Below are 121,896 nucleotides of genomic sequence, written 5' to 3'. Positions count from 1 at the left end.
ATCTACTGCAGTCACACTCCCCTGTACAGTGTTTACCTATTAAAAATAATGTGCTATTTAAGCCAGTGGGTCCAAATCTCAGTCGAGATATAATCGTCTCCTCTCTCCTGTTTCGTCCTGTACTTCTCATTTCCCCCACTTTCCTTTGGATGTTGTACAACCATCGCCCTTTCCTCTCCTCCTCCCATTGCTTTTGCCACCTTTCCTTCATTTTGTATCGTATTCTGCTCTTGAGCTCCGTCCTACTCACACTAATAACCATATCTACCATCGGCCTCTTTGTTGCGACTTTTGCTGTCCTATCTGCCAGAGTGAGTTAATCTCACACACCCACTACCTTGTCAAAGTTCCTGCCAGGTGACACTTGTTACATTTCTTTTTTACGATTGATTTAGATTTAATGCAACCACATGAAAATCCACTACTACTAATTTAAGATCAAATTCACTTTATTTTCAGATTTTAGATGTTACGCAATCTCGCCCTCGTGACAATATCTATTTATTTTTGTATTTTTAAAAAGAAACTTGTAGCGATAACTTTCCTTCTGGGCAGGGCAACCATAATACAAACCTTTCTGTGTTTAAGTTTCAGTTTCATTTCCCAGTAACCGAGCGTAGCCGGAGATTTCGGTCAGAGCCATAACTGGGCTACATTGGAAGTCTTAGCTGAAGGAACAAATGTCGTTGCAAAATGACATCGACTCTGTCTAAATTCATCATCAAGACCTTGTGCGACAACCAGGGGTGTTTGGAATTCGGGAAATTAGAAGATCAGCTCGCACAGAAATTCACGGTTGCGGATTCGGTCCTACGCGCTGTGCTCTTTGACGATGGTAAAATAGCCATTAAAGAAAGAAGAAAGACGGGAAGTAAAATAATCGGCCCGGATAGTCTGGTAGTGGCTAAAACCAATCTGCGGCTCTGTCAGAAAAAAGCTGGAGAGTGTCCGCAGTGCGATGGGTTACACCTGTGCAAGTATTTTGTTTGCGGAGAGTGCACGTTCGGGTAAGTGACGTATTTATTTATTTATTTAATTTTTCTAGAAAGCTTTCCTATAACTCGGTGATAGTTATCACCGCCATAAATGAGCAAAAAGGTGCTCAATCATTCACGATGGGGTTTTCAACAAACTACGCGGAGCGCAAAACGGCTTTGCGTGGGTTTAAACTTTAAAGCCCAGCAAATAATCGCAGATTCAATTGTTTTCCTGCTATTAGTCATCGCCTATGGTTGCAACGTATCGTCATCTTATTGGTGCTTCATAGTGATCTCATTCCCACAGCAATTAATCTTCAGTCTGAACACAGGTGTAAATAAAACCCCACAGGTAAAAGTGCTTTTAATACTCAGTGTAAATAGTGAATGATGATGGAATAAGCACCATTCTTGTTTTTACTACATAAAAACCGAGCTGAATTTCATGAGACATTGTGGACATCACCGTAATCAAATTGTTAAATGTGACTTTAGCTTGGCCTGATGGAGACTGCGCTCCCTCGCATTCATTATGAATTTTACGAATTTGGGTCACTCCATTTTTTCCTGTTTGCACGATTGTAGTGCAACATTTTGACCAGAAGATGGCAGCAATTTGACAGTTCAATTACAGGACATTGATCATTTTTTCCCCCAAATGCAATACACCCATAATGTAAATAAATGATAGAGAGCCTACTGCTCACGCTGAAGGTAACGCCTTCATGTGGATACGACGTTTTTAGTGGGAGAACCGTTAAACTCATCCAAGTGACTTCTTTAGTCTCAGCTGAATGCAGATGTCCACTACCTTATAAACAGGCCATTTGCATAATGACTTGAACTAGCACCACTGCATGCATCTTTAAATGAGGTTTTTGATTATGAAAAATTATAGATAAGTTGGCTCAGACACTAAACTCAAAAGCAATAACATTGAAAAATATTATAAGTAAAACAGAATATTTTAATTGGATGGCATGTTGTCATTTACAGAGGGAAGTGTAAGAATCCACACAGTGTGGCATTTCCATACAATGCAAAGCTCTTGAAGAAGTACAATCTTCATGATTTCACAGAGAAACAGCTGTTCCAGCTGTTACTGCAGAACGATCCTTATCTGCTTCCTGAGGTATGTTTTAGCGGTTTGCACTTGGAGGCAATTGTGGAGATTGTCTTGTTCTTCTGTTGAAACTATGTGAACTTCATCCTCCTTTATGATTCCTTTTAGATATGCTCGCATTACAACAAGGGCAACGGTCAGCACGGCTCATGTAAATTCACCACCTCGTGCACAAAGCTCCACGTCTGCCAGCATTTTTTCCAGGGTGACTGCAAATTTGGCTCTTCGTGCAAAAGACAGCATGGCCTCGATGGACCTGCGATGAAGCTCTTCCGAGGATTCAGTCGTGAGAATATTAAAAACCTTCACAAGATCTACAGAAATAAATGTATCATCATGGGTCAACAGGAGAGGCAGGGTACTGGTGTCACTGGTAAAGCAGATTTTATAAAAACATGTCTTGCACAGATTTTTGTCAATCAGCAAGACCGGTAATCTACACAATATAAATGTGTCTCTTCTGTAGTGCTAACAGAGGTAAGACCCTCAACTCAGAAGCCTCAGCAGTCTTCCCAGCAGTCTTCCCACAGCAATCCTGGATCCCCAACCAGTTCTGTTTGCCCATCTAAACCACCGAGCAATGCTGACATGAATGAAATCTGCCTTTATTTCATTCGCAGACATTGCGGGTTCAAAGGTAATGATCAGGATGATGGAAGCTGCCTTTCATATCTACAATACAGTAACATCTCAATACGTATAGGTCTATGTCCATATGTGCACCGCCTAATAAATGAATGCCTGGTGTGTGTTTTTCATAGACAAGTGTGCACGTGTCCACTGGCATCTGCCCTACAGATGGCAGGTTTTAGACACTGATGGTGTAACCTGGAAGGACTTGCCCACTATGGAGGAAATTGAAAAGGCATACTGTGACCCAGCAAAAGAGACGAGCTGCACGGATCAACCTTCGTCCAGCTTAGGGCTTTTCAGATTTCTGTCTCTTCAAAGGTACGTGAAGAAACAGAACACACAGATGTACTGTTTGTGGTGCATCTGCAGTAAAAGATTAAAAGATTAAATGCATATTACTGTTATTCACATGAGCTCAGGTCTATAGATTTCCATTAATTTTGATGGAATTGACGTCCCTCTTAGCTCTTCATCCCCTAGTGAGCAGTCGGTGGACTTCAGGACCATGAGATATGGAAACTCTCCAGTTCGTCGCCTGTCCACTGCCTCCTCTGTCTCAAAGCCCCCTCACTTCATTCTCACTACACAGTGGGTCTGGTACTGGAAGGACGATGGTGGGAAATGGTTGGAATATGGAAAGGTGACTTATTGTGATTCTTTCAATGAGTATGAAGAACTTGCCACCCTTGACAGAACTTTTCTAAGGGAACAGATGTATTATAGTTGGCATATAGCTGGCATGTTTGGAATCTGAACTTTGGTGGATTGCTTGTTGTGTTCTCTTTAGGGTGATGAGGAATCATCAGTGACTTCTGAAACCCTGGAGAATGTATACCTTGAAGACAGAGATACAGAGATTCCGTTCAGTGCTGGCAAACAGCAATATATCCTCCGTTTCAAAGATGCGACAGGAAACCAGGCGATGTATCAGCAGAATGTAAAATTCAAAACCAAGCGAGATGTCAGGAGGAGGCCTCGCTTTGTGTCTGCTCATGACGTGGAGGACAAGCTGAAGAGGTATTTTGACTTCCACTTGTGCACATTGATTCAGGCTATTCAAATATTTCTAGTCTTGGTTGGTTGCTGAATACTGCATGTCTTCTCTGCAGTACGTCATCAAAGAGCTCCAGCTCCTCCACAGCTGAAAGCGTACCTTCGCACTGGGACAAAAATGCCATACCTGAGTTTGGATACAAGGTATATTTCTTCTATTTAAAAACAAAAACCCAACTGTGTGCTCAGTGTTACTAAACACTAAACCCATATTTCTACTTTTATTGTTGACTTGTATATTTGCACTTTATTCTTGTCTTTCAGCTGATACATCTCTCCCAATCTGCACCAGATTACAATCTGATTGAGTCTTTATTTAGAAGCACAATGCCGGTGAAAAAAATTAACAGCATCCAAAGGATCCAGAACCCGTCTCTGTGGAGAGTCTTCCAGTGGTAAATTACTGACAGAGATTTTTGGCTTTTTTAAAGAAATGATTTGAACTTTTGGAGGAACCAGGTGATAAAATAGTGAATCTACTCTACACAGTGTAGTTTACCTTAGCAGCAACACAACAGAACTTGTTACTGTTAAAAAGTGGGGGAAAAAAACCCCGAAACTGCTTTGCAGGTGTTGGACTAAGGCTACGTTCACACTGCAGGCGAAAGCGCATCAAATCCGATTTTTTTGACCCTATGCGACCCATATCCGATCATGGTGTGACAGTGTGAACGGCACAAATCCGATATTTTCAAATCCGATCTGGGTCACTTTTGTATGTGGTCCTGAATCTGATACATATCCGATGTTTTAGAAAGCTGCTGTTTGATGGTCATGTCGCATTAAATCCGTCTTTTACGTCACTGACAGAAGACAGACGCCAATTATCAGCGCCGGAGAAGACATCGCGAACGCTTCCTGGCCATCCAGTGTAGATGTCAGTGAAACTGTTTGGAAGACAACGTTGGAGAAACGTGAACATTTTATTTGTTCTGTATAATCTGCAGATTCTGACAGAAATCTGCAGCTATCCTTTGAAGCACCGCTCCTCTAAAACAGCAAGAAGGATCATTATTAGGTTATTTACATTATTATGTAAATAACAAAATAACTTAAAGCAAAAATTGGGAAACGTAAAATCCAAAGTCTTTATATTAAGGTCCATCAGTCAAACAATACTGTTTGCTCTGGGTCTAAACAGAGCGCGTTGTGTGCGACGTCTTCTTTTGCGCATTTTTTGATCAAAAAATCAGAATTGAGCATTAAGCCTTGCAGTGTGAACGTAGCCTAAGTTCTGGCCTGGCACAGGAAATAGCTGAATCTTCACTAGCTATCTGGTGGGGTTATTAGTTTTCTTTCCCCCTCATATCAAGCCTTTATGCTAAATTAAGCAGCTGGATGCAGACAGAAAGATTTTACACACAAATCTCTGCAAGAAGGAAGTTTCCACTTAAATGGCATACACTGTGTTCAGGCAGAAAGAGCAGATGAAGGGGAGGAACGGAGGAGACCCCGCAATGATGTATTTGTTCCACGGGACTGACGAGTCTCTGATAGAGGCCATCTGTGAGCAAAACTTTGACTGGAGGATGTGTGGGGTCCATGGCACAGCCTATGGCAAAGGTACAGCAAAGCAATCTTTGCAACTTTTTGTAGTATAATGGACACATTGTAGCTAAAATTTGATACTGGAAATCCATAAAAGGAATACATCTTCCTCAAAATGAACACCTGAAAACTCTTGAGTACTAAATCACTAGCATTTTTTTCTTTGGACTATATTAACAGTAACACTTTTTTATTTTTAGGGAGCTACTTTGCCAAAGATGCATCTTACTCTGACAGATACGCCAGTGTCAGAGCAACTCCAAACAAGATTATGTTTGTTGCCCTGGTCCTGGTAGGGGACTACACCAAGGGGAGAAGCACGTACGTTCGCCCGCCGCCAAAATCAAACGGAAAAACGCTCTACGATAGTTGCGTTGACTCTGAGAGCAAACCCAGCATTTACGTTGTCTTTGAAAAGCAGCAAATTTACCCAGAATACATTATCAACTACTCATAAGTCGCAGTTTGCCTTCTTTTTTCAGACTAGTGAAACTCTGTGGATGGATGTTCTTTAGTTTCGTGGTGTATTTGAAAGTTTAGAATTTTGCAAATGTAGAAAAATGATTAAAATAATTTAATAGTTAACAAAGATAATGACAAAATCTTTAAAAAATGCAATTAATGAACACTCCACAGGTTATCATTTTACATTTTGATTATTCAGAGCTCATATGTATAAACAGCCTTTAATTTTAAATGTAGCTTCTTATTCCTGTGACATGCTCAGCGACTTCTCATGTCTGTTTTAAATGCAGTGTCATGTAAATTTTTTCAGTTCTGTTACCGTTTGTGTTAGAGACAAAATTCAACCAGTTTCTGAAAGAAGAGAAGACCAGGTTTATAAATACTTGGTGTGTCTCAGAAGCACAAAGCACTCACAAAGTCCTGTCGTCTGACCACAGAGAGAAAAATCAGCTCTGCTATATTTAACATGTGCGCTTCACATTACCGCAATTTAGTAATTTTACAGCAATTATATATAAAAAAAGGGAAAAAAAGCAGCCCAGGCTGCCTGCATGATACTTTCTTATTGCAGTTCAATAAGTCGCAGTCATCGGCCTTTTGAAATTGTGGTGATTTCTCCAAATCTTCGAAATCTTTTAATCATAATGTGTCAGAAGTTGAGAGTGAGAAATGTTACTATAAAACTACCAAACTATTTGATTATAGTATGCAGTATTTTCAGTATTATAATATTATCTTGAGAAGGGACTTCGAGTTGAACTTGAAATCATTGTAATGGTTTTTCTTGAAATGTATCAGAAAATCCTTATTTTGCACTTGAAACTGTACGCATTTCCTTTTCCCTCACAAAATCTCTGCTTTCATGCTCGAAGTATATCCTTAGGCAGAAACGCTTAGCAAAGTGCATCAGTGCAAGCCTTAGCAAGGACAACAGATGATCTGGTGTTAAGATACAGAACAAAATTGGATTGTTTGTTTTGTTGCAAAATAAACACATTGCAAAACTGAATAAAGGAGTAATGTTACCACTTTATTTATATATTTGCATCAACAACAAGCTGCTTTTCACTAGGGCTGCCACGATTAGTCGACTAGTCACGATTACATCGACTATCAAAATCGTCGAAGACTAATTCGCGTCGTTTGAAGCTTTGTAAGATCACAAAAGACGCAGGAATAAGTAGTAGAATTTAAGAGTGTAATAACGGACTGAAACAGAAGATGGCAGCACTGCATGTACAAGGATGCCAGCTGCCGTTAAACCCCGAAGAAGAAGAAGCTGTGTCCCAGAATTCATAGCGCAGCCCAGCTCAGTTTCCAACAATGGCGGCAGCTAGTTAGTTTTAATATTACTCTTATTATTCTTTCTGGGTCAAAAAAATAAACGTTTAACATATTTTCAGGCGAGAATGTAGCTGTGTAAACCTCAAATATCTGCTCAGTTTATCAAGACACCACATATTTTCAAAAGCGCTCCGACGTTTTCGGAGACGTCTGTTACCCACTAGCTCGATAGCTAGCCGGGGGCAAGGCTAACTAGAGCCGTGAGAACACCGGACACCCGGCAAATCGTTTTCAGACCCACAGCAGTCTTTCGCTACTCAGGTTAAATATATATAAGTCACTTAGATAACTTAAAAATGTTATTGTTTGGCTTTTTTCAGTATTTTATTTGTTCCTGAGTAAATCGGTTTGGCTGAGCTTAAAGTTATAGTTTTATACACAGCTGAATAAACGTCAAGCAGACAGCCGTTATCAGAAGTGTGAGATGCTTGAGAATTTACTCCGGTGTCCTGTTATATTTTAGATAGCAAGGAGTTTATTAAACTTCACCGAAACAATCTGCAAATTTCATTAAAATTTAATAAACTATCATCTTGTCTTTATTTTTAGTTAGCACATACCTTAAACACTTAAAGCTGTAAGCTAATGATAGTTATATAAGAGCAGATGCTGCTGGTGTACTGTACGTTTTACGTCCAATGGATGATGATCTGATTAGTCTGTGACTAGTCGATTATCAAAATAATCGTTTGTGGCAGCCCTACTTTTCACCCATTTCATATGTAAATCAATTAAACAGATTTTGTTTCCTAGAAAGATTTGAATGAATCATCAATAAAACACTTTTAGATCATTTACATTTCAGCACTGCAGTTTCTCAAGTAATGGCCAAAAATCTAAATTGACAGATTGGATATGAGTATAGGAAACTGATGTTCCAATGAGGTGCAATAATAATAATAATGAATTGTTCATCAACACAGGTAATGAAAGGATTCTAATGTTTTGTCCCACAGAGTTAAAGTGCAGTGAGTGTTTCATATCCTGAGACATGTAACAGGGACAAGAGTCATCAGGAACCAAACAACAAAGATTTTCTTTCCTATTATAAAACCACTTACTTCACCCTCAAATAGCAGCTTTGGTGGCACAGAGTTACGACCACTTCATGCTCCATCAAAGATTTCAGTGTATCAGTAACAAAAAACATGACTTTTCTGCCAAAAATATGTCATTATTTTGTAAATTCGACTCACTTAAAGTGGCAACGTGTGACTGTGAGAAGTGCCATTCAGAGTTGTGTTGTAGCACACTCACAAATGAATAACCCGCATAGTGCACCCATCAGCAGGAAGTTCAAAAAGACCTAAACTGTATCCAAAAGAGAGAGACTGGTAAAGAGCACTTGGATCAACAGCACTTTTGTGCCACTGTGTTTATCATTACAGCGGCAATATTATCATTATAACGACTTTTCAGATCACTGTGTGGGCTGAATCATTGAGGTATGCAGAATGTCAGTAACTATGAAAATATTTTGCTGTAAATCAAAGGAAAGGCATGACACACTAAGACCCTGAGCCTCAGGTTGGTGTCTAATCATCTGATGGAGAAATGAATGGACCATCTCTTTGGTCCCTTCTTGTGATTTTCACATAAATGCCATTTTTAGGTCCAAGAGTGCTTGACGACTTCAACTCAAGAGGAACCTGAAGACAGAAGAAGTGCATCTTTACATATTTATGTAAACATCGTAGCAAATATGAAGGCAGCTAACAAATTATGAGTGAATTGTTTGAAAGTTACGGCACTTTCTAATGTCCAATCATCTCTATGGTCGTTATTACTGACTGTCCAAGTATTTACATTGCATACACATTTTAGTACAATAAATAAATGAATACCTTGGTCTCAGAGCAGGCCACAATGCTGAAGCTTTGGAACAGGCGCACTAAAGCCATTTTGATTTCAAGCTGGGCGAGCCTCATTCCCACACAGTTACGAGGGCCGGCCCCAAACGGTAGGTATACGAATGGGTGTCGACTGGCCTTGGCCTCTGGTGTAAACCTGGGGATAATCCACAGGTTAGGTGCTTTGGGGGAGAATTAAAGGCAGTGCCAATACAAAATCATCCTGTCAGTTATGTGTTTCATTTTAGAGATGATTTTAATTTAGAAAAAGCAAGACCAGGCAACTTTTTCAACATGAAGCTCAAAACTCAAAGGAGTCAAACTGAACAAGTAAGTTTCTGGCAACAGGCTTAAGGTTTTTTTGAAACTGTTTAAAACAGCAGCTGGCCTTTTAGAGGCATCAGTCTTATAGAAAGGTATATCTGTGTGTTATCGTATAGCATGAAGAGGCATTGCGTGTTTTCTTTAATGCTACTTAATCATCAGAAAATAAACTGGGACATGAAATTAAATCTTGTGGTTCACCACAGGAATAATGAACGGTTGCCCGTGGTGACTAAAAAGGATCTTTCTAATATATCCAGAGGCCAACACAGAGGTTGTATACAAAAATGGAATATCTTTCAATGTCCACAGAAAAATTATGGAGATTCTCAGTTGTGGTGAGCATAGTGTGCTGTGGTCTGCTGGGAGGCAGCAGACCATTGCAATGGCAGATAGTGATTATTTTACTGCAATAAAATGTATAATTGGTACACTGTACTTTGACTTTGATCAGAGACGTGGCACACAGCGCTGCACATGGTGTACTTTCACCAGGCAGATGGATGAACAACACCTTAGGTATGTTGTTAATATTTGTCTTGTATTAATGTTATTACATCAACATTTGATTGACTTCAAAGTTAGTTACAAGCAGAGATGGGCAGTAACGCGTTACTTGTAACTTGTTCCACGCTTTAAACGCTGCACGCTGCAGTAACGTGTTACTGTAATCCGGTTACTTTTTTCAAGTAACGAGTAAAGTAAGGGATTACTATTGCAAAAACGGTAATTAGATTACCGTTACTTTCCCGTAGGAACGCTGCGTTACTGCGTTACTAAAACCGTGATTTTTTTGCGAGAATGTCTCATGACAGTGACGTAAGCGAGTGCGACGTTCGTGACAACAGCTGTGTGCAGATCAACAATGGATCATATATCGAGTGCGGGAGAGAGTATGAGCGTGCAGCGTTTAAAGCGTGGAAGTACTGACCTTACTTTGAGTTTGATTCCATAAAAAGTGACAAAAACATTAGTGTCCGTTGTGCGTGGGAAGAAAACTTCTTTTTACAGCGAAAAACCCCCCTAAGCGGTCAGTGGAAGAATCCGCGAGTTTCTTCCACTGACCGCTGCGGCACACCTGTACCAGGGTAAACCTCCGCCTACCCCACTCCTGCTTTACAGGTGAAAATAGAGCAAAAGGACCGCTAGTCTTTGACTTTATTTATTTTCTGCTGTGTTTTACTTGCATCTATTGGAAAGACTGAGTGTAAACACACACAAAAAAATATTTTGTGTTTTTAATATTTTAGTGTTAAACTAATTTCTTCCAGTCAGAGAATGTTGCATATAATTTAATTTTTGCTTGATGCATAAAGTTAAAAGATTAAAACTAATAAAACAAGTTTTAAAAAGAGACTTTTCCATTTGATTACATTTTGTATGATGGATTATGCAGAAAAAGTAGAATTGGGCTGAAAGATCTATCGCTTTATCACCTATTCAGGTTGTAAATCGTGTTTTTAAAAAGTAACTAAATAACTAAGTAATTACTTTTGAAAATAAGTAATCAGTAACGGGATTACTTTTGGGTAATCAGTAATTAGTTACTGATTACTTTTTTCAAGTAACTTGACCAACACTGGTTACAAGTGTTGATATTTTTAAATTTGAATATGCTCCGTTTGTCATTTATTAGAAGTAGACTGAAGCACCTCTCTGGGATGAACTCCTCAGGCTCTGGCCAATGTTCCGGGTCATAATGGAGGAAGCCTGCAGGGATCTCCACTGTTATTCCTTTAGGAAGGAACTGGCCATTCACTACACAGTCATGGTCAACTTCTCGTGCAAACCTTAATGGGACAAAATACGGAATTAACGTGATACAATTAAATTATATTAAGAATAAAATCATTATATATATAGCTTTTATTTTTAAAGTCAAAAAAATCTTTCACAGGACTCTGCAGTCCTGTGAAAAACTACATACTTCATGAGTTAAGAGGGTAATTAGCAGCTAGGTGCAGTTAATCAAATGCATTTTATTGATTGATCAATAATTTGACCTCTATAAAAGATATAAAACGGTTTGTGTTAACTCAGTGCCAAGGAGGAAAAGTATCGGTTTAGAGAAGCAATTGTTCCTGTTCATCAATACAGGCATGGTCAGAAATCAACTTCAGGTCTGTTGTTCTATAGTGAGCGAGATTATTCACAACTGGAATAATTCAAGACAGTTGTTAATCTTACCCAAACAATGAGAAAGACTGAAGCAACATTGAGAGACGAGTGGGCAAATTTCTCCACACTGCTGTGAGACTGATAAAGTTATACTGAAAACCATTACATCAAGTTATTCCTTATACATCTGGTTCTACGAGCTACTGAATCGTGGGGTCGATTTCCTTTATCACAGGACAGCAAAGAGCCTGAAAACTTTCTTTTACATAAATTAATGGAGATGATTCAGCAATATTCAGACAGATAGTGACATTTAAATAATGCTCAGCTAGTAATAAGGGGCCCAAAGTGTGCCTGGAAATATCCCCCACACCATTACATCACCAACAGCCTGAACTGTTGATGCAAGGGAGGATGACTGCATGCTTTAATGCTGTGCAAGAAATACAACACCATCCAAATGTCCAACTGGTGAGAGCAGGCAATATTTTTCTAATCTTCTGTTATTTTGGTGAGCCCGTGTGACCTTCAGCCTCACTTCCCTGTTCTTAGGTTACAGTAGAGGCAACTCAAATATCTTCTCCTGTAAAACTGCCTGCTTCGAGATTCAATGTCCTCTGCAGTCAGAGATGCATACCTCAACTGTAGTGAGTGGTTATTTGAATTACTCGTTCCTTCTATCAGCTCAAAGCAGCCTGGATATTCTCCTCAGACTTCTGGCATCAACATTTTTACCCAGAGAACTGCTGCTAACTGGATATTGTTTCTTTATAGGATCATTAAACCCCAGGAATGGTGCACAAAGATCCCAGTAGATCAGCAGTGGTTCATTTATTTAAAGCACCCTGCCAAAATTACTTCACGTTTCAGTGTGTACGTGTGCAACAGTGTAAAAGAAAGACAGCTAAAGTTTTAAGTGGATTGCAACTTGTTACATTACGTTTAGGCTACATGTAACAACAGTTAACAAACATTTAATCCCTGTAACAACTGAAGCTGCAAGATTCCAAATAATAGATTGAAATATCTGCATCGTTTCTTTTTTTAACATCTGCATCACCACCTTAAATCTGGCGGTCAGCGTTTGGTGGGCCATGGCACCATTCTCCCTTCCCCAATGGGCCCAACCTACTCTTGCAAAGCAGTATATGCAAGAGAAGCAGTGACATGTACATTTTATCTCCTTGTTGTATGGTATACATGCATGATTAAATATGACCTATCCTCCAAAGTGCTATAAAAAAAAATACCACCCTGTTTCCACTTAACATCCTTCTTTACCTGAATCCAGGAGGGTAGAGGCGTAATGCTTCACATATAACCATGTCCAAATACTTCAGCTCCTGCACATTTGTGTAATCAGGTGATTCCTTCAACAACAGTAGCATGAATATAATCGATAACTGTCCATAATAACATGCAGCATGCAAAGAAAACTAAACAAAACAAAGCACCACAACGTAAAACACTCACATGTCTAGTGTAGAAATCATCCACCTCTTTCTGTACTTTGAGTTGACATTCAGGGTGGAGGGCCAAGAGGTAGCAGGTGAACGCCAGAGTGTTGCTACTGGTTTCATAGCCTGCCAGGAGGAAGACGAAAGCCTGACCAACAATCTCATCCTCAGTCATCATCTTTTTCTGTGGACGCCTGACAGACGGCTCCTGTGAATGAGGAGGGTCATTTTCCTGAACCGAGCCCGAAGGCTGGGTCTCCTGGTTCCTGTGTTCGATCTCCTCGGGGTCATTTGATGTGTCAAAGTGGTCCAACGACACAATCTCTTTGGTGGTTCGAGCATCTAACATCAGCTGAAGGAAGTCTCTACGCCTCTACATGTAAAAAGAAAAAAGAAACAAAAGAAAACGGTAAATATTTATTTCAAACAAATGATTAAGGGAGACGGCTCGTTTTAGACACAGAGTGACTGTGTTAACTGTCTGAGATTCACCTCCTCAGGAGGCTGCTCCTCTCGCTGCTTGATGATCTTCTGAATGCTGTTAATGAAGAAATTATTCATCTTATCTCGTCTTTCATTGGGGATAAGTTTTGCCATGGGAGCGGCAAGGAAAGGAAAAGCCACTGAAGACAGTAAGACAAAAATTCACAGATGTAATTATGAATTATGAAATGCCTTAAAAAAAACTTTGCATTAAGAATTCCCGATAACACTGTGGTAACGTTGAAATCTAAACAACATTTCTAAACAATGCATTAATTAATATATCTTATTGTCTTCCTCTATAAATCTTCTAATTATTAAAATTAATTACAATTCCAAAAACTTCTTTTTAGGCGTCGTCTAAAACGATGTACAATTTTTCACATTCCTAAATATATTTATCTTTCTCTTTTAATGTCCTGAATAAATCTCTTAAATTCAAGTAATAATTAAGTAATATTGATGACTAACTGAAAAATAACAAAATGGGCCTGAAGAAGGAAAAATTGAAGAACATCTGAGCGTGGTGGACAAACGGGTCGTCTAGGTTGTTCTGCGAGTCCACCTGAGTTGCAAATGCCACACTGGCAATAACATCCATGGTAAAGTAGCCAAAGCACCTGTAGGAAAGCATATACCAAAAATAAATGAATTAATTAAAGAGAAGATTGAAAATTTAAAATAAAAATGATTCTTTCAGCATTTGTTTTTTATTGTTTTTGTACTTACTTGTGGATGTCAAAGGCCTGTGCTGACTCAGCGTGGCCGTTTAAATTCTTCATCAGGGCATCGATGGCTATGTTGATCAAAGGAACCATCTATACTCAAAAAGATAAATCACGAGAGACTCAAACCAGTCCTGCCAAAACCCTTTAGTGAGTCATTACATCACAAAATAGAAAATTCAAATACTTTGCAATGCATTTTCTAACAAGTAATAGAAATGTTAATGTCTCACTTCTTTCAGTTTGGCAGAGCTGAAGGATGGGGTCAAGATGCTCCGTACTCGCTTCCATTGTTCATTCCTCAGCATGAGTAGACAGTCAGTCATGGGCTTGGTGGCAAAGCGAAAAGCCTGCAAAAACGAGACAAGAGCACAAACGCAAAAATCCATTACAGCCCATGAAGTAAGTTCGTGTGGGAATAATTGCTGAACAAACATCGTGCATCTAAACGCTCCGTCTAATGTCCTCACCATTCTATTAGGGAAGCTACTGAAGTCCTTGACCATCAACTGTCTGAGCATATCAGGATCCGCTATTATCACGACTGGTCTGCGCCCCAAATAATACCTGAAATATGCCGATGTATACAATATGAGTGAGATACCAGCCAAAACAAACAAAAACCTTTGATGCCAAGTAAAGTATTCGCGTCATTTCAGAATGCAGAAAAATTAAAATGTTCAGATCATCATTGTATCTACTTTTTCAACCTTGACGTACTATTGCGATGTAATATAAACTTTCCTGTGCAAATGGTGTGTGCACAGAAATAAAAGATAAACAGTTATTTATCTATTTATCAGCAGGTGTCTCTGTTTCTGTGGGAGGAAAACTCCTAGAACTACATAGAAAGCAAATGCAGTAGCACGAGTTATTATTACTTTGTGTCAATGCTGTTATAAAATAATAATCCAGGTGTACTGATCTCTTTACAAATGTTCAGTTTGCTATTTTTCCACAATAGTAATTTCAGTAGATGTTGATTTTTTTTTTTTTTACTTACCCACAAACTCTACCATGTGTTTTTATTACATAACTCATAGGTTTGAAAAAACCCTGAAAAGAAAGTAGAAAGCAAAAACATCAGACTTAAAATATCCACATTATTTACTGTTTCTATATCTGAAATCACAGAAAAGGTTAACAGCACATCGGCTTATCACAGCCATGACCTTATAAGTGATCAATTTATAAAACATAATGGTCAACTGACAACCCTATATAAACTGAAAATAAAAAGTTTAAACAGGAGCTTAATGGAACAAATGTTGCATATTATTCAGCTGTATTTTTACTTCACTGCATTAGAATATTTTTAAAAATGACAATAGATGTAGATTGCAACCTTTAAACCATCCCAGTTTGACACAAAATGAAGCAGATGTTTGTTACACTGTATCTTACCTGCTGAAACATGAATAAGTTGCCAAAGAAAGGCACTGGCTTTGGATGTTTGATGCCACATCGTGAGAGGACTGAGAAGGGACGGACTGAATACCTACAGGCAAAAGTGCAGAAATGCGATGATGTGTTGTGAATGAAAGGATTAAACATCAAGCACATTAAAGCACACAGATACAACATTCAGTTAAATGCTATCCACACCATCCTTATAGTCCTTTGGTCTACATATTGTTAACTTAGGACCATACATTTTTTTCTAATAATGCATTTCCTGTACACATCCACAATGATTCAAAGAGTTTAACAAAAGCATTGTATTACATTATTAAGGAATTACAGCTATTTGTATACATACTCTTCCATTTTCCGAGACTCAAAAAATAATTGGACAAACTAACATAATTAAATGTACAATATTGTTTTTAAGTCCAGAACTCACAGCCATCACTAGATGGATTTCTTCCCTTGAGATGTTCTGCTAGGGATTTACTGTATGTTCTGTCCCCAGTAAAAGATTAAAAAATGGTTCATAATAATTTAGTGATAAAATGTCATATTTCATCTGTGGTAATTTATGTTAAAAAAGAGAGTCATTTAGTTAAAAATATGTTATATACAGTCAGCATTAGTTTTTCTGTATCTTATTTTGAAGGAGTAATCTGTGTTCGCAATGCATTGTGGGAAGCAGACGCTGCAGTAAGTTGGGAAAAAGCATTGTACAGAAAACCTGCCTATCTGTGTTTAAACTTCATCTCCTGTGGCCTGAATCTTTATATACACCATCGAAAGCAATGGCTTTTCACCCAACACTTTCATCGAGCTATTCAAGCCACAGTTGTAAAAGATTGTAAGCCGTCAAGAAGACTGTAATAAAGGAACAAGACGCTCAGTTTCCTGGCTCATGAAAATTGAGTTTGGCTTGCTGTTGACCTGCGTTAACATACACAGTGTATCCAACACGTAGCGATAACAGTATACTGTAGCTGCCCTCGGTCGCTGTTTGTTTTGGAGTATTACTGCCTTTGGTTTTGTATTTAATAACTGAAAAACATGATCTACTGGGTTGAAATCAGATAACTAACTTGAATCGCCTTTGATCTGCCCACTCCTGAAGTTTTTTTATTCTCTTAGATAGTTTTATTTTATTTTTTTATCCTAATGATACCTTCTTTTTCCTTCACTGACATCTCATATTGAGAGTTCATGTGAACAGCGACCAAAATGTAAGTTCAATAATGAACTCCTTTTAAGTGCTTAGTTTGCCATGAAATAATGTGGGAACAGGCTTCCCCTGCCTATCAGTCAATTGTCCAATTACCTTTGAGTCTATGAAAATGGGCGACTGTGGATATACATAATATGTAACATATAGTATATATTGTTGTATTTTTACAGCAGAACAATATGTCACAAATAAACACGCTAAGGTTTTATTTCCAGCTAAGTGTGGTGGAGTACAGAGAAAAACTGACATAAAATGTGTCATTATCCAAAAACTGTCCGACTGTCCATCATAAATAAACAAATACTCGACATTTGTTCACTCACCAGTAAAGGAGACCGAGGAAAATGAGGAAGAGGCTGAGTGTCACAGATATTCTGCTGACCTCCATGTTGAACGCGTTTAAAAAGTCACCTACAGCCTGCATGTTGGAAAATGTTGTTTTCTCTCATCAGAATGAGATGAAAGTTCCTGCGCAGAAAAACAAGAAAAAGGGTTTAAGTTAACAAAAAGAACTAGATTGATTATAATGCACATACAAAAACAGGAAGCCATAAAAATACTTGCAAAACAGGTCTTTAAAACAAAAGAATTATATACCCCCTTCATAAATCTTTTTGCCTACAGCGTATTTACCAACTGAAGTAAAGTTATAAGACATAAAAACAGACAGAAACGTCAGAAATCACCACAGCAGAGAAAGGCAGAAGCTGAAACAGGAAGCTCCAACCCTGAGGGCAAACAAAACAGTGAAGAAGGCGCAACAGCGCCTCTTCTTTCTCAGGAGACTGAAAAGATTTGGCATGAGCCCCCGCATCCTCAGGACCTTCTATCGCTGTGCCATTGAGAGCATCCTCACTGGATGCATCACCACCTGGTACGGCAACAGCACCGCTTACAACCTCAAAGCTCTCCAGAGAGTAGTGCGGTGTGCTGAAAGGATAATTGGAGGTGAGCTTCCCTCCCTCCAGGACATCTACAGGAAGCGGTGCCTGAAGAAAGCGGGGAGGATCATCAAGGACTCCAGTCACCCCAGCCATAAACTGTTCAGACTACTTCCATCAGGAAGGAGGTTCTGCAGCATCCGGTCCCGTACCAGCAGACTGAGAGACAGCTGTTTTGCACAATATCCAACTACCAACCTCTGTATATTTTATATATTTTATTTTATTTTTACTCTATTTAATTTGCATATATTTAATTTAATCACATATATATACACACGTAGACATACATATTTAGTATACATTCAGAAACATGCATAAACTCTCATATTGTACATATATTTATTCATATAATTCTCAGATTTAGCCATTCTTATATTTGCTTGTTCTTATCTTATTGTACTTTGCACACCTCTGTTGCTTGTGAAGCTTGCACACAAGAATTTCACTCACATGTACTGTACCAGTGTACCTGCACATGTGATGTGACAATAAAAGTGACTTGATTTGATCAGAAGTGTTATATAGCAAGGTAAAAGTCATTTTATATAAATACTTTAGATTAGTGATGTGACGTTCTGTATCGAGGCTTCAAAGCTTGTAATTGAGGGGGCGTTTCCGCGACGCGTGTATCGAGGCTTGCTTCATTTATGGGAGGAGCTGAAAATGATGACGTCCGAAGCCTCGCTGCCCGGCTGTACCACGTGACTGGTTCACGAAGCGGTTTGAACTTTGCCGCGAGATATGACAGCGATATAAACCCCTCAGACTTCATTCAAAATGTGGGTGTTTGATGGAGAGTTGCGGTTAGTGAGAGTTTGGAGACAGTTTGGAGGTTTATGAGAGTGAGGAGATAAAGTCAGGAGAGAATGGAGCCAGCTAAGAAAAGGAGGATGTCCTCCCCTGTGTGGGAACATTTTGATTTTATTCCTCCCAACAAGGTATGTGAATTTCAACAGAAGATGTATTTTCATAATACTGATGGTGCAATAAAACATATGTTAAGCTGTCTGTACTTTTGTACAAGGTGAAGTGTTTGCTATGTGCCAGGGAGCTGGGATATAACAACAACACCTCATCCATGCTTAGGCACTACAGGCTTTGCATGAGAATAAGGGGAACACCGATTGTGGAGCAAGACCAGGTGAGCCATCAAATGCAATGATAATAAAGCATGCTGTAATGTTACTAAATGATATAACAATATTATACAACTGTAATAAGTTACGTGTGTGATATTTATATTTGTGCTTTGTTTTTGTTGTCTTTCCTCAAGAGAACAATCTCAAATAGATGAAGACCTGGTTAGCATGGTGATTGAGGACTCCCAGCCAGACAAAGGATTTAAAAGATTTGTTAAATCATTAAATCCTAGCTATGTTCTCCCCACTAAAAAGGTCATAAAAGCAGTGGAAATTTAGTTTTTGCAGAATAAAATGTGAACAGGCAGGACTGAGGCCTCAGTGTGTAGCTGTCCATACCTCAACGTTACAAAAGCACAACTACTGTCCACACCCCAACCACACCTCACCGCACAGTAAATGATCATTTCCATTTTAAGCATCTCCAAATGATCATTTTCCAGTATAAATATACACAGTATACTGCCATCACTACAATATACTTTTAAAGTATATTTTTTTAAATGTCTTAATGGTCTTGGGCCTTCTTATCTCTCAGATTTGCTTTTACCATATGAACCCTCGCGGACCCTGAGGTCCTCTGGCACTGGCCTTTTGATTGTCCCTAAAGTCAGGACACATACTCACGGAGAGGCAGCTTTTCAGTGGTATGGTCCTCGTCTGTGGAACAACCTGCCGGAGGAGCTCAGGGCCGCAGAGAACGTACATGTTTTTAAGAACAGGCTCAAGACCCACCTTTTTAATTTAGCTTTTACTTAACGTTTATTTCTTTTATGCTTATTTATTCTATCCTGTTATTCTATTTATATTTTTAATTTAGGTTTTACCTAATATTCATTGGTTTTATTCTTATTCATTTTTTATCTTCTTACTCTATTTATATTTATATTGTATCCCATTCTTATTTATTTTATTTATTTTTTATTCTGTATATATTCTTATTATGTCATATCTCCAGTGTTTCCTCGGAGGGGGCTCTCTGCACCGGGGCTGTGATCGACCGTGGCTGCTGGGGCTCTGTGGGTCTTCTCAGCCTGGCTGGGGGGCTTCTTTGCCTCCCTCCTGCTGTGTGCCCAGCCTGGAGGCTGCGGTCTGTGACCGGCTCCCGGTGTAGACGGGTGTGATAGTGTTTCCTCACCTGGCTCATGTGTGCCCAGCCCAATTTTACTCTTTAATTGCGTGTGTGTGCGTTGGGGGGTGGGGGTATCCATGATCGTTTATGTTAATGAAAGTGTGGGGAGTGAGTTGGAGGGCGGGGTGGGCTGCTTTTAACCATGTAAAGCACTTTGTGCTACATCTTTGTATGAAAAGTGCTTTATAAATAAAGACTGATTGATTGATACATGTTTTACACACTCCTTTTGTTGTTGACATTTACAGGCTGTGTGCAAAAGGCCACACTCTTCAAATTCATGCCAACTAATATTTTTACGTCCAGTAGGTGTCCTACTAGAGCAAATGAAGCTTCAAGATGCTTTGCGCTGGGGTGAACCAATTGGATGAAAAGCTTCATCTGCCCATCACTAGTTTAGATGGATCTGTAGGGACCACTAACCACGGAACAAGTGAAACCTAACCTACCCTTTTTCTCTCATTTATTAACCGTCCTTACCTGTGGCGCACAACTCATTTGCTCATGTGATGCTAGGTTAGCTTGCTGATGAAATAAAGGAGGTTTCCATCCCACTAATATCACTAACATGTTTCTATTACTTATGTCTTTATAATATTAACACCGCAACATTCAGCATATAGGAAATACACACTCACCTCACCTTCTTCGTCCTTCGCACAGGTTTTGTAAATATAATAGTCACGTCTTCCTCTTTTTGACAACAGCTCGTCACTCCACAGGAAGCTGTGTCGTCTACTGCCCCCATCTGCACCGGAGTGGAAAGGCTCTTCTTGCGTTTCCCAGAGAGACGTTTGTGACATTGTTATATTAAACATGCCCAATTATTTCGTACGGAAGCACAAGATGATAATACCAAACATAACATTGTTACTTTTACAGAATATATTTAAAATATTCAATGATTTTTTTCTGGATGGTACTGGACAGAGTCTTTTCCTGTCGTTTCTGGGTATTTGGTACAGATAGATCACCATATACAGAATGTGGGTTTAATTTCAGGTAACAGCAAATATAGCGTAATTCTCCTTTAGACTGGGACACAGAGGATTTTCATTTCTTGTGTGTTCTGGTGGTTTGTAACTCAACTGGTGTCAGATCAAGTACACTGACCATTAAAATTTAAAGATAAACCATTGATTTGCAACGTTTGCCCAAAAAGTAGGTGAAGCAGGTGAATAACAGTCGTGATTTAATGTAGCAAAATTAACATGTGCCTCCTTTACATATGCTCCATCTTTTTGCCAAATATCATGGAATGGAGCCATTTGATTGTTTGTGCCATTTTGCTGACAGACAGCACTGAAAACCTCAAAATCAGGACTGAAATCATAAGGCTGCCGGTCACAATTTCTCACACTGTTTGAAAGAGACAGTGAGTGATTCATTGGATCAACTTTCCTGTGAAAAATGATTCATTCAATGTTTTAAACAACAAGCGCATAAAAACTGCAATAAAGTGTCTATTTATATATGTGCATCAATACAAGAAATCTTCTCGTGAAATATTTTCTCATGTGGCATTCCTTCCATTTGATATGTAAATTGTCAAACTGTTCCAGACACAAAATTACAGTTAATATTTTCTAAAGCATTTGAATTAATCTGCAGTAAATCCCTTATTATATTTAGTACATTCAAATCTAAAATATTTCAATGTTGTGATTTTTCAAGCATCTCCCAAGTACTGGATTAACTTGAACTAGGACAGTTGAACTTATTTTGCAGTCTGGTGAAAATGATCCAGTCATTCGATACAGAAGTCAGCAGACCATCTCACTTGCTCCTTCTGGAAATTTTCACACAAACACCATTTTTAGGACCAAGAGTGCTTAACGACTTCAACTCAAGAGGAACCTGAAAAAAAAGAGTGCCCTCGATAAAACAAACATCTTTTTTCAGGACTGGCTGTTAATGAACATTCATGAGATTTGCTGAGCAGCTCTAAGTCAAACGTACCTCAGTCTTAGAGCAGGCAGTGAGGTTGAAGTTGTGGAACAGATGCATTAAAGCCAGTTTGATTTCAAGCTGGGCGAGCTTCATTCCCACACAGTTACGGGGGCCGGCCCCAAATGGTAGGTATACGAATGGATGTCGACTGGCCTTGGCCTCTGGTGTAAACCTGGGGATCAACAGCAAGTTGAAGTTGAATGAAAAGCATTGGAAACTAAAAGACCACATTCTTAATGAGACAAATTTCTCTTGCTACTTTATACAATGGCATAAAACTACTGTTATCTTGAACTGAGATATTTAACTACATGAAAAATATTACATGATACAGTTCTGTTCATAGTTTTTATGGAAAGAATTTCTAGGCATGTGACAGAAAGTTCCCATTTTGGTGACCTTTGAATCTCATCTTTGCTATTTGCAGGTGATGTGGATCTCTTGGCTTCATCTGGTGGTTGTCTCCAGCACTCACTGGAGCGGTTCGATCCGAGTATGAAGCGGCAAGAACGAGAATCACAACTCCAAGGTGGAGGCCATGGTTCTTAGCTGAAAAGGGTGGAGTGCCTTCTCTTTTCAGGGATGAGTTGCTGCCACAAGTGCAGGGGTTTAAGTATCTCAGGGTCTTATGAAGACCCTCAGAAGTGAGGGAAAAATGGAGTGGGATATTGACAGACAGATTGGGGCCGCTGCTGAAGAGATGTGGAGGCTGCATTGGTCCGTTGTGGTAAAGAAAGAGCAGAGCATGAAAGCAAAACTCTCAATCCAAGTCCAGCAACTGGTCTCTTCAGTTTCCAGACTGTTGTTAAAAAGAGGAGATACTACTAACTGATACTACTAACTACTGACACTGAAATGTGCCAACAAAAATTCAAAATCAAGCTAAATCTTGATCTCAGTTTAAATTTTAAAAGGGCGATCGTGGCTCAAGAGTTGGGAGTTCGCCTTGTAATTTGAAGGTTGCCGGTTCGAGCCCCGGCTTGGACAGTCTCGGTCGTTGTGTCCTTAGGCAAGACACTTCACCCGTTGCCTACTGGTGGTGGTCAGAGGGCCCGGTGGCGCCAGTGTCCGGCAGCCTCGCCTCTGTCAGTGCGCCCCAGGGTGGCTGTGGCTACAATGTAGCTGCCACCACCTGTGTGTGAATGGGTGGATGACTGGATGTGTAAAGCACTTTGGGGTCCTTAGGGACTAGTAAAGCGCTATATAAATACAGGCCATTTACCATTTTAAATGTTCTATTTTGAATAAATTATGGGTTTATAAGATTTGTAAATAAATGCCTTGTTTTTATTTACATTTTACACTGTGTCCCAACTTTTTGAATTGAGATTGTGATAATTTCACTACACAAAAGTGTTTACCACACCCAAAAAATGTATTTGTACCACTGTACAGAAAAATATTTAATGTGTTGTTAATATACAGCTGAAATCATGTTAATAAGTCAACATTTAACTGGCGTTACAAGTCGTTTCAGACAGAACTGAAGCACCTCTCAGGAATGAACTTCTCAGGCTCGGGCCAGTGTTGTGGGTCATAATGGAGGAAGACTGCAGGGATCTCCAGTTTTGCTCCTTTAGGAAGTTGCTGACCATTCACCACACAGTCACGTTCTATTTCTCGTGCAAACCTTAGTGGGACAATTTCAAAATTACACAGTTACAGAATGGTCACACACAGTATCAACAGAAGAGCTGTAACTTTATTTACTTTATTACGTTATGTAATCTCTATTTCTCTGTACATAGCTCCATCCAAAGAAGAAGAGTTTAAGTGTAATGATAGCTACTAGGGATCCACCGATACCGATACTGGTATCGGGTATCGGCCTCGATACCACATTTTCTAAAGTACTCGTACTCGTTAAAAGTCCCCCGATACCAGGGACCGATACCATGGTCTGAGACCTGTCTATGTTTGAGCGGCATGTAAGGGATTAATCACAGGCGCCGAGTGCCCGCCCCCAGGCCCAGAGTGCCCCCAGGCCCCGGCTGCAGCTCAGAGCTGAGAGAAGGCGAGGCGAGACAAGTCAGCCGTGTGGAACTATTTCAAAGTGAACGAAGACGCGAAAACAAAGGTGGACTGCAAATTGTGCTCAGCGAAATTGTCCAGAGGAGGCTCAAAAGGTAGCGCATTTAACACAAGTAATTTAATCAAGCACCAAAATCCCAACACGACAACGAGTACAAAGAGTTTACCCACGCTTATTTACCCACGCTTATTAGCACAGAGGAGCATAGCTGAAGCTATAGCAGTGGGACGGAAAATAGTTGGGCATTTTAAACATTCTGCCTTAGCCTACTCCCGCCTCGAGGACATTCAGGGACAGCTCAACCAGCCAATAAAGAGACTGCAGCAGGACGTACAGACACGCTGGAACAGCACGTATTACATGCTCCAGTCCCTCATTGAGCAAAAGCGAGTGCTGGGGGTGTCCAGCACGAACTCCCTGACTATCTCACCGTTCACCAATGGGCTCTTATGGAGACGACTGTTGTCACGCCCCCTTTGAGGAACTAACTAAAAAAGTGAGCAGCTACGACACACTAGCCTCTGATGTCATCCCAGCTGTGACTGTGCTAGAGAGACTTCAAAACAGAGAAACAGACGGACAAATTTAAAATTAAATTTTGTTTTTATAATTATTTATTCTGTAATATGTTGCATACAACATGCTTTTCATTTTAAATAAATGTTTTTAATTCCAAACCAGTCCCTTGTTGTTGTTTTTTTGTTAAATTATAGGACTAAAGCTGTTACCTGTAAATTTAAATCATGTCTTTATTAAGTACTCGGTATCGGTATCGGCAAGTACTGAAATACAAGTACTCGTACTCGTACTTGTACTCGTATCCAAAAAAGTGGTATTGGTGCATCCCTAATAGCTACAAAAGGATTTTTAATGCATCTGGATCCAAATGTGAACAGAGCTTAACCCAAATGTCAAAAGATCAGAAAACATCTGCATTGCTGAACCCATCTTTGATCTTTCAACAGTGATGATGATGATGATGATGATGAGAAGAAGAAGAAGAAGAAGAGAGTTTTTCCGGATGATAGCATTATGGCTATACCCCATGAAAAGCTAATTAAGGGACAATGCTGAAAATCTTCCTACATCACAGCGTACCAAACCTACCCCACTGTAGCCCCAATTGACATCCTTCTTTACCTGAATACAGGAGGGTAGAGGCGTAATGCTTCACATATGACCATGTTCAAATACTTCAGCTCCTGCACATTTGTGTAATCAGGTGAGTCCTACAAAGCAAACAGCATGACAATCAATGACTGTCCACAACTGCATGAATCAAAATAGATCAGAACCAACTGTAAAACACTCACATGTCTAGTGTAGAAATCATCCACCTCTTTCTGTACTCTGAGTTGACATTCAGGGTGGAGGGCCAAGAGGTAGCAGGTGAAAGCCAGAGTGCTGCTACTGGTTTCATAGCCTGCCAGGAGGAAGACGTAAGCCTGACCAACAATCTCATCCTCAGTCAGCATCTTTTTCTGTGGACGCCTGACAGACGGCTCCTGTGAATGAGGAGGGTCATTCTCCTGAACTGTGCCTGAAGACTGGGTCTGCTGGTTGTTGTCACCGATCTCATCGGTGTCATTTGATGTGTCAAAGCGCTCCAATGACACACACTCTTCGGTGGTTCGAGCATCTAATATAAGCTGAAGGAAGTCTCTACGTCTCTACGTGTAAAAGAAATAAATAAGAAAGATAGGAAAATGACAGTTTCAAAGCCACACACAGATTTAGGAAAGTCTGAGATTCACCTGCTCAGGAGGCTGCTCCTCTCTCTGTTTGATGATTTTGTGAATGCTGTTAATGAAGAAATGACTTATCTTGTCTCGTTTTTTGTTGGGTATGAACCTCGACAGAGGAACCATGATGGAGGGAAAAGCAACTAAAGACAGAAACACACAAATCTGCACAGGTATATCAACAAAAATGCTTAAATACTTCTTTGGCATATTCTACATCTATTTAACCTTTCTGAAATTCTTTCTTACAATTTTTTGTGATCAACTTTCTCTTTTAATGTCCTACATAAATATCTGAAATTCAATTGTGTTATAATAATGACTCACAGAAAAGTAACAAGACAGACTTGAAGAAATCATTGATGAGGGCCATCTGAGCGTGTTGGACAAGCGGGTCATCTGGGTTATTCTGCGAGTCCACATGAGTTGCAAATGCCACACTGGCAATAACATCTATGGTAAAGTAGCCAAAGTATCTGCAAAATAGCATCAAATTTTAGAAATATGAAAAGTGAAAGAAAAAATACAGTAGAAGTAAAGTAGACAAACTGCTTTCAGGCTTTCCTCATTGTTTATGTATTTACCTGTGGATATCAAAGGCCTCTCCTGACTCAGCGTAGACATGCAAATTCTTCATCAGGGCATCAATGGCTGTGTTGATGAGCGGAACCATCTACACTCAAATGGAGAGATAATGACAGATGCAAAATAGTCCTATAAACACTTCAGTGAATCATAATGGGTCCATAAACATAAAAAATGGGGGAAAGGTCCATGTAATTCCATAAACACCACTACCACAGCTACTTAAATTACACATACAACATAGCTCCAGGAATCTAAGTTGTCAGTTGGGATCCTATGTTGTCAGGAGGCTTTTGCAATCTGGTAGGGTCTCCCATGTCAAATTGGTCCTGGGTGAAAAACCAGACGAAGGGCAATTCAGACAACTATTGTCAGTGCAAATACAAGGGAGCAGTTTACCCTGCGCTGCATAGGGTTACTGGGACACCATCCTGGAGTCATGCCTGTAGAGGGTGCGTGAGGTTCCATGCCTTAGCCTATGGGGCATGGCTGGGCGCAGGGTATTGGGACATGGAATGTCACCCCTCTGTTGTGGAAAGAGCCTGAGCTAGTGCTTGAGATTGAATGATACCGGCTCTATATAGTTGGGCTCACCTCAACGCATAACTTGGACCCTAGAACCAGCCTCCTGGAGAGGGGCTGCGCTCCAGCCTGGTAGTGATGTGTTGGTCGCGAACGAAATGGCTCTTAGAGTGTTGTGAGATCAGTATTTTAAACTATGTTATCTTATACCCATAGTCAAGGTAGATGAATTATGTTAAACAGCTGTAGAACATAAATATATTCCTTAGTCTAGGATGTGTGCAAAATATGTAACTTAGTTTTCCTTATATTTTTAGGTTAAAGAACATGACCCCCTTCGCAGTATATTCTTATAGTATGTTAGACAAAATGTCTCAGTATATTTTGGTAGTAGGATAGACAAAAGTTCAAGTATATCTTTGGGGATTAAAAAGAATGTGACCATCCTTTGGGTTCTGTTAGACAGGTGGGCGCCACCATTTATCTGGTGTGAATCTTTTACACTGTCTTCTTGTCATGTCAGACTGCTTAAATCATTTTCTGAGAATGTTGCGTGCAGAAGGACCTTGGGGCCGGTAACAGCAAGAGCAAAACAACATTCTGTGCCCCCACTCTTGTAGGAGGTAGAAAGACAGGGAGCCCGAGGTCATAACTTAGGCGCCATGACAGATAAGGGACTGTGAATGTTTAGGTTTACGACCAGGTGGGGGCCAGTAGAAAGTATAAAAAGCTGTGTAACACACCACCATTTTGAGACTTGCTGTGACCCTCTCATGCATCTCTCCCCATCCGGATGGTTTTTATGCTCATTGTGTGAAAATTGTATGGAAATAAAGGATTGTTGATTGAGCATTTATACACCGAGTATTGTCCTTCCTTCAGCCCAAAGATTCAAAGAATAGGGAAATTTCAACAAGAGCCGGATCTTTGACGTTAACCTTATCGCGAGCCGTGTTTTTTTCTTTTTCTTTCTCTCACCCTCTCTCGCACTTTTTTCCCGCTTCACTCGGCATGCGAGCCTTGTGCTTTGCGCTGGGCAGAGGGGGGAGGGGCAGTAGTTACACTCGCAGTAGCACAGGAACAGAGCGGGAAGGAGAGAGAGAGAAAGAGAGCCAGGGACAACAACGTCACATTAGAAAGGTATAGTCAGTGGCAATCCTAGCCTGTTTGGCGCCCCGGGCGAACACTCCCTCTGCCCCCCCCCCCCCCCCCCCCCCCCCCCCCCCCCCCCCCCACACACACACACACACACATAAACAATTAAGTATTATACATTAACATAAAAGCGTTGTCAGAACCATACTGAATTTCGCCAGAGAAACACACACACACACACACACATATGAAGAGAGAGAGAGTAAGCATTGTATGCAAACGACTACCAAACAGCCATCATAATAGTCATACAATGAGAACAGAACAAATCAACAATTGACAATGACTAATTAATATTAAAATCTGTAACATAATGTTTGGAGTTTAGTCTGTTACTGTTACTATTTTTACCATTTCTTTTTGGAGCAACTGCAATCCACATTATTTCCTTAGGGATTAATAAAGTATTCTGATTCTGATTGTTTTAGGATGACCTGCCATTATCCAATGACACATCTGCTTACCTGCATCTTTTGCTCGTTTCTCCTCTTCTTTTCTAGTTTTTCTAAACTGAGCACCTGATGGCTTTGAACTTTTCTTGTCCATCTTACATTGGTTTTAATTTTGCACTCCAGTATGAACACAAATCCCCCAACTCGAGGATCACCACAGCATAACCTAACAGACCTACACCTTAGTTGACAGATTCACTTTGTCTAGGGTTTATTTCTGGGATTTCAAACAACCCAGGATTCAAATCATGAATACATAATGGGCTTGGATTTACAACATTATGAATGAAATGCGCTCTATTTGGAAGCAGCCGGCGCCCCTCCCCTTTCGACGGGTTGTGTGTGAGACTTTAAATCATCAAACTGTAAATTATAAATTTTCAATTGTTATTGATCCCTTTACCCCGAGTCCTAAAGTGTATATTTATTTTCTTACTCTTCTTATATATATTGTTTGTTTACTTGCACTGCTGTAACTGGAGCCTCGTCGTCTCGTCTCTTTATATACTGGACTGTATGTAGCGGAGATGACAATAAAGTTTACTTTGACTTCAGCAGCGAGCAGGCGCACCGAGGGCTCTCGCGCTCACTTTTCACGTATAGAATTTCGAAAAAAAACATCGGTGCAAATTATAAGTCTGTATCATGATGTCTGGTGTTTTGTGTTTGTTGGTTTGTTTTTATTTTATTTTATTTTGCGAGTTGGTTATTAGATGCTGCTCCAGCCAGCCAGAGAATCCCCCGCCGCCCCGCCTTCTCCTTTCTGCGCCTCAAGCAGCAGGCGCACCTCGCAAACGGAGGGCGTCCTTACTCCCAGCAAATGGGCGATAGAAAACCGATCGGTGCCTATGCCATTCCCAATATGCGCTGGTTGATGTCGGGGAAGCAAGAGTACGAGCAATTATTATTATTATTATTTTTTGTTTGTTTCCAATGCCCGCGATGCCGCCCCCCACCACGATGCCGCCCCGGGAAACCGCCCGCGTCGCCCATATCAAAAACCGCTACTGGGTATAGTAATCATCCACAACTATTTTCAGTTGCAGATGATAAAGGATTCAGAAAGTTTATTCATGCAGGCCCATATGACAGAGAATATGCATCTTCTTTTTGTTTTCATATTTTAATTTATATTTAATTGTGTTGTGGTTTGCAGCGTTTTGTGTTGTTTCATTTTAAATTTGTTTGAAAGGAAAAAGCTGAAAATGTAAATAGTTAAAAGTTGAACTGTGACTAGTTGATTTTTGTATTATATGATTTGTTTATTACATTTTATGTGGAGTGAATAAATAAAAGTATATTTACGGTGGCCCCTAGAGACAAAACACGTACAAACTTCAAAACACGTAAAAACTCCAAAACACGTACAACACACAACAGAAGTGCTCCAGGATGCTAGGCCCAGTGTTGAGCTTTTGTTACCTAGAGGCTACACAAGCCAGGAAGTACCAACGACCGGATTTGGTGTGTGGTAATAACAGGTAAATTAATATATATGAATGCTTGTGTATAAATACACAAACAATACACATATGCTTTCAATCGTGTAATTTAAGTGATCTAGGTAGCTCTGTTTTGGAAGTTCAGTTAACGCTAGAAATGTGTTTTGGAGTTTGTATTTGTTTTGTCTCTACGGGCCACTGTATATATTTATATATATAAACAGGAACTGCCAACTGATCACCACCTGGTGGTGAGTTGGATCAGGTGGGGAGGGAGGATGCTAGACAAACCTGGTGCACCCAAACGTGTAGTGAGGGTGTCTGAATAGACCATGTTCAGCACCTCCACAGCTGAGGCTGCTGCACTGAGCTGCAACTGTAAGGTGTTTTGTACCTTGGTGGTAAACACACCGAATGGTGGACACTGGAGGTAAAAGGAGGTATCAAGCTGAAGAAGGAAGCCTGTCAAGCTTGGTTAGCCTGTAGGACTCCAGGAACAGCTCATGGGTGCCAAGAGGTGACTGGGGTGAGAAATTTGGCCTTCCCGTCTCAGAATGTTGCACTCGCGACCCAAACCCAGATAAGCACCAGAAGATGGTAAATGGCCTGCATTTGAATAGTGCTTTACTCAGTCTCTAAGGACCCCAAAGCACTTTACACTACATTCAGTGATTCATCCATTCACACACAGGCAATGGTAAGCTACGTTGTAGCCACAGCTGCCCTGGGGCGCACTGACAGAGGCGAGGCTGCCGGACACTGGTGCCACCAGGCCCTCTGACCACCACCATGTAGGCAAACATGGGGTTAGTATCTTGCCCAAAGATATTTGGCATGCAGCCAGGAGGCAGCCTGGGATCGAACCACCGATCTTCTGATTAGTGACTGACCTGCTCTGCCAACTGAGCTACAGCCACCCCAAGATGAGATGTGATGTCATGTATCTTATCTTATCTCACTTAATGAGGACTTTATTTTCTCACTTCTTTCATCTTGGCAGCACTGAAAGATGGGGTCAGGACGCTCCGTACTCGTTTCCACTGTTCATTCCTTAACTGGAGAAGGGAATCAGATAAAGGCTTTTTGGTAAACACAAATCTCTGCAGAGAGATAAGAGAGCACAGGCAAAAAAAAAAAAAACTGTAATAACCCCTCAGTAACTCTTGTGTGACAATCAGGAATAAACACACATGTTGCATCTTTGCTTTGTATAATTTCCTTACATTTCTGTTAGGGAAGTTGCTGAAGTCCTTCACCAGCAATTGTCTGAGCATATCAGGGTCTGCTACCAATATCACTGGTGTGCGGCCCAAATAATACCTGAAGTATGAGTCCAGACAAAACATGATGGGTAAAGTATCATCTCAAACTGCAGATTATTTATATAAGCAAAATATTCACAATCTTATTTCAGTAGTTGCTGTTGTAGGATGTATTTTTACTTACCCACATACTTTACCATATGTTTTGACAAGATCATTCAGAGGTTTGAAAAAACCCTGAAAAGAATATTTAAAAAAATACAGTAGATGTAACAGTCAGCTGACAATAATGACACAAATATGACAACAAGGACACCATCCCAGTTTGATGCAAAATCAAGCAGACATTGAAGGTAACTCTGGTCTTCCTTTGTTTCATTGTATCTTACCTGCTGAAACATGAATAAGTTGCCAAAGAAAGGCACTGGCTTTGGATGTTTGATGCCACATCGTGAGAGGACTGAGAAGGGACGGACTGAATACCTACAGGCAAAAGTGTTGAAATGTGTTGTTTGTAGGTTGAATGAAAATAATTTATATCAAATGCAGTAAAGAACAGAGCTCACCTTTACCTGAATTCTGTCTAGAGTTATTGTTGCATTCGTTTGCACTCTATAAAATGTCAATGTATGTGCTTCATGGCACTAGCAGATTATCTACGTGTCCTCATTTCCCTTGAAAAAAGTGTATCATTGACATACTCACCAGTAGAGGAGACCAAGAAAAATGAGGAAGAGTGTCACAGATATTTTGCTGGTCTCAATGTTGAATACATTTAGAAAGTCACCTGCACCCTGCATGTTGGAAAATCTTCTCTCAGTTTTCAACCATTAATAGGAGAAAAAGGCCCCTGGAGAGAAAAACAGCAAAAAAGAATTAGTTATACTAATATTTTTATTCAATACTTTAGTCATCACTTTCACTAGAACAAAGCATTTAAAGGTATTGTGCAGAAATTCGGGCTTTTGGGGAAATAAACACCTGCCAAAGACCATACATCTATTCCACGTTGTCAAGCCGCTTTGTCCTCGATCAATTGTGTGGTTTCTTCCAAGACTTTCTACTTACTGAAGCTTTGTTTGTATCCTTGAGAACTCACCTGAAGAGGAGAGATGTCTGTTCCTATTGTGCACTCAAATGTTAAACCACAGATAAAATAGTAACTATGGATTTGGATTGCCTCACCACCTCCATAAATGAGACAGAAACCACCCCCACTTGTGTAGAAATGTGACAGAGCAGGGTAAAGGTAATCAGCTAAAGAGCTGCTATTGCACAAACTTGTAGAGGTCCATGGTTCAGCTTTGCTTTTCTTTAGTCAACTGTCTGAACCTGTATTGCAGTTTTTAACCCTGATGTAACTCATGTAATGTTACGCTAGCCAAAGAAAATTACTTCTTGAAGAAAGAAGATGTGAGAACAATATGCAACAAAGGAGCTTTATTTGATGACGAGAAAAAACATCTATCAAAAGTGACATAAAGTGACACAAAAAGACTAAACTGAAGATGCCAAAATATTCATAAAATTATTTTCTTTTTTGCAGCTATAAAGCGGGAGGCTTAAATTGTCTCTGCAATTCCTGGCTGTTTGACAGCCTTTTTACATAAGTAGAGCCTCAAAACACCTTGGAAAACCTTCCACAGTTTTTCATCAAAGTTAAACTTTCTCAGTCGATTCTTTCTCTTCATGCAATACCAGGTTGAGACCATCACCATTATTGATTTTGTCGTGCTGTAGAGAAAATTTGAATCAGATGTTTTGTCTCTAAAGAGTCATGAAGGTTGTCTAAATGGTACAAGATAGATGTTTTACACCTGTTTTTACTGATAAACAGATTTTTTATTTCAATACAGAAAATTTCCCATGCATATAAAAACTGCAACATTTCACAAAATGTGTTCTTTTCATTATTTGCACAATTCTGTTTACAACCAGCACTGAAAATCGCAGCATTGGGGATGATATAAATGCTGCATGTTGCAATTCCTTTCATTGTTTGTAGAGAGTGCTCGTGCCCAATGTGTGTAGACAATGTCTGTGTACCAATCCACCTGAAAGAATTTAGAATGTGCCAGATTAAATCAACTTTGCTGTCAAAAAAGATTTAGTATTTTATGATTTGCAAAAAGTAGTGATTTTATCCACTTTATTTGTATGTGCTTTAATAAAGAATAATATCAAATATATTGTCATGTTTCATTTCTCTCATTCTCAAACAGTTGTAAACAGTTGAAATATTTTCTCATGTGGCATTCCTTCCATTTGATATGTAAATTGTCAAACTGTTCCAGTCACAAAATTACAGTTAATATTTTCTAAAGCATTTGAATGAATCTGCAGTAAATCCCTTATTATATTTAGTACATTCAAATCTAAAATATTTAAATGTTGTGATTTTTCAAGCATCTCCCAAGTACTGGATTAACTTGAACTAGGACAGTTGAACTTATTTTGCAGTCTGGTGAAAATGATCCAGTCATTCGATACAGAAGTCAGCAGACCATCTCACTTGCTCCTTCTGGAAATTTTCACACAAACACCATTTTTAGGACCAAGAGTGCTTAACGACTTCAACTCAAGAGGAACCTTAAAAAAAAGAGTGCCCTCGATAAAACAAACATCTTTTTTCAGGACTGGCTGTTAATGAACATTCATGAGATTTGCTGAGCAGCTCTAAGTCAAACGTACCTCAGTCTTAGAGCAGGCAGTGATGTTGAAGTTGTGGAACAGATGCATTAAAGCCAGTTTGATTTCAAGCTGGGCGAGCTTCATTCCCACACAGTTACGGGGGCCGGCCCCAAATGGTAGGTATACGAATGGATGTCGACTGGCCTTGGCCTCTGGTGTAAACCTGGGGATCAACAGCAAGTTGAAGTTGAATGAAAAGCATTGGAAACTAAAAGACCACATTCTTAATGAGACAAATTTCTCTTGCTACTTTATACAATGGCATAAAACTACTGTTATCTTGAACTGAGATATTTAACTACATGAAAAATATTACATGATACAGTTCTGTTCATAGTTTTTATGGAAAGAATTTCTAGGCATAGCCATGTGACAGAAAGTTCCCATTTTGGTGACCTATGAATCTCATCTTTGCTATTTGCAGGTGATGTGGGTCTCTTGGCTTCATCTGGTGGTTGTCTCCAGCACTCACTGGAGCGGTTTCCAGCTGAGTATGAAGCAGCAAGAACGAGAATCACAACTCCAAGGTGGAGGCCATGGTTCTTAGCTGAAAAGGGTAGAGTGCCTACTCTTTTCAGGGACGAGTTGCTGCCCCAAGTGCAGGAGTTTAAGTATCTCAGGGTCTTATGAAGACCCTCAGAAGTGAGGGAAAAATGGAGTGGGATATTGACAGACAGATTGGGGCCGCTGCTGAAGAGATGTGGAGGCTGCATTGGTCCGTTGTGGTAAAGAAAGAGCAGAGCATGAAAGCAAAACTCTCAATCCAAGTCCAGCAACTCCAAGTCCAGCAACTGGTCTCTTCAGTTTCCAGACTGTTGTCAAAAAGAGGAGATACTACTAACTGATACTAACTACTGACACTGAAATGTCCCAACTCCCAACAAATTCAAAATCAAGCTATATCTCAGTTTAAATTTTAAAAGGGCGATCGTGGCTCAAGAGTTGGGAGCTTACCTTGTAATTTGAAGGTTGCCGGTTCGAGCCCCGGCTTGGACAGTCTCGGTCGTTGTGTCCTTGGGCAAGACACTTCACCCGTTGCCTACTGGTGGTGGTCAGAGGGCCCGGTGGCGCCAGTGTCCGGCAGCCTCGCCTCTGTCAGTGCGCCCCAGGGTGGCTGTGGCTACAATGTAGCTGCAATCACCTGTGTGTGAATGAATGGGTGGATGACTGGATATGTAAAGCGCTTTGGGGTCCTTAGGGACTAGTAAAGCGCTATACAAATACAGGCTAAATGTTCTATTTTGAATAAATTATGGGTTTATAAGATTTGTAAATAAATGCCTTGTTTTTATTTACATTTTACACTGTGTCCCAACTTTTTGAATTGAGATTGTGATAATTTCACTACACAAAAGTGTTTACCACACCCAAAAAATGTATTTGTACCACTGTTCAGAAAAATATTTAATGTGTTGTTAATATACAGCTGAAATCATGTTAATAAGTCAACATTTGACTGGCGTTACAAGTCGTTTCAGACAGAACTGAAGCACCTCTCAGGAATGAACTTCTCAGGCTCGGGCCAGTGTTGTGGGTCATAATGGAGGAAGACTGCAGGGATCTCCAGTTTTGCTCCTTTAGGAAGTTGCTGACCATTCACCACACAGTCATGTTCTATTTCTCGTGCAAACCTTAGTGGGACAATTTCAAAATTACACAGTTACAGAATGGTCACACACAGTATCAACAGAAGAGCTGTAACTTTATTTACTTTATTTATTTACTTTATTACGTTATGTAATTTCTATTTCTCTGTACATAGCTCCATCCAAAGAAGAAGAGTTTAAGTGTAATGATAGCTACTAGGGATCCACCGATACTGATACTGGTATCGGGTATCGGCCTCGATACCACATTTTCTAAAGTACTCGTACTCGTTAAAAGTCCCCCGATACCAGGGACCGATACCACGGTCTGAGACCTGTCTATGTTTGAGCGGCATGTAAGGGATTAATCACAAGCGCCGAGTGCCCGCCCCCAGGCCCCGGCTGCAGCTCAGAGCTGAGAGAAGGCGAGGCGAGACAAGTCAGCCGTGTGGAACTATTTCAAAGTGAACGAAGACGCGAAAACAAAGGTGGACTGCAAATTGTGCTCAGCGAAATTGTCCAGAGGAGGCTCTAAAGGTAGCGCATTTAACACAAGTAATTTAATCAAGCACCAAAATCCCAACACGACAATGAGTACAAAGAGTTTACCCACGCTTATTAGCACAGAGGAGCATAGCTGATGCTATAGCAGTGGGACGGAAAATAGTTGGGCATTTTAAACATTCCGCCTTAGCCTACTCCCGCCTCGAGGACATTCAGGGACAGCTCAACCAGCCAATAAAGAGACTGCAGTAGGACGTACAGACGCGCTGGAACAGCACGTATTACATGCTCCAGTCCCTCATTGAGCAAAAGCGAGTGCTGGGCGTGTCCAGCACGAGCTCCCTGACTATCTCACCGTTCACCAATGGGCTCTTATGGATACGACTGTTGCCATCCTCGCCCCCTTTGAGGAACTAACTAAAAAAGTGAGCAGCTACGACGCACTAGCCTCTGATGTCATCCCAGCTGTGACTGTGCTAGTGAGACTTCTAAACAGAGAAACAGACGAACAAATTTAAAATTAAATTTTGTTTTTTATAATTATTTATTCTGTAATATGTTGCATACAACATGCTTTTCATTTTAAATAAATGTTCTTAATTCCAAACTAGTCCCTTGTTGTTGTTTTTTTGTTAAATTATAGGACTAAAGCTGTTACCTGTAAATTTAAATCATGTCTTTATTAAGTACTCGGTATCGGCGAGTACTGAAATGCAAGTACTCGTACTCGTACTTGTACTCGTTTCCAAAAAAGTGGTATCGGTGCATCCCTAATAGCTACAAAAGGATTTTTAATGCATCTGGATCCAAATGTGAACAGAGCTGAACCCAAATGTCAAAAGATCAGAAAACATCTGCATTGCTGAACCCATCTTTGATCTTTCAACAGTGATGATGATGATGAGAAGAAGAAGAAGAAGAAGAAGAGAGTTTTTCCGGATGATAGCATTATGGCTATACCCCATGAAAAGCTAATTAAGGGACAATGCTGAAAATCTTCCTACATCACAGCGTACCAAAGCTACCCCACTGTAGCCCCAATTGACATCCTTCTTTACCTGAATCCAGGAGGGTAGAGGCGTAATGCTTCACATATGACCATGTCCAAATACTTCAGCTCCTGCACATTTGTGTAATCAGGTGAGTCCTACAAAGCAAACAGCATGACAATCAATGACTGTCCACAACTGCATGAATCAAAATAGATCAGAACCAACTGTAAAACACTCACATGTCTAGTGTAGAAATCATCCACCTCTTTCTGTACTCTGAGTTGACATTCAGGGTGGAGGGCCAAGAGGTAGCAGGTGAACGCCAGAGTGTTGCTACTGGTTTCATAGCCTGCCAGGAGGAAGATGAAAGCCTGACCAACAATCTCATCCTCAGTCAGCATCTTTTTCTGTGGACGCCTGACAGACGGCTCCTGTGAATGAGGAGGGTCATTTTCCTGAACTGTGCCTGAAGACTGGGTCTGCTGGTTGTTGTCACCGATCTCATCGGTGTCATTTGATGTGTCAAAGCGCTCCAATGACACACACTCTTCGGTGGTTCGGGCATCTAATATCAGCTCGAGGAAGTCTCTACGTCTCTACGTGTAAAAGAAATAAATAAGAAAGATAGGAAAATGACAGTTTCAAAGCAATGCACAGATTTAGGAAAGTCTGAGATTCACCTGCTCAGGAGGCTGCTCCTCTCTCTGTTTGATGATTTTGTGAATGCTGTTAATGAAGAAATGACTTATCTTGTCTCGTTTTTTGTTGGGTATGAACCTCGACAGAGGAGCCATGATGGAGGGAAAAGCAACTAAAGACAGAAACACACAAATCTGCACAGGTATATCAACAAAAATGCTTAAATACTTCTTTGGCATATTCTACATCTATTTAACCTTTCTGAAATTCTTTCTTACAATTTTTTGTGATCAACTTTCTCTTTTAATGTCCTACATAAATATCTGAAATTCAATTGTGTTATAATAATGACTCACAGAAAAGTAACAAGACAGACTTGAAGAAATCATTGATGAAGAACATCTGAGCGTGTTGGACAAGCGGGTCATCTGGGTTATTCTGCGAGTCCACATGAGTTGCAAATGCCACACTGGCAATAACATCCATGGCAAAGTAGCCAAAGTATCTGCAAAATAGCATCAAATTTTAGAAATATGAACAGTGAAAGAAAAAATACAGTAGAAGTAAAGTAGACAAACTGCTTTCAGGCTTTCCTCATTGTTTATGTATTTACCTGTGGATATCAAAGGCCTCTCCTGACTCAGCGTAGACATGCAAATTCTTCATCAGGGCATCAATGGCTGTGTTGATGAGCGGAACCATCTACACTCAAATGGAGAGATAATGACAGATGCAAAATAGTCCTATAAACACTTCAGTGAATCATAATGGGTCCATAAACATAAAAAATGGGGGAAAGGTCCATGTAATTCCATAAACACCACTACCACAGCTACTTAAATTACACATACAACATAGCTCCAGGAATCTAAGTTGTCAGTTGGGATCCTATGTTATCAGGAGGCTTTTGCAATCTGGTAGGGTCTCCCATGTCAAATTGGTCCTGGGTGAAAAACCAGACGAAGGGCGATTCAGACAACTATTGTCAGTGCAAAAACAAGGGAGCAGTTTACCCTGCGCTGCATAGGGTTACTGGGACACCACCCTGGAGTTATGCCTGTAGAGGGTGCGTGGGGTTCCATGCCTTAGCCTATGGGGCATGGCTGGGCGCAGGGTATTGGGACATGGAATGTCACCCCTCTGTTGTGGAAAGAGCCTGAGCTAGTGCTTGAGATTGAATGATACCGGCTCTATATAGTTGGGCTCTCCTCAACGCATAACTTGGACCCTAGAACCAGCCTCCTGGAGAGGGGCTGCGCTCCAGCCTGGTAGTGATGTGTTGGTCGCGAACGAAATGGCTCTTAGAGCCGGATCTTTGACGTGAACCTTATCGCGAGCCGTGTTTTTTTCTTTTTCTTTCTCTCACTCTCTCTCGCACTTTTTTCCCGCTTCACTCGGCATGCGAGCCTTGTGCTTTGCGCTGGGCAGAGGGGGGAGGGGCGGTAGTTACACTCGCAGTAGCACAGGAACAGAGCGGGAAGGAGAGAGAGAGAAAGAGAGCCAGGGACAACAACGTCACATTAGAAAGGTATAGTCAGTGGCAGTCCTAGCCTTTTTGGCGCCCCGGGCGAACACTCCCTCTGCCCCCCCCACACACACATAAAACAATTAAGGATTATACATTAACATAAAAGTGTTGTTGGAACCATACTGAATTTCGCCAGAGAAACACACACACACACACACACACACTGAAGAGAGAGAGAGTAAGCATTGTATGCAAACGACTACCAAACAGCCATCATAATACGTCATACAATGAGAACAGAACAAATCAACAATTGACAATGACTAATTAATATTAAAATCTGTAACATAATGTTTGGAGTTTAGTCTGTTACTGTTACTATTTTTACCATTTCTTTTTGGAGCAACTGTAATCCACATTATTTCCTTAGGGATTAATAAAGTATTCTGATTCTGATTGTTTCAGGATGACCTGCCATTATCCAATGACACATCTGCTTACCTGCATCTTTTGCTCGTTTCTCCTCTTCTTTTCTAGTTTTTCTAAACTGAGCACCTGATGGCTTTGAACTTTTCTTGTCCATCTTCCACTGGTTTTAATTTTGCACTCCAGTATGAACACAAATCCCCCAACTCGAGGATCACCACAGCATAACCTAACAGACCTACACCTTAGTTCACAGATTCACTTTGTCTAGGTCAGGGGCGATTTTAGCCCAGTTTTGGAGGTGCTTCAGCACCCCCAAAATGAATCAAAGCACCCCCAAAGATGTCTTACTTTTTTTGAAAATATTTGCTGTTTGTGGGACACACTACTAAAAGTATAAAAAGCATACAGTACTTAATTGAGATGGAACATTTTAACAACAAAAGTATAGATAATCTCTCCCAAAATGGTTTGTTCCAGCTCGGCTCTCTCCTACTTGCTTTAGCGCCGTTGCTGCCAGAGCGATGGTGGCTGAGACGCAGCGGAGCAGAGGTGGAAGTGCCTGGCTTAAAACAGGACATATTAGCTGCATTTAACTTTCAGTTAGTCTCTATATAGTTAGTAGGGGTGCAACAATACACAAAATTCACGGTTCGGTTCGGTTCGATATTTTTTCGATACAAAAAAAAATGTTCATGCCTTTTTATTAATTTGTCATTTATTAAATTTTCACAGCACATTCTGCACCACATCTCTGTGCGTTCATCATTTGTTTGAAGCCAGCTCACCTCCTGCAACCACTTGTCCGAGAAAACGCGCTTCTTTTGTGGTTCGGACTCCTTCTGACATTTCTTTGGAGGTGGAGGAACACCAAAGTAACTGCTTAAAGGAGCTTCTTCGACATCTTTAAGAGTTCTAAACAAATGTCTGTCCTCCTCCAGAAAATCTTATGTATGCAAACACACGTTGCAACTTCTTAACTTGTGCGCGTTTTTTATTTTGACAGCGAATGCGCACCTGCGGACCACTTATGTGCAGCCCTGGTTATTTAGCTCGTCATATTGCAGCCACAGAAATTCTTTTGTCCATGAAACCATAAAGCTGCACTTTCTTTTTGCCTTATAGTCTGATTTGTCATAACGTTTCCGTTTTGTGGTAAGCTTTTCTTTGGCTGTCACTTCTTCACCCTGACCTGTCTTATTTGGCTCAGCAGAACTAAAATATATATCCTGCTGCTTTTACACACGCACTCACACAACGCTCAGCGATTCTCTGCGCGATCAACCTCTCACATGTTTAAGCTTGCTGCGGAGATTTCACTTGTCATGTTTGCATAGTAAGCTAACGATTGATAAGATGATGTCAGAGGAATTGGTGCGCAAATTATCATCACTCACCAATCAGTGCTGTCGCTCTCTATACACAGTTCGCGCGATTGCAAAGTGAAAGCAAAAAACAAGCGCAAATTCAAACGCGATTTTAATATGTCACATATTCACAGTGGCTCACCGATGCCAATGACATAATTACCCAGCTACATTTCCGAAAGAATGCAAAAGCATTGACATGTATTTTTCCTTCCTACGATAGGCCGACGGGCAGGGCAGGGCAGCCCAACTGGAAAAATCGCTAGCCCCGGGACGTCGGGCTAGCGATTTTGCGAGCCCTGTATCTGATTGAGGAATCACTCATCTTTGGAAAAGAGAGTTTATTACAGAGAAATGGCTCTTTCCAAAATAAAAGCTATAATATACGCTTCTTCTGGGCTATATTCTCAGCAGCATATTAAACATATCAGGTCCCCATAAGGAGAATCATGTGCTAACCGCTGACTCCGGTAAAGTTTGTAGCATGCCTGCTTGTTGTTTTTCTCTGCTTCCACTTGTCTTTGCACTAGGATGATGTCAGCGTAAATGTGCAGTCATATTCGTTGTGTTCCCACTAGTGCTGTCAGTGTTAATCTGAAATGAGGTTAACGCCACAACACGTCAAATCTCCGTTAACGAGCTACCGCAGATTGCCCCGTGTGTGGGGCTGAACAGCCAACACGTTAACGAGCTAACTGCGCTAACACACTAGTTCCCACCCATGTAATTGAGCATTGCGTGGCACATCCAACATACTGTTTTACTTTAGTCCATGACCAGTGTTGGGGAGTAACGGAATACATGTACCGCCGTTACGTATTTAAAATACAAAATATGAGTAACTGTATTCCGTTACAGTTACCGTTTAAAACGGTGGTATTTAGAATACAGTTACTTTGTTGAAATAAATGGATTACACTGCGGTACTTCCCTGTTTCATATTGTGGCGGGTCAGGCCTGTTTGGGTTTTGTTTGACAGCTACGTTCTGTTGTTCCAGGCGGCAGCGTTACGGTTGCCATGGTTACAGGGTGACGCTCTCTCTCTGCGTGTTTCCTGGGTGAGAGAGCGCCTGTTGTTGTTGTGCTAAGCTAATAGGCAGAATGCTACCGGTATAGCTCTAAAGAATGTAGCATCATAGGCAGCGTAGTCCGTGCTGCAGGGAGAATGGACTGCCATACACGTTATGTGTCTGTGAGCGAGGGAGGGAGAAAAAGGAAAAGTACGAGCTGTCATCGAGCAAAAACGGGAGCTGGAAGCATGTAAATATAATAATAACCACTGCAGCCAAGAAGAGTGCCTGACGAGCCCAGTTGTAAGTAAGCTATTAAGACTCGACTGTACACCGTGTTCGTGTTTTCGTCCAAAAACAATAAGCTCCGTTGGAGCAGCCTTTCAACGCCTCTCTCTGTCTCTGCTAGCAAAGTTGACCCAGACAACAAAGTAAAGCTAGTTTTCAGCGACGAGCCTGACACGAACCCGACATATTAGCCAGAGGTCCCTTTACTGCGGTTCGGAGCCGCGGACCTTCAGTAACAGTAATAAATCACAGCAATAGTACATTCATGTAGTTGTAAACAGCATGATAATATATTAAGTAATCCAAAGTATTCAGAATACGTTACTCTCATTGAGTAATGTAACGGAATACGTTACAGAATACATTTCGGGGCATGTATTCTGTATTCTGTAATGGAATACATTTTAAAAGTAACCTTCCCAACACTGTCCATGACACGCTTACCTTCAGGGTCATACATCACATGAAAACCAAAATAGTTCCAAACGCCAGATCTGAATGAGGGTGGGGGAGGTTCAATTTGCCATGTTGCAAGGAGAGCTTAACTTGTCTGTGAAGGTTCTCAGTCATCCAGGTCATCGTAGTCAAAGGAGTGTCCCCCCACAGAGGGACAAAAGGACCCCCTCTGTGGGGGGACACTCCCACTAGGGTTATATCTGGGACTCTCCCCCATTTGACCTTAGAACTGAAGAAGCCTCTCGGATGAGAGGTGAAACGTCTTCAAGTAACTTAAAGAAGTCCAGACGCCTTTTCTTTGCAAGCTCCTTTGAGAGCTTAACTTCTGTCTCGCTAGCTTGCGCTGCGCTCAGTGAATCTGTGTTCGACTACTCTGCCTAGGCTGCACTGTCAAGCGCAGATCCACTGAGCTCTCAACACAGACAGCACCGTCAGAAGGAAAGTTGATAAAATGAATTAAAAATGTTGTATTGTTCGATACATATGCGTACTGAACCGAAAGCACTGTATCTAACGGTTCAATATCGATACGAGTATCGTTGCACCCCTAATAGTTAGGTAGGAGTCAGACCATGTTTCTTTTTAACTGAAAAACATTACACCAGGTAACCTGCTGTGTTGAAAATAGGGCTGATTAGTCGACTAGTCACAATTACGTAGACTATCAAAATCATTAGTCAACGTTGTTTGAAGCTTTGTAAGATCACAAAAGACGCAGGAACAAGTAGTAGATTTTAAGAGTGTAATAACGGACTGAAACAGAAGATGGCAGCACTGCATGTACAAGGATGCCAGCTGCCGTTAAACCCCGAAGAAGAAGAAGGAGCTGTGTCCCAGAATTCATAGCGCAGCCCAGCTAAGTTTCCAACAATTGCGGCAGCTAGTTAGTTTTAATATTACTCTTATTATTCTTTCTGGGTCACAAAATAAACGTTTAGCATATTTTCAGGTGAGAATGTAGCTGTGTAAACCTCAAATATCTGCTCAGTTTATCAAGACACCACATATTTTCAAAAGCGCTCAGATGTTTTCGGAGACGTCTGTTACCCACTAACTTGATAGCTAGCCGGGGGCAAGGCTCTCTAGAGCCCGTGAGAACACCGGACTCCGGCAAATCACTTTCAAACCCACTGCGGTCTTTCGCTACTCAGGTTAAACATATATAAGTCACTTAGATAACTTAAAAATGTTATTGTTTGGCTTTTTTTAGTATTTTATTTGTTCCTGAGTAAATCGGTTTGGCTGAGATTAAAGTTATAGTTTTTACACAGCTGAATAAACGTCAAGCAGACAGCTGATTATCAGAAGTGTGAGATGCTCGAGAATATACTCCGGTGTCCCGTTATATTTTAGATAGCAAGGAGTTTATTAAACTTCACCGAAACAATCTGCAAATTTCATTCAAATTTAATAAACTATCATCTTGTCTTTATTTTTAGTTAGCACATACCTTAAACACTTAGAGCTGTAAGCTAATGATAGTTATATGAGAGCAGATGCATGCTGGTGCAATAAGCTGTACGCTGTACGTCCAATGGATGCATGATCTGATTAGTCGACTAATTGCAAAAATAATCGGTGACCAGTCGACTATCAAAATAATTGTTTGTGGCAGCCCTAGTTGAAAACGTGTTTTCCGACGATGTTTGCTCTGTAGTAAAATTAGCGATATTTGACTGCCCTGTTGATCTCTTTGAAATGTATACAGCCTATTTAAAATCTAAAACTTAACATTGTCCGTAGCCTGCTGTTGTTACCACTGTCCTGTTTGAAATGTAATGAGAGAAACTGGTTATTTTGCCATATGTGCATGTGCCGATATTGAACCCAAGGTACTAACTAGCTAACTGACTGGATGCCCATTAACCTTATAACTCCTGTTGTGTGTGTGTGTGTGTGTGTGTGTGTGTGTGTGTGTGTGTGTGTGTGTGTGTGTGTGTGTGTGTGTGTGTGTGTGTGTACAGATTGTCAGTCCAAAGAGGGAGAGAGGAAAGAGGGGAACATGAGGACAAAGTACAAGATCAGGAAGTACCAGGTAAGAAAACAGACAGGGAGTACTAACAGGCAAAACAGTAACTGTTTAACTGGCAAAGAAAAAGAAAGACAAACAACTAATACAAACAACTCATACAATCTGGAAGTTGTGTTCTCCCTATATTAAAGCTGCTATACAGAATCTGCAAAACAAACTGGGTTGTCAGCCCTGGCGCTGTATTACCATATTGAGCTTCAGTCAGAGGAAGTCACGGTTGCCAAAGACTTTATAAAGCTCAAGAGTGAGGCTGGTGCCATTCCAGATATGTTAACATTGTACAATCTTCTGGATAATCAGATCTTCCCCAAACTGAAAACTGTTATTCAGGTTGCCCTGACAAACCCAGTTAGCAGCTGTAGCTGTGAAAGGTCTTTTAGTGTCTTGAGTCAGCTCCATACCTGGCTGAGAAGGACCATGGGTCAAAGCAGACTCCAGCACCTGGCTGTGATGTCAGTTGAGAAAGAGATGCGTGAGAGACTTGACCACCAAAATGTGATAGACGGATTTACCAACCTCAAGGTGAGGCGACATAGGTTAAAAGAAAAGAAAAAATCTGCAGAGCCATAGTAGTATCTGCAGTAAAGATCTTTTCATACATTGTATACATTGTACCAAAAGCCAAGTGTCTCTCAATTTTTAAGATATTTTTACACAAATATGTGGAAGATGTTTGTTTTACCCAGAAACCTCTTTTTATCTTCAGGTTCCTCTTGAGTTGAAGTCAACCAACACTCTTGGACCCAAAAATTGTGTTTTTGTGAAAATCACAAGAAGAGAACAAGGAGATCATCTGTCATCAGCTGATTAAATCACTTACACCATACTGAAACAACAATCTCTTACTGTATGTCAATCAGTTCAGTGACACTTGTTTCATTTATAGTCAGGACTTGGTAGATGTTTGATTTAGACTTAAATATAATAAGGGATTGACTGATAATTAATGCAAATGTTTCTCAGGCACATATAAATTGTAATTTTGTGATTACAACTGTTTGAGAATGAGAGAAATGAAACATGACAATATATTTGATATTATTCTTTATTAAAGCACATACAAATAAAATCACTACTTTTTGCAAATCATAAAATACTAAATCTTTTTTGACAGCAAAGTTGATTTAATCTGGCACATTCTAAATTCTTTCAGGTGGATTGGTACACAGACATTGTCTACACACATTGGGCTCGAGCACTCTCTACAAACAATGAAAGGAATTGCAACATGCAGCATTTATATCAACCCCAATGCTGAGATTTTCAGTGCTGGTTGTAAACAGAATTGTGCAAATAATGAAAAGAACACATTTTGTGAAATTTTGCAGTTTTTATATGCATGTGAAATTTTCTGTATTGAAATAAAAAATCTGTTTATCAGTAAAAATAGGTGTAAAACATCTATCTTGTACCATTTAGACAACCTTCATGTCTCTTTAGAGACAAAACATCTGATTCAAATTTTCTCTACAGCATGACAAAATCAATAATGGTGATGGTCTCAACCTGATATTGCATGAAGAGAAAGAATCGACTGAGAAAGTTAAACTTTGATGAAAAACTGTGGCAGGTTTTCCAAGGTGTTTTGAGGCTCTATTTATGTAAAAAGGCTGTCAAACAGCCAGGAATTGCAAAGACAATTTAAGCCTCCCGCTTTATAGCTGCAAAAAAGAAAAATAATTTTATGAATATTTTGGCATCTTCAGTTTAGTCTTTTTGTGTCACTTTATGTCACTTTTGATAGATGTTTTTTCTTGTCATCAAATAAAGCTCCTTTGTTGCATATTGTTCTCACATCTTCTTTCTTCAAGAAGTAATTTTCTTTGGCTAGCGTAACATTACATGAGTTACATCAGGGTTAAAAACTGCAATACAGGTTCAGACAGTTGACTAAAGAAAAGCAAAGCTGAACCATGGACCTCTACAAGTTTGTGCAATAGCAGCTCTTTAACGGATTACCATTACCCTGCTCTGTCACATTTCTACACAAGTGGGGGTGGTTTCTGTCTCATTTATGGAGGTGGTGAGGCAATCCAAATCCGTAGTTACTATTTTATCTGTGGTTTAACATTTGTGTGCACTATAGGAACAGACATCTCTCCTCTTCAGGTGAGTTCTCAAGGCTACAAACAAAGCTTCAGTAAGTAGAAAGTCTTGGAAGAAACCACACAACTGATCGAGGACAAAGCGGCTTGACAACGTGGAATAGATGTATGGTCTTTGGCAGGTGTTTATTTCCCCAAAAGCCCGAATTTCTGCACAATACCTTTAAATGCTTTGTTCTAGTGAAAGTGATGACTAAAGTATTGAATAAAAATATTAGTATAACTAATTCTTTTTTGCTGTTTTTCTCTCCAGGGGCCTTTTTCTCCTATTAATGGTTGAAAACTGAGAGAAGATTTTCCAACATGCAGGGTGCAAGTGACTTTCTAAATGTATTCAACATTGAGACCAGCAAAATATCTGTGACACTCTTCCTCATTTTTCTTGGTCTCCTCTACTGGTGAGTATGTCAATGATACACTTTTTTCAAGGGAAATGAGGACACGTAGATAATCTGCTAGTGCCACAAAGCACATACACTGACATTTTATAGAGCGCAAACGAATGCAACAATAACTCTAGACAGAATCCGGGTAAAGGTGAGCTCTGTTCTTTACTGCATTTGATATAAATTCTTTTCATTCAACCTACAAACAACACATTTCTGCACTTTTGCCTGTAGGTATTCAGTCCGTCCCTTCTCAGTCCTCTCACGATGTGGCATCAAACATCCAAAGCCAGTGCCTTTCTTTGGCAACTTATTCATGTTTCAGCAGGTAAGATACAGTGTAACAAAGGAAGACCAGAGTTACCTTCAACATCTGCTTCATTTTGCATCAAACTGGGATGGTTCCCTTGTTCCTACTTTGTAGTACTGTTACATCGACTGTATTTTTTTAAATATTCTTTTCAGGGTTTTTTCAAACCTCTGAATGATCTTATCAAAACATATGGTAAAGTATGTGGGTAAGTAAAAATACATCCTACAACAGCAACTACTGAAATAAGATTGTGAATATTTGGATGATCTGATATCCTTGTGTTGGTGTTGTTCCCAGATCATCATGAAAATGTTGTTCCAGGTTCAACATTGCAAGTGACCAATCACATTATTGTGACGTTATTCTTTTGCGCACCAACCCATTCGTGCATTTATGAAATTCCAATGTTGCAAGGACAATATCAATTCTGCTTAGTGTTTATTAAAGGGTTAGGGTCAGGGTCCGTTGATCGGCGGACAAAGGCGGTTTCTCGCAGCTTAAGTACAGTTTTTTGTTTTACGCCGGTTTTTCCCGAAGTCGCAAAAGTATGACATCACAACATTCTGATTGGTCACTTGCAATGTTGATCCTGGAACAACCTTTAGTATGATGATCTGGGAACAACACCAACACGAAGATATCAGATCGTGCTGAATATTTTGCTTATATAAATAATCTGCAGTTTGAGGTGATACTTTACCCATCATGTTTTGAATTGACTCATACTTCAGGTATTATTTGGGCCGCATACCAGTGATAGTGGTAGCAGACCCTGATATGCTCAGACAATTGCTGGTGAAGGACTTCAGCAACTTCCCTAACAGAAATGTAAGGAAATTATACAAAGCAAAGATGCAACATGTGTGTTTATTCCTGATTGTCACACAAGAGTTACTGAGGGGTTATTACAGTTTTTTTTTTTTTTGCCTGTGCTCTCTTATCTCTCTGCAGAGATTAGTGTTTACCAAAAAGCCTGTATCTGATTGCCTTGTCCAGTTAAGGAATGAACAGTGGAAACGAGTACGGAGCGTCGTGACCCCAGCTTTCAGTGCTGCCAAGATGAAAGAAGTGAGAAAATAAAGTCCACATTAAGTGAGATAAGATAAGATAAGATACATGACATCACATCTCATCTTGGGGTGGCTGTAGCTCAGTTGGCAGAGCAGGTCAGCCACTAATCAGAAGATCGGTGGTTCAATCCCAGGCTGCCTCCTGGCTGCATGCCAAATATCTTTGGGCAAGATACTAACCCCATGTTTGCCTACATGGTGGTGGTCAGAGGGCCAGGTGGCACCAGTGTCCGGCAGCCTCGCCTCTGTCAGTGCACCCCAGGGCAGCTGTGGCTACAACGTAGCTTACCATTGCCTGTGTGTGAATGGATGAATCACTGAATGTAGTGTAAAGTGCTTTGGGGTCCTTAGAGACTGAGTAAAGCACTATACAAATGCAGGCCATTTACCATCTTCTGGTGCTTATCTGGGTTTGGGTCCCGAGTGCAACATTCTGAGACGGGAAGGCCAAATTTCTCACCCCAGTCACCTCTTCCAGCTCATCTGGGGGGGGGCACCAAAACATTCCCAAGCCAGCTGAGAGATGTTGCCTTTCTCTTTGAAGGAAATTCATGTCTGCCATTTGTACATGTGACCTCATTCTTTTGGTCACTCTCGAGAGCTTGTGACCATAGGTAAGAGTAGGACGTAGACCGGTAACTCGAGAGCTTCACTTTTATCCTAAGCTCTCTCTTCTCTCTTGCAAACTACTCATGAACAACATCCCAAGATACTTAAATCCCTCCACCTTGGACAGTAACTTGTCCATGACCCAGAGTGGGCACTCCACTCTTTTCCAGCTGTGAACCATGGTCTTGGATTGGAGTTGCTAATTCTCATTCATGCTGCTTTGTACTCAGCCACGAACCGCTCCAGTGCAAACTGGAAGTCATCACCTAATGAAGCCAAAACGCTAAGATGAAATCCTGAGGCCACCAAAGTGGAAACCCCCCCACCACCTGGATACGACTAGATATTCTGTCCATGAAACACCCAACACATCCAGGTTTTTGCTGCAGCCACTGCCCGAGCCGTGTTCCGCTTGGTCTATTGGCACCCATGAGCTGTTCCTGGAGTCCTACAGGCTAACCAAGCCTGACAGGCTTCCTTCTTCAGCTTGATACCTCCTTTTACCTCCGGTGTCCACCATTCGGTTTGTTTACCACCAAGGTACAAAACACCTTACAGTTGCAGCTCAGTGCAGCAGCCTCAGCTGTGGAGGTGCTGAACATGGTCTATTCAGACACCCTCACTACACGTTTGGGTGCACCAGGTTTGTCCAGCATCCTCCCTCCCCACCTGATCCAACTCACCACCAAGTGGTGATCAGTTGGCAGTTCCTTTCTTCACTCGAGTGTCCATACAGCCACAGATCTGATGATACAATAATAAAATTGATTGAAATTTATGTTTGAACATGGTGTTCGTTATGGAAAAATTATCGTTTGCCCTTAAGTAACAAACCATAAGTTTGGTTTGTTACTAAGTCTAGTAACAAAACACCAGCATTGTTCCCTCTAAGCTGAGCGCTTGAGCACTGCTGACACAGTCTCTGTGCACAGAAAATCAGCAAAATTAAAATAAATACATGTCCATCCATCCATCCATCCATCCATCCATCCATTCGCTTCCGCTTATCCTTTTCAGGGGCGCTGGGGGCGCTGGAGCCTATTCCAGCTGTCATAGGGCGAGAGGCGGGGTACACCCTGGACAGGTCGCCAGTCTGTCACAGGGCCAACACACAGGGACAGACAACCATTCGCACTCACATTCACTCGCACATTCACATCTACATGTATTTACTTTAATTTCAATTCAGACTGGATTTTTTTTTGTGCGCAGCCAAAGGCGGAGGCAGACATTTGATACACCCGGCGTTTAGCCCTAAAGGATAGTATGCATGTGGGATTGAAATGACTGAAAGATTAATAGGCTCTGTTTTGAGTTTGTTCAAAAAAGAAGGACTTCATATCGGGAAAAATATATATCACTGTTAGAGAGTTATCTCTGGGATGCTGGGATGATAGCTCCCTCAGGACTTAAACTCCGGTCAGAGAGTGGGGCACAGAGAGTGATGTCCGGATATACTTTAATGGAAGTTAACAGCAGCTCAACAGTACAGCAGTAGGCATACTTAACAAATGTGGGAGGGGTGGACAGACGTGTGGTTATTTGCACAGGAACGCACATGGCTGGAGATCGCTATTCCCCCGCACTCATGGAGAAAAACATGCCTAGTGCTCCTCGGACTCGTGATACGGCAGGACCGTCGGAAAAGCATGTGACGTCATCACCGCAGCAAACAGTAAGAACAAAGTGGAACTTATCGGCAGAAATTAACATTGCACTTATAGCGATGCGATTGAAATATAAGGAGACATTCGGACACAGCCACCCCCAAATTTAAGTAGTAAATTTGCTCTTCAACCGAAAGTCTAAGCATCATTGGGTTTACAGTCCTCATCATCCTCCCAGGCTGAGAGTCTGACTAATCTGGCAACTGGTCGAAGATATGTCTGTCCCTTGATTGTCACCTCAGCCGCTCTCACCCGACCGTCTGGCCCTAAACAGGCCCTGACCACCTTTCCGATAGGCCACTGCGCTCGCGGTAGTTGTGAGTCAACCACCATAACCACTTGTCCTGTGGTTAAGTTGTCAGTTTCCCCCTGCCATCTTTGTCTCCTCTGAAGATCCGGCAGATGGTGACGCAGGAAGCTGGACCAAAAAGGGTCCACCAGAATCTGACTATGGCGCCATTGCGGTCTTCCCAGCATCTCACTCAAAGCATAAATCACCTGGGGGAGTGATGCATCTCATCGCCCCATTAGCAATAAGTTGGGTGTGACTGGATCCGGATCCGCTACATCCGAAGAGACATACCCAAGAGGCTTTGCATTAATGATCCCTTCCACCTCAATCAGCACAGTTTGCAAAACTGCCTCTGTGACCGTATTGCCTCCCAACACCACTTGAAGAGCTGTCTTTACAGATCTTATCTCCTGTTCCCAAGTACCTCCAAACTGGGGGGAACCTGGTGGATTAAACCGGAACTCAATCCTCTGCTCCGCCAGCTGCTCTTTAATGGGGGCTTCAAGAGCTGAGAAACTAGACCGCAGTTCGGTCTCTCCTCCCCTGAAGTTGGTACCACAGTCAGATAGGATCTCATATGGCTTGCCCCGGCGTGCAATAAACCGACACAGAGCCATGAGAAAGGCATCGGTATCTATGCTGTCCAACAGGTCAAGATGCACACAGCTCGTAGTCATGCATTTGAATATGATACCCCAACGCTTTTCGGTGCGCCGTCCTACTTTGATGTTGTAAGGGCCGAAGCAGTCGACTCCAGTGGACCAAAAGGGTGGTTTATATAGGCGCAGCCTCGCGGGGGGGAGATCTGCCATCCGAGGAATATCAGGACTGGCTCGCCACCTTCGACACTCACCACAGCTGTGCTGGTGCCACTTGATTGCCTCCCTTCCTCGGAGAATCCAATATTTTCTCCTCATCTCCCCGAACACTCGTTCTGGCCCAGGGTGCAACAGCTGCTCATCATATTGTCTGATCAGTAGTTTACTCTTATCAGCCCAATAGCCGGGTCATACTCCGGAGCAAGTGTTAGCAGGCAACTCTGCTTATGAATTGCCTTACCAGCAGCCAGGGCCTGTAATTCCTCGGGGAAGCTATCATTTTGAGCTTGTTTCAGGAGATGCAGCTCAGCAGCTGATGCATCTGTAGCAGTCATGACATGGTTTTTGTGATCAGCAGCCACCCCATGAAGGATCTGATGGGTAGCCTTAACCACTTCAATCCATTTGCCAAAATTGGAAATTGGCACCATTTGCTGTGGACTGCATGTGGTGGTGGTTCCACAGAATGCTGTTCCTCTCAGCTCCCCATCGTCTTCTTGACCTTCACCTTCATGGAGAGTTGGCCAGGTATCAGGGTTAGTTAAAAGGTACGGTGGGTCCTGAGTCCAACGGTTTGGTTGACTCAGCTCGAGATGGGTTTTCCCTCGCGTAAGGTAATCAGCCAAATTGCCATTGGTGTTGACATATCTCCAACTTGACACCTCAGTAAGATCTTGTATTTCAACAAAGACCTTATAACAGCATGAATCAGATTGAATCCAGGTCAAAACTGTTGTTGAGTCGCTCCATAGGGTGATGTCACTGGGTTGAAATGCCAGCTCGGTCTCCAGTACCCTAGCCAGTTGGGCTTCGGCAAGAGCTGCACATAACTCCAAACGTGGCATAGAAATCTGTTTCCGGGGGCTTACTCTTGACCTCGCCATCATGAATGCCACGTGGACGTTGCCTTGGGAGTCCTGTGTTCGCAGATAGGCTACTGCTCCATAGGCTCTTTTGGAGGCATCACAAAATATGTGAGCCCCTCTACCTGGTCTCCCGGCGTCTGCTCTTGGTGGGACATAGCATCTTGGTAATTCCACCTGTGGCAAGTACACTAGTTCCTTCTCCCACTGTGTCCATCTGTCTAGTAGGGCCGTAGGATGGATTTGTTCATCCCATCCAACTCCTGCCTTCCAAAGATCCTGAATTAGAACTTTTGCTCGAGTTGAGAAGGGTATGAGGAAGCCCAGAGGATCATACTGCGATGCCATCACCCGGTAAACATTTCTCAGTGTGGGCAGAGAGTACTCCACAAATCGATGCCCGTATCCAAGGCGGTCAGTGAGACAGTTCCAATGAAGGCCCAGAGATGGTTCTTCTGGGTCTTGGCTGTGCTGGGAGAGCCAAAGCTCTGTGCTGGCTGCTTTGGCTTCCACTGGCAGGTGCTCCACCACCGATGGAACGTTACTGGCCCATTGCCTAATCTCGAATCCCCCCTTTGGCGAGTAACTCCCGCATCCAATCTATGAGTGTCTTAGCCTCCTCTGCAGATTGGAGACTATGCAAACAGTTATCGACGTAGAAGGCCCTCTCCACCGTGCCCAATATATCTTCATTACCCTGGCTGTTGTCCCTGACATGTCTTTGGAGGGCATAGGTGGTACAACAAGGACTGCACGTTGTACCAAAAGGTAGAACCTGCCACTCGTACACGAAAGCGGAGCAGAGGTTCGTCCTCGGGCAGCAACTGAATTTGGTAGAACATTGCCTTGATGTCACCACTTATGGCCACAGTATGCTCCCTGAAGCGGAGGAGGACCCCAAGCAGTGAAGGTCCCAGAATTGGACCTGGAAGCAACTGGCTGTTGAGGCTTAGCCCATTGTATTGGTATGAGCAGTTGAATACAAGTCTAGCCTTGTTGTTGTGGTGAACTACATGGTGGGGTAGATACCATGACTCACTCGAACAATCCACCTTCTCAGGTGATAGTTTCTCAACATAGCCTACCACCTCCAGTTTATGCACTTCCTGACAATAGGTTTCAGCCTGCCCTGGGTCTCTCGCTATCTGACGTTCAGTACTCCGTAGCTGTGGTAGCAAGGCCAGCCTGGGTGCCCAGAGGCGAGGACTGTCTTTGCGACGGAGGAGGGGCGTTGCATATCTTGTCACTCCCTCCACCTGCACTCTGGTTGTGCGCTGCTCAAGAGCTTCAAGTGCTTTCTGATCTTCCTTAGAACGTGACGCGGTCTTCACATTTGTGTATGGGAGTACATCCGCCTTCCACAGTTGTTCTACATGTTGAAGGAGATCATTGCTTGGGGACCCAGTAAAGAGACACTGTTGCTCTTCCACAGCGAACTGGGCTAAGTTAGCTGGACCCTGCAGAGCCCATCCAAGGCGGGTACAGACTGCCAATGGACCCCCAGGAGGGTCAGACCGTACAGGTTGCGTTGGGACAAGCAGATGAGGGAAGTCTGAGCCAATAAGGACTAAAGGCTGCACCCTGTCAACAGGGGAAAGTGGGAGTCCCTGGAGGTGTGCATATTTTTGCACGAGTGCCTTAACTGGATAACTGTGCTCAGAGAGGCCCAGTTTGTCAGCAGTGAAGGCATGATGGATGTGGTATCTCACTTTAGGATCATGGGCAGGGGAAATCTCAAAGGAGACCGAGGCCCCTTCTGGGTCCCCCACCCGGATTTGGGGAGAGTTCAGGATAGATCCAAGCTCACTCTGTACGAGCTGGCGAGGTTGACCATATTTGTCGTGGAGAGCCTGGAGTGCTGTAGTATATGGCAGGGGATTATGCATATATGCTTGTGCTAGTTTGTAAGCACTTGGTAGTTTTAACTGCTCCAGAAGGATTTGATATTTGAACTGCTCTGTGAGATGAGTATGGCTGCAGAGCAGACTGTCCAGAGCCATCTTAAGAAGCGCAAAATCACTTTCCTTACCACTGGCGAAAGAAGGTAGTGCTGGCTTGGGGATCCCATACGAGCTGGCAATTAGCAGTTCCATCAAGTTGTTGCCCTTGCTGTCAGTAGGTGGCAACGGTATCTCTGACTGTAAAGACGGCGCCGTGGGCCCACAGCCAGTTGGTCCGACTTTATCCCGCAGGCGGGACTGTAAATCAGGAAGCGGTAGAAACTGACTGGGTGTTGAGTATGGCACTGGAGGAAGCGATCCCTGATGTTTCACCTTTCCAGGAGGCTGTGATTGTCTGTTAGGGATATTAGAGCTGTCCTCTGCTGCAGGTCGGAGAGTCTGAGTCGATAGTCGGTAATACGGGGGTGATTTCCACCTAGCTGCTGACCATACTGATGACCAGCTGAGGGAGTATCCATAGCAGGACTGATATGTTGCGTTGGACACCCATGGAGACATTCAGATACTGTCTCCAGGTCAGCCGAGGAGCTGGTGGGATGTAAGGGCTGCGTATCTGGTACTAATGCATCCACTGGCAAGATCGAAGGTGGGAAAGCATACGCATAGCTGGTCATATTACGTCGCTGTCCGTTATGTGCTGGCTGCTCCGACAGATTCACTTGGGAGTTTACACCACTGCTGCAAGCCTGAAGCCCCGAGCCATACTTACAGTTATTTAAAGGTCTATTCAATTCAATTTCAATTCAATTTTATTTATATAGCGCCAAATCACAACAAATGTCGCCTCAAGGCGCTTCATAGATACAGAGAAAAGCCCAACAATCATATGACCCCCTATGAGCAAGCACTTTGGCGACAGTGGGAAGGAAAAACTCCCTTTTAACAGGAAGAAACCTCCGGCAGAACCAGGCTCAGGGAGGGGCGGCCATCTGCTGCGACCGGTTGGGGTGAGAGAAGGAAGACAGGATAAAAGACATGCTGTGGAAGAGAGACAGAGATTAATAACAGATACGATTCAATACAGAGAGGTCTGTTAACACATAGTGAGTGAGAAAGGTGACTGGAAAGGAAAAACTCAATGCATCATGGGAATCCCCCGGCAGCCTACATCTATTGCAGCATAACTAAGGGAGGATTCAGGGTCACCTGGTCCAGCCCTAACTATATGCTTTAGCAAAAAGGAAAGTTTTAAGCCTAATCTTAAAAGTAGAGATAGTGTCTGTCTCCCGAATCCAAACTGGAAGCTGGTTCCACAGAAGAGGGGCCTGAAAACTGAAGGCTCTCCCTCCCATTCTACTTTTAAATACTCTAGGAACAACAAGTAGGCCTGCAGAGCGAGAGCGAAGTGCTCTAATAGGGTGATATGGTACTACAAGGTCATTAAGATAAGATGGGGCCTGATTATTTAAGACCTTGTATGTGAGGAGAAGGATTTTGAATTCAATTCTGGATTTAACAGGAAGCCAATGAAGGGAAGCCAAAACAGGAGAAATATGCTCTCTCTTTCTAGTCCCTGTCAGTACTCTTGCTGCAGCATTTTGGATTAACTGAAGGCTTTTCAGTGAGTTTTTTGGACATCCTGATAATAATGAATTGCAGTAGTCCAGCCTGGAAGTAAAAAGTCTAGGTGGTGGCAGCCCATCTTCTTGATCACGAAGAAAAGCAGCAATGAGGGAAGCTTTCTTTAGCTCCATCTCCTTCTCTTTGAGTCGACGCTGCATTGATAGACATCTGGTAATAGATTCTCTGGTGTTGTGAGCAGTATGTACCTCTTCGTCTAATTGACGTCTTTGCCTTTCTTGCTCCATGTATAGTTCTTCCTTACTGAGGGCTTCCCGGGCCTGAGCATCCAAGATTAAACACTGTTCCTAAGCTAGACTCTCTTCCATCATCTGCCGCTGCAATTCTGCTAGCTCCATGCCCTTAATCTTCTCTTCCAACATCGCTGTCTGCAAATCAGTTAGCCCTGCGATGATAGAGCTTCCCGAAGGTGAGTGTCCACTAGCCTGGGATCTAGGTTTGCTGCATTGAGAACCTGAGGCATGTGATCGTGAAGAGGTCGAGTGCTGCTTGGCAGAGCGCTGATCTATAGCCATCCCTGCCTCTGCACCTGCTGTTGGTTTATCAGTGGATGTACCTGATTTGGGTTGATATTCAACTTCATAATCATCAAAGTAAGCCGGGAAATGTCTCTCTCGCTGAGTTTTCCGTCGCACGGATATGTCAGGGATATCCTGGTGCTTATGTTAGTTTAAATGAATCAACCCCCCCGAGTCATTCTAACTACCAGAAATCTCGAAGCACAGGTCGAGGGGGCGGTGTGGCAGCAATTTTTCACACCAGTCTATTAATTAATGAAAGACCAAGACAGACTTTTAATTCATTTGAAAGCCTGATGCTTAACATTGTCCACCCCAGCTGTGAAACTCAGAAACCAGTCTTACTTGTTATCATCTATCGTCCACCTGGGCCTTACACAGAGTTTCTTTCTGATTTCTCAGACTTTATATCTAATTTAGTTCTGAGCTCAGATAAAATAATTATTGTGGGTGATTTTAACATCCATGTTGATGCTAAAAATGACAGCCTCAACATGGCATTTAATCTGTTGTTAGACTCAATTGGTTTCTCTCAAAATGTAAAAGAACCCACCCACCACTTTAATCACACTCTAGATCTTGTTTTAACATATGGCATAGAAACTGAACATTTAACAGTGTTTCCTGAAAACCCTCTCCTGTCTGATCATTTCTTGATAACATTTACATTTACAATAATTGATTACGCAGCAGTGGAGAGTGGACTTTATCAAAGTAGATGTCTTTCTGAAAGCGCTGTAACTAAGTTTAAGAATATAATCCAGCCACTGTTATCATCGTCAATGCCCTGTACCAACACAGAGCAGAGCAGCTATCTGAACGCTACCCCAACAGAGGTCGATTATCTTGTTAATAATTTCACCTCCTCACTACGTACGACTCTGGATACTGTAGCTCCAGTGAAAACTAAGGTCTCTAATCAGAAGTACCTGTCCCCGTGGTATAATTCTCAAACACGTACCCTAAAGCAGATGACTCGTAATCTGGAGAGGAAATGGCGTGTCACAAATTTAGAGGATCATCATTTAGCCTGGAGAAATAGTTTGTTGCTTTATAAGAAAGCCCTCCGCAAAGCCAGAACAGCTTACTACTCATCACTGATTGAAGAAAATAAGAACAACCCCAGGTTTCTCTTCAGCACTGTAGCCAGGCTGACAAAACGTCAGAGCTCTTTTGAGCCAACCATCCCTTTAACGTTAACTAGTGATGACTTCATGAACTTCTTCACAAATAAAATTTTTATCATTAGAGAAAAAATTACCAATAATCATCCCACAGATGTAATATTATCTACAGCTACTCTTAGTACCATTGATGTTAAGTTAGACTCTTTTTCTCCAATCGATCTTTCTGAGTTAACTTCAATAATTACTTCCTCCAAACCATCAACGTGTCTTTTAGACCCCATTCCTACAAAACTGCTCAAAGAAGTCCTGCCATTGATTAATTCTTCGATCTTATATATGATCAACCTATCTCTAATAATCGGCTATGTACCACAGGCCTTCAAGGTGGCTGCAGTTAAACCTTTACTCAAAAAGCCATCTCTAGACCCAGCAGTCTTAGCTAATTATAGGCCAATCTCCAACCTTCCTTTCATATCAAAAATCCTTGAAAGAGTAGTTGTCAAACAGCTAACAGATCATCTGCAGAGGAATGGTTTATTTGAAGAGTTTCAGTCAGGTTTCAGAGTTCATCACAGCACAGAAACAGCTTTAGTGAAGGTTACAAATGATCTTCTTATGGCCTCTGACAGTGGACTCATCTCTGTGCTTGTCCTTCTTGACCTTAGTGCAGCATTCGATACTGTTGACCATAATATCCTATTAGAGCGATTAGAACATGCTGTAGGTATTACAGGTATTGCACTGCAGTGGTTTGTATCATATCTATCTAATAGACTCCAATTTGTGCATGTAAATGGAGAGTCCTCTTCACACACTGAGGTTAATTATGGAGTTCCACAGGGTTCAGTGCTAGGACCAATTCTGTTTACATTATACATGCTTCCCCTAGGCAGCATCATTAGAAGACATAGCATACATTTTCACTGCTATGCAGATGACACCCAGCTCTATCTGTCCATGAAGCCAGATAACACACACCAATTAGTTAAACTGCAGGAATGTCTTAAAGACATAAAGACTTGGATGGCCACTAACTTTCTGCTTCTTAACTCAGATAAAACTGAGGTCATTGTACTCGGCGCTGAAAAGCTTAGAAATATGGTATCTAACCAGATTCTTACTCTGGATGGCATTACCTTGGCCTCCAGTAACACTGTGAGGAACCTTGGAGTTATTTTTGACCAGGATATGTCCTTCAACGCACATATTAAACAAATATGTAAGACTGCGTTCTTCCATTTGCACAACATCTCTAAAATTAGAAATATCCTGTCTCAGAGTGACGCTGAAAAACTAGTTCATGCATTTATTACTTCCAGGCTGGACTACTGCAATTCATTATTATCAGGATGTCCAAAAAACTCACTGAAAAGCCTTCAGTTAATCCAAAATGCTGCAGCAAGAGTACTGACAGGGACTAGAAAGAGAGAGCATATTTCTCCTGTTTTGGCTTCCCTTCATTGGCTTCCTGTTAAATCCAGAATTGAATTCAAAATCCTGCTCCTCACATACAAGGTCTTAAATAATCAGGCCCCATCTTATCTTAATGACCTTGTAGTACCATATTACCCTATTAGAGCACTTCGCTCCCGCTCTGCAGGCCTACTTGTTGTTCCTAGAGTATTTAAAAGTAGAATGGGAGGGAGAGCCTTCAGTTTTCAGGCCCCTCTTCTGTGGAACCAGCTTCCAGTTTGGATTCGGGAGACAGACACTATCTCTACTTTTAAGATTAGGCTTAAAACTTTCCTTTTTGCTAAAGCATATAGTTAGGGCTGGACCAGGTGACCCTGAATCCTCCCTTAGTTATGCTGCAATAGATGTAGGCTGCCGGGGGATTCCCATGATGCATTGAGTTTTTCCTTTCCAGTCACCTTTCTCACTCACTATGTGTTAATAGACCTCTCTGTATTGAATCATATCTGTTATTAATCTCTGTCTCTCTTCCACAGCATGTCTTTTATCCTGTCTTCCTTCTCTCACCCCAACCGGTCGCAGCAGATGGCCGCCCCTCCCTGAGCCTGGTTCTGCCGGAGGTTTCTTCCTGTTAAAAGGGAGTTTCCCACTGTCGCCAAAGTGCTTGCTCATAGGGGGTCATATGATTGTTGGGCTTTTCTCTTTATCTATGAAGCGCCTTGAGGCGACTTTTGTTGTGATTTGGCGCTATATAAATAAAATTGAATTGAATTGAATTGAATTAAACTCCATGTCGTCCTCAGTGTAGCTATCTATCCGGCTCGAAGAAACACTTTTTAGAGAGTTATCTCTGGAATGCTGAGATGATAGCTCCCTCAGGACTTAAACTCCGGTCAGAGAGTGGGGCACAGAGAGTGATGTCCGGATATACTTTAATGGAAGTTAACAGCAGCTCAACAGTACAGCAGTAGGCATACTTAACAAATGTGGGAGGGGTGGACAGACGTGTGGTTATTTGCACAGGAACGCACATGGCTGGAGATCGCTATTCCCCCGCACTCATGGAGAAAAACATGCCTAGTGCTCCTTGGACTCATGATATGGCAGGACCGTCGTAAAAGCATGTGACGTCATCACCGCAGCAAACAGTAAGAACAAAGTGGAACTTATCGGCAGAAATTAACATTGCACTTATAGCGATGCGATTGAAATATAAGGAGACTTTCGGACAGAAACTGAAGGTTAAATGCAGCTAATATGTCCTGTTTTAAGCCAGGCACTTCCACCTCCGCTCTGCTGCGTCTCAGCCACCAGCGCTCTTGCAGCAACAGCGCTAGAGCCAGAGCAGGGGAGAGTGGAGCAGGAACAAACCAAATGTTATGTCTCAACCAAGTACTGTATGCTTTTTATATTTTTAGCAGTGTGTCACACAAACAGCAAATATTTTCAAAAAAAGTAAGAAATCTTTGGGGGTGCTTTGATTCATTTTGGGGGTGCCAAAATTTGGGGCACCCCCAAAATTGGGCTAAAATCGCCCCTGGCATAACAGAATAACCACCCCAGCCTGCTGCGTCTCAGCGAGAGCAACTCCAGGCTGTAGTGATGGGATTTCCGGCTCTTTTTAGAGAGCCGGCTCTTTCAGCTCGGCTCACTAAAAAGAGCCGGCTCTTTCAGCTCCCAACCGGCTCTTCAGGTTGTTTTGTTGCTTTAATTTATTTATTATTAACAATAATGTAAAATTATGCACAAAAGGAATTACTAATGTAAAAAAAAAGTGGTTTTATTTATATATGTTTATATATAAATATATACAGTGGCCCCTAGAGACAAAACACATACAAACTCCAAAACACATTTCTAGCGTTAACTGAACTTCCAAAACAGAGCTACCTAGATCACTTAAATTACACAATTGAAAGCATATGTGTATTGTTTGTGTATTTATACACAAGCATTCATATATATTCAAATAATTTAAAAAAAATTTCATTTACCTGTTACTACCACACACCAAATCCGGTCGTTGGTACTTGCTGGCTTGTGTAGCCTCTAGGTAACAAAAGCTCAACACTGGGCCTAGCATCCTGGAGCACTTCTGTTGTGTTTTGTACGTGTTCTGGAGTTTTTACGTGTTTTGGAGTTTGTACGTGCTTCAGGGTTTGTACGTGTTTTGAAGTTTGTACGTGCTTTGTCTCTAGGGGCCACCGTAAATATACTTTTATTTATTCACTCCACATAAAATGTAATAAACAAATCATATAATACAAAAACCAACTAGTCACAGTTCAACTTTTAACTATTTACATTTTCAGCTTTTTCCTTTTAAACAAATTTAAAATGAAACAACACAAAACGCTGCAAACCACAACACAATTAAATATAAATTAAAATATGAAAACAAAAAGAAGATGCATATTCTCTGTCATATGGGCCTGCATGAATAAACTTTCTGAATCATTTATCATCTGCAACTGAAAATAGTTGTGGATGATTACTATACCTTTCTAATGTGACGTTGTTGTCCCTGGCTCTCTTTCTCTCTCTCTCCTTCTGGCTCTGTTCCTGTGTTACTGCAAGTGTAACTACCGCCCCTCCCCGCTCTGCCCAGCGCAAAGCAGTGTTGCCAACTTAGCGACTTTGTCGCTATATTTAGCGAGTTTTCAGACCCCCTAGCGGCTTTTTTTCTAAAAAAAGTCGCTAAAAAAAGACGTGAAAGCGCATATCGCTTTTACTCTCAACAAGCACCGGGTGCTGTAACGCAGTCAGTTCTTCTTTTACTCTTTTACTCTTATGCTGTTTTGTGGATCAGGTTTAAAACTACTTATAAACACACACACACAAAGTAACTCCACCGGAGTGCCTATTTCGGGTCACTTTTGCCGGTCCAAGCCCGGATTAAGGAGCAGGGTTGGAATTGTGACATAAAAAAAAACAATAATTGCAAAAAGAAATTTAATTTGTAGTTCTAAATAAACTCTAAATGCATTTAGGACGTTTTTTACTCACTTTATGTCTCTTCCACGATGTTATTTCTCTCTCCAACAACGTAGGCTACAATTACATTAGCATGACCAATTATGCAAATTAGGTGGTGACGTCATTTAGCGACTTCTAGCGACTTTTAGGACAGCCAATAGCGATTTTCCTTACTGAGGAGTTGGCAACACTGATGCCAAGTGAAGCGGGAAAAAAGTGCGAGAGAGGGTGAGAGAAAGAAAAAGAAAAAACCACGGCTCGCGTTAAGGAGCCGGCTTGCGTCGTTCATGTCAAATGCGTTGAGGTGAGCCCAACTATATAGAGCCGGTATCATTCAATCTCAAGCACTAGCTCAGGCTCTTTCCACAACAGAGGGGTGACATTCCATATCCCAATACCCTGCGCCCAGCCATACCCCATAGGCTAAGGCATGGAACACCATGCACCCTCTACAGGCATGACTCCAGGGTGGTGTCCCAGTAACCCTATGCAGCGCAGGGTAAACTGCTCCCTTGTTTTTGCACTGACAATAGTTGTCTGAATCACCCTTCGTCTGGTTTTTCACCCAGGACCAATTTGACATGGGAGACCCTACCAGATTGCAAAAGCCTCCTGATAACATAGGATCCCAACTGACAACTTACATCTGTCATTATCTCTCCATTTGAGTGTAGATGGTTCCGCTCATCAACACAGCCATTGATGCCCTGATGAAGAATTTGCATGTCTACGCTGAGTCAGGGGAGGCCTTTGATATCCACAGGTAAATACATAAACAATGAGGAAAGCCTGAAAGCAGTTTGTCTACTTTACTTCTACTGTATTTTTTCTTTCACTGTTCATATTTCTAAAATTTGATGCTATTTTGCAGATACTTTGGCTACTTTGCCATGGATGTTATTGCCAGTGTGGCATTTGCAACTCAGGTGGACTCGCAGAATAACCCAGATGACCCGCTTGTCCAACACGCTCAGATGTTCTTCATCAATGATACCTTCAAGTCTGTCTTGTTACTTTTCTGTGAGTCATTATTATAACACAATTGAATTTCAGATATTTATGTAGGACATTAAAAGAGAAAGTTGATCACAAAAAATTGTAAGAAAGAATTTCAGAAAGGTTAAATAGATGTAGAATATGCCAAAGAAGTATTTAAGCATTTTTGTTGATATACCTGTGCAGATTTGTGTGTTTCTGTCTTTAGTTGCTTTTCCCTCCATCATGGCTCCTCTGTCGAGGTTCATACCCAACAAAAGACGAGACAAGATGAGTCATTTCTTCATTAACAGCATTCACAAAATCATCAAACAGAGAGAGGAGCAGCCTCCTGAGCAGGTGAATCTCAGACTTTCCTAAATCTGTGTGTGGCTTTGAAACTGTCATTTTCCTATCTTTCTTATTTATTTCTTTTACACGTAGAGACGTAGAGACTTCCTTCAGCTGATGTTAGATGCTCGAACCACCGAAGAGTGTGTGTCATTGGAGCACTTTGACACATCAAATGACACCGATGAGATCGGTGACAACAACCAGCAAACCCAGGCTTCAGGCACAGTTCAGGAAAATGACCCTCCTCATTCACAGGAGCCGTCTGTCAGGCGTCCACAGAAAAAGATGCTGACTGAGGATGAGATTGTTGGTCAGGCTTTCATCTTCCTCCTGGCAGGCTATGAAACCAGTAGCAACACTCTGGCGTTCACCTGCTACCTCTTGGCCCTCCACCCTGAATGTCAACTCAGAGTACAGAAAGAGGTGGATGATTTCTACACTAGACATGTGAGTGTTTTACAGTTGGTTCTGATCTATTTTGATTCATGCAGTTGTGGACAGTCATTGATTGTCATGCTGTTTGCTTTGTAGGACTCACCTGATTACACAAATGTGCAGGAGCTGAAGTATTTGAACATGGTCATATGTGAAGCATTACGCCTCTACCCTCCTGGAGTCAGGTAAAGAAGGATGTCAATTGGGGCTACAGTGGGGTAGGTTTGGTACGCTGTGATGTAGGAAGATTTTCAGCATTTTCCCTTAATTAGCTTTTCATGGGGTATAGCCATAATGCTATCATCCGGAAAAACTCTCTTCTTCTTCTTCTTCTTCTTCTCATCATCATCATCATCACTGTTGAAAGATCAAAGATGGGTTCAGCAATGCAGATGTTTTCTGATCTTTTGACATTTGGGTTCAGCTCTGTTCACATTTGGATCCAGATGCATTAAAAATCCTTTTGTAGCTATTAGGGATGCACCAATACCACTTTTTTGGAAACGAGTACGAGTACGAGTACTTGCATTTCAGTACTTGCCGATACCGATACCGAGTACTTAATAAAGACATGATTTAAATTTACAGGTAACAGCTTTAGTCCTATAATTTAACAAAAAAAAACAACAACAAGGGACTGGTTTGGAATTAAGAACATTTATTTAAAATGAAAAGCATGTTGTATGCAACATATTACAGAATAAATAATTATAAAAAACAAAATTTAATTTTAAATTTATTCATCTGTTTCTCTGTTTTGAAGTCTCACTAGCACAGTCACAGCTGGGATGACATCAGAGGCTAGTGCGTCGTAGCTGCTCACTTTTTTAGTTAGTTCCTCAAAGGGGGCGTGGCAACAGTCGTCTCCATAAGAGCCCATTGGTGAGCGGTGAGATAGTCGGGGAGTTCGTGCTGGACACTGTAACAGTTGCTATTGTAATGTAGTGTATTACCACATGGTGGCGCCTCCTGTCTCATGACTGGTGTGTCACCCCCTTTTTTTTGTTCTTCTTCGCACTCCTCCTGTAATGGATGCTCCCGTGTGTACGCGGACTAGTGTGCTCTTTAGTAATGTGTGGTAGAGGTAGCACTTTTATTTTTGATATTGTAAATAAATGAGTACTTTTTGGAAAGTCAGAAGCTGTTGCTCATTCGCTATCCACCTGCACACCTCCGCGGCTGGCTTCATCTCCACCGCACGTTACAACTGGCGCCCGAACTTTTTCCCCTTGGACTTCAGACGATTTTTGTATCCCGCCGAGGATTCTTCTCTTCTAGCACGTGAACTGTCTCGGAAATCCCCCCACTTTTGCGGACGCTCGGACGTTTTCCCCAGCCATGGCCGCAGCCTCAGCTCAGGTGGGACCTGACTAATTTCTGGATACCGCGGTGTGCCGCTGCTCCGCTTGGGAGAAGGAAAAAGAAGGAGCTGACTCCCCGCGATTTCAACGATATTTGCAGGCGTGGAAGACCACTGACCCATCGCTTGACACGCTCGCCTACCGAGGGAGAGTACTCCGTGAGTGACTGTACGGTCCGTCGGACCGCCAACTCACTGCTGTTGGACCGTTACGACATCGGCGGCGCTAAAGCTAAGGCTAATGCTGCAGTGACTTTGACTCAGTGTTTATTCAGAGGGACGTGTTGTTTTGTGTAAAGCATTGAAGCATCAGAGTGTGCATGGACGCTCTCGGTCTGACTGATATATGCGCTTAGGTACTGTGTGTGAACGCTCTTTTCACTTCGCCATAACTTTTGTGGGAGCGAGTTGTTTCCACACTTTTAAAATGGCGTCCCACGCAGACACGAGGAGTGAGGAGGATGGCTGCGACCCGGATGCTGAGGCGCCTGGCCTGACAAAGTACATCATCCCTCACTCTACACCTCTTTACCTCAACCTTGAAGTGGTAAACTTGGAAGCTGAGGTCGTGAAGGCACGAGTTTGCTTACAGGCTTCACTGGAGCTGCAGAAGAGCCTGCTGAAGTGTCTGGATCATGGAGCTACGGGAGAGCCGGGAGAGCGGCCATCTCCCCAACGAACCCCGCCGGTGCCCCGTAATGACCGCTGGTTGGACGGGTACCAGGTGGACTAACCGTTATCATACGGACAAACTTGAGGTTGACTGAGGGTTGGTTTCATGCAAGATGTATGTGATGTAATTATTCTGTTCGTAAGGGATGATTACTTGTTCTGTTCCACTGAACCCTCGTCACCACTGCCCGTGAGAGGCTTTTGGTTTGGTTTTCTGTTGTACTGATTTAAGCAACGGGATGTGTTGTATTTTTGACTGTTTTTCGCTTGTCTAGGACAACCTCAAGAGGATGAGTAGCCAGTAACACTGACTGTTCTGTATTGTTTGCTTGAATCACTAATTTTGTTTATTGATTGTGTTGATTGTATTGACTGTACCGATGCTGTATAACAATTCCTCCACAGCCTGCTTACTACCTAAAGTAGCTATGTATAGTGAAAGGGGGTAGCGGGAGGAGGGTTACCTGGGTACGGCTGAGGACAGCCTTTTTCTCACCAGGCTTGATCTGAAGTGAAATGTTTTGGTTAAACCTGTTTGATGCTGTCTTGTTGCATTGCTATTTTGAGTCATGATATGTAGATGTTTCTGTTTGCTTTACTTAATCCAGTTTTATGGCTCTTTAGTGCGTTAAGGTTCATTCTTGGCATTTACTTAAAACAAAAAAGAAGAAAAAAAAGTGAAAAACTAAGAAAACTGATTTTCCACTGTACATATGCGTCTTATTTTCACCAATTTCATTTTTAAATGGTCTTTTGCACTGTGTGTGTGCACCAATCTTAGCTGTAACCTCTATGTATAGGGTACTGTTAGGTCTGGTGTGTGCTTTTTCAGCTGTGTCCGGCTGAGGACAGCTTTTTTCTCACCAGGGGGGACTATGTAACAGTTGCTATTGTAATGTAGTGTATTACCACATGGTGGCGCCTCCTGTCTCATGACTGGTGTGTCACCCCCTTTTTTTTGTTCTTCTTCGCACTCCTCCTGTAATGGATGCTCCCGTGTGTACGCGGACTAGTGTGCTCTTTAGTAATGTGTGGTAGAGGTAGCACTTTTATTTTTGATATTGTAAATAAATGAGTACTTTTTGGAAAGTCAGAAGCTGTTGCTCATTCGCTATCCACCTGCACACCTCCGCGGCTGGCTTCATTACAACACGCCCAGCACTCGCTTTTGCTCAATGACGGACTGGAGCATGTAATACGTGCTATTCCAGCGTGTCTGTACGTCCTGCTGCAGTCTCTTTATTGGCTGGTTGAGCTGTCCCTGAATGTCCTCGAGGCGGGAGTAGGCTAAGGCAGAATGTTTAAAATGCCCAACTATTTTCCGTCCCACTGCTATAGCATCAGCTTTGCTCCTCTGTGCTAATAAGCGTGGGTAAACTCTTTGTACTCATTGTCGTGTTGGGATTTTGGTGCTTGATTAAATTACTTGTGTTAAATGCGCTACCTTTAGAGCCTCCTCTGGACAATTTCGCTGAGCACAATTTGCAGTCCACCTTTGTTTTCGCGTCTTCGTTCACTTTGAAATAGTTCCACACGGCTGACTTGTCTCGCCTCGCCTTCTCTCAGCTCTGAGCTGCAGCCGGGGCCTGGGGGCGGGCACTCGGCGCCTGTGATTAATCCCTTACATGCCGCTCAAACATAGACAGGTCTCAGACCGTGGTATCGGTCCCTGGTATCGGGGGACTTTTAACGAGTACGAGTACTTTAGAAAATGTGGTATCGAGGCCGATACCCGATACCAGTATCAGTATCGGTGGATCCCTAGTAGCTATCATTACACTTAAACTCTTCTTCTTTGGATGGAGCTATGTACAGAGAAATAGAGATTACATAACGTAATAAAGTAAATAAATAAAGTAAATAAAGTTACAGCTCTTCTGTTGATACTGTGTGTGACCATTCTGTAACTGTGTAATTTTGAAATTGTCCCACTAAGGTTTGCACGAGAAATAGAACATGACTGTGTGGTGAATGGTCAGCAACTTCCTAAAGGAGCAAAACTGGAGATCCCTGCAGTCTTCCTCCATTATGACCCACAACACTGGCCCGAGCCTGAGAAGTTCATTCCTGAGAGGTGCTTCAGTTCTGTCTGAAACGACTTGTAACGCCAGTCAAATGTTGACTTATTAACATGATTTCAGCTGTATATTAACAACACATTAAATATTTTTCTGTACAGTGGTACAAATACATTTTTTGGGTGTGGTAAACACTTTTGTGTAGTGAAATTATCACAATCTCAATTAAAAAAAGTTGGGACACAGTGTAAAATGTAAATAAAAACAAGGCATTTATTTACAAATCTTATAAACCCATAATTTATTCAAAATAGAACATTTAAAATGGTAAATGGCCTGTATTTATATAGCGCTTTACAAGTCCCTAAGGACCCCAAAGTGCTTTACATATCCAGTCATCCACCCATTCACACACAGGTGGTGGCAGCTACATTGTAGCCACAGCCACCCTGGGGCGCACTGACAGAGGCGAGGCTGCCGGACACTGGCGCCACCGGGCCCTCTGACCACCACCAGTAGGCAACGGGTGAAGTGTCTTGCCTAAGGACACAACGACCGAGAGTGTCCAAGCCGGGGCTTGAACTGGCAACCTTCAAATTACAAGGTAAGCTCCCAACTCTTGAGCCACGATCGCCCTTTCAAAATTTAAACTGAGATCAAGATTTAGCTTGATTTTGAATTTTTGTTGGCACATTTCAGTGTCAGTAGTTAGTAGCATCAGTTAGTAATATCTCCTCTTTTTAACAACAGTCTGGAAACTGAAGAGACCAGTTGCTGGACTTGGATTGAGAGTTTTGCTTTCATGCTCTGCTCTTTCTTTACCACAACGGACCAATGCAGCCTCCACATCTCTTCAGCAGCGGCCCCAATCTGTCTGTCAATATCCCACTCCATTTTTCCCTCACTTCTGAGGGTATTCATAAGACCCTGAGATACTTAAACTCCTGCACTTGGGGCAGCAACTCGTCCCTGAAAAGAGTAGGCACTCCACCCTTTTCAGCTAAGAACCATGGCCTCCACCTTGGAGTTGTGATTCTCGTTCTTGCCGCTTCATACTCGGCTGGAAACCGCTCCAGTGAGTGCTGGAGACAACCACCAGATGAAGCCAAGAGACCCACATCACCTGCAAATAGCAAAGATGAGATTCAAAGGTCACCAAAATGGGAACTTTCTGTCACATGGCTATGCCTAGAAATTCTTTCCATAAAAACTATGAACAGAACTGTATCATGTAATATTTTTCATGTAGTTAAATATCTCAGTTCAAGATAACAGTAGTTTTATGCTATTGTATAAAGTAGCAAGAGAAATTTGTCTCATTAAGAATGTGGTCTTTTAGTTTCCAATGCTTTTCATTCAACTTAAAAAACAACAACTTGCTGTTGATCCCCAGGTTTACACCAGAGGCCAAGGCCAGTCGACATCCATTCGTATACCTACCATTTGGGGCCGGCCCCCGTAACTGTGTGGGAATGAAGCTCGCCCAGCTTGAAATCAAACTGACTTTAATGCATCTGTTCCACAACTTCAACCTCACTGCCTGCTCTAAGACTGAGGTACGTTTGACTTAGAGCTGCTCAGCAAATCTCATGAATGTTCATTAACAGCCAGTCCTGAAAAAAGATGTTTGTTTTATCGAGGGCACTCTTTTTTTTCAGGTTCCTCTTGAGTTGAAGTCGTTAAGCACTCTTGGTCCTAAAAATGGTGTTTGTGTGAAAATTTCCAGAAGGCGCAAGTGAGATGGTCTGCTGACTTCTGTATCAAATGACTGGATCATTTTCACCAGACTGCAAAATAAGTTCAACTGTCCTAGTTCAAGTTAATCCAGTACTTGGGAGATGCTTGAAAAATCACAACGTTGAAATATTTTAGATTTGAATGTACTAAATATAATAAGGGATTTACTGCAGATTCATTCAAATGCTTTAGAAAATATTAACTGTAATTTTGTGACTGGAACAGTTTGACAATTTACATATCAAATGGAAGGAATGCCACATGAGAAAATATTTCACAAGAAGATTTTTTTGTATTGATGCACAATTGCAGTTTTTATGCGCTTGTTGTTTAAAACATTGAATGAATCATTTTTCACAGGAAAGTTGATCCAATGAATCACTCACTGTCTCTTTCAAACAGTGTGAGGAATTGTGACCGGCAGCCTTATGATTTCAGTCCTGATTTTGAGGTTTTCAGTGCTGTCTGTCAGCAAAATAGCACAAATAATCAAATGGCTCCATTCCGTGATATTTGGCAAAAAGATGGAGCATATGTAAAGGAGGCACATGTTAATTTTGCTACATTAAATCACGACTGTTATTCAGCTGCTTCACCTACTTTTTGTGCAAACGTTGCAAATCAATGGTTTATCCTTAAATTTTAATGGTCAGTGTACTTGATCTGACACGAGTTGAGTTACAAACCACCAGAACACACAAGAAATGAAAATCCTCTGTGTCCCAGTCTAAAGGAGAATTACGCTATATTTGCTGTTACCTGAAATTAAACCCACATTCTGTATATGGTGATCTATCTGTACCAAATACCCAGAAACGACAGGAAAAGACTCTGTCCAGTACCATCCAGAAAAAAAAATCATTGAATATTTTAAATATATTCTGTAAAAGTAACAATGTTATGTTTAGTATTATCATCTTGTGCTTCCGTACGAAATAGTTGGGCATGTTTAATATAACAATGTCACAAATGTCTCTCTGGGAAACGCAAGAAGAGCCTTTCCACTCCGGTGCAGATGGGGGCAGTAGACGACACAGCTTCCTGTGGAGTGACGAGCTGTTGTCAAAAAGAGGAAGACGTGACTATTATATTTACAAAACTCTGCGAAGGACGAAGAAGGTGAGGTGAGTGTGTGTTTCCCATATGCTGAATGTTGCGGTGTTAATATTATAAAGACATAAGTAATAGAAACATGTTAGTGATATTAGTGGGATGGAAACCTCCTTTATTTCATCGGTAAGCTAACCTAGCATCACATGAGCAAATGAGTTGTGCGCCACATATATCTCATTAATAAATGAGAGAAAAAGGGTAGGTTAGGTTTCACTTGTTCCGTGGTTAGCGGTCCCTACAGATCCATCTAAACTAGTGATGGGCAGATGAAGCTTCATGAAGCACTGAAGCTTTTCATCCAATTGGTTCACCCAGGCGCAAAGCATCTTGAAGCTTCATTTGCTCTAGTAGGACACCTACTGGACTGAAATATGAAATATTAGTTGGCATGAATTTGAAGAGTGTGGCCTTTTGCACACAGCCTGTAAATGTCAACAACAAAAGGAGTGCGTAAAACATGTATCCAGTGGCGGTCCCCCCCCCCCACAAAACATATTTAGGATTATACATTAACATGAAACTGTTGTCGGAACCATACTGAATTTCGCCAGAGAAACACACACAGACACACACATATGAAGAGAGAGAGAGTATGCATTGATGCATTGTATGCAAACAGCTACCAAACAGCCATCATAATTCCTCATACAATGAGAACAGGACAAATCAACAATTAACAATGACTAATTAATATTAAAATCTGTAACATAATGTATTGTTTGGAGTTTAGTCTGTTACAGTTGCTATTTTTTACCATTTCTTCTTGGAGCAACTGTAATTCACATAATTTCCTTAGGGATTAATAAAGTGTTTTGATTCTGATTCTGATTGTTTTAGGATGACCTGCCATTATCCAATGACACATCTGCTTACCTGCATCTTTTGCTCGTTTCTCTTCCTCTTTTCTCTTTTTTCTAAACTGAGGACCTGATGGCTTTGAACTTTTCTTGTCCATCTTGGTTTTAATTTTGCACTCCAGTATGAACACAAATCCCCCAACTCGAGGATCACCACAACATAACCTAACACACCTACACCTTAGTTCACAGATTCACTTTGTCTAGGGTTTATTTCTGAGATTTCACACAACCCAGGATTCAAATCATGAATACATAATGGGCTTGGATTTACAACATTATGAATGAAATGTCCTCTATTTGGAAGCAGCCAGCCCCCCTCCCCTTTCGAAGGGCTGTGTGTGAGACATTAAATCAGGGGCGATTTTAGCCCAGTTTTGGAGGTGCTTCAGCACCCCCAAAATAAATCAAAGCACCCCCAAAGATGTCTTACTTTTTTTGAAAATATTTGCTGTTTGTGGGACACACTACTAAAAGTATAAAAAGCATACAGTACTTAATTGAGATGGAACATTTTAACAACAGAAGTATAGATAACCCCTCCCCCCTCTCAAAATGGTTTGTTCCAGCTCGGCTCTCTCCTACTCGCTCTAGCGCTGTTGCTGCCAGAGCGATGGTGGCTGAGACCACCTTTTTTAGTATTTTATTTGTTCCTGAGTAAATCGGTTAGGCTGAGATTAAAGTTATAGTTTTTACGCAGCTGAATAAACGTCAAGCAGACAGCTGATTATCAGAAGTGTGAGATGCTCGAGAATATACTCCGGTGTCCTGTTATATTTTAGATAACAATGAGTTTATTAAACTTCACCGAAACAATCAGCAAATTTCATTCAAATTTAATAAACTATCATCTTGTCTTTATTTTTAGTTAGCACATACCTTAAACACTTAAAGCTGTAAGGTAATGATAGTTATATGAGAGCAGATGCATGCTGGTGCAATAAGCTGTACGCTGTACGTCCAATGGATGCATGATCTGATTAGTCGACTAATTGCAAAAATAATCGGTGACCAGTCGACTATCAAAATAATTGTTTGTGGCAGCCCTAGTTGAAAACGTGTTTTCCGACGATGTTTGCTCTGTAGTAAAATTAGCGATATTTGACTGCCCTGTTGATCTCTTTGAAATGTATACAGCCTATTTAAAATCTAAAACTAAACATTGTCCGTAGCCTGCTGTTGTTACCACTGTCCTGTTTGAAATGTAATGAGAGAAACTGGTTATTTTGCCATATGTGCATGTGCCGATATTGAACCCAAGGTACTAACTAGCTAACTGACTGGATGCCCATTAACCTTATAACTCCTGTTGTGTGTGTGTGTGTGTGTGTGTGTGTGTGTGTGTGTGTGTGTGTGTGTGTGTGTACAGATTGTCAGTCCAAAGAGGGAGAGAGGAAAGAGGGGAACATGAGGACAAAGTACAAGATCAGGAAGTACCAGGTAAGAAAACAGACAGGGAGTACTAACAGGCAAAACAGGAACTGTTAAACTGGCAAAGAAAAAGAAAGACAAACAACTAATACAAACAACTCATACAATCTGGAAGTTGTGTTCTCCCTATATTAAAGCTGCTATACAGAATCTGCAAAACAAACTGGGTTGTCAGCCCTGGCACTGCATTACCATATTGAGCTTCAGTCAGAGGAAGTCACGGTTGCCAAAGACTTTATAAAGCTCAAGAGTGAGGCTGGTGCCATTCCAGATATGTTAACATTGTACAATCTTCTGGATAATCAGATCTTCCCCAAACTGAAAACTGTTATTCAGGTTGCCCTGACAAACCCAGTTAGCAGCTGTAGCTGTGAAAGGTCTTTTAGTGTCTTGAGTCAGCTCCATACCTGGCTGAGAAGGACCATGGGTCAAAGCAGACTCCAGCACCTGGCTGTGATGTCAGTTGAGAAAGAGATGCGTGAGAGACTTGACCACCAAAATGTGATAGACAGATTTACCAACCTCAAGGTGAGGCGACATAGGTTAAAAGAAAAGAAAAAATCTGCAGAGCCATAGTAGTATAACAATAACATTTTTAAGTTATCTAAGTGACTTATATATGTTTAACCTGAGTAGCGAAGGACCGCAGTGGGTTTGAAAGCGATTTGCCGGAGTCCGGTGTTCTCACGGGCTCTAGTGAGCCTAGCCCCCGGCTAGCTATCGAGCTAGTGGGTAACAGACCTCTCCGAAAACATCGGAGCGCTTTTGAAAATATGTGGTGTCTTGATAAACTGAGCAGATATTTGAGGTTTACACAGTTACATTCTCACCTGAAAATATGCTAAACGTTTATTTTGTGACCCAGAAAGAATAATAAGAGTAATATTAAAACTAACTAGCTGCCACCATTGTTGGAAACTGAGCTGGGCTGCGCTATGAATTCTGGGACACAGCTCCTTCTTCTTCTTCGGGGTTTAACGGCAGCTGGCATCCTTGTACATGCTGTGCTGCCATCTTCTGTTTCAGTCGGTTATTACACTCTTAAATCCTACTACTTATTCCTGCGGCTTTTGTGATCTTACAAAGCTTCAAACGACGCGTCGACTATTAAATCAGTCGTCGATGATTTTGATAGTCGACGTAATTGTGACTAGTTGACTAATCAGCCCTATTTTCAACACAGCAGGTTACCTGGTGTAATGTTTTTCAGTTAAAAAGAAACATGGTCTGACTCCTACCTAACTATATAAAGACTAACTGAAAGTTAAATGCAGCTAATATGTCCTGTTTTAAGCCAGGCACTTCCACCTCTGCTCCGCTGCGTCTCAGCCACCATCGCTCTGGCAGCAACGGCGCTAAAGCAAGTAGGAGAGAGCCGAGCTGGAACAAACCATTTTGGGAGGGGGGAGGGATTATCTATACTTTTGTTGTTAAAATGTTCCATCTCAATTAAGTACTGTATGCTTTTTATACTTTTAGTAGTGTGTCCCACAAACAGCAAATATTTTCAAAAAAAGTAAGACATCTTTGGGGGTGCTTTGATTCATTTTGGGGGTGCTGAAGCACCTCCAAAACTGGGCTAAAATCGCCCCTGGTTTAAATGTTTTCAGTCTTGTCCTATTGTGAATGAAATATATGTTTATAAGATTTGTTAATTTACATTTTACACTGTGTCCCAACATTTGAATTGAGGTTGTATTTGTGGGTTGCACGTGTTATAATGTCACTACACAAAAGTGTTTACCACACCTTAACAATTGTATTTGTACCACTGTACAGAAAAATATTCCATATCAGGGCGATCGTGGGGTGGGGTGTATCCATGATTGTTTATGTTAATGAAAGTGTGGGGAGTGAGTTGGAGGGGTGGGCTGCTTTTACCTATGTAAAGCACTTTGTGCTACATCTTTGTATGAAAAGTGCTTTATAAATAAAGACTGATTGATTGATACATGTTTTACGCACTCCTTTTGTTGTTGACATTTACAGGCTGTGTGCAAAAGGCCACACTCTTCAAATTCATGCCAACTAATATTTCATATTTCAGTCCAGTAGGTGTCCTACTAGAGCAAATGAAGCTTCAAGATGCTTTGCGCTGGGGTGAACCAATTGGATGAAAAGCTTCATCTGCCCATCACTAGTTTAGATGGATCTGTAGGGACCACTAACCACGGAACAAGTGAAACCTAACCTACCCTTTTCTCTCATTTATTAACCGTCCTTACCTGTGGCGCACAACTCATTTGCTCATGTGATGCTAGGTTAGCTTGCTGATGAAATAAAGGAGGTTTCCATCCCACTGATATCACTAACATGTTTCTATTACTTATGTCTTTATAATATTAACACCGCAACATTCAGCATATGGGAAACACACACTCACCTCACCTTCTTCGTCCTTCGCCGAGTTTTGTAACTATAATAGTCACGTCTTCCTCTTTTTGACAACAGCTCGTCACTCCACAGGAAGCTGTGTCGTCTACTGCCCCCATCTGCACCGGAGTGGAAAGGCTCTTCTTGTGTTTCCCAGAGAGACATTTGTTACATTGTTATATTAAACATGCCCAACTATTTCGTACGGAAGCACAAGATGATAATACCAAACATAACATTGTTACTTTTACAGAATATATTTAAAATATTCAATGATTTTTTTTCTGGATGGTACTGGACAGAGTCTTTTCCTGTCGTTTCTGGGTATTTGGTACAGATAGATCACCATATACAGAATGTGGGTTTAATTTCAGGTAACAGCAAATATAGCGTAATTCTCCTTTAGACTGGGACACAGAGGATTTTCATTTCTTGTGTGTTCTGGTGGTTTGTAACTCAACTGGTGTCAGATCAAGTACACTGACCATTAAAATTTAAGGATAAACCATTGATTTTCAACGTTTGCACAAAAAGTAGGTGAAGCAGGTGAATAACAGTCGTGATTTAATGTGGCAAAATTAACATGTGCCTCCTTTACATATGCTCCATCTTTTTGCCAAATATCATGGAATGGAGCCATTTGATTATTTGTGCTATTTTGCTGACAGACAGCACTGAAAACCTCAAAATCAGGACTGAAATCATAAGGCTGCCGGTCACAATTCCTCACAGTTTGAAAGAGACAGTGAGTGATTCATTGGATCAACTTTCCTGTGAAAAATGATTCATTCAATGTTTTAAACAACAAGCGCATAAAAACTGCAATTGTGCATCAATACAAAAAAAATCTTCTTGTGAAATATTTTCTCATGTGGCATTTGATGGGTTTAGATTTTATTATTGTCATTTGTATTAGGAAATATTTAACCATATATGCTTAGAGATGTATAATCAATTGTGTAGTGATAGGATGTGTGATCTTTAGGAGGCTGCAAAGGCTTGGTGTGCATTCCAGAGTGTTCTGGAATCCACACCTACATCCTGGGAGCATGGGAAGAGGTCGTACTTTGTTTTATTGTTTTATGGTAGGATAAACGTAGCTATATCTGTTTTAGTCTGAGTGCCTTTTGTTTAGATGAACTGCTGGACTTTCCAGACCAGTAGGTTTAGGGAAGTCATTTATGGGGTCACACTCTGACCCCACACACACACACACACACACACACACACACACACAATCCTTTGTTCACATGTATACCTATGTAAGATGTTATATGTTAATGACCCTATGCATATTCATGTACCCACAATAAAAGGAGTGCTATGGGGAACCTGGCTGAGAGTCTGACGGAGGTCAAGTGGTGGAACGACACTTGGCTCCAGGCAGGTCTCCCTCATGCATGAGTAACACAAAGAACTTTGGTGCCTTGTGTCTTGCTTTTTGCTGTGTAGCAAATTGTCCTTAACGTTCCAGCGAATAGGTTTATGCTACGAACCTATCATTAATTGGTCCTTCTTGAGCCGGATCTTTGGAATCGACATTCACCGAGGGGAAAAGGGACACGCCGAAAGACTGACGTCAGCCAGGACTTATAGAGGCCCTGCGGCAAAGCCCCGAGGCGTGAGAATTCGTCATCGGGCCGGTGGATTAGTAGTCTGTTTTTTCTCCTCGATGGATGACGATTGACGGGATCTGACGGGACTGATGCTACACGCAATGAGCAACACCAAGTAAGTTCAAAGAGATCACTGTAGCTGCGCGGGTACACGCGAGCACGGTCGCGCGGGTTTCACGCGGACCTGAGCCGTGCGGTTAATCGCAGGCTTATAAATAAAAGAGAGCGACGGCTCCTTAGCTGCGCGGGTTCACGCGAGCACGGTCGCGCGGTTTCACGCGGACCTGAGCCGTGCGGTTTTCACGCAGGCAGGTGCAGCTCAGTGACTGCGCGGGTACACGCGAGTCCAGGAGCGCAACAGCTGTGCGGGTTCACGCAGGCTGGGGAAAATTATAGGCCTTTTCTTTTTTGTGTTGTTGTTGTTGTTGTGTTTGAGTGTGTTTGTGTGAGTGGATGCGAAGCAGAACACGTGGTCTGTGACGCCAGCTGTTGTTGTTATTATGGGTTTCCAAGCAACCAAGAGTGAGTCAGAAGGTGACGAGAAGTTTATGATGAAATTCGCTCCCGGTAGCGCAAAGTATTTAGGACATTGGCGCAAAAAATATGATTTTGAAGGTAAATTGGTTGTAGGACCATGTCAAATGTTAGTAGACCAGTTGACAGTAAAGGTAGCTTGTGCAAAAGGAAAATTGAAACAGGAGAGAGAGTTACAACTGGCGTCCGCTAAACTGTGGTTAGAGCAGGCGCAGAAAAGACAGGAGGCAGCGAACGCGAAGAGAGCAGCTTTGCAGGCATTAGCTGTGAAACCTGAAGATGAGACGGTGCGGTCTACTTCAGTGGTGCTGACGTTAAGGGACCAACAGCGTAGAGCAGCATTAGAGAGGGAGAGAGAGGCCAGAGAGGAGGAAGAAAAGCAGGAGCAGGAGAAGAGAGAGAGAGGAGGAGGATAGAGTACGGCAGGAGTTTGGGGATGCCGCAGCACAATATTTAAGCCCTTATGGAACTAGATCCAAAACTAAAAGGGATGAGGCGAGTGCAGCTGGTATGCCTGTCTACCTTTTCCATGATACCTTTCCATTGGTGGAGGTCGCGAACCCCCATTTTGGTGTTGAAAATGACCAAAGCCGTGTTATTTGTGTTTACAGGCCATGGACTGAATCTGAATGTGCAGAGGCATGTAAAGATTTAGGAAACCCGTTGACTAATGTTGATGAATTTATCGCCCGACACAAGCAACTCTGCTCCTCGTACCGCTTAAACGGTCAGGAAACAGAAGCCACCTTTAGGAAGTGTCTCACATATAACTGGGCTCGGGTGCGAGGCACCTACACAGGGAGGGATGGTAATACCGTCCTACCCTATGGCCATGCAAATTTAAGAGGCCAAGTTGATGGGGTTTATGAGCGTCTTAGAAATACCTTTAAAGCTTCTGTAGATTACAACAAAATCGCCCAATGCATGCAGAAAGAAGGAGAGGATGTTCATGAGTTCAGGGCAAGATTAGAGGAAGTTTTCAAGGAACATAGCGGCCTTGAAGAGAGTCCAGAGAAGGCCAGCCCATATCAGCAGCAGTTAAAACATGCTTTGATGAATGGCTTTCATTCACCCATTGCTGATTTCATCAGAAAACAAAATGTTAGTCATAACACTGACGGGTCCGTTGAATGCATGAACTGGGCCCGCCATGCACAGGAAGTCATTAAAAATAAAAAGAAGAAGTCTCAAAGCTCTGTGGCCGCTGCCTTCCTAGCAGACGAGATCTTTTTCCAGGGGCAGGCTGGCAGAGGGCAGAATAGAGGCAAGTATAGAGGAAGCAGAGATAGGTGGAGACCCAGGGGAGGACTAAAGCGAAGGGATGAAGCGTGCCACAGGTGTGGGGAGATAGGTCACTTCGCCAGAGAATGCCCCGAGAACAAACCTGAGGAGTATAGACAGCCGTATTCACAAAACCCTTATTATAATAAATGACTAGCACCTGTTGACACTGCCAACACACGCACATGTACAGATGACTCTTTAGTTTGCCAGAATCTACAACAGCCTGTGTTTCAGACTCTAGATTTAACTGAAGTATTGTTAAACCTGTCAGGGAAAGAAGTAAAACCAGTTCGCACGTTAACTGTGCAAGGCAAAACTGTTCAATTTCTGTGTGATTCAGGTGCAGATAAAACTGTTTTAAAGGATCATGTGTCAGGAGTTGATCCTTCAAATGGCACAATTTATGTGAAGTCTGCAAATGGTCAGTTAAATCAGCATAGAATCTCTAAACCAGTGTGGATTAGAGATCCTACCACAGGAGAGGCAGCTCAGGGTTCAGTTGTAATGTGCCCAACTTGTCCGGTGAACCTCTTGGGAAGAGATATGATGATGAAACTTGGAATTCCAATAATTCCAACATCCATTGGGATGATAGCTGCAGGAAAAGGAGAAACTGCTGAGACAATGGTTCATCAGGACAGTGGGGATTTGCATTATTACTGGACACTTGACCTGTCGGCCTCCAGACCTGATCAAATAAACTGTAAACTGTTAGCTGCAGCTGAGGAAATGTTGACAACTAACCATGACATACAGCCACCAGAAGACTTGCATGTCACACTGAGATTTAAGACCATGCCTGGGCCTGATGAGGCCTACACAGATAAAGTGCTGAAATTAGGGCCACAGAGAATCACCATAAAAGCAATATATACTGATGGTGAAACTATGGCTGGATGTAGTGTTATCCTTTCTGAAGCTGCACAACAACTTTTTACAGGGCAAACACCACATATTTCACTGACAAAGAGTGGCACAGCTGAGTGGACAGACTTAGCATCTTTGGTGAGACAGGGGGAGAGTGTTGGAATGTGGCAGCAAGCTGGAGGGGGTTGGGAGACAGACGTGCAGCACAGCATCTTTCGTAAAAAGCTGGGATGGGTGACACATACTACACCACAAACACATTTAAAGGGGAGTGAGAATGACACAGCAGAATGATATGTTGTAGATGTCAAAGATCACCCGGAGCTTAAACAGGTCCCAGAGAAGCTCTGGTCTACTGGGAAGACTGATGTAGGGTTAATAACAACAGCGAGTCCAGTAGTAATAAAGCCCAAAACGTCTTTTAGGCCAAGAGTGAAACAATATCCCTTGAAGCCTGATGCAGTGGAAGGCATTAAACCAGTAATAGAGGATATGATTAAAGCAGGGATACTAGTTGAAGCTCCACAAGCAGTATGTAACACGCCCATCTTCCCAGTTAGAAAGGCTGATTCACAGTCGTGGCGCATGATTCAAGATTTAAGAGCTGTAAAAATGCGTCCCCGACACCCACACCTTGTTAAATCAGCTTAAGCCAGACAAGACACACTTCACTGTGGTAGATTTAAGTAATGCTTTCTTCTCCATACCAGTACATGAGAATTCACAAGGCTGGTTTGGTTTCACGTATCAAGGCAAAAAATACACATACACCAGATTGCCGCAAGGTTTTTGTGACAGTCCTACAATTTTCACACAGAATATTACAAATTGTCTGTCTGATTTTGTGATTCCATCACATTCACAGATGTTGGTATATGTCGATGACATTTTAATTGCATCCAATTCAGAGAAGAACTGTAAAGACATATCATTGGCATTGCTGACTCACTTAGCTGAGACAGGTAACAAGGCCTCACTTTCAAAGCTACAGTGGGTGAAGACAGAAGTGAAATTTTTAGGACATCTGCTTAGTGCAGCAGGGAAAAGCATACACCCAGAGAGGAAAACAGCTATCTTGGCAGCACCTAGGCCAGTGACAAAGAAACACATGATGCAGTTCCTAGGGTTGCTAAATTTCTGTCGATCATGGATGCCCCATTACTCTGAAATTGCGCAGCCATTATTAGATATGATGTACAGTAAACCTTTAGCTATGTCAGAAAGTTTAAGTTGGACCCCTGAGGGGGAGCAAGCTCTGTGCATGCTGAAACAGATGCTGACAGGAGCATCGGTTCTAGGACTTCCAGATTATAACAAGCCCTTTGTTCAAACTGTTGACTGTAAAGGGCGTTTTATGACATCCATGTTAGCACAAAAATGTGGAGGCGGAATGAAGCCAGTAGCTTATTATTCTAAGAGGCTGGATCCAGTGGCTTGTGCCTTACCTCACTGTGTACGATCTGTGTGTGCAGCCGCTGAAGCCGTAAAGTGTTCTGGTGAAATTGTTTTGTTTCACCCTTTGACCCTGCTAGTTCCACATGAGGTGGATGTTTTATTGCTGCAGACTAAAATGACATTCTTGTCACCTGCAAGACACTTGTCTTTAATGTCACTGTTGCTCTCCCAGCCACACATAACTATTAAGCGGTGTACAACTTTGAATCCCTCTACACTGTTGCCCACAGAAGAGGAGGGTACACCACATGTGTGTAGTGAGCATGTAGAAACACAGTGTAAACCTAGAAGTGATTTAACGGACATACCACTCACTGAGGGCAAGGTTTGGTTTGTTGATGGTTCCAGTTTTAAAACAGCAGAGGGAAAGACTAAAACGGGCTTTGCTGTTGTGGATGATGTGCAGGTCATCCGTGCTGGGCAGTTATCACATTCCATGTCTGCCCAAGCAGCTGAGATAGTGGCTCTGACGGAAGCCTGCAAAGCAGCTGAGGGGCAGGCAGTGACTATATATACAGATAGTCAGTATGCATACGCCACACTTCATTTCTTTGCCGCTCAGTGGTCAAGACGAGGTATGACAACATCAACAGGGAAACCTGTGGAGCATGCGACACTTTTGCAGGCCCTGTTGAAAGCAGTCTTACTGCCTAGTAAAGTTGCGGTTTGTAAGTGTGCAGCACACACACGTGGCACTGATCCCATTGTACTAGGCAACGCCTTTGCAGATAAAATTGCAAAGGAAGCGGCCCTTGGATCACATGGGGTTCATATTCTGGCGTCTCAGGAGCAAACTATGCCCATCACACATGATGTGTTAGCAGACATGCAGTCACACTCACCTCCAGCTGAGAAGCAGCTGTGGCTCACTAAAGGAGCAAGCCTGCGAGGTGATGTCTACTATCTTTGTGATAAACCTATATTGCCTAAAAACCTATATAGGACTGCTGCAATTTTGAGCCATGGGCTTTGCCATGTCTCAACAGCCGGGATGTTAGCAGCAGTCGAACGGCAGTTTTTCACACTGGGATTCAATGCTTATTCAAAACATTTTTGTAAAGCATGTTTGATATGTTGTAAACATAATGCTCAGGGGAACCTCAGACCTAAAAGAGGAAGGTTTCCCAGACCCAGCTACCCATTTGAAGTAATCCATATGGATTTCATTGAGTTGTCCAACTGTAACACCTACAGGTACTGCCTGGAAATTGTGTGCCCGTTCTCAAAGTGGGTAGAAGTTGTCCCCACTAAGAAAGCAGATGCTATTTCAGTGGCTAAAGCGATATGCAAAAATGTGATCCCAGAGCATGGGATCCCCCAAACTATTTACAGTGACAATGGTCCTCATTTTGTGAATGAAGTAATTGAGAAAATGTCACAACATCTGGGGATAACGCTGAAAAACCACTGCTCATACCACCCACAAAGTGCAGGGCTGGTTGAAAGGACTAATGGCACAGTAAAGCTGAGACTCAGGAAAACAATGGAGGAAACAGGCAGAACATGGGTAGACTGCATTGAGCTAGTGAAAATGTATATGAGGATCACGCCAACTGATAATGGCCTAACGCCTTTTGAAATAATATATGGCAGGCCATTTAGAGTTCCAGTGTTCTGTAATGATAATGATAAAGCAGCAGAAGAAAACACACTAGCAGACTGGATGATTAAAATGCTGAAAAGCAAAGAAGTCATGAGTGCAAATGATCTGCCAGATGATTCTGTTTCTGTACAGGAAGAACGTCTGAAGCCAGGGGACTGGGTGCTGATAAAGGTCATAAAGAGGAAGTGCTGGTCGAAGCCACGGTGGGACAGACCGTACCAGGCCCTGCTGACAACACCAACAGCTGTGAAGATCGCAGAACGACCCACCTGGATACACCAAAGCCATTGCAAGAAGGTGACACACATCCAGGCCAGCTCGGAGTAAGTGGCAGGAAGACCGGGTACAAAGGGGGGGGAAAGCCTCTAGGGCCCTTCGTCTCAATCCGGTGAAGAAACCAACTGAGCCACAGGTACTCATCAGAATGGCTGGTAAAGTGTTGTCTACCCTGCTGAGTGTAATGGCTTTGATGTCATCTTGGTCAGCTGTGGAGACCCTGTATGTCCAAGGAAACCACACCCAATACCCTCATGGCTATTCTACAAACTTTTGGTGGCAGTTTATGAATACAACTGCTCACTTGAACAATAGGACGGACTGCTATGTGTGTGCTCATATGCCGTTATCAGCATATACATCTGGACTGTGGCCGTACAGCATACCAGAGGACAGGAGTTGGTGTCTGTTGGGCTTAGCAACTCATCCTGGCAACAGAGTCCTCTGGTCCAAGGCCAACTATAGTACACCTCTGAACATCACCTGGAGTAAGTTGCCACTTCTAAACGTGAATTGTTCTGGGCAAACTGACTTATTGGCCTGGCCTCAAGTGTCAGACCCACTGCCAGACATAATATTGCTGAACAAGCTGAACACAGCTCAATTGCCGTTGTGTGTGATGAACAATGGATCACTGTCAGTGGGGGAGCTGCCGCTTCGCTTATGTGGATACATATACACCTACTGCCCTCCAGAGAATGAGAGCAGGTGTATGAAATGCTTGACCAGTGCGAAGTGTGCTGAGAACTTGACATTAAGGAGGACTGAATGCAAGTTCAACCTGGCTTACAGAATACCAGTAAAAGCAAAAAGTCAGAAGTGGACAGGATGTGCAAGGACGGTGCCGAGCAGTAAAGGAACAAGAGTTTTGGCTGATTGGTATTTCCTGTGTGGACATAAAGCCTATCTATCACTCCCTGAGGGATGGGGAGGATTGTGTGCCTTGGTGAAATTATCGGATCATGTCTTCTTCATGGACAGAGTTGAACATCACCCTAGCAACCGACGGAAGCGTGAGGTGGATATAGCCTCACCGAACTTTTTTGGAGTGACAGTAGACACTGGAGTGCCGCGAGAATTCCGCATTTGGAGTGGGGGAGCTAAATTCTTCCAAAGTTTGATCCCAAACATAGGAGTTGCAGAGGTGCGGGATCATGTGGAGATCAACCGGTAAGCCTTACTGCGACACATTAATCTCACTAAGACTCTGGGAACAGTCTTAGCGGAGGAGCAAAAGGCCATCAGAACGATGGTACTGCAGAACAGGCTGACCCTGGACTTGATAACAGCATCACAAGGAGGAGTGTGTAAGCTGATTGGAGAGACGTGTTGTACGTTTATCCCGGATGGATACACGACTGGAGGAGACATCTATGAGGCACTGCAGAACTTAACTGCTCTGCAGAAATATGTGGCAGACCACACATCAGGAGGAGACGCGTCAAAAGGCTGGATAGCCTGGTTGAGATCTGGACCATGGTGGAATATGTTCTTAAAGTTTTTGACTCCCATTCTTACATTATTGGCGTTGCTTTGCTTGTTTACAGGTTGCATTTTGCCATGTGTAAGATCGATGGTGAATAAAATGATTGCTAACACCTTTACCAATTACATACTGTTGCAGCAGAGTGACGTGGATGTTAAGGCTAACATGTTTGTATGAAATGAAGCCTGCACTGAAAATGTTGACAAGTGGTGTAGAGCTGAAGATATATATACGCCGTATAGCCTTAAAAAATGACAATACAGGGTGGTGATGATGGGTTTAGATTTTATTATTGTCATTTGTATTAGGAAATATTTAACCATATATGCTTAGAGATGTATAATCAATTGTGTAGTGATAGGATGTGTGATCTTTAGGAGGCTGCAAAGGCTTGGTGTGCATTCCAGAGTGTTCTGGAATCCACACCTACATCCTGGGAGCATGGGAAGAGGTCGTACTTTGTTTTATTGTTTTATGGTAGGATAAACGTAGCTATATCTGTTTTAGTCTGAGTGCCTTTTGTTTAGATGAACTGCTGGACTTTCCAGACCAGTAGGTTAAGGGAAGTCATTTATGGGGTCACACTCTGACCCCACACACACACACACACACACACACACACACACACACACACACACACACACACACACACACACACACACAATCCTTTGTTCACATGTATACCTATGTAAGATGTTATATGTTAATGACCCTATGCATATTCATGTAACCACAATAAAAGGAGTGCTATGGGGAACCTGGCTGAGAGTCTGACGGAGGTCAAGTGGTGGAACGACACTTGGCTCCAGGCAGGTCTCCCTCATGCATGAGTAACACAAAGAACTTTGGTGCCTTGTGTCTTGCTTTTTGCTGTGTAGCAAATTGTCCTTAACGTTCCAGCGAATAGGTTTATGCTACGAACCTATCAGCATTCCTTCCATTTGATATGTAAATTGTCAAACTGTTCCAGTCACAAAATTACAGTTAATATTTTCTAAAACATTTGAATTAATCTGCAGTAAATCCCTTATTATATTTAGTACATTCAAATCTAAAATATTTCAATGTTGTGATTTTTCAAGCATCTCCCAAGTACTGGATTAACTTGAACTAGGACAGTTGAACTTATTTTGCAGTCTGGTGAAAATGATCCAGTCATTCGATACAGAAGTCAGCAGACCATCTCACTTGCTCCTTCTGGAAATTTTCACACAAACACCATTTTTAGGACCAAGAGTGCTTAACGACTTCAACTCAAGAGGAACCTGAAAAAAAAGAGTGCCCTCGATAAAACAAACATCTTTTTTCAGGACAGGCTGTTAATGAACATTCATGAGATTTGCTGAGCAGCTCTAAGTCAAACGTACCTCAGTCTTAGAGCAGGCAGTGATGTTGAAGTTGTGGAACAGATGCATTAAAGCCAGTTTGATTTCAAGCTGGGCGAGCTTCATTCCCACACAGTTACGGGGGCCAGCCCCAAATGGTAGGTATACGAATGGATGTCGACTGGCCTTGGCCTCTGGTGTAAACCTGGGGATCAACAGCAAGTTGTTGTTTTTTAAGTTGAATGAAAAGCATTGGAAACTAAAAGACCACATTCTTAATGAGACAAATTTCTCTTGCTACTTTATACAATGGCATAAAACTACTGTTATCTTGAACTGAGATAATTAACTACATGAAAAATATTACATGATACAGTTCTGTTCATAGTTTTTATGGAAAGAATTTCTAGGCATGTGACAGAAAGTTCCCATTTTGATGACCTTTGAATCTCATCTTTGCTATTTGCAGGTGATGTGGGTCTCTTGGCTTCATCTGGTGGTTGTCTCCAGCACTCACTGGAGCGGTTTCCAGCTGAGTATGAAGCAGCAAGAACGAGAATCACAACTCCAAGGTGGAGGCCATGGTTCTTAGCTGAAAAGGGTGGAGTGCCTACTCTTTTCAGGGACGAGTTGCTGCCCCAAGTGCAGGAGTTTAAGTATCTCAGGGTCTTATGAATACCCTCAGAAGTGAGGGAAAAATGGAGTGGGATATTGACAGACAGATTGGGGCCGCTGCTGAAGAGATGTGGAGGCTGCATTGGTCCGTTGTGGTAAAGAAAGAGCAGAGCATGAAAGCAAAACTCTCAATCCAAGTCCCGCAACTGGTCTCTTCAGTTTCCAGACTGTTGTTAAAAAGAGGAGATACTACTAACTGATACTACTAACTACTGACACTGAAATGTGCCAACTCCCAACAAATTCAAAATCAAGCTATATCTCAGTTTAAATTTTAAAAGGGCGATCGTGGCTCAAGAGTTGGGAGTTCGCCTTGTAATTGGAAGGTTGCCGGTTCGAGCCCCGGCTTGGACAGTCTCGGTCATTGTGTCCTTAGGCAAGACACTTCACCCGTTGCCTACGGGTAGTGGTCAGAGGGCCCGGTGGTGCCAGTGACGGCAGCCTCGCCTCTGTCAGTGCGCCCCAGGGTGGCTGTGGCTACAATGTAGCTGCCATCACCAGTGTGTGAATGGGTGGATGACTGGATATGTAAAGCGCTTTGGGGTCCTTAGGGACTTGTAAAGCGCTATATAAATACAGGCCATTTACCATTTTAAATGTTCTATTTTGAATAAATTATGGGTTTATAAGATTTGTAAATAAATGCCTTGTTTTTATTTACATTTTACACTGTGTCCCAACTTTTTGAATTGAGATTGTATTTGTGGGTTGCAGATGTGATAATTTCACTACACAAAAGTGTTTACCACACCCAAAAAATGTATTTGTACCACTGTACAGAAAAATATTTAATGTGTTGTTAATATACAGCTGAAATCATGTTAATAAGTCAACATTTGACTGGCGTTACAAGTCGTTTCAGACAGAACTGAAGCACCTCTCAGGAATGAACTTCTCAGGCTCGGGCCAGTGTTCTGGGTCATAATGGAGGAAGCCTGCAGGGATCTCCAGTACTGCTCCTTTAGGAAGTTGCTGACCATTCACCACACAGTCATGTTCTATTTCTCGTGCAAACCTTAGTGGGACAATTTCAAAATTACACAGTTACAGAATGGTCACACACAGTATCAACAGAAGAGCTGTAACTTTATTTACTTTATTTATTTACTTTATTACGTTATGTAATTCCCTGACCACTTCCACCCCCAGAGAAGCTAAAGGGGGAAAAACAGTAAAAAAATAAATTTAACATCATTATCAAAACTGTTATTTCCTTAATTTATTTGGACTTTTAAGCTCTATTGCTTTTTGATGTCGGTTATAGTTGCCATTGCCTCTCTTGCCTCCCCTGCTCTCTATTTCTGTACATAGCTCCATCCAAAGAAGAAGAGTTAGAAGAAGAAGAAGAAGAAGAAGAAGAAGAGAGTTTTTCCGGATGATAGCATTATGGCTATACCCCATGAAAAGCTAATTAAGGGACAATGCTGAAAATCTTCCTATATCACAGCGTACCAAAGCTACCCCACTGTAGCCCCAATTGACATCCTTCTTTACCTGAATCCAGGAGGGTAGAGGCGTAATGCTTCACATGTAACCATGTCCAAATACTTCAGCTCCTGGACATTTGTGTAATCAGGTGAGTCCTACAAAGCAAACAGCATGACAATCAATGACTGTCCACAACTGCATGAATCAAAATAGATCAGAACCAACTGTAAAACACTCACATGTCTAGTGTAGAAATCATCCACCTCTTTCTGTACTCTGAGTTGACATTCAGGGTGGACAGCCAAGAGGTAACAGGTGAACGCCAGAGTGCTGCTACTGGTTTCATAGCCTGCCAGGAGGAAGATGAAAGCCTGACCAACAATCTCATCCTCAGTCAGCATCTTTTTCTGTGGACGCCTGACAGACGGCTCCTGTGAAAGAGGAGGGTCATTTTCCTGAACTGTGCCTGAAGACTGGGTCTGCTGGTTGTTGTCACCGATCTCATCGGTGTCATTTGATGTGTCAAAGCGCTCCAATGACACACACTCTTCGGTGGTTCGAGCATCTAACATCAGCTGAAGGAAGTCTCTACGCCTCTACGTGTAAAAGAAATAAATAAGAAAGATAGGAAAATGACAGTTTGAAAGCCACACACAGATTTAGGAAAGTCTGAGATTCACCTGCTCAGGAGGCTGCTCCTCTCTCTGTTTGATGATTTTGTGAATGCTGTTAATGAAGAAATGACTCATCTTGTCTTGTCTTTTGTTGGGTATGAACCTCGACAGAGGAGCCATGATGGAGGGAAAAGCAACTAAAGACAGAAACACACAAATCTGCACAGGTATATCAACAAAAATGCTTAAATACTTCTTTGGCATATTCTACATCTATTTAACCTTTCTGAAATTCTTTCTTACAATTTTTTGTGATCAACTTTCTCTTTTAATGTCCTACATAAATATCTGAAATTCAATTGTGTTATAATAATGACTCACAGAAAAGTAAAAAGACAGACTTGAAGGAATCATTGATGAAGGCCATCTGAGCGTGTTGGACAAGCGGGTCATCTGGGTTATTCTGCGAGTCCACATGAGTTGCAAATGCCACACTGGCAATAACATCCATGGTAAAGTAGCCAAAGTATCTGCAAAATAGCATCAAATTTTAGAAATATGAACAGTGAAAGAAAAAATACAGTAGAAGTAAAGTAGACAAACACAAGGCTTTCCTCATTGTTTATGTATTTACCTGTGGATATCAAAGGCCTCTCCTGACTCAGCGTAGACATGCAAATTCTTCATCAGGGCATCAATGGCTGTGTTGATGAGTGGAACCATCTACACTCAAATGGAGAGATAATGACAGATGCAAAATAGTCCTATAAACACTTCAGTGAATCATAATGGGTCCATAAACATAAAAAATGGGGGAAAGGTCCATGTAATTCCATAAACACCACTACCACAGCTACTTAAATTACACATACAACATAGCTCCAGGAATCTAAGTTGTCAGTTGGGATCCTATGTTATCAGGAGGCTTTTGCAATCTGGTAGGGTCTCCCATGTCAAATTGGTCCTGGGTGAAAAACCAGACGAAGGGCGATTCAGACAACTATTGTCAGTGCAAATACAAAGGAGCAGTTTACCCTGCGCTGCATAGGGTTACTGGGACACCATCCTGGAGTTATGCCTGTAGAGGGTGTGTGGGGTTCCATGCCTTAGCCTATGGGGCATGGCTGGGCGCAGGGTATTCAGACATGGAATGTCACCCCTCTGTTGTGGAAAGAGCCTGAGCTAGTGCTTGAGATTGAATGATACCGGCTCTATATATTTGGGCTCACCTCAACGCATGACTTGGACCCTAGAACCAGCCTCCTGGAGAGGGGCTGGGCTCCAGCCTGGTAGTGATGTGTTGGTCGCGAACGAAATGGCTCTTAGAGGCGGGTCTTTGACGTGAACCGTATCGCGAACCGTGTTTTTTTCTTTTTCTTTCTCTCACCCTCTCTTGCACTTTTTTCCCGCTTCACTCGGCATGCGAGCCTTGTGCTTTGCGCTGGGCAGAGGGGGGAGGGGCGGTAGTTACACTTGCAGTAGCACAGGAACAGAGCGGGAAGGAGAGAGAGAGAAAGAGAGCCAGGGACAACAACGTCACATTAGAAAGGTATAGTAATCATCCACAACTATTTTCAGTTGCAGATGATAAATGATTCAGAAAGTTTATTCATGCAGGCCCATATGACAGAGAATATGCATCTTCTTTTTGTTTTCATATTTTAATTTATATTTAATTGTGTTGTGGTTTGCAGCGTTTTGTGTTGTTTCATTTTAAATTTGTTTAAAAGGAAAAAGCTGAAAATGTAAATAGTTAAAAGTTGAACTGTGACTAGTTGGTTTTTGTATTATATGATTTGTTTATTACATTTTATGTGGAGTGAATAAATAAAAGTATATTTACGGTGGCCCGTAGAGACAAAGCACGTACAAACTTCAAAACACGTACAAACCCTGAAGCACGTACAAACTCCAAAACACGTACAAAACACAACAGAAGTGCTCCAGGATGCTAGGCCCAGTGTTGAGCTTTTGTTACCTAGAGGCTACACAAGCCAGCAAGTACCAACGACCGGATTTGGTGTGTGGTAGTAAAAGGTAAATTAAATTTTTTTAAATTATTTGAATATATATGAATGCTTGTGTATAAATACACAAACAATACACATATGTTTTCAATCGTGTAATTTAAGTGATCTACGTAACTCTGTTTTGAAGTTCAGTTAACGCTAGAAATGTGTTTTGGAGTTTGTATGTGTTTTGTCTCTAGGGGCCACTGTATATATTTATATATAAACATATATAAATAAAACCACTTTTTTTTTTACATTAGTAATTCCTTTTGTGCATAATTTTACATTATTGTTAATAATAAATTAATTAAAGCAACAAAACAACCTGAAGAGCCGGTTGGGAGCTGAAAGCTCTTTTTAGTGAGCCGAGCCGAAAGAGCTGGTTCTCTAAAAAGAGCCGGAAATCCCATCACTACAGCCTGGAGTTGCTCTCGCTGAGAGGCAGCAGGCTGGGATGGTTATTCTGTTATGCCAGGGGCGATTTTAGCCCAATTTTTGGGGAAAGAAGAGAGTCTAGCTTAGGAACAGTGTTTAATCTTGGATGCTCAGGCCCGGAAAGCCCTCAGTAAGGAAGAACTATACATGGAGCAAGAAAGGCAAAGACGTCAATTAGACGAAGAGGCACGTACTGCTCACAACACCAGAGAATCTATTACCAGATGTCTATCAATGCAGCGTCGACTCAAAGAGAAGGAGATGGAGCTAAAGAAAGCTTCCCTCATTGCTGCTTTTCTTCGTGATCAAGAAGATGGGCTGCCACCACCTAGACCTTTAAATAACTGTAAGTATGACTCGGGGCTTCAGGCTTGCAGCAGTGGTGTAAATTCCCAAGTGAATCTGTCGGAGCAGCCAGCACATAACGGACAGAAACGTAATATGACCAGCTATGCGAATGCTTTCCCACCTTCGATCTTGCCAGTGGATGCATTAGTACCAGATACGCAGCCCTTACATCCCACCAGCTCCTCGGCTGACCTGGAGACAGTATCTGAACCTCTCCATGGGTGTCCAACGCAACATATCAGTCCTGCTATGGATACTCCCTCAGCTGGTCATCAGTATGGTCAGCAGCTAGGTGGAATTCACCCCCCTATTACCTACTTGACTCAGACTCTCCGACCTGCGGCAGAGGACAGCTCTAATATCCCTAACAGACAATCACAGCCTCCTGGAAAGGTGAAACATCAGGGATCGCTTCCTCCAGTGCCATACTCAACACCCAGTCAGTTTCTACCGCTTCCTGATTTACAGTCCCGCCTGCGGGATAAAGTCGGACCAACTGGCTGTGGGCCCACGGCGCCGTCTTTACAGTCAGAGATACCGTTGCCACCTACTGACAGCAAGGGCAACAACTTGATGGAACTGCTAATTGCCAGCTCGTATGGGATCCCCAAGCCAGCACTACCTTCTTTCGCCAGTGGTAAGGAAAGTGATTTTGCGCTTCTTAAGATGGCTCTGGACAGTCTGCTTGGCAGCCATACTCATCTCACAGAGCAGTTCAAATATCAAATCCTTCTGGAGCAGTTAAAACTACCAAGTGCTTACAAACTAGCAAAAGCATATATGCATGATCCCCTGCCATATACTACAGCACTCCAGGCTCTCCAAGACAAATATGGTAAACCTCGCCAGCTCGTACAGAGTGAGCTTGGATCTATCCTGAATCTGTACAATGCTGAGTATTCATTAGAGACCTTTGCTGTACTAGATGACGGTTCTGAATGATCCATCATCCTACCACCAGCCGTGCAGCACCTCAATCTAGGGAAGGAAGCCGAGACACTTCCATTAAGAACTGTTTGTCAGGATGTGATTCACCTGCAAGGGGCCTCGGTCTCCTTTGAGATTTCCCCTGCCCATGATCCTAAAGTGAGATACCACATCCATCATGCCTTCACTGCTGACAAACTGGGCCTCTCTGAGCACAGTTATCCAGTTAAGGCACTCATGCAAAAATATGCACACCTCCAGGGACTCCCACTTTCCCCTGTCGACAGGGTGCAGCCTTTAGTCCTTATTGGCTCAGACTTCCCTCATCTGCTTGTCCCAACGAAACCTGTACGGTCTGGCCCTCCTGGGGGTCCATTGGCAGTCTGTACCCGCCTTGGATGGGTCCAGCTAATTTAGCCCAGTTCGCTGTGGAAGAGCAACAGTGTCTCTTTTCTGGGTCCCCAAGCAATGATCTCCTTCAACATGTAGAACGATTGTGGAAGGCGGATGTACTCCCATACACAAATGTGAAGACCGCGTCATGTTCTAAGGAAGATCAGAAAGCACTTGAAGCTCTTGAGCAGCGCACAACCAGAGTGCAGGTGGAGGGAGTGACAAGATATGCAACGCCCCTCCTCCGTCGCAAAGACAGTCCTCGCCTCTGGGCACCCAGGCTGGCCTTGCTACCACAGCTACGGAGTACTGAACGTCAGATAGCGAGAGACCCAGGGAAGGCTGAAACCTATTGTCAGGAAGTGCATAAACTGGAGGTGGTAGGCTATGTTGAGAAACTATCACCTGAGAAGGTGGATTGTTCGAGTGAGTCATGGTATCTACCCCACCATGTAGTTCACCACAACAACAAGGCTAGACTTGTATTCAACTGCTCATACCAATACAACGGGCTAAGCCTCAACAGCCAGTTGCTTCCAGGTCCAATTCTGGGACCTTCACTGCTTGGGGTCCTCCTCCGCTTCAGGGAGCATACTGTGGCCATAAGTGGTGACATCAAGGCAATGTTCTACCAAATTCAGTTGCTGCCCGAGGACGAACCTCTGCTCCACTTCCGTGTACGAGTGGCAGGTTCTGCCTTTTGGTACAACGTGCAGTCCTTGTTGTACCACCTATGCCCTCCAAAGACATGTCAGGGACAACAGCCAGGGTAATGAAGATATATTGGGCACGGTGGAGAGGGCCTTCTACGTCGATAACTGTTTGCATAGTCTCCAATCTGCAGAGGAGGCTAAGACACTCATAGATCGGATGCGGGAGTTACTCGCCAAAGGGGGGATTCGAGATTAGGCAATGGGCCAGTAACGTTCCATCGGTGGTGGAGCACCTGCCAGTGGAAGCCAAAGCAGCCAGCACAGAGCTTTGGCTCTCCCAGCACAGCCAAGACCCAGACCCATCTCTGGGCCTTCGTTGGAACTGTCTCACTGACCGCCTTGGATACGGGCATCGATTTGTGGAGTACTCTCTGCCCATACTGAGAAATGTTTACCGGGTGATGGCATCGCAGTATGATCCTCTGGGCTTCCTCATACCCTTCTCAACTCGAGCAAAAGTTCTAATTCAGGATCTTTGGAAGGCAGGAGTTGGATGGGATGAACAAATCCATCCTACGGCCCTACTAGACAGATGGACACAGTGGGAGAAGGAACTAGTGTACTTGCCACAGGTGGAATTACCAAGATGCTATGTCCCACCAAGAGCAGATGCCGGGAGACCAGGTAGAGGGGCTCACATATTTTGTGATGCCTCCGAAAGAGCCTATGGAGCAGTAGCCTATCTGCGAACGCAGGACTCCCAAGGCGACGTCCATGTGGCATTCATGATGGCGAGATCAAGAGTAAGCCCCCGGAAACAGATTTCTATGCCACATTTGGAGTTATGTGCAGCTCTTGCCGGAGCCCAACTGGCTAGAGTACTGGAGACCGAGCTGGCATTTCAACCCAGTGACATCACCCTATGGAGCGACTCAACAACAGTTTTGACCTGGATTCAATCTGATTCATGCCGTTATAAGGTCTTTGTTGAAATACAAGATCTTACTGAGGTGTCAAATTGGAGATATGTCAACACCAATGGCAATCCGGCTGATGACCTTACGCGAGGGAAAACCCTTCTCGAGCTGAGTCAACCAAACCGTTGGACTCAGGGACCACCTTACCTTTTAACTAACCCTGATATCTGGCCAACTCTCCATGAAGGTGAAGGTCAAGAAGAAGATGGGGAGGTGAGAGGAACAGCATTCTGTAGAACGACCACCACATGCAGTCCACAGCAAACGGTGCCAATTTCCAATTTTGGCAAATGGATTGAAGTGGTTAAGGCTACCCATCAGATCCTTCATGAGGTGGCTGCTGATCACAAAAACCATGTCATGACTGCTACAGATGCATCAGCTGCTGAGCTGCATCTCCTGAAACAAGCTCAAAATTATAGCTTCCCCGAGGAATTACAGGCCCTGGCTGCTGGTAAGGCAATTCATAAGCAGAGTCGCCTGCTAACACTTGCTCCGGAGTATGACCCGGCTATTGGGCTGATAAGAGTAACCTACCGATCAGACAATATGATGAGCAGCTGTTGCACCCTGGGCCAGAACGAGTGTTCGGGGAGATGAGGAGAAAATATTGGATTCTCCGAGGAAGGGAGGCAATCAAGTGGCACCAGCACACCTGTGGTGAGTGTCAAAGGTGGCGAGCCAGTCCTGATATTCCTCGGATGGCAGATCTACCCCCCGTGAGGCTGCGCCTATATAAACCACCCTTTTGGTCCACTGGAGTCGACTGCTTCGACCCTTACAACATCAAAGTAGGACGGCGCACCAAAAAGCGTTGGGGTATCATATTCAAATGCATGACTACGAGCTGTGTGCATCTTGACCTGTTGGACAGCATAGATACCGATGCCTTTCTCATGGCTCTGTGTCGGTTTATTGCACGCCGGGGCAAGCCATATGAGATCCTATCTTCAGGGGAGGAGAGACCGAACTGCGGTCTAGTTTCTCAGCTCTTGAAGCCCCCATTAAAGAGCAGCTTGCGGAGCAGAGGATTGAGTTCCGGTTTAATCCACCAGGTTCCCCCCATTTTGGAGGTACTTGGGAACGGGAGATAAGATCTGTAAAGACAGCTCTTCAAGTGGTGTTGGGAGGCAATACGGTCACAGAGGCAGTTTTGCAAACTGTGCTGATGGAGGTGGAAGGGATCATTAATGCAAAGCCTCTTGGGTATGTCTCTTCGGATGTAGCGGATCCGGATCCAGTCAAACCCAACTTATTGCTAATGGGGCGACAAGATGCATCACTCGCCCAGGTGATTTATGCTTTGAGTGAGATGCTGGGAAGACCGCGATGGCGCCATAGTCAGATTCTGGCGGACCATTTTTGGTCCAGCTTCCTGCGTCACCATCTGCCGGATCTTCAGAGGAGACAAAGATGGCAGGGGGAAACTGACAACTTAACCACAGGACAAGTGGTTATGGTGGTTGACTCACAACTACCACGAGCGCAGTGGCCTATCGGAAAAGTGGTCAAGGCCTGTCTAGGGCCAGACGGTCGGGTGAGAGCGGCTGAGGTGACAATCAAGGGACAGACATATCTTCGACCAGTTGCCAGATTAGTCAGACTCTCAGCCTGGGAGGATGATGAGGACTGTAAACCCAATGATGCTTAGACTTTCGGTTGAAGAGCAAATTTACTACTTAAATTTGGGGGCGGCTGTGTCCGAAAATCTCCTTATATTTCAATCGCATCGCTATAAGTGCAATGTTAATTTCTGCCGATAAGTTCCACTTTGTTCTTACTGTTTGCTGCGGTGATGACGTCACATGCTTTTACAACGGTCCTGCCGTATCACGAGTCCGAGGAGCACTAGGCACGTTTCTCTCCATGAGTGCGGGGGAATAGCGATCTCCAGCCGTGTGCGTTCCTGTGCAAATAACCACACGTCTGTCCACCCCTCCCACATTTGTTAAGTATGCCTACTGCTGTACTGTTGAGCTGCTGTTAACTTCCATTAAAGTATATCCGGACATCACTCTCTGTGCCCCACTCTCTGACCGGAGTTTAAGTCCTGAGGGAGCTATCATCCCAGCATCCCAGAGATAACTCTCTAACAGTGATATATATTTTTCCCGATATGAAGTCCTTATTTTTTGAACAAACTCAAAACAGAGCCTATTAATCTTTCAGTCATTTCAATCCCACATGCATACTACCCTTTAGGGCTAAGCCCCGGGTGTATCAAATGTCTGCCTCCGCCTTTGGCTGTGCACAAAACAAAATCCAGTCTGAATTGAAATTAAAGTAAATACATGTATTTTATTTTATTGTAATTTTATTATTGTATCATCAGATCTGTGGCTGTATGTTCTGGACACTCGAGTGAAGAAAGGAACTGCCAACTGATCACCACCTGGTGGTGAGTTGGATCAGGTGGGGAGGGAGGATGCTGGACAAACCTGGTGCACCCAAATGTGTAGTGAGGGTGTCTGAATAGACCATGTTCAGCACCTCCACAGCTGAGGCTGCTGCACTGAGCTGCAACTGTAAGGTGTTTTGAACCTTGGTGGTAGCCACAGCTGCCCTGGGGCACACTTACAGAGGCGAGGCTGCCGGACACTGGTGCCACCAGGCCCTCTGACCACCACCATGTAGGCAAACATGGGGTTAGTATCTTCCCCAAAGATATTTGGCATGCAGCCAAATATCTTCGAACCACCGATCTTCTGATTAGTGGCTGACCTGCTCTGCCACCTGAGCTACAGCCACCCCAAGATGAGATGTGATGTCATGTATCTTATCTTATCTCACTTAATGAGGACTTTATTTTCTCACTTCTTTCATCTTGGCAGCACTGAAAGATGGGGTCAGGACGCTCCGTACTCGTTTCCACTGTTCATTCCTTAACTGGAGAAGGGAATCAGATAAAGGCTTTTTGGTAAACACAAATCTCTGCAGAGAGATAAGAGAGCACAGGCAAAAAAACTGTAATAACCCCTCAGTAACTCTTGTGTGACAATCAGGAATAAACACACATGTTGCATCTTTGCTTTGTATAATTTCCTTACATTTCTGTTAGGGAAGTTGCTGAAGTCCTTCACCAGCAATTGTCTGAGCATATCAGGGTCTGCTACCAATATCACTGGTGTGCGGCCCAAATAATACCTGAAGTATGAGTCCAGACAAAACATGATGGGTAAAGTATCATCTCAAACTGCAGATTATTTATATAAGCAAAATATTCACAATCTTATTTCAGTAGTTGCTGTTGTAGGATGTATTTTTACTTACCCACATACTTTACCATATGTTTTGACAAGATCATTCAGAGGTTTGAAAAAACCCTGAAAAGAATATTTAAAAAAATACAGTAGATGTAACAGTCAGCTGACAATAATGACACAAATATGAGAACAAGGACACCATCCCTGTTTGATGCAAAATCAAGCAGACATTGAAGGTAACTCTGGTCTTCCTTTGTTTCATTGTATCTTACCTGCTGAAACATGAATAAGTTGCCAAAGAAAGGCACTGGCTTTGGATGTTTGATGCCACATCGTGAGAGGACTGAGAAGGGACGGACTGAATACCTACAGGCAAAAGTGTTGAAATGTGTTGTTTGTAGGTTGAATGAAAATAATTTATATCAAATGCAGTAAAGAACAGAGCTCACCTTTACCTGAATTCTGTCTAGAGTTATTGTTGCATTCGTTTGCACTCTATAAAATGTCAATGTATGTGCTTCATGGCACTAGCAGATTATCTACGTGTCCTCATTTCCCTTGAAAAAAGTGTATCATTGACATACTCACCAGTAGAGGAGACCAAGAAAAATGAGGAAGAGTGTCACAGATATTTTGCTGGTCGCAATGTTGAATACATTTAGAAAGTCACTTGCACCCTGCATGTTGGAAAATCTTCTCTCAGTTTTCAACCATTAATAGGAGAAAAAGGCCCCTGGAGAGAAAAACAGCAAAAAAGAATTAGTTATACTAATATTTTTATTCAATACTTTAGTCATGACTTTCACTAGAACAAAGCATTTAAAGGTATTGTGCAGAAATTCGGGCTTTTGGGGAAATAAACACCTGCCAAATAGGGCTGGGTATCGTCACTGATTTTTAGAATCGATTCAATTCCGATTCACAAGGTCCAGAATCGATTCGATCCACGATTCGATTTAATTCGATTCGATTCGATTCACTTCGATTTGAATATGGGAAATTTTGACAGTCAGAAATATTATAATTCTGATTAGTACGTTTACATATTTTTGTATCTATAAAAAGGAAGCTGACACACGCAAGACTTTATCAGAGGTGTGAGCGTCACAGCAGATGCCTTTGTGTCAAAGTAGCTGAAGATAAAACACAGAAACACATGAAGGTGATTTTTCCTGGCCTGGATTTTATAAAAATATTCTGCAGTACATCAAAAACGAAAGAAAACCATTAATCAACACATGAACATTACCTCTGAAGTTACAGCGGTTTTATTAGAGACACGGCTAAGCATTTTGCATTTTGCATAATTTTAAAAAGTTTAAATTTGTTCAGCATTGAACGGCAGAAATTAGGTTTTCTTTTCGGAAGTATATAAAACAGAAAAAAAAAAAAGTCGGCCGATAGCGCTGTAAACAACGGTAGACTTGTGTAACAAGCAAGCGAATGAGAGAGAGAGAGAGAGAGAGAGAGAGAGAGAGAGAGAGAGAGAAAGTAAGAGTGAATACTTGACGATGTTTTTGTGAAGCTAGTTTGGATCCTCTTTTGCTGCTGGTTCGGTCAATATTGTTTGGAGAGACATCAAACTAACAGCATTAGAATCAGCGCATAAAGGGCGTGAACACAAAGCGCAGACCCGCCGTCAGATCAGAATCAGCGGGCTGTCGGCTTTCAGCCCAAACTGTGAGAAATTCGACATCTAACTGATTCTGATCCGCGGGCTGCGCTGTGTGTTTAAGTCTTTGTGCAGAATCCGTGTTCCTGCTCTCATTTACCTGTTTTAGCTGTTTGGTGGTTGTTGAAATTTTGTGAGATTTCACCTGAGATTCTGGCATTTCGGGCAAAATAAATTTATATTAAAAAATCGATTCAGGATTTTAATGAATCGATTTTACGTAATCCAAGCCAGAATCGATTTTAATCGATAAATCGATTATAAAAACCCACCCCTACTGCCAAAGACCATACATCTATTCCACGTTGTCAAGTTGCTTTGTCCTCGATCAATTGTGTGGTTTCTTCCAAGACTTTCTACTTACTGAAGCTTTGTTTGTAGCCTTGAGAACTCACCTGAAGAGGAGAGATGTCTGTTCCTATTGTGCACACAAATGTTAAACCACAGATAAAATAGTAACTACGGATTTGGATTGCCTCACCACCTCCATAAATGAGACAGAAACCACCCCCACTTGTGTAGAAATGTGACAGAGCAGGGTAAAGGTAATCAGTTAAAGAGCTGCTATTGCACAAACTTGTAGAGGTCCATGGTTCAGCTTTGCTTCTCTTTAGTCAACTGTCTGAACCTGTATTGCAGTTTTTAACCCTGATGTAACTCATGTAATGTTACGCTAGCCAAAGAAAATTACTTCTTGAAGAAAGAAGATGTGAGAACAATATGCAACACAGGAGCTTTATTTGATGACAAGAAAAAAACGTCTATCAAAAGTGACATAAAGTCACTTAACCCCTAACCCTTTTATTTCAATACAGAAAATTTCACATGCATATAAAAACTGCAACATTTCACAAAATGTGTTCTTTTCATTATTTGCACAATTCTGTTTACAACCAGCACTGAAAATCGCAGCATTGGGGTTGATATAAATGCTGCATGTTGCAATTCCTTTCATTGTCTGTAGAGAGTGCTCGTGCCCAATGTGTGTAGACACTGTCTGTGTACCAATCCACCTGAAAGAATTTAGAATGTGCCAGATTAAATCAACTTTGCTGTCAAAAAAGATTTAGTATTTTATGATTTGCAAAAAGTAGTGATTTTATTTGTATGTGCTTTAATAAACAATAATATCAAATATATTGTCATGTTTCATTTCTCTCATTCTCAAACAGTTGTAATCACAAAATTACAATTTATATGTGCCTGAGAAACATTTGCATTAATTATCAGTCAATCCCTTATTATATTTAAGTCTAAATATTTCAGTGTTGCATTTTTTCAAACATCTACCAAGTCCTGACTATAAATGAAACAAGTGTCACTGAACTGATGGACATACAGTAAGAGATTGTTATGTTTCAGTATGGTGTAAGTGATTTAATCAGCTGATGACAGATGATCTCCTTGTTCTCTTCTTGTGATTTTCACAAAAACACCATTTTTGGGTACAAGAGTGTTGGTTGACTTCAACTCAAGAGGAACCTGAAGATGAAAAGAAAAACAAACATCTTCCACATATTTGTGTAAAAATATCTTAAAAATGGAAGCATCTGACAAATGTGTATCTAACCAGTAGTCATAGGATTTCATGACTATTTGCAGCTTATGGCAGTTTCAAATGTCCAATAAACTCCAGCATAGTCATTATTTGCAGCTGATAATACTGACAGTCCAAAATTGTATATGACATTAAAGCAAAAAACAATTAAAGGACATGTGAGAGTAGTTTTTGGTCATGCTTCCTTTAAAACCTAAATTTAAAGATAAACATAGGTTTTCTTACCGGTGGTTACCTTATGGCATATTATACAAATATATTGATGTTTTCAGTTTTTTCAGTGTAATTCACAGTAAACAGTGGTTTTAGAATTACATGCTTGTAGTTATAAATTCAACAGTCTTACAGTTATCCAGTGTAGGAATTACTTTAATGAAAATGTGTGGGTTTTCTCTTATTGCATCCTACCTTAGTATCAGAACAGGCCTTGATGCTGAAGTTGTGGAACAGATGCATTAAAGCCATTTTGATTTCAAGCTGGGCGAGTCTCATTCCCACACAGTTACGGGGGCCAGCTCCAAATGGTAGGTATACGAATGGATGTCGAGCGGCCTTGGCCTCTGGTGTAAACCTGGAAAACAACAGCAAGTTTTTTTTAAAAGAAGAATGAAAAGCATTGGAAAATAAAGGAAATCCCATGCATGGTTCAGTCCCAGTAAATTCTTTTACAGTGTGTAAAGAAAACAGAATGCAATGATTTACAAACAACAAATCCAGATGCTGAACTGGCCTGCAGTCCGCACCTTTTACCAACTGAAAACATTTAGCACATCATGAAAGTGCAAAAAAAGAAGTCCTAAGACTGTTGAGCATCGAGGGTCTTATACAGTATCAGACAAGAATGAGACAACACTCTTCTCCCAAAGGTCCAGCAGCTGGTCTCCTCAGACTGTTGTTAAGAAGAGGGGATACTACTAACTGGTAAACATCACAGTGTCACAACTTCAAAGCCGCCAGCAAAAACAACAAGAGCAAATGTTGTTTCAAGAAATAATAAAATGTCTCAGTTTAAATGTTTTCAGTCTTGTCCTATTGTGAATGAAATATATGTTTATAAGATTTGTAAATGCATTGTTTTAATTTACATTTTACACTTTGTCCCAACATTTGAATTGAGGTTGTATTTGTGGGTTGCACGTGTTATAATGTCACTACACAAAAGTGTTTACCACACCTTAACAATTGTATTTGTACCACTGTACAGAAAAATATTCCATGTGTATGTTGTTAATATACAGCTGTTATTCATGTTAATAAGTCAACATTTGAATGGCTGTGACTAGGGATGGGTACCGGTATCCGGTGCCATCATGGCACCGGTTCTGACATAAACGGTAGTAACCAGACCGAAAAGCAGCGCACATTTCGGTGCTTTATTTCGGTGCTTTATTTTTTCCTGAGTTGTGATACACTTTAGATTCTAGCCAATCATTTTACGTTTCCGAGGATAGTAGGCGGGCCCAGGTACGTACGTTCTTTTAGAGCAGAGCTACAGATTAAAAATGCCCAAGGTGAAGCGGTCAAAAGTCTGGCTGTACTTCACAGCAAAATATGCAAACTCAGCAGCTGCAACAAGTGCTTTAAGCTGATACTGTGATACTGTCAAAGGAGGTAACACCTCAAATCCGATGAAACACCTGGCAACGCATAGCGTTTTTTTAAAAAGCCGAGAAATGCGCCGTATTTGATAGCTTGCTGCGAGACCTCACACCGAGCACATCTACTGCGGGTGTAGCCGTAGCCCTGCCAGTGTAGCAGAAATGATGAGCATGATGATGCAGCAGCAGCCGTTCTTCTCTGCGTGAGTAGCTTAATGTTGTTCGTGTGTAATTTACGTTGAGTAGGCTAACCACGTTATTACATTAATGCATGTAAGGTGAACTAGCAAACAGCATCATAGCTACATGTGGCTGTCTTCTTGTTTGATGGCAGATACTCCCTTCACCCTGGCCAAAAAAGCTAAAATGACCAAAGAAAAAGTGGAAAACAGTTAAACATGAGAGGTTTTTGGACAAAGTTTGTGTTTTTTCCATTGTTTAAGCTGCTTCCAGCCAAGAGCGATACTATATATGCCCTATAGCTGCAGAAAAGGCTAACATTGTTATCTTTACAAAAGAACAGCTGAACATGAGAGGTTTTTGAACCAATTTTGTGTTCTCCATTCTTTGAGCACCGTTTAAGCACCGGCACCGTTTCAAAAGTACCGGTTTGGCACCGGTATCAGATAAAACCTAAACGATACCCATCCCTAGCTGTGACTCACTTCAAAGTTAACTTCAATTGGTGCTATTTTTAAATGTGAATTTTCGGCACCAAGTCATTATTTCAGTAAACACAAGTCAGTCTTTTTACTCGTTTCAGACAGAACTGAAGCACCTCTCAGGAATGAACTTCTCAGGCTCGGGCCAGTGTTGTGGGTCATAATGGAGGAAGCCTGCAGGGATATCCAGTACTGCTCCTTTAGGAAGTTGCTGACCATTCACCACACAGTCATGTTCTATTTCTCGTGCAAACCTTAGTGGGACAAAATATGACAAAAAAGATTGTTTTACAGAATCCAAATACTGTTTTCTTTATTCCACACAGTTATAATTGGACTCAGCATATTCATAAGAGCTGTAACTGTCAGCGTGAAGTGTTTTCTCCACCACTCTATTGACTTTAGCTGTCATTTATAGTTGCAGTCATGTCCTCCTCTCTGCTTCTCTGTACTTGTGTCCATTTAAGGAAGATGAGTTTAAGTGTACTGACAGTTACTGAACATATTTTAATGCATCTGCAACCAAATATGAACAGAACCTGAGCCTTAACGTCCCACAGTCAGAAAACATCTGTATTATTGAAATGCACTAATGTTTGATCTTGCAGCCATGTCAGTAATTATAATAATAATGACGATAGAGTTTTTACCGATGATAGGATTATGGCTATACCCCATGAAAAGCTACAAACAAACATTTTTATTTTTCACATACACAATCATAAAGAGTACAACATGTAGTGAAATGCTTGCATTGGAGCTTCGGACAGGCTGCAAACGTAGCTGCGCCGTTCGAGGGCTTGGGGTTTTTTTTTTTAGCATAGGGAGTCTAGCCAGGACCCTTAATGAATAATGGGTGGAAATCGAACTTGCGACTCCTGCTCCAAAAGTGTGTAGTCTTATTACTACACTATCTAGCTGAGACAAACAGCTGATGAATGTTTCCAAAAAAGCCAAAACTGAAAATCTTCCAAAGTCACAGCATACTACTCCAGGCCCCACTGTGGCAAACCTTCATATCCAATTGACATCCTTCTTTACCTGAATAAAGGAGGGTAGAGGCGTAATGCTTCACATATGACCATGTCCAAATACTTCAGCTCCTGCACATTTGTGTAATCAGGTGAGTCCTACAAAGCAAACAGCATGACAATCAATGACTGTCCACAACTGCATGAATCAAAATAGATCAGAACCAACTGTAAAACACTCACATGTCTAGTGTAGAAATCATCCACCTCTTTCTGTACTCTGAGTTGACATTCAGGGTGGAGGGCCAAGAGGTAGCAGGTGAACGCCAGAGTGTTGCTACTGGTTTCATAGCCTGCCAGGAGGAAGATTACTGCCTGACCAACAATCTCATCCTCAGTCATCATCTTTTTCTGTGGACGCCTGACAGACGGCTCCTGCTGGCTCCCGTTTTCTTGAACTGTGCCTGAAGACTGGGTCTGCCGGTTCCTGACATCAGTCTCATGAGCATCGTTTGATGTGTCAAAGTGCTCCAATGACACGCACTCTTCACTGGTTCGAGCATCTAATATCAGCTGAAGGAAGTCTCTACGTCTCTACGTGTAAAAGAAATAAAAAAATGAAAGGAAAAGGACTCTTTCAAAGCAATGCACAGATTTGGGAATGTTGAAAGTCTGAGATTCACCTGCTCAGGAGGCTGCTCCTCTCTCTGTTTGATGATTTTGTGAATGCTGTTAATGAAGAAATGATTCATCTTGTCTAGTCTTTTGTTGGGTATGAACCTCGACAGAGGAGCCATGAGGGAGGGAAAAGCAACTAAAGACAGAAACACACAAATCTGCAGAGAACTGTATACACAGGTATATCAACAAAAAGGCTTCATACTGTCATGGCTGTGTGCAGGCAGGCAGGAAGGAAGGACCCAAAATGCAGGACTCACTGAGGCAAAGTTGAACTCAAAATAAACAGCTTTATTTAAGGTTGCAGACTGAACAAAAGACTAACTACACTGGGGGAAAATAAACTAACAGGCAGGCATAACAGGTAACGGAACACACAGTGAAATCTGAGGGTGAGCAGACGTTAACGACGCGACACTGACACAGAGAAACACAGGGCTTAAATACACAGATGGCAGTAATCAAGGGATGAGAGACAGGAGGGGAACACACCTGGGAGAAATCACAGCTGACGAGACAGGGGAAACGTAAATTGAGTACACTCACAAAAGACACAGACCTTCACAATAAAACAGGAAACTCAGACACCGGGAACCAGACAAGACGCTGAACTGAACAGACAGATCACAAACAGATGGGGTGACACCATAGACAGAGATACAGACGCAGACTCAGAGGCAGACCGAAGAGAACTCAAATAATAATCATAACAATAAACTAGAAAATGATAATAATAAACTTAAAGCACTGGGTCACCGACCCAGGACCATGACACATACTCAATACATAGAATTATTTATCATGCTTAACTATAACTTTAAGGAATTCCCCACATTCCTACATGTATTTATTTTCTTTGCCATCATCTTCTTTTATTATTGTCCCATTTACATATCTCAGTTTCATTGATTTTATAATAATGACTCACAGAAAAGTAACAAAATAGGCCTGAAGAAATTATTGGTGAAGGCAATCTGAGCGTGTTGGACAAACGGGTCATCTGGGTTATTCTGCGAGTCCACCTGAGTTGCAAATGCCACACTGGCAATAACATCCATGGTAAAGTAGCCAAAGTATCTGAAAGATGGCATGCTATCAGAAAAATATGAACAATGACAGAAAAAAAATATTATTTTAATTTTCGCTTTACCTATGGATGTCAAAGGCCTCTCCTGACTCAGCGTGGACATTTAGATTCTTCATCAGGGCATCAATGGCTGTTTTGATGAGCGGAACCATCTACACTCAAATGGAGAGATAAGGACAGATGTAAACCAGTCGTCTATATACTCCAGTGAATCATCATAGGTCCATAAACATAGAAAATGGGGGAAAGGTAGCTCCATAAACACAACAGCACAGACACTTAAACTACACATATTGCAAAAGATGCAGACATACAGTAACCAACTGCAAAAGTGAACGCTGGGTGTTTAAAGGTTTATGAGTTCCTTCTGGTCACAAAGAAAAATATTTAACTTGCTGACCAGTTGAAATGAAGACATAAAGAAGGTACAAAGTTAATATTAAATGTATTTAAATTTACACTTAAATGATACAAATTAGGGATTAGGGGCTGATACTGTAAAATGTGTGTGTACTCATACTCGTAAAAGTTAACCGATACCATGAACCGATACTAACTTATTTCATTAATCAGAGGGTGGCTTGTCATTTCTGTTGTAGTTTTTTAGATTGGCCACTAGGGGGACATCTCGCACTAAACAGGCACATGGTTAGACGAGTCAGACTGGCAGCTCCAGATAAAAAAGAGAAACTGGAGGCTGCTGTAGCTAGGCTAAACAAAATGTCAGCAGTGTGGACCGGAACAGCCAACTTTAACTCAGGTTTTGGAAAAGCGATGAAAAATGTCAAGAGAAAATCCACGGGCAGTTAAAATAACAGAGGCTCTGGATGACCAGCCAATGCCGGCCGTGGAAAACATAGGATTGCACAGTCTTCTCAGCATACTCGAGCAGCGATATGAAATTCCCAACCGCCCACACATCAGGGAGATAATGGTGCCAAAACTTTCTGAAGAGGTAAAGACAAGCAGTGTGTGCGCGATGTCAGTCCTTGGTTTAACAGCATAGTGGACTGATGATCCACGGGCAGATGAGTTTGTCATCTATTTTATTCCAAACAGAAGTGTTTATTTATTATTCTGAAAGCTCGAGACAGTGCCAATAGTTCAGTGGTATTTTGTTAAATTACAATGAGGAGACTCTGCAATAATTTAACAGAAGTGCTTATTTTTCACTTGAAATTTTTTTGTGGTCATTTTTATTAAGATTTTATTTTTTATCGGCAGAGAATAAAATAAAACCTGTCTTCCAATTCATTGCATTTGTGTGTGTGTGGTAGAAGTATCGGTTTTTGTACTCTGTATCGGCAAGTACTCAGATCCAAGTATCGGTATCGTATCGGTTTGTAAAAATTGGTATCGTTGCATCCCTAATACAAATTATGTATTAATAAAAGTTCCAAAGAAACGCCAGCAAGAACTGGATGTTTAGCTCTTTTACCGGAAACTTTGAGTTTTTTACTTCCTCATTTCAAACATCGTGTAAGCTAAAGATGGGGGAGATGTAAAAATAAATAACAAACACATAAATTATTAAATTTGTAAACTGACTTAAACAGGAGAAAAAAAAATTAGCACTAAGTTTTGGATACACACAAGATTCAAATCATTCTCTTATAGGTAAAAGTTCTCAGCTTAATTAAAGGAATCTTGTTGATCTTTGTTACGGCCCGGGGCCCGGGGCCCACTCCAAGACCAATTGGCTGGCTGATTGTCTGCACCTGGGAGTATAAAAGGCTGAAGAGCCTTCACACTACCGCTCTGAAGTGACATGCAGTGTCCTCCTCGTTGCCTCACACTTGAACGTTGTTTGTTGAAACTGTTTGCTGTGTTGCTATTTGTTTGCTAAACCAGCTGAACTCCGTTTCATTAGAGTTTTGTGATGCTGGCTTGCCTTAGTTAACCCTTAGCTTTTACTCTTGACTGTTTTTTCTTTATGTAATAATTGTTTGCCCAGTGGTCTGTTGAACAGCCCTGTCGGTTTTCTGTTCAAAGCTTGAAATTAAAACCTTTTTCTTTACTCAGTTTTGTGTTGGGGGCTTGTGTATGTTACTCCTTCCCTGACGCCTAGCAGAGGGGGTCTTAACAATCTTCTAGTTCATATCTTATCTTATCTGTCTTGGATATATGAGGAATCTTTATTTTCTCACTTCTTTCATCTTGGCGGCACTGAAAGATGGGGTCAGGACGCTCCGTACTCGTTTCCACTGTTCATTCCTTAACTGGAGCAAGCAATCGGATATAGGCTTTTTGACCAACGCAAATCTCTGCCCAGAGAAATAAGAGCACAGGCACAAAATGTGTAATAACTACTCAGTTATTTGTGTGAGAATCAGAAATAAACTCACATCGTGCATCTACATGCTCTATATAATGTTCTCACATTTCTATTAGGGAAGCTGCTGAAGTCCTTCACCATCACTTGTCTGAGCATATCAGGGTCTGCTACCACTACCACTGGTGTGCGGCCCAAATAATACCTGAAATATGCAGCGTATACTTTAGTGACCAACCAAGTGTAAAGTATCATCTCATTTCACTCTGTAGATTAATCAATAAACTCAAAAAACTGTAGATCGTTTATAGAAGCGAAATATTCACAATCTTATTTCAGTAGTTGTTGTTGTAGGATGTATTTTTACTTACCCACATACTTTACCATATGTTTTGATAAGATCATTCAGAGGTTTGAAAAAACCCTGAAAAGAATAATTAAAAAAATACAGTCGATGTAACAGTCAGCTGACAATCTTTTAATAATGACACAAAGTAGGATCAAGGGAACCATCCCAGTTTGATGCAAAATGAAGCAGACGTTGAAGGTAGGGATGCACCGATACCACTTTTTTGGATACGAGTACTTGCATTTCAGTACTTGCCGATACCAATACCGAGTACTTAATAAAAACATGATTTAAATTTACAGGTAACAGCTTTAGTCCTATAATTTAACAAAAAAAGAAAAGAAAAAGGGACTGGTTTGGAATTAAGAACATTTATTTAAAATGAAAAGCATGTTGTATGCAACATATTACAGAATAAATAATTATAAAAAAACAAAATTTAATTTTAAATTTGTTCGTCTGTTTCTCTGTTTAGAAGTCTCTCTAGCACAGTCACAGCTGGGATGACATCAGAGGCTAGTGCGTCGTAGCTGCTCACTTTTTTAGTTAGTTCCTCAAAGGGGGCGTGGCAACAGTCGTCTCCATAAGAGCCCATTGGTGAGCGGTGACATAGTCAGGGAGTTCGTGCTGGACACGCCCAGTACTCGCTTTAGCTCAATGAGGGACTGGAGCATGTAATACGTGCTGTTCCAGCGCGTCTGTACGTCCTGCTGCAGTCTCTTTATTGGCTGGTTGAGCTGTCCCTGAATGTCCTCGAGGCGGGAGTAGGCTAAGGCGGAGTGTTTAAAATGCCCAACTATTTTCCGTCCCACTGCTATAGCATCAGCTATGCTCCTCTGTGCTAATAAGCGTGGGTAAATAAGCGTGGGTAAACTCTTTGTACTCGGTGTCATGTTGGGATTTTGGTGCTTGATTAAATTGCTTGTGTTAAATGCGCTACCTTTAGAGCCTCCTCTGGACAATTTCGCTGAGCAGTTTGCAGTCCGCCTTTGTTTTCGCATCTTCGTTCACTTTGAAATAGTTCCACAAGGCTGACGTGTCTCGCCTGCCCTTCTCTCAGCTCTGAGCTGCAGCCAGGGCTGGGCACTCCGCGCCTGTGATTAACCCCTTACATGCCGCTCAAACATAGACAGGTCTCAGACCGTGGTATCGGTCCCCGGTATCGGGGGACTTTTAACGAGTACTTTAGAAAATGTGGTATCGAGGCCGATACCCGATACCGGTATCGGTGCATCCCTAGTTGAAGGTAACTCTGGTCTTCCTTTGTTTCATTGTATCTTACCTGCTGAAACATGAATAAGTTGCCAAAGAAAGGCACTGGCTTTGGATGTTTGATGCCACATTGTGAGAGGACTGAGAAGGGACGGACTGAATACCTACAGGCAAAAGTGTTGAAATGTGTTGTTTGTAGGTTGAATGAAAATAATTTATATCAAATGCAGTAAAGAACAGAGCTCACCTTTACCTGGATTCTGTCTAGAGTTATTGTTGCATTCGTTTGCACGGTCTGCTTTATATGTAAGTGTGAGTGCCTTATGATACGCAATTATATAAGTGACCTCATTTCTACTGAACAATGAACATCACAAATAAGCCACCTAACATTTATTTACTCACCAGTAGAGGAGACCAAGAAAAATGAGGAAGAGGCTGAGTGTCACCGATATCTTGCTGGCCTCAGTGTTGAATACATTTAGAAAGTCACCTGCAGCCTGCATGTTGGAAAATCTTCTCTCACTTTTCTACCATGAACAGGACAAAAAAAGCTCCTGGAGATTAAAACAGCACAAAATAATTAATTATACTAAAATTATTGTTGAATATCTTTGTCATGGCTTTCACTTACGGTATTTTAAACACCAAAGCTGTGTAGTAACTCCTTCTGCAAGGGAAACAAACATATGACAATGATCATAGATATTGTCAGGCTCCTTTGTCTCTGACAGATTAGCCGTATGGTTTCTTCCAAGACTTGTTAATTTTTGAAACTTTGTTTGTAGCCTTGAGAACTCACCTTAAGAGGAGTTCCTGTTTTGTGTGCACAAATGTTAAACCACGGGTAAAATACTAACTACATGCAATGCCTTACCACAGAAGACAAAAACCCCCCCACTTGTGTAGAAATGTGCCAATGAGACAAAGGTACTATTTATTTGTAGAAGTCCAGGGTTCAGTTTTTGTTTTCACTGCATTTGTCTGAATTTGTAACGCAGCTTTTAACCCTGATGTAACTCGTGTTATGCTACGCTAGCCAATAGAAATTAATGTCTCTGCAACACTGGATTTTTTTGTGATCACAAGATATATTGTTTTTCACAAAGTTCTACTGCTCCTATAGAGAGACTGCAGAATAAATTTATATCATGTCAAAACATTTGTAATGTTGTAGTAACCAGGGGCGATTCTAGGATCAGAGCTTTGGGGGTGCTGAGCACCCAGAGAGCTGCCCATCAAGGCAAGGTAAACTTTACTCATCACAAGGAGACTTCTTCCCCGTCTCTGTTAGTCCCTGCATCCCTAAATGCCTCCAGTTGTCCCGAGTTCTGTCTGACTGCCTCCTTGGTGCATTTAAACCCCTGTTCCTCCCTGTCCTCATCGTCTGTTGTCTTCATCTCCATTATCAGTCATCATAATTTTACCCTCTCTGTGCAAGTCTGCAAATTTCTTTATTAAATCATAAGTTTCTTAAATTCATCAAGTCTCTCTGTGCCTGGGTCCTCGTCTCAAAACATGACATCACTGTTTTGTACATTTTAACACAATTTAATCCCCACATTTTTGAAAGAATAGCAAAACACTTTTTTGAAAAGTCTGTAACAAAACCATCAAATCTGATCAAGGTTATTTAAATGCTGCCAAAGAAGAATGGATTGTAATTTAAAAAAAATACATATCCTAACCTTAATTACTGGGGGAAAATGATGAATGATGCTCATAGTGAGTAAAAAGTAAACTGTGTGCATTTTTTGGACAGAGATTCACTTCTAAAGTGTATGTATAATACAATACAGATACATAAAAAATACACTCCAAAAATAGACGAGTCCTTGAAATATACAAAATATTATTAGAAAATGGAGACACTTGGCCTTTGGTACAATGTATACAATGTATGAAAAGATCTTTACTGCAGATACTACTATGGCTCTGCAGATTTTTTCTTTTCTTTTAACCTATGTCGCCTCACCTTGAGGTTGGTAAATCTGTCTATCACATTTTGGTGGTCAAGTCTCTCACGCATCTCTTTCTCAACTGACATCACAGCCAGGTGCTGGAGTCTGCTTTGACCCATGGTCCTTCTCAGCCAGGTATGGAGCTGACTCAAGACACTAAAAGACCTTTCACAGCTACAGCTGCTAACTGGGTTTGTTTCTGCAACCTGAATAACAGTTTTCAGTTTGGGGAAGATCTGATTATCCAGAAGATTGTACAATGTTAACATATCTGGAATGGCACCAGCCTCACTCTTGAGCTTTATAAAGTCTTTGGCAACCGTGACTTCCTCTGACTGAAGCTCAATATGGTAATGGCAGTGCCAGGGCTGACAACCCAGTTTGTTTTGCAGATTCTGTATAGCAGCTTTAATATAGGGAGAACACAACTTCCAGATTGTATGAGTTGTTTGTATTAGTTGTTTGTCTTTCTTTTTCTTTGCCAGTTAAACAGTTCCTGTTTTGCCTGTTAGAACTCCCTGTCTGTTTTCTTACCTGGTACTTCCTGATCTTGTACTTTGTCCTCATGTTCCCCTCTTTCCTCTCTCCCTCTTTGGACTGACAATCTGTACACACACACACACACACACACACACACACACACACACACACACACACACACACACACACACACACAACAGGAGTTATAAGGTTAATGGGCATCCAGTCAGTTAGCTAGTTAGTACCTTGGGTTCAATATCGGCACATGCACATATGGCAAAATAACCAGTTTCTCTCATTACATTTCAAACAGGACAGTGGTAACAACAGCAGGCTACGGACAATGTTTAGTTTTAGATTTTAAATAGGCTGTATACATTTCAAAGAGATCAACAGGGCAGTCAAATATCGCTAATTTTACTACAGAGCAAACAATGTCGGAAAACACGTTTTCAACTAGGGCTGCCACAAACAATTATTTTGATAGTCGACTAGTCACCGATTATTTTTGCAATTAGTCGACTAATCAGATCATGCATCCATTGGACGTACAGCGTACAGCTTATTGCACCAGCATGCATCTGCTCTTATATAACTATCATTAGCTTATAGCTCTAAGTGTTTAAGTTATGTGCTAACTAAAAATAAAGACAAGATGATAGTTTATTAAATTTGAATGAAATTTGCAGATTGTTTCGGTGAAGTTTAATAAACTCATTGTTATCTAAAATATAACAGGACACCGGAGTATATTCTCGAGCATGTCACACTTCTGATAATCAGCTGTCTGCTTGAGGTTTATTCAGCTGTGTAAAAACTATAACTTTAATCTCAGCCTAACCGATTTACTCAGGAACAAATAAAATACTAAAAAAAGCCAAACAATAACATTTTTAAGTTATCTAAGTGACTTATATATGTTTAACCTGAGTAGCGAAAGACCGCAGTGGGTTTGAAAACGATTTGCCGGGAGTCCAGTGTTCTCACGGGCTCTAGAGAGCCTAGCCCCCGGCTACCTATCAAGCTAGTGGGTAACAGATGTCTCCGAAAACGTCGGAGTGCTTTTGAAAATATGTGGTGTCTTGATAAACTGAGCAGATATTTGAGGTTTACACAGCTACATTCTCGCCTGAAAATATGTTAAACGTTTATTTTGTGACCCAGAAAGAATAATAAGAGTAATATTAAAACTAACTAGCTGCCGCCATTGTTGGAAACTGAGCTGGGCTGCGCTATGAATTCAGGGACACAGCTCCTTCTTCTTCTTCGTAGTGTTGGGTCGTTCGCGAACGAAATGGCTCTTAGAGCCGACTCTTTGAAGTGAAGGACGCGATCCGGCTCCTTATTGGGAGCCGTGAGGTTTTTTTTTTTTTTTCTTTCTCTCACCCTCTCTCTCGCCCTTTTTTCCGCTAAACTCGCACGCGCGGCCTGTACTTTGCGCTGGGCAGAGGGGGGAGGGGCGTTAGTTACACTCGCAGTAGCACAGGATCAGAGCCAGAGAGAAAGAGAGCAAGGGACAACAACGTCACATTAGAAAGGTATAGTAATCATCCACTATTTTCAGTTGCAGATGATAAAGGATTCAGAAATCATGCAGGTCCATATGACAGAGAATGTGCATCTTCTTTTTGTTTTAATATTTTAATTTATATTTAATTGTGTTGTGGTTTGCAGTGTTTTGTGTTGTTTCACGTTAAATTTGTTTAAAAGGAAAAAGCTGAAATTTTAAATAGTTAAAAGTTTAAAATGTAAATAGTTGTTCTTTGTATTATATGATTTATTTATTACATTTTATGTGGAGTGAATAAATAAAGTATATTTATGGTGGCCCTTAGAGACAAAGCACGTACAAACTCCAAAACACGTAAAAACTCCAAAACACGTAAAAACTCCAAAACGCGTAAAAACTCAGACGCACTTACAAACCCCGAAGCACGTACAAACTCCAAAACACGTAAAAACTCAGAAGCACGTACAAACTCCAAAACACGTAAAAACTAAGAAGCACGTACAAACTCAGACTCAAGTACAAAAGCCAACAGAAGTGCTCCAGGATGCTAGGGCGCAGTGTTGAGCTTTTGTTACCTAGTGGCTACACAAGCCAGGAAGTATCAACAACCGGATTTGGTGTGTGGTAGTAACAGGTAAATGATTTTTTTTTTTAATTATTTGAATAAATATGAGTGCTTGTCTATAAATACACAAACAATACACACATGCTTTCAATTGTGTAATTTAAGTGATCTGGGTAGCTCTGTTTTGGAAGTTCAGTTCATGCTAGAAATGTGTTTTGGAGTTTGTACGTGCTTTAGAGTTTGTACGTGCTTTGTCTCTAGGGGCCATATATAAACATATATAAATAAAACCACTTTTTTTACATTAGTAATTCCTTTTCTGCATAATTTTATATTATTGTTAATGATTAAATAATTAAAGCAACAAAACAACCTGAAGAGCCGGTTCGGAGCCGAAAGAGCCGGAAATCCCATCACTACTTCTTCGGGGTTTAACGGCAGCTGGCATCCTTGTACATGCAGTGCTGCCATCTTCTGTTTCAGTTCGTTATTACACTCTTAAATTCTACTACTTGTTCCTGCGTCTTTTGTGATCTTACAAAGCTTCAAACAACGCGTGGACTATTAAATCAGTCGTGATGATTTTGATAGTCGATGTAATCGTGACTAGTCGACTAATCGTGGCAGCCCTATTTTCAACACAGCAGGTTACCTGGTGTAATGTTTTTTCAGTTAAAAAGAAACATGGTCTGACTCCTACCTAACTATATAAAGAGTAACTGAAAGTTAAATGCAGCTAATATGTCCTGTTTTAAGCCAGACACTTCCACCTCTGCTCCGCTGCGTCTCAGCCACCATCGCTCTGGCAGGAACGGCGCTAAAGCAAGTAGGAAAGACCGAGCTGGAACAAACCATTTTGGGAGGGGGGAGGGATTATCTATACTTTTGTTGTTAAAATGTTCCATCTCAATTAAGTACTGTATGCTTTTTATACTTTTAGTAGTGTGTCTCACAAACAGCAAATATTTTCAAAAAAAGTAAGACATCTTTGGGGGTGCTTTGATTCATTTTGGGGGTGCTGAAGCACCTCCAAAACTGGGCTAAAATCGCCCCTGGTAGTAACTGAAGAATCCCTGTTATGGCCCTAGCTGGGCCTCCTGATACTGCCCTTGTGTGGGCGTGGTGTTTTTCTCCGCCTCCCCCTCTCTTGCTCCACCCCTCTGTCTCTCTCTTGACCTTCTCTCTCCCCAGGACACAGCTGCTGCTCATTGGACTCATTTACCACCTGGGCCCAGTCAGCAATCACTTCTCTGAGGTCATATAAGCTGGGGATGAGCTGTGAGCAGTGTGGGGTGTTCTTGGTGTGGAGTTGTGGAAACAGTATAGCTGCTTTACGTGAGTAGTGTGGGCTTGTGGGCCTCGGCAGCAGTAAAGCTAGCTGCTGCTAGTGATAGGGTGAGCTTGTGGGCTCCTGGAAGTGCATCCTCGTGGTGTGGAGTTTTTGTTTGGTTGTTGTATTCTTTGTTGTTGCAACCTTTTTTCCTTTTTCCAAGTGTTATTGGTAAAACGGTGTTGCCGGCTCTTTATGTTAAGATTATCTATAATAAAGACTATTTTATTTACTAAAAACACCTGTCTGTTTTCCTTTCATTCTGTTCTGGACTCATTTATTACTGGTCCCCTCACTTGCATGCCTAGACCCCTTCGGGGGGACGTAACAATCCCACAAAAGTTGATTCTGTTCATCTGGACGTAGCGTTTTGTGGGAGAAATGTTTCGTCACTCATCGAAGTGACTTCTTCAGTCTCAGCTGACTGCAGGTTTCAACCTTATAAACAGTACATTTGCATAATGACTGAAACCAGCCCACTGAGGGAACAATGGGCTGGGAGGTCAGTTCCTTAATCATAATTGTGAACAGAATCAACTTTTGGAGATTTACTTTCCTGGATGATTGAGAATCCATCAAGAAGTTACTGAATACTTTTTTGTAACTTTTTTGTACTTTTTTTGAAAGCATTGTTTCAAATCCAATCATTATCTGCTTCCAATGGGAAGCACGGGTCAGTAACCTTGCACATAATTTCAGGCATGGTGTAACATCGTTTTCAGCACAACTACAGCTGTAAGTTAAAACAACGCTGCCGTATTAACAGGAACAAACAATGAAAGCTACAGAACCAAAACAAGCACAGCAAACACGATGTCCTTAAACCAAATATGAAACACAGTGACACAGAGGCATGATGGGAGACTGCATTTAGCCATGTAGCCATTCACAACACTCGATAATAGCATTTTTTATAACTATAAGGGAGAAGTTGTGTTTATTGTTCCTGGATGGTTTTTGTTTCCCCTAAACTTACATCTTGGACAACATGCCAAAAGTCAAATTGAGCCATCACTATTTATAATTTTGTTGCATTGTAGAAAGAACTGGAACCAATTGGATGTCTTGTCTCTGAACAGTTAACACATCTTTCTGTTTTTCTTTTTTTAATTTTATGCTAATTTGAATAGATATAAGATAACTGGTGTCATAACATGATATTGCATTTAAATATTGTATAAGTACTTCTGTTACCCATGCTTTACCTCACGTTTAGCTATTTCGTTATTTCCACTCTGTCTCTTACTCTCATCTGTTAAATTTATGGACAAAAAACAAGCTCTGGTTCTGAATCATATGACTATTGAACTAGATCTGCTAGAAAACCCCTAAGGTATAATGTCTTTTTTCGTTTGTTTGTTTGTTTTTTTGTTGTTGTTTTGTTTTGTTTGTTTGCTTTGATTCTGTTTGGGGTTTGATTTTATTTATTTATTTGTTGTTGTTTGTACTTCCTGTTCATTATCTATCTTCTATATGTTGGAATTCAGCCTGTTCTGATACTATTTCATGTTGGGAAAATAGAATCTTTGTAGAGATTGCCAAAATTGTTGTACATTTCTGTGTAAATAAAATAAAATAAATTTTTTTTCGTTATTTCCGCAATTTGGTGACACTCAGCAAAGCCTCGGCATCAGGAAATAGAAAGGCTGTATGTTGCAATTTCTCACACTGCCTGTAGAGAGCGCTCTTATACAACGCTATCCACATCATCTGTCACAGCTGACAATATAGTCTTCTTCACATCAGAGCTTAAGCAGCAAAAAAAAAACCCTCTAATAAAACCATCAATCAAAATTACAGTTTTCCTCAAAATAAACCTCCTTAACGGCTTCAAGTTGTGACTGAAATCTTTCAATATCCATTCAACAAGAGTTTTTTATTGTTTCTCTAGATTTCAAACACAAGACTCATCTATTCCTGTCTGCAGGAAAAAATAAACAGCTTTTGAGAGGCGTATAATAATAATAAATTCTAATTTATAAATATAAAACAAAACAGGCAAGACATCAGAATTTAGTTACACATTGTATTGGGCAGAATTTTGTAAAAAAAATCTTGATAAAACAATGCAATTCCAATTATTTGATTTATTTAAGAGAAACAGCTCCATTCACAGAGGAAAGTGAGAGGAAAATGTGTTTTTAATGACAGACAGTGAAAATAGAAATGTGATACTAATGTGTTGATTGGCTCATGAGTAACAGAAAAAGTAACAGATCGTTAGGGCGAGCTGGCCATCTGAATTCAGATGACATAGTGTCCTTATTATGCAGATTCAATGACAATTACTTATCCAATTCCTTTGAGGTTTTAAACAAAGCTGACTCTACAAGTTCAAAGTGTTTTTGCGTGTGAGCGTACGCGTGCATGACATGCCAGTAATCAATTTCAGCATAAAGCATCATGTCACAAACTACAGGATGTGCAGAGGACTGATAGATCTGTGTGCTGGATTTTGCAAGTCAGCTTTTAAACTATCAAATGAATCCATACCCACAGTTGCTTTCAAAGGCTCCAACTTCACAAGATCTAGAAAAATCTGGTCTGGCCTAAGAGTGTAACAAGTAAAAGCACACTATTTACCTTTGGCCTAAATGACCGAAGCTTTTAGAGAGCTGCAGAGAAAAGGTCAAAGAGATTGTTCAAGGCAAAGTTATAGCACACAAGAAGATGACATCTGGAGTCGGAGGACGCGTTCTTTTCAGCGTTCATTCTCACGAGGCAGATTTGCACAATATTTCTGGTCTGATAAACATGCATCATCCTTACTGCAGGATGCAGCCAGGCAGGAATAACAATGGAGTTGGAGCGGCACTAAGCTATTAATGGAGAGACTAGCTCGGGAAGAAATGAGGAGTTGGTTGGGTACCGCCTGCTCTGAGCACCGCCAGAGGGCACTGGGAGGCTGAAATGAGACATGATGAAGACTCCCTCTTCTCCTCCTCTCTCCTGCTAGTCTACTACCACTCAGACTGCCTAAAGCCACACAGCGTCAAAGTTTGGTATGTGGCTGAATGCAGCATAAAAGAAATACCGCAGAGATGATGGTGCATATAGACATATAGTCTTACGTACAGGCAAGTATACGGTCTGTTGTTTTTCTCATTAAGGTCTGACTTATTTGTTAAACACTCATCATGTATGTAGCAGTGTTTACTACTTCCCCTTTCTCTGAGTTCCTTGACAATGTGCAATTTTCTACCCACAGACCCTTTTAAAACACTTAAAATCTTTACATATTACATCAGCGCGCAGCCTGAAGGGCAACCTGCAGGAGGGTTTCCATCATATAGTGAATCATAGCCTGCTGTTATATCATTCAGTTCTTCTGTTGTGGGTTTTTGTGTTTGATAAAATGCATAAGATTTTTTAAAAAATGGGTCAAACTCGAACAGAAATGTATTTCATTTGCAATTCAGACTATGCATGTCAAAGTTTCTCCCATACAAGACAGCCAAATAATTGCTGAAGTCCAAATATGTCAGAGTTGCTCAAAATATGAGAAAATACATGTTCACCCAAGCACTTGAGTTCATTTAATAAAATCTTTATGTCCATGCTGATATGGAACATCATGAGTTCATATTTTTAATTTAGGATAAAGCATAGCATCTTTATTTATAACACACTTTACATCCAACAGTGTTGACCAAAGTGCTACAAATATAAAACAGAGAGGAAACAGTTTAAATTACATATAAAATATCTTAAAATAAAGTGAGTAGCCCCACAGCTATTTGTGTTTTTTACCATGATCACATGGTCGCTCATATTCATAAATATTGACTGATTGCAGACTGCTTGAATCAAGCCCACAAGTGCATCTATTTTAAGGTGCAGGATCCCTGAGGGGAAAACAGAAGGAAAACAGGCTTTACAATGTTCGAACCCTTCAGATCTTTATCAAATAACTGCAGTGGCTTAGCATTTTTCAGCCATTGAAATCATTAAATTCAATAGTTAACCCTGCGTTACCGTCGTCCTATCTAAATCCTTAGTTGAAAGACAAACGTGCGCCACCAAAAGGGGAAGAAAACATATCAGGCACAAAGGAAACGACGCACGCAGCTTTGGCAGGTTATTCCAAGAGGGCAGACCTTGGCATAGTAACAGCCTGAATGCTGGCAGAGTAGTCTCTGTGAAGTGTCATGTCTGATGCTTAATGAGTCCAGGTAAAGTGTTTGCTGTGAGACAGGGGCAAGGGAACTAATGAAATCCCTTCCACCCTGCTTTCAGAAGCAATTACTTCAAAATAAACGCTAACCACCAGACGACATGTCAAATAATGTCTAACAGCTCAAAGCAGGAATATAACGTTGCCTTAAAAATTAACTGAGATTCCCTGAATCCGTGTTCAAAGGGGAACCCCCAAACTTTCCAGAGACGTTCCAGCAGCGCGAGGCAGGAGGCATCAAATTGGCTCTGTATGTTTAGATGAACCTCTTGTCTGCAAACTGAGGTTAATTAATGAAGTCGTTTAAAATAAAAAGGGAAAGGGAGGGGGACAATCCAAAGAGTGGAGACATTTTTAGTTTATTTTTTTCCTAATGCATTCTTTAGCAGGTCGCATTTGATGGAGACAAAAACATCCAATTACTGTGTAAATAAAGTCAGCTGTTGTGGCTCTCCCTTTTATGCCTGATTTGTCTTTGTGTTTGGGCCTTCATGTTCCTTTGTCCAGGCTCCCCTTCCAGTCAGTGCCTGCCAGGCTTCCTGGTCTTAACCGCTTACAGGGTAGCTGCATCCTGGCTTATTTACATTACATTACATCCAATTTGAATGAGGCCTGCTGAGAGACGAAACACACAAAAATAGGCTGGATGCAGTGTGTCTTAAAGCAGAGCACAGAATACTCGCAGCATCTTTGGTCTAGCTACCATAGCCGCAAGTTTTTGTTGGGTCATCAAGAACTGTTATTTGTATAAATGCATATATGTGAAAAACAGCCTGAGAGCTATGGGTTTTGCAGTCTGCATTGTGTGTAAGCCAGAAACAAGACACAGACATCACAATCAGAAGAAAACAACCCTGTGACTGTGAAAAATGGGTCAGATAAGAGCTTGAATGACTGTGATACCAAACATAAGAATATACATGTAAATAGAAAACTTACAGATCCAGCGATCTGCATTTTTACAATACCAAGAGATTAAATAACTATGGTATTTTAAATGTTTAAGTTGTCTATCACTGCAATCCAATGTTATGCATTTGTAGCTCTTTATTTTAGGGCCTGCATGTCACGGGGCCGAGTGGCCTGTACCGAACAGGACTCAGGTGCAGGAACCCAGAGCAGAGACAGCAGATGATGTAACAATTATTTATTAGGCTTAAGTGCAAGAAACGTAGCAAGGACAAAAAACAAAAAAACAAAAAACAAGACGTGGAGTTTTATTGTTGGGAAACGTGGCTAGGGCGAGGGAACGGGGCCTGAGGTGCAGAGTGGAGCTGAGCAGGGAACAGTCACACTGAAGAGAGAAGATAGAGTTAGGGAGGTAGTGGAGGCAGCTCTGAAGTGGCAAGTTGTAAGAGTAGCAATTCTTACTTGCAGTAGGGGACATGGAGTGTTGAGAGGGGGGGTGATGCGAATCCAGGGGAGGCTGAGTGGCGTGGAAAGGCTGACCTGAGATCCGGGGCTTCAGATGGAGTGTGATGGCAGGAGGGCAGGCAGGTGAGGCACAGAGAGATTTTCAAAATGATTGCTTGGTATCCTGAGTCCGGAGGTGGAGCGTGAGCCAAGGTGAATACAGCAACTGCAGCACAAGTTAACAAGATAGATCACAGCAAGAACCTGAAGCATAAGGGCCTGTTACCAACATGTGTTGATGACGAACTGGCAGTGATTGAACAGCAACGTGTGGCTTAAATCCCTCTGACTTGATTGCCCGCAATAGGCTCCAGGCTTGCACGAGCTGGAGGAGTTGGCCCTGCCCAGGGGCGGATCCCAGGTAAGTTCAGGAGCCTTACGGAAATTCCAGCCACCCACCGCAGACCATGACACTGCAGCTGTATTTGGTTCAATCTCTGTGCACTAAGAAGCAGAAGCTTCAAGGAAAAAACACAAAACTCTAAAAACACACATCAGACTATCCAGACTGTCCAATGCCAGGAAGTATGAATATTGAATAGTGCTGGATAGTAAACGAATTCCAACATTTCTCTGCTGGATGTGGAAGTGGGAATCAGTTTTCCATGTGGATAATGGAAACAAGCTGTACACGGTAGTCAAAACAATCACACAGGCCACATTTATTTTCAGTTTCACTACAATATGCGGTATTCAAAAATATGCCATCATTCAAGAGTTTGAG

The 121,896-nt window shown here is 41.8% G+C and overlaps 8 protein-coding genes, 1 long non-coding RNA gene and 1 pseudogene across 21 annotated transcripts; 5 read left to right on the top strand and 5 right to left on the bottom strand.

Moving 5' to 3' along the window:
* Nucleotides 1-610: 610 nt before the first annotated feature.
* On the top strand, nt 611-6,874 carry parp12a (poly (ADP-ribose) polymerase family, member 12a). The gene is made up of 11 exons (XM_087842862.1): nt 611-1,007; nt 1,974-2,109; nt 2,209-2,473; nt 2,567-2,737; nt 2,862-3,051; nt 3,199-3,373; nt 3,521-3,750; nt 3,843-3,930; nt 4,051-4,181; nt 5,201-5,349; nt 5,535-6,874. Exons 1-11 carry the CDS (start codon nt 694-696, stop codon nt 5,789-5,791), a joined length of 2,106 nt encoding a protein of 701 aa, XP_087698988.1. The 5' UTR covers nt 611-693; the 3' UTR covers nt 5,792-6,874.
* LOC148101895 (thromboxane-A synthase-like) lies at nt 6,809-75,838 on the bottom strand. Of its 3 annotated transcripts, none has more exons than XM_087842868.1 (14): nt 75,580-75,838; nt 17,053-17,197; nt 15,505-15,598; nt 15,104-15,156; nt 14,571-14,667; nt 14,334-14,450; nt 14,105-14,193; nt 13,847-13,995; nt 13,385-13,515; nt 12,909-13,265; nt 12,717-12,805; nt 10,970-11,107; nt 8,988-9,150; nt 6,809-8,792 (listed from the first exon to the last, which is right to left on the bottom strand). In XM_087842868.1, exons 2-14 carry the CDS (start codon nt 17,151-17,153, stop codon nt 8,679-8,681), a joined length of 1,692 nt encoding a protein of 563 aa, XP_087698994.1. In that variant the 5' UTR covers nt 17,154-17,197; nt 75,580-75,838; the 3' UTR covers nt 6,809-8,678. The 3 variants fall into 3 exon arrangements, with proteins under 3 accessions (XP_087698994.1, XP_087698993.1, XP_087698995.1); XM_087842867.1 differs by lacking the exon at nt 75,580-75,838 and adding an exon at nt 20,583-20,819; XM_087842869.1 differs by lacking the exon at nt 75,580-75,838 and adding an exon at nt 20,588-20,603.
* Nucleotides 21,122-32,267, bottom strand: LOC148101898 (thromboxane-A synthase-like). Of its 2 annotated transcripts, none has more exons than XM_087842877.1 (14): nt 32,186-32,267; nt 31,792-31,936; nt 31,476-31,569; nt 31,271-31,323; nt 31,048-31,144; nt 30,808-30,924; nt 26,253-26,341; nt 25,996-26,144; nt 25,681-25,811; nt 25,240-25,596; nt 25,067-25,155; nt 23,387-23,524; nt 21,904-22,066; nt 21,122-21,801 (listed from the first exon to the last, which is right to left on the bottom strand). In XM_087842877.1, exons 2-14 carry the CDS (start codon nt 31,884-31,886, stop codon nt 21,721-21,723), a joined length of 1,653 nt encoding a protein of 550 aa, XP_087699003.1. In that variant the 5' UTR covers nt 31,887-31,936; nt 32,186-32,267; the 3' UTR covers nt 21,122-21,720. The 2 variants fall into 2 exon arrangements, with proteins under 2 accessions (XP_087699003.1, XP_087699004.1); XM_087842878.1 differs by having other exon boundaries at nt 30,808-30,879.
* Nucleotides 33,303-38,521, bottom strand: LOC148101897 (thromboxane-A synthase-like). The gene is made up of 8 exons (XM_087844328.1): nt 38,112-38,521; nt 37,855-38,003; nt 37,540-37,670; nt 37,099-37,455; nt 36,926-37,014; nt 35,271-35,408; nt 33,778-33,940; nt 33,303-33,675 (listed from the first exon to the last, which is right to left on the bottom strand). The coding sequence occupies exons 1-8, from the start codon at nt 38,198-38,200 to the stop codon at nt 33,595-33,597; spliced, it is 1,197 nt and encodes a 398-aa protein (XP_087700454.1). The 5' UTR covers nt 38,201-38,521; the 3' UTR covers nt 33,303-33,594.
* On the top strand, nt 43,910-45,906 carry LOC148101896 (uncharacterized). The gene is made up of 3 exons (XR_015719336.1): nt 43,910-45,067; nt 45,252-45,392; nt 45,699-45,906. It is a non-coding gene; the product is annotated as an uncharacterized LOC148101896 (long non-coding RNA).
* On the top strand, nt 46,529-73,205 carry LOC102778517 (thromboxane-A synthase-like). 5 transcript variants are annotated; one of them, XM_087842863.1, is made up of 15 exons: nt 46,529-46,654; nt 46,904-47,048; nt 47,271-47,364; nt 47,502-47,554; nt 48,081-48,177; nt 48,301-48,417; nt 62,919-63,007; nt 63,116-63,264; nt 63,449-63,579; nt 63,664-64,020; nt 64,105-64,193; nt 67,977-68,114; nt 69,452-69,614; nt 70,787-70,919; nt 73,135-73,205. In XM_087842863.1, the coding sequence occupies exons 2-14, from the start codon at nt 46,954-46,956 to the stop codon at nt 70,916-70,918; spliced, it is 1,704 nt and encodes a 567-aa protein (XP_087698989.1). In that variant the 5' UTR covers nt 46,529-46,654; nt 46,904-46,953; the 3' UTR covers nt 70,919; nt 73,135-73,205. The 5 variants fall into 5 exon arrangements, 3 of the variants coding, with proteins under 3 accessions (XP_087698989.1, XP_087698990.1, XP_087698991.1); XR_015719216.1 differs by lacking the exons at nt 70,787-70,919; nt 73,135-73,205 and adding an exon at nt 68,809-69,209 and having other exon boundaries at nt 67,977-68,662; nt 69,452-69,508; XM_087842864.1 differs by lacking the exon at nt 73,135-73,205 and having other exon boundaries at nt 69,717-70,849.
* A 1,534-nt stretch (nt 75,839-77,372) lies between the features above and the next one.
* On the top strand, nt 77,373-79,157 carry LOC148101894 (uncharacterized; annotated as a pseudogene).
* Nucleotides 79,158-83,329: 4,172 nt separating this feature from the next.
* Nucleotides 83,330-85,598, top strand: LOC148101893 (uncharacterized). Its single transcript, XM_087842881.1, has one exon. The coding sequence runs from the start codon at nt 83,353-83,355 to the stop codon at nt 84,376-84,378; it is 1,026 nt and encodes a 341-aa protein (XP_087699007.1). The 5' UTR covers nt 83,330-83,352; the 3' UTR covers nt 84,379-85,598.
* On the bottom strand, nt 84,874-99,975 carry LOC102778729 (thromboxane-A synthase-like). Its single transcript, XM_087842879.1, has 14 exons — nt 99,646-99,975; nt 98,269-98,413; nt 97,953-98,046; nt 97,748-97,800; nt 97,525-97,621; nt 97,292-97,408; nt 89,367-89,455; nt 89,114-89,262; nt 88,799-88,929; nt 88,358-88,714; nt 88,185-88,273; nt 87,568-87,705; nt 86,058-86,220; nt 84,874-85,955 (listed from the first exon to the last, which is right to left on the bottom strand). The coding sequence occupies exons 2-14, from the start codon at nt 98,361-98,363 to the stop codon at nt 85,875-85,877; spliced, it is 1,653 nt and encodes a 550-aa protein (XP_087699005.1). The 5' UTR covers nt 98,364-98,413; nt 99,646-99,975; the 3' UTR covers nt 84,874-85,874.
* A 113-nt stretch (nt 99,976-100,088) lies between these two features.
* On the bottom strand, nt 100,089-114,702 carry LOC102778233 (thromboxane-A synthase-like). 6 transcript variants are annotated; one of them, XM_087842874.1, is made up of 16 exons: nt 114,629-114,702; nt 112,235-112,305; nt 110,374-110,409; nt 110,145-110,296; nt 109,810-109,903; nt 108,550-108,602; nt 108,287-108,383; nt 108,054-108,170; nt 105,970-106,058; nt 105,748-105,896; nt 104,825-104,955; nt 104,385-104,735; nt 104,212-104,300; nt 103,287-103,424; nt 101,319-101,481; nt 100,089-100,834 (listed from the first exon to the last, which is right to left on the bottom strand). In XM_087842874.1, exons 4-16 carry the CDS (start codon nt 110,243-110,245, stop codon nt 100,730-100,732), a joined length of 1,677 nt encoding a protein of 558 aa, XP_087699000.1. In that variant the 5' UTR covers nt 110,246-110,296; nt 110,374-110,409; nt 112,235-112,305; nt 114,629-114,702; the 3' UTR covers nt 100,089-100,729. The 6 variants fall into 6 exon arrangements, with proteins under 6 accessions (XP_087699000.1, XP_087698998.1, XP_087698999.1 ...); XM_087842872.1 differs by lacking the exons at nt 112,235-112,305; nt 114,629-114,702 and adding an exon at nt 110,542-110,701 and having other exon boundaries at nt 100,089-100,365; nt 100,692-100,834; XM_087842873.1 differs by lacking the exon at nt 114,629-114,702 and having other exon boundaries at nt 110,145-110,269; nt 112,235-112,545.
* Nucleotides 114,703-121,896: the final 7,194 nt, after the last annotated feature.

Source organism: Neolamprologus brichardi, chromosome 7 (assembly GCF_056152115.1).
Source record: "Neolamprologus brichardi isolate AB-2024 chromosome 7, ASM5615211v1, whole genome shotgun sequence".
Lineage (NCBI taxonomy): Eukaryota > Metazoa > Chordata > Actinopteri > Cichliformes > Cichlidae > Neolamprologus > Neolamprologus brichardi.
This window is presented reverse-complemented; position numbering and strand designations above follow the sequence as displayed.

Excerpts from the sequence above, each read along its gene's own strand:
- LOC102778517 (XM_087842863.1), top strand. The coding sequence starts at position 46,954 with ATGCAGGGTGCAAGTGACTTTCTAAATGTATTCAACATTGAGACCAGC. Across the intron at positions 47,049-47,270 it reads TTTCTTGGTCTCCTCTACTG|GTATTCAGTCCGTCCCTTCT; the intron begins GTGAGTATGTCA and ends TTTTGCCTGTAG. Across the intron at positions 68,115-69,451 it reads GAGAAGTTCATTCCTGAGAG|GTTTACACCAGAGGCCAAGG; the intron begins GTGCTTCAGTTC and ends GTTGATCCCCAG.
- LOC102778233 (XM_087842874.1), bottom strand. The coding sequence starts at position 110,245 with ATGCAGGCTGCAGGTGACTTTCTAAATGTATTCAACACTGAGGCCAGC. Across the intron at positions 105,897-105,969 it reads GAGGCCTTTGACATCCATAG|ATACTTTGGCTACTTTACCA; the intron begins GTAAAGCGAAAA and ends GCCATCTTTCAG. Across the intron at positions 100,835-101,318 it reads AGGCCTGTTCTGATACTAAG|GTTCCTCTTGAGTTGAAGTC; the intron begins GTAGGATGCAAT and ends TTTCATCTTCAG.
- LOC148101895 (XM_087842868.1), bottom strand. The coding sequence starts at position 17,153 with ATGCAGGCTGTAGGTGACTTTTTAAACGCGTTCAACATGGAGGTCAGC. Across the intron at positions 15,599-17,052 it reads TTCCTCGGTCTCCTTTACTG|GTATTCAGTCCGTCCCTTCT; the intron begins GTGAGTGAACAA and ends TTTTGCCTGTAG. Across the intron at positions 12,806-12,908 it reads ATGATTTCTACACTAGACAT|GAATCACCTGATTACACAAA; the intron begins GTGAGTGTTTTA and ends CTGTTGTTGAAG.
- LOC148101897 (XM_087844328.1), bottom strand. The coding sequence starts at position 38,200 with ATGGTTCCGCTCATCAACACAGCCATTGATGCCCTGATGAAGAATTTG. Across the intron at positions 35,409-36,925 it reads CTCTACCCTCCTGGATTCAG|GTTTGCACGAGAAATAGAAC; the intron begins GTAAAGAAGGAT and ends TGTCCCACTAAG. Across the intron at positions 33,676-33,777 it reads CTGCCTGCTCTAAGACTGAG|GTTCCTCTTGAGTTGAAGTC; the intron begins GTACGTTTGACT and ends CTTTTTTTTAAG.
- parp12a (XM_087842862.1), top strand. The coding sequence starts at position 694 with ATGACATCGACTCTGTCTAAATTCATCATCAAGACCTTGTGCGACAAC. Across the intron at positions 3,374-3,520 it reads AATGGTTGGAATATGGAAAG|GGTGATGAGGAATCATCAGT; the intron begins GTGACTTATTGT and ends TGTTCTCTTTAG. Across the intron at positions 4,182-5,200 it reads CTGTGGAGAGTCTTCCAGTG|GCAGAAAGAGCAGATGAAGG; the intron begins GTAAATTACTGA and ends CACTGTGTTCAG.
- LOC148101898 (XM_087842877.1), bottom strand. The coding sequence starts at position 31,886 with ATGCAGGGTGCAGGTGACTTTCTAAATGTATTCAACATTGAGACCAGC. Across the intron at positions 25,156-25,239 it reads ATGATTTCTACACTAGACAT|GACTCACCTGATTACACAAA; the intron begins GTGAGTGTTTTA and ends TTTGCTTTGTAG. Across the intron at positions 23,525-25,066 it reads CTCTACCCTCCTGTATTCAG|GTTTGCACGAGAAATAGAAC; the intron begins GTAAAGAAGGAT and ends TGTCCCACTAAG.
- LOC148101893 (XM_087842881.1), top strand. The coding sequence starts at position 83,353 with ATGGCTGGTAAAGTGTTGTCTACCCTGCTGAGTGTAATGGCTTTGATG.
- LOC102778729 (XM_087842879.1), bottom strand. The coding sequence starts at position 98,363 with ATGCAGGGTGCAAGTGACTTTCTAAATGTATTCAACATTGCGACCAGC. Across the intron at positions 98,047-98,268 it reads TTTCTTGGTCTCCTCTACTG|GTATTCAGTCCGTCCCTTCT; the intron begins GTGAGTATGTCA and ends TTTTGCCTGTAG. Across the intron at positions 87,706-88,184 it reads CTCTACCCTCCTGGATTCAG|GTTTGCACGAGAAATAGAAC; the intron begins GTAAAGAAGGAT and ends TGTCCCACTAAG.